The sequence below is a fragment of the Pithys albifrons genome, chromosome 6 (assembly GCF_047495875.1).
Source record: "Pithys albifrons albifrons isolate INPA30051 chromosome 6, PitAlb_v1, whole genome shotgun sequence".
NCBI classification, from domain to species: domain Eukaryota; kingdom Metazoa; phylum Chordata; class Aves; order Passeriformes; family Thamnophilidae; genus Pithys; species Pithys albifrons.
The window spans coordinates 42,245,059-42,389,237 of NC_092463.1; the positions used below are offsets into that span (position 1 = coordinate 42,245,059).

Sequence of the window (144,179 nt, forward strand, 5' to 3'; positions counted from 1 at the left end):
TTTATTGCTGTTTTTATTTTTCTTCATTGGAGGAAAGACTAGCAGCTGGGAAGGAAGACTATAAATCTTAACATTTGAGAGGGGAAAGGGTAAGGTGTTTTACATACACACAGGGGCTAGACAAGAAATAGGTTTTTTTTTTCTAGAGACAAAGAGCAATGTGCAACAGATTTCTTTTGAAAATTTTTCATTTACTGAAAAACAGAAAAAAATCTGCAGTGCACATCCCCCTCCTCTTTTAATTCCAGGTTTTATTAATTTTCACAAAAAAATCTGTAGGCACTTCAACAAGAAATCAATTATTTCTTTTACACAAAAATGTGATTGCAGATTCTTGCCAGGAAGAAGAAATGACAAAAACAAAGCATGCCAGTTTATCCCTTTGGAAGATGATGCAACCTTTGAATTTTTCTGGAATGAGAGGTGTTTGGGAATCACCTCACCTTTAGATGATGTATCTGACCCAAAGAGTGGTTTGCTACTCTCCACTTGCTGATCACAGATTGGGAATGCACAGTCCCCAGAGGAAAACAGACAGATAAAACAGAATGGGCACTAGGCTGCTGAAAGGATGATGGAAGCAGCACCTGTAAATGATAAAACATTCTGACATCAGTTGAAAGTAGACTGAAGAGCTCCAATCTGTATGGGAAAGCCTAACAAGAGGCAGCAGATACTTAAGTGTTCTCATAAAACTTTCCATTGACCATTTACAGTGATGCCCCCTATGCCCAGGCAAGATGAACAAAATTGCCTAATTAAGTTCACATCTTTGAATGTACCAATTAAACCAGCTTCTCATCTTCTCTTGCTGAGAGAAGGAGAAAAACTGCTGAAAGTCAGTGCAGTGGCATTTTTAAAAATGGAAAAACTGAAATATTGTATCATTGGAATGAGGTGGGATCAAATATATCTGAGTTATTATCTAGAGTGACTCTTGATTTCCAAGGACTAGAATCAGCACTTTGATACATTGTGTGACTCACAGAAGAATAGTTTCAAGCTGAAACTGTTAGGACAATGGTGACAACAGCTGATGACTCTGCAGTACCCTGTATAAGCTTTTCTGGTGTTTTTTCCACATAAAGATCAGATCAGCTTGTGGCTGAGGTGAAGCCTTAGATGATGACTAGCTTTTCTCTGGTGAGCATTTCATGGGAATCATGTAGAAGTAGGCAGGAAGGGCTCTTTAGTGGTTAAAGCTAAGACAACAAATGTGTGGGAATCTACGGTGAGTTGCTAAGAGTGCAATACTCAATTGAGATCTTGGTCTTTCTGGAACTGCACACTATGATGTTAATTGAAACAGAATTTTCCAGACATTCAGACTTCTGTTGATGAAAAGAGCATACTCAAGGTCTCATGAGGACTCTAGATTGCCTGTTATTTCTTCTATCTCCGATAGCTACTGGTCCAAGTCTTCCACTGAACACTGCATATGCTACAGGGCTCTCTGATAAGAGTGTCTCCCACAATCACTCTTTCCTGATCTTAATTTTAAATTCAGTTAAGCAACCACTTCACACATCATGCCTCATGCACTTGTTGCCAAAACCTCACCAGCCTTTTTCTTAATACTGCAAACCCTGAATAGATCCCCCAAACCCATTTTAGTTCCCAGCTCTCCTGAATACTGCCAACCTGGCCCCACTTCACCTCAAACTGGTACCTAAACATCCATGGCCCTTCTGGGAACCAGCCTTTATTCTTGCCCTATAGGCAAGGAAAGTCAGAGCAGAAAAATAAATCTTAATCCCAGCCCAAACCCTGGTCTTGTCTCTGGTGGAAAGACAGCAAGTAGTTCTGTCACCTGTACTGAATCTCAAAGCAGCTTTATGACTCTGTGCTCTCTCTGAAACCTAGAGGTAGGAATAAAGTGACTCAACACTATGCTGTATTCACAGGCACATTCCAATGCATAGCCATCAGTAACATCCTAGGAAACTACCTCTGATTCGAGACCTCTGGGCTTTAGTAGACCACAGTTTAGAGTAGCATTATGAGATTGTAATATACAGTTTTTACTGCAATACCGGGAGGCTTGCAGACATAATGAGGCTGTTGCAGCAAACATCCAGTGGCTCCGGCTGAACTTGCAGGGAGGCCTATTGCAGCACTAAGTGAACTCCAGGGTTCAGACTGGATTTATAATTCTTTTTTTCAAAATATAAGTGTCAAAGAGTTTCAGTCTAATTCCTATATGTAGGTTTACAAAAGCAAGCTGTGGGTGCATGCCAGAAAGCTTCTCTAAATCATGATTACTTCAGGGATGCATTGCCTCAGCAGTCTTCAGTTAAAGTTAAGATTACAAATAGGAAGTAACTGGAAACTGTTTTTCTTCATGAATCTCAGAAATTTGCACAAGCAGACAGATAGGGCTCCTGGGCTTGTGCTTTATTGGTGGCTAAGCCTGCAACACCAAACTCTTATGAACACTGGATTTACAGCTGGGGTTAGACTTTGCTTTTGGAACAGAGGTATGGGCCACGACCAGTTCTTATGCTCTCAAGGCTTGCAAAAGAACAAGAAAACAGCAACATTCAAGGGTATTATTTAGAAAACACAAGAGATCACCAATTGTGACATAATGAAAAATGAGCAGTATGTCAGTTATTTTTACATACTAAAAGACTTTCATGGATAGTGGAAAGAATTACATTCAGTAGGATCCTATAGCTTGCAGTTACTTTGCTGACACCATGCTGTGACAAAGCCTAGGCCTGGGAAGGAATCATGCTGAACTTCTGTCTCCTCTAACCAGGTAACAAAGTGCTAGTAGCAGGCTGACCTCAGCTGCTGGTTTTCTGGGCACAGTTCTGAAGGACTGCTGTACCATGGGTGCTGAGATCACAATGGCTATTCTAGAACCTTCTACCCAACTACCTAAACCTAAGCCAGTCAATAGCTTGACATTCTCAACTAATTTCACTCCAAACAAATTGTTTCTTTTTCCAGAGTTACAGTTTTTCAGAATACCAAAGTAAGAGATGTTCTTAAATCAATTCCATCCCACAGCTAACTTATTTAGCCATATATTAAATAAGAATCTCCAGTGCCAGTTTTCCTAAACTAGAACCTTCTTATATAGCTATTCATCCTTCATTCATAACTCAAGTCTCATTTTATTCCTACAAACAAGATATTACTGAAGCCAAAGAATCCTATTAACACTAGCCTTCATCCATTCCCAAGGAACAGGCAGACTCCAGCTTCAGCTTTCTTGTCCCAGCCCTCACTGCCCTTGCAAATGACTCTACAACAACAAAAAAAGCTGTTAGAGTTGCATTCACACTTTACATTCATTGCTGTACACAGCATGTCAGGCTGCTCCCCTTGGCATGTCTCACAGCAGCAGTGCTATCTGGGCAGGCTGAGACTCAACAGCACAAATGTGGGGCTTATAAGAAAGATGGGTACAGACTTTCTGCTAGGGACTGTTGCAATAGGAGTAATGGCTTTAAACTGAAGGAGGGTAGATTCAGATCAGATATAAGGAAGGAACTTCTTCACAATTTTAGTGTAGAAACACTGGAACAGGTTGTCCAGAGTGGTGGTAGACATCCCATTACCTGAAACATTCAAAGCTAGATTGGATGGACCTTGATTTGGCTGAAGATGTCCCTGCTCCTTAAAGGATATTGGGGATGGTGGACCACCAAGTTAAACTGTTCTATGATGATTCTATGAAATATACTCTCCTTATCCCCTAACCAGAGTATCAAGACATTCTCTACTTCTATCACCAATTAGTCCACTATAAACAGGTGAGCTTTACAGTTTTAATAAGCTTTTATTTGTCCTTGCATGGACCCTAACCATAACCTTTCACTGCCAGTGAAGTGGGCTTTGCTTTACTAATGGAATCTGACAACAGCAGCTGGAAGCACTGGAAATCTTCCAGGATCCTGAATCGTGCTGTATTCTCAACTTTCTGATCCTCAGCTTTTATCCTTATGGGAAACATCTCTGCATATTACCAATTACACACTCAACTGTAGTGCTCTGTCTGCAAACAACAGTTGGCAAAGTTCTTACAAGGTCCTGTTGGTGCTAACAGGAGCATGTGACAGAAGTTCTCTTACTTTGGGAGAATAAAGGATTGAGTGGGAAGCAGTTACCCCTGGGATTTCACCACTAAGACAGAAGCTAGCAGACTACCTTTTCCCACCAAGCTGATTCCAGGGTAGAGACAGAGACTGCTTCCTCCTCTACTTCTTTACCCTCCCCTTTGTACTGAAGCCTAGGAGACTTCAGTGCAGCTCATGAGGAATTCAAGAGGGGAGATGATCTCATTACCATTTTGCTGCTTATTAAAGAGTGAGACAATCTAACTGTGGTAAAAAATAAATAGCTGTATGCAATTATGAGAATCACCAGACATCTCATTTCATGTCAGGCAAGACTATTGCCTAACAGGAAGAGAATATAATCCTGCTGTTGCCTTGCTCAGATGAGTGAGACTTGAGCTAATTAGCTACCACTATAGCCAGGCATGAAATTGCTAACTTTATTTTATGATAGCCATCTGAACAGTGATGTGCTCTCTGCATCTTCTAATCACATAAATGCTGGTGTAACCAGCTTCTTCACTACTCTAGCAAAATACAAGCTCCTTGCTAATGACTACTAAGATACTGAGGGAAATCTAAGAGGAAACTCAAGAGAGTTCCCAAATCCCAGACACACCTCTGCTCTGAAGCCGTGGTCCCTGGTAGCACATCTTCCCTCACTTCTGCTCACAGCTCACCAGTGTGAGAGGATTCCTTGTAACAAAGAGTCTGCACCCCACAGCATTCTGCAGTCAAACTTTCTCATCAAGTTTTGGTATTTGCTAGCCAAAGCAGAAGTTGCTGGGGACTTCAGGAAGAGCCAGCAAGTGTGAAAAAGAACATTTAACCTGGGTGTTACAGGAGGCAGGAGGTTGTTTTCATAACATCTGTGGTGAGAGTGTATAAACCAATAGACAGACTGCCAATACTTGAAAGTACTCAAAAGGCAACTCTGGCAACCTTGTAGATTTTTTTATGAACAATTGGTTTTAAACTGATCCTGAAGTTAAAGTGAAATGCAGCAGAGTCACTTAAAGGATAAAGGTACAATGGTTTCTGCATTCTCTACTGCCTACTTCCACAACAGCAGCCCTACACTGGAGTGCTCATGCTCAGGTACAGGAGTTGTGTCCATCCACCTCACACTGCCGGTGAGAACTAATGTGGCAAACCTCAACAGATGAAATACAGATGCCTACTGCCCTGTCTTGTAGTCCCAGGCTCCTCAGAACAACTCCTACAGAGAAATGTGCCTCCTACATCCCCTCCAGGGCTGGCTGCAGCTCATTCCACTGCCCCTCATGGTCAGACCGCAGCTTGGCGTTACTTCAGTAAACCAACCTACCTGGCCATATGGGCTGGCTCCTCACGGCAGGGGCTGGCTCATGGGTGCTGCAGTCATTCAGATTTGCTTGGGCAGATGGCTGCAGCTAAACATCTGGGAATGGATCTCTATCATCCTGCTCTCTAACACCCCACCCTGCTCATTGTGGGGTGTGCCCTCTACCACAGTTCCCTCTTGTCAGAGCAAACCCCACACCACCTCTGTCTGTCCCAGACATCTCCCTCCAGATCATGTGCCAAGGGCTCCTCCTCCTCCTTCCCAGGCCATTCCCTCCCTTAGATGCACCCCATCTTCCAGAGGCTCCCACGCTGCCTCGGCCCACCTTCCAAACCACCTCACCTCCGGAAGTTCATACAGACCTGGTACTGGTGCATTTCTACTTAAAAACAAAATAAGACAAAAAAACCCAAATGAAACCAAAACACAACAACAACCAAACAAAAAAACCCCCAACACACAAACCCAAAAACGACACACACAACAGTAGCAGAGGCTGCAGCATTTCAATATCTCCCATCAGTCTCTCCAGAGCCTCACAGCACAAAAGGATGCACACTAGCTTCCACTAAGCAGCAACATGAAGTCAGTGAGATATTTGCTGCTGTGCAGGCACTGAAGCCAAAGCTCTTGCAAAACTGTACTCTTTTTCAAGGGTTCAATGTAGAATGCCACTGGTTTTGAGGAAAGGCTGCCCACTGATTGCTCCAGGCAGCTTCTTTCCTACACCACATGAGCCCACCTCACTGCTGCTCTGTCCTACTTAAGCCTTGCTTTGCTCTGCAGCTCTGAAGAATTGGCCACACAGGTCTAGAGGAGCTGCTCCAAAATACATAATGCGCAGTTTCCAGTTTCTTGTCTGAAGTAAAAAGTGACAGGAGAGGAAACAGCTTCAAGCAGTACTGAGCATGGGGAGGAGGGGGGTTAGATTGGACATGAATTTCTGCAATGAAAGTGTTATCAAGTATTAGAACAGGTCATCCAGGGAAGTGTTTGAGTCACCATTCCCAGAGGTATTTAAAAGATGTGTAGATGTGGCACTTCAGAACCTGGTTAACTGGTGGACTTGAAAGTGCTCAGTTTACAGATGGACTTGTCTTAAAGGTCTTCTCCAACCTAAATGATTCTGTGATTCTAAGTGGTGTGTCAAAGTGGACCTGGTTTGCACATTAGAGACACCTTTGCTTGAAGGGGAAACAGCAAGCACTCCCTAGTCGAATGCCACCCAGCCTAGGGGTAATAGGGGTACCTTGAATAGTTTATTCTTCTTGATTGTTTTGGGTCCCCATCCCTCCCCTGTTTGTTGGGTTTTTTTCTTCAACACTCAGATGATAAGGAATGCAGATTTAAAGGCAAATTAATGACTTTTTCTCTCAGATACAGCCAACATTTTGGACTATTCACAAGAAAAAAAATGTACCCATCTCTCCAGCCTATCCCACCTCAGAAGACCAATATATCCAGGTTTTAGGTCAAGTTTAGAATAGTTTTATAATTCTATTTTATTCAATTCCAAATTTTTTACATAATGTTTACTATGAGGTGGCAACTAAGAAAGCAGAAGAAATCCCTCCATCAGAAGCTATACAACTATTTTCAGCTTGTTTAAGCAGAAGTCAAAAAAAATCCATAAATAAAACACACTTTGTTTTATAGGAACGTACACCCTCTAGGGAAATACTGTTTTGGCAAAAGAATTCCCAACCAGTGTTAACCAGAATTAATTACAACATCATATTAAAAGAATAACGTCTTTTCAAATTCTTAAGAGCATCGTGAAACAACCTCTGCCAGAGGTCTGCACTGTGCTGGGTTATTGTTCCAGGCTGTCTGCAGACATCACTGCATGAGTTATACTGTTCTGACATCATTGTGCAAGTTCAGTGCACAAAGCATATGCCTGTACTATAACACAGTCTTGACAGGACCTCTCATTTCCACTCTAGTAAACCCTAAATAGTTTCCAGAAGAGCTATATAGAAAATACCCAGGAAGCATGCTGGGTAAGCTATTCAGATGATCACATGCCCTGGGATTCTTCCTGTCTCTGAAGAACTTCCATATGTCCAGTCTGTAACTCTAAGCAGGCCAAAAAGAAAGGAAAAGCTAGTCCGATGCACAATCCTCTGACCTCTTGCACTGTCAAAACTGTTGTTTTAGAGTTGGTTACCTGAGTATGGCACAGCCAGATTCAGGAAGAAATGAAGACCAAGAACTTCCAGAAAAATTGCTTGGACAAGAAGCAACAACAGGAAGATTAAGATTATGAACAGAAGATAATGCTGGCAAGAGACACATAATAGACAAAGTCTGCCACTATGGTGGCAGATATAGTGAGGATCTGGGGTCCTGTGGGAGGTCTAGATCTGATGTAGATCTGGAGAAGTAGCATGACAGCCTCATTATAGCATAAAACCAACAGTTCCTAACCTGGTGAACACTCACAGAACAAAGAATAATCCCTGAGCTGCTGCAATTGCTCAAAAAAACATTGTGAAGAAATAAGGAGTTAACTAACACCTGGAACCTATAGGAGTGGAGGAAAATGCTCTCTAGTTTCCTAAAGTGAGGGCCTGCTGTAGTTTCAGAATTAGCTTTCTATACTTCCTGTGTAACTCTGGATTGTTGTGGACAGAGAAGTTGCTTCATGATGCCACTCATCAGTGAGAGTTATAAGAAAGAAGACACCAGAGATAAATTTAATTCAAGTGAGTGCAAATACCATCCCTAGGGGCCTAAAGAATGATTTTCCCCCCTCAGATTCCATATCTCTTACAGCAGCTACATACTACTTGTAGCTTCATTGTCCTCTTAAACCCCTATTTTAAATGGAGATGGTATTTTTGCCTGGAGAACTTAGAATACTTTTTCTCCATGTACAGAGCACCCAATATTCCCCTAATCCTGCCCCACAGAAGCCAAACAGCACAAATGCCCAAGCCAAGTGCATTATTAGGAGCTTAGCAGGGACAAAACAGAAAATTCACACCTGTGAGAAGTAAAAATGTATGGCTGGAGTTACACAATCTGCTTAAGAGAAGGTAACTTCCCATGTTTGGCAGAAGGGATTCTTGCCAGAAGGCAAAAAATTGCATGCATTCTGCCAGCACATGCCTACTAGAAATTGATTCTAATGGCTAAAGCACACTTAGCAGCTTTACTAGCAACATTTTACTAATAACATTGGTTCACTAATTGCATATTTTTTGCTATGGGCCTTTTGCCAACTTTCCAGTGTTTGAAGTCTTCCATGCTAGTAATTTTTACACTGACAAGTTTTTAGTGGCAACCTAGTTTAATACATCTTTCAGAAATTCTCGCAGCTAACTATGGTCTATTTGTAATAAAAGGCCATATATAGAGCAGAGTCTCAGAGGCAAATGGGATAGAGCCAGATCATGAATAATTGAGGGTATATTCTCCATTTATGGCATTGAGTGGCAGCATTTGTGGGAATTCCAGGGTCCTAAGACTTTTCAGCTGCCTGTTCCTTGCCTTCCCAAACCAAGTCACGGAGTCTGACACCACCACTTGCAATCTGTCCTTCAGCAGCCAGAAATTAGACTTTTCTGAAGTCTTGCAAATTCAGCCTAATTCTGGAGCAGAGCTGGTAAGGACCAGCCACACCAACACACGTGGAAGAATTACAGGGAAAAGAACAATTGCCACATGCTACATTTGAGTGTGTGCTATGCAGAAACCATAAAAGAAAACAAGATGCATTGCGACCTACAGACTTGCCCACAGCCACTCTAATGCAATTCCTCTTCCCTTTCCAGAAGAAAAAAAACACCTCACAGAAAGAATTATAGCAACCTCTAGAGAGGAGCTGGGACCCTGGCCAAAGGAGCAGCAGCAGATTTCCTCTCTGAAGGTCTGAGAGCTTTCTTCCTGGAACATTTTTTAGCTCAAGTTTGTAAGCATTAAATTCTCTCTCCTTCCCCATAGACTTAATGCACAAAGGAATTGAGGATAGAGCAAAACAGGAAAAATTGCGGACAAGAAAAGAAGCAGCAGGAGAAGCTCCTCATGCTCAACTTCCAGAGCAGAAACACAAGCAGGAAACATAACTCTCACAGTAGTGGAAGACATGCAACAAAACATCCAACAGTGTACCGCTCCAAGAAATGGAAGAGAACATTATGCCTAGAAATGCCAAGCATGTAGCACAAATCATTTACGAGGAGAATACGTTTGTAATTACAAAGTTATTTTAGCTACCTTGCTGCCAGGAGTAACTGGGAGCAGAAGGAAGACATCAGTGTCATCCTGTCGTTCCCCAGGGGCCCGCGTGGGTTTAGTTTTCTTGGTGGAACACCTCCCTCCAGTGGCCAAAGGCAAGTGGTTTCTACAGACCTTGGGCAGTTTGGAACTCAAGCTGTGGACAAGCAATAGTACTCACTTTCCCTCCTTTCTCCTTCCAGCTCCACATCAGGTTGAATGGAAACCAGCAGCGCCCTTCCACACCTAGGAGCCATCTGGTCAGGGTTGACAGTTTTACCATGAAATGTAGCCCTCTAAATCGTGGGGACCTGGGAAAAGCATTGCCAGCTGTAAAGCAGAGTGCTCTGGGAAACAGTCAGAAAGGGGGGACTCCGCATGAACAAGAACCAAGCTCTCCTCAAGTGTACCCCAGGATAGCCTAAAGAAACAAGTTGTACTCACAGATAAGACAGATCATTGTACCCTACTGTGGGTCCAGAATTCATTTAAACACTTGTTCTGCACTCATCTGGTCAGGGTTAATGAAGTCTTGACGTAGACCCAGTTGCCACCACTGTTTGCTGTTAGCACTTCAGTACCTTCTCCTCTGCAAATTTCATTGTTTCTTCAAACATGTTTGAAAACTTAGGTTATGCTCATTGCTTCCTAAAGCAATAGCTGTAGACTTCATTAGCACACTAATGTAGGTTCCTCTAAGCCATTTTAAATGGCCAGAAACACCAACATGGCACAGGATCTGAAGGAATTTTGAGATCCAGCTCATATCCACTTCTCAACTGCTTAGCTGAAAAAAGCAAGAAGATTTATACATTTGACCTATCTACATCTCAGGAGCTTTTCAGTCAAGCCCAGTGTGTGGTGACATAATGTACAAAAGTTTCTTTCTTCCCCCTCACAGTGGCAGAGCAGGGGCTGAGGAACCTTTTTTTAAAATAGAAGCTTGGTGGCAGAAGCCTACTGAAAGTGAGTAGGAAAAAACTGATAAAGGTAATCTAGCAAGAGCTGTGTGAACTGTGGCCATAGCAGCAAGCTTCTATTTTTGTCAGAATTAGTATCCAGGGCTTGGGATTTCATACTGGGCAGTCTGTACAGATTTGAAGTGACATCTTCAAACAGATCTCTTAGCTTAGGACGTAGTAGGTAATTCAGAGGAACTACCACTCACTTAGCTCATCCTAAGGCAAACATACTTCATAAAACAAGGCAGAGTATGGGCCAAAAAAATTGTCACCTTCCTCTGCTGGGCATTATCTTCACAGTTCACATTGATTTCACACATAGGCCTCAGACCAGCTTCTTCACAAGCCCCTTTGCTACCTTGATCCAACAAGATGTCAGTGATTTGCATGTCAAGCAGAAGGGGGTGGAGAGGACGCAAGGGGAAAACACTGCAATGGACAAGTCATAGGCAGAGATGTATATATTTTTTTAGCAAAGTCTTTATTACAGAAATAATCACCCTCTAGACTTTTATATCTGTACATGCATTTCTTCCAGTAGGAAGACGTTGCTAAAAACAGACAAAAACAAAAAAGGAAATCCAGAAGGGGCTCCTTATTACTTGCTGCTTGGTATTGGCATCTGTAACTGAACAAGAATGTTACAAATAAGAACACATTAGAGAATAGACTTTGTGTTACAAAAGCTAGCAAGCTTTACTGCTAAAGGTGCCTTCTGCTATAGCAAAGGTCAGCTTGAAGGATCTGTGCAGGAAGGGGCTGATACCTCAAATTTGCAAAGCCTTATCAGACCTCCATAAAAACCAGTTGCCCAGTCATAGCTACTCTCCCCAGCCCTGATCCCCTGCACAAGCCTTTCTCCCTAGAAGGAAAACTGAGTAGGTAGTGAAACTACTTCTTGGAACTGCTACTAGGGTTATGACTACCAACCCCAACCCTGACAGGAGACAGTCCTGGGACCTCCTCTGTAAGGCAAAGGCTCTCTCACCAAGTACGTTGTAACAGGTCACAGGCAAGGACCATCCACTTCTCTCTCATACGGCTTCCTGCTATCAGGGTGCAACAGCAGGAAATTTGTTGTGCTCAAGACACTTCTAAGACTGAGAAATTGCACCCAGCTTTCTTGGGTAAGAAGATGGGGCAGTGTTTCACATACATCTCCTGCTTTCTTCTGGTCACTCCCTGCTGCTGGCCACTGACTAAACAGCCCAGCCATTAAGAACAGAAACCACCTAGCCTGCATGACTGCAGAACCTGCTACTTATCTGCTGCAGTGCTGGCACTTGAGACAGAACTCAGGATGCAGCCATGGCTCTGGACCACAGTGGAGTAAGAAGAATGGACAACTGAAATAAAAGCAACTTATCCTTGCATCCAAACTACAAAACCTACACTGGGAACTGGTAGCAGTGGTATTTCCAATATACAGCATCAGGAATCCAGTCAGATCCCTCCATATTCATATCTAAAAACCACAGATAACAAATTTTATATTCATAAAGGGGCAGGAGAAGAATCAAATTAATCATAACCTCTATAAAGTTGGCAACCCAAAAATGCAATGAGCAGAGCCAGCCTGGAGCTCAGTCCACACTATGCAGCAGTCTCTCAAGTACCTCCAAAGGGGAGCGAGGGAGAGAGAAAAAGGTAAAGAGGCAAATGGGAGAAACATCTAAGTGTCAAATCCAAAACGCAAGAGATCCATTCCAGAGGTAGCTGAGCACTGCCACCACAATCTGCCAGGTCACACTACTATTTTATAGGTAGGTTTGGCTCCCTCCTGGTGGCTTCTCATCACACTCAAAGGGAAGAACTCCACTGAAGGCAAGGCATAGCTGATTCCAGAAGCAGGAGAAGGGAATATGATGGTAGCACTCAATATTTCAGATGAAAAACTAGTCTGGAAGATGCACAGTGGGAGCCAAATCAGGTTAACTGCAAGGGAGAAGGCCTATAAAGCATGACTAGTTACCACCACAAGTCAGTGAAGCAAGTGAAGCTACCGAAGCACTGGAATCTCATCAGAATTCCTGGCTCATGGGACTAAGAGATGGGACTTCCGGGGGAGCTGAAAAGATGCGCAGGAGAACAGTGAGGGGGAGAGAGGTATGTTAGGCCCAGCAGGCTGTGGAAAGAAGATATGAGTAATATTGTTTATCATGGAGCAGGCAGCAAAAGCATTGTCCCCTCAGGTTAATTGGTGTCTCATGTGATATGAAACAGTGTTAAGTTCTGCTTCTTTAAGTAGAAATAATCCAGAGGCAGGATGCAGGTGGCCCAAGGGCCCTACTGCCAGAAGATCAGGCTATGTTGCAGGTCTAACAGTTCTTAGCAGAGTAGTATCAGAAATGGGATGTCACAGAAATGATGGTCAATGGTTGGGCAGTCTGGGTATGAGGCAGGAATGTTCTGTTTGCTCCTTCTGTGGTGCTGTAGCTCTGGACTCAGCCAACTCAAGACTTGGGCACTTTGGTGTAGTCTTCACTGTGTATGTTCTTGCAAAGCGAAATGGACAGTATCATCCCCAGCAGCTGGAATAAGTATGAAGAATGGGAACAAAATCAGCAACCAGACAGATAACAGGGTGGGAAGAGCAGGTGATACAGGGGAGCAGAATACAGTGAACATCTTTCAATTACAGCACACAGGTGAATAGAGTTGGTTTGCAACACAAGGCAAATGCAATAATTGGAATGGCCAAGAACTGGATTGCACAAAGATGTGTCTTCACCTAGAATCTATGTTATGGGCTTTTTATGGCAGCAAGTGGGGTTTCAATAGTGGCATGTTGCTTGTCTCAGTTTTCCTGGTTATGCATAAACTGAATTGTCATGAATCAGACACATCAGAAGGAACCACAAGTAGACTGGGCTTTGTTCAATTTTTAATCTAATCAATGAAAGCAGCAGTTCAAAGGTTCAGGTAGACACAACCAAGAGCTAGTACTGCACTGCTATTAAACCATGTATCTATTCTTGAGAAAATAGCTTTCCCTTTAAAATAATCTCCATGGTAAGAGAGTATAGGTTTATATCAGGAAGTGACTTACCTCTATGACAGCAACACCAGTGCAAACCCCAAGAATGACACCAAGGTTGTCCTTCAACCACTGTTCTACACCATCCATGCATCCCTATAGAGAAAACATGGTCACAAGGAAAAGCAGCATGAATCTAAATATCTCAAGACTGAATATGCATAACACATCTCCTTTGCATGCAGGAATTACCCCAATTACATGCTATACCAAGTTTCATGGTAGCTTTAGCAAAAAAGGGCAGGATCCCTGTACCCTCTTCCCCCAAATTTCACAGGTACTTTAAGCACTAATGACATGAAAAGTTCCCAGAGGAACAAAGACAAGATAACTTCAGTGGAAGCTTCACAGGGCCCAGACATACCCACTCACCTGCCCATGAACAGGCCAGTCATTAGATGTTGAGGTTCCATTGACAGGGTCATCCAGACGACAGAAACCTCTTCCTTCCTCTAAGTCCTCAGATCTATTGGAGCAGGAGCAGGGATACTGAGTCATGCTCTGGTTGATAATAATCTTATTATCTTCCCAGTCTTTTGCTCCAGTCCAGCCACAGCAGGTGATCTAGTAACCAGAGAGAGATTATCACAGTCTTACATTTTGCACTGGCAACATAAATGCATGTGAAAATAAACAGGTAGAAGTACACAGGAGCTCTCCATCTAGCAGCCAGGCCATACTGTTGCATGAATTATTAGCTGCATTAGACCACCACTCTGGTTACTTATACATAGGGCTGTCCAGAAGACAGGGACATTATTTCTTACTAAAGAATAACTCTACCAGGAAAAGAAGAGTTAAAGATCCACTTCTAGAAGACTGTGAGCATAGCAGACCATGATATGGACAGACCATCAATAAAGCTCTAAGTACACAAGTCACTCTATAACATGAACCCTTCACGTGCCTTCATGAGGTCCACATACTCAAATTTAGCAAGCCATACAGCTCAACATCAACTCTACAGAGTGTAATTTTGACTAGTTTTCAGACTGAATACTAGCAAACCTCATCTTAGTTCCAGGGGACAATGCTAAACAAAGGTAAAAATGCAAAACTGGTGTTGCTGGTGAGCCAGCTGGAGGGCAGTTGTCCCGTGTGAGAGATTACTTTCAGTTCCTCCAATTTTATTGTCGGCAGATTGATTTTGTGAGGGAGAGGCAAGGCAGGCAAGAGATTCATGTGTTGACAATTCATCACATGTGTTCAAAGACATCTCAAAAGTATTACTACCTAGTCTTCTAGTAATGCTACTTTCATAGGTTTAAATACTAATACTTGATTTTTCTTTCAGTAGCACACATTTTTTGAGCAGACATGAAACAAGAACTTCCATTTTCTGGTTTGCAACTGCAAGGTACCGCTTATCTCGGCTCTGGTCCCAGGAACAGCAGCAGCCACCGCACGATGGCGTCAGTCACCACACAGCCGAGCCTCAGCACGTCACTGCGAGCAAGCACCCGCCTGGCTGCAGTGGGGACCGGCTGGAAAATGGGATGAGGAATACTTTCCATCCAAAGAAACATTTACGTTCTTTACAGCCACGTGATAAAACCGTAGTTGCTGGAGGGAAAAGCGCATTGGGAAGTACAGGACTAAGATCTTATCTTAAGCATGGATCCCAGTGCTTGCATGGTGGTACACAGCAGAAAGGCTAAAGGTAATCCCTCCCTGCTCAGAAAGGAAAAGTAGCCTTTCTGCTATAACAGACATGAGAGCAGAGATACAAATAGTTGAGCATCCACACCAGGACAAGCATTTGGATTCCCAACAAGTGTTGCAAAGATTCAGCCTCCAGAAGAAACTGCCTCTGCCTCTCAAGAGGTTTGGATTTTAACTCCGTGACCGGTCTACAGAATACCCACCCCCTTTCAAATGCTAACTTCAGTGTTCAGAAGGAAGTAGACCCCTAACACTCGACTTCTTCAACCCCTACAAAATCTTCTTCTGTTTCTGCATAAAAGAAGGGCTCAAGCAGGAGCCTCTCTCCTCAGTAGACTCAGGCTTGAGTTCACTATCAAGGAGTTGCAACTACAGTGACAAAACATAAATAAATCATTCTCCTAGGAATAGAAATACTTCAGGTCAACGTTCTGCAGATCAAAGACAAGACAGAGGACAAATGCTATTACTTGTACTTACTACACATCAGTCCCATGCTGGGCACGTATTTAACCACAACAGCCAGCCAGCTCTCAAGCTTGTGGTTTGGCAGTAAACAGCTGTCATGACGCCAGTGTGCTTGAACACTCTCTAGCTGCTCAAGTGCTGACCCTGATGCTAAAACAGAAACCATGGGCAGTTGGATGGCTCCCAAGAATGCTGACACTTGCAGAAGAACCATCACAATAAGCAAGCAACATGCACCAAGTAGTAAGGCAGGTGGTGCTGCTCACTTTCCTGGCAATAAACTAGGGACTTTTTGCTACAAAAATCATATGCAAAGTGGTTTTGACACGTTAGTATTCAAGAGGCCCAGCAGACAAGGAGAAGTGTCAGGGTACCATTTGATAGGCTGGATACATTAGGCCATGCAGCCAATATTACCTAGTTCTAACAGCCAGCATGCAGAAATGGTCCGGCATCTGACCTAGTAGTAGCAAGCAAGACCATTTTCTAGTCTGCAGGCACCAAATCTCAGGCAACTTTGTGGAGCAGCCAGACCAACATGCAGTAACTGTTTCCCTGTTCTCAGCCTAGCTTTGAAGGCCCTTGTCTGAACTGACAAATAACATCAACTACCTCTTGCTGCCCCCCATGACTCACCTGTATTTGCACATAGTCCCATGCATCTTGCAAGTTCCTCTCATCTTCATTCAAAGGGTTGTAAGTTTCAATTAGATTTTTAACTATGTGGGACAATTCTTCTTTCAGCTGGCAAGAAAAAAAGAGGCAGGAGAGTTACTCAGTTCCTTGCAGCCTTTTCTCTGGGGCTTAGAATACATATATGAAGCTTCAGTCACTCTAAAAAGCTAACTGCAATAAGTAACAAGTATGGATAAGGACAGCAGCTTTGTGGCTGTACCAGCCAAAGCACCAGTACGTCTCAGCAAGTCCTTGCCCAGGCACAGGGAAGGGCTACAAACCTGACAAGCAATAATGAAACAGAACTGGGTATGGTTATCCTGCTAAGACACAGACTGAACAACTAACTGCCTGCTCCAGCCAAGAGAGATGTGCAAGGTAGGTGTAAGCTGAAGGACAACACTACCTAAGGACTCACAAAAAATGTGCTTCTAACTATATACTGCAGGCAAGACTCTGGTCCAGAATCTCAGTCACTGCAGTTCATCTCTTGTGCTCAGGGAAGGTATGAGTCACTCTCCTACTCCTGTATGCAGCTGGGTTTTCTGACATACCACTGGTGAAAACTTGTCTTTTTTCACAAGGCCTTATCTGCCTCTGCCCAACTCCTACAACTGCTGCTTCTATATTAAGACAGGAAGTATTACAACTATCTAAACTGCTCATTAATACTCTTATCACAGAGCTCAGGTGTATCAAATCATCCCTTCACCCCCATTCCTTATCCAGAGACATCTACAACATCTTTCAGTTTGATGAGAAGTGCAAGCTACCACCTGGCAGACTCTTTCACCTTCTTCTCCCCACGTTCCTCTGAAACTCTTAACCAGCCTGTACATTACAACAGCTGTTACTTCTAAGGAGAGACCCGGATCACAAGAGGTTGGGAAAAAAGTGTCATTTGACTGCCTGAGGGATGGGTTACAGTTACCTCAGACTGAGGAGTAGGGTGTTCCCATCCTACATATTACCTTTTTGACTGTGGTGCTACAGCTATTTCAAGTCAGTGAAAATGGGTTTTCCCTGTTCTTCTACTATTAAGCATGGTAAATGACCACAGCAAACTCCAGGACACTCACCCAGAGGAAACACTGCCTACTGTTCAGAAAAGCTTTTTTACATCAGCAATATGTCTTCCTAGGAAAATAGGAGCTCAGTTTACTAGGATCAGCTATGTCAGGCCAGACAGATAGGAGCTGCATGACCTTTCTTCTCATGATGTCCAGCTCTTCCCCTTTTAATTACTTCGCTTCCCCTTTTCCTTCCCTTCAGATGAAGGCAACCTGACCTGGTTCTCACTAAAGAGATTGGCCTTGGCTGCTGCCATAAGCCTTATCAGTTACTGAATCTCCGAGTTCCCACCCTCGCCCCTTTCAAACACTGCTGCTCCACAGGCAGAGAGAGGCAAGGACAGCTGGATTTGTTTTCCTACCATGGGCCCATCTAGCCTCTTAGCTATTAGGTCAGATGGAGCATATTGTCACTTCTGCAAAAATGCCAGGCAACGCCTCTGTTCTCCATTCCAGGATCCCACCACAAGTAAAGGACAGGACCTGAACCTGACGACCCCAATCACAGCTGCATAAGGAAGTTGTATGTCTGCTCTTCCCCTACTGTTACACAAGAACAGGCAAGAAGTCTTGCAAACAGCGCTGGTTTCAGCCAGAGAAAAACTCAGGCATTCCTACAAGTTTCAGAAAGTAATCTGAGAAAGGGGGAATATTATGCAAACAATAGCACAGCTCTGGAGAGCACGCACACACACAGGCAGCTTGCTCATGGGTTTAACCAGCAGAACAGCCCTGAGGGAAAACACAGGCACCTGCAGCTGTTCACCCTTAGGCACCTGGCAGAGGAAAAGTGAAAGAGCAACAAGTTAGAAAGGCATATGGAACATTAAGATGGGCTTTCTACACCTCCACCATCTAAGGCCTGTCAGGACTCAGAGCTGTGTGAGACACAAATGCTCCAGGAAATGGCTACCCTTGCTTTCTGAGTTCATGCTGCTTCCCAGCTCTAGCAAGCCCAGTGTCAGCAGGCACAAACCCTGTCATCTCACAGTGGGTGCATTTTAAAGCCTAGGCCCCAAAGCCACAGATCACTGCCAGAAAGCACTAAGGCTGTCAGTCTCCCCTTCACATGGGCTTAGTGAAGAGGAAGGTGGGAAAGCTGAACACCAGAGGCAAGAGGATAGGTCTTCATTCCCAGTCTCGATCACAGATTGAATTGTGCAGGCTTCTTCCACTGTCAGTTATCTATCCTGTTCCCCCATCAGACTCAAGCTAGATCTTTCCTCCAGCATTTTTCGGCATCTAGACTGCACATAATAAAAAGGCTGAAAAAAACAGGAGGGAGCTCTCTCTACCTAGTCACTTCAGATTCTGAAACTAATGCATAGTCCATAGGCCCAGACAAGGCACTGCACACAATCACACAGGCCTGTGAGTTGCAAACAACAACTAGCAAGTAAGGCTTTTCCCAAAACACCACTGGTCTCCTTCATTCAAAGCATTTAGAGCCAAGCTGCAGAGAACTGTGAACTAGGCCAAGAGAGACATTCCCCAGGCTTTCACATGTTTAGGGGCTTGTGATCCACTAGAGGTAGGTGCATAGCAACATTTGGCTCACAAAGCAGAATGCCACTTGGAACATTTCTGATGTTACTATTTTGCAGTCCATAAAAAAAAAACCCTTTCCACAGTTTCAGTCACCAGCAGATGTAGGGAAACGAAATGTTGCATCAACATCCTCCCAGTAGTACTGGGCAATTCCAGTCTGAAGGGGCATTCCTCTAACAATGCCCATGGGAGAGGCAAAACTTTCCTGTCAGGGACTCAGCCTTTTAGTTAGGCTAACTCTGTTTCAGTATACTTTCACATGTCAGGGTGGAGGGGATTTTGCCACTGAAAAGGAACAGATATTCCAACAATGACATCAAGTGAATCTGTAGAAATAAATACTTCAGTTAAGAGAAGTGGAGGAGCAAGTACCAACTTGCTACATTCTGGATTCAAAATCCTTTCTCTCATTCTGTTATTCCTTGTTTCATATCTAACCATGCTCCTGAAGTCAGAAAGAAACACAAAGAAAACAAGAGATACCTAGGAACTAAATGCTGAGCAGTTTCAGTGTGCTTCACTGTGATCTGAGCTGCCCGGGGATGACGCACACCGAGCGAAGCAGAGCGACATGCACTGAAGCGCAGCCTCAAACCACCATGCTGGAGGTTTCAGCCAAGACCTTCCCAAAACAGTTTTTCTTCACGCTTTAGACAGGTACTTTGGAGGATCCCTGAAATAGAAGGGCTCTAGAAAAATCTTTTCTGTAAGTTTTTCCTCACTGAGGGCTGAACAGGACCATCTGTTCAAATCCCAGTTTCCTTGACCATTCTGTCAGATCTGTACAAATGATGATGTCAGTCACACCAGCTCCAAAGCTGTGCAAAATAACATCCAGCACTTTTAATCTCTCCCTGGTTTGATTGAGGTTTAAATGAAAAGCTACATCTTAAAAACTGGGGTTTATTTTAGAGCAGAATGACAACTGGAGGAGAAATAACAGAGGTACAGAATTTCATGGTCTGAAAAGTCACATTTCCCCATTATGGGCAAATGTCCATCCCCACAGCTCCTCCTCTGCGTTAGTCAGAGCCGTTGAGAATCAGTTCATTTAAAGCTCCATCTTTACACACCTGTTAAGCAACATTTTAGTTTCTCCTTCAGCTTCAGCCAGCCCAGAGAGCAAGCTACATTCATACCACATTTGGCAAGGAACCCAGTCAACAGCTGCTCACAGTCACCACCACAGCCACTTGTACAAAGCTCTTATCAGCTATGCTGGTGACAGGCACCTTTCCCCTGCCGCCAAACTTTTCCACCAGGTCCCATCCATAACTTCCTCAGCCACCTGTTTCCTGTAACTGCCTGGCTGAAGGGTTGGCTTAGGAGCAGCAAGCACAGCCATACAGTGGTATAGAGGTATAGTAAAGGACAGGGTTATCCAGAAGAACTGGTACCAGAAGCCAGTAGTGACCCCACAGTTACAACTTTTTCCCACTGCATCTCTGTGGCTCCCAGTTCAGCTGTCAAATAGCTAAAGGCCTGACCAAGCACTGCCTTGGCAAGGGAACCTATAGCCAGGATGGGTTCTTGCAATGCACTTGGGTAGCTCAAAAATTATACCATTTACACTACCAAGCCTGTTGGAGCTCTAGAAGAACACACTGTGGAACTGCATTCCAGACAAATAAGATCCACTTCAAAATATTAAACCACCTGTTTTTAAGCTCCACCTGTAGAACAGAAACTGTGAGATACTTCGGCGGTTTGCTCTTGCAGAAAGAGGACAGGTCTTCCAAGGAGAGTTTTGCATACAAATGCAGAAACAGTGAAAGGACAGAATAAGATGGCAAAAGGAGGGAGACCAGTCAAACAAGCACTCAGGCTGCTAACTCCTCAAGGCACCAGTAATGGCAATATGGTAGTAACCACCGCTAATACATGCCCAAATAGTTGTCTACAGCAGGTTCAAGAGCAGGTGCAGCCTAAAATCCTTTCAGGATTTTCTTTTCACTGTTCCTACTATGCAAAAATAAAGCCTTGCATACCAAACAGAGCTTCATAATATTTGAGAAAGCAGCAGTACTGAAGCAGATACAGAAAAAGCAAACTGCCCAGCAAAGCTGCTGAGCAGGGGTACAGGAAAAGAGAATCTAGTTATGCCTGCTAACAGTATAGCCCAGTTTGAAGGAAAGAACTTCTACATGTTGCCGGTTTTCCCAAGCCAAAAGCAAGGAAAAGATGCACAGTAGGAAACACTTACCATTTCTTTCTGGAAGTAGATGACTAGTCCAGCAGCAACCTGAGTTATTAGGATTATCATCAGGCAGGTGAAGTACTGGAAACCAAAAAGAATGGGTGAACACTATCAGCCCTTAGAAAGCTCTGCACATAATAGCACAAGTTTCATAAGATTTCATATACAAGAGAAATCACAACATTGAGCTAACACCTTTTGTGCCTGCAGACAAACACTGTTGTCAAAAATGCTCTTCCTGGGAAAAGGCTTTACATACAAGCACCCATATCAGACCAGGGCACTTCAGCACTTCTCCTATCAGGCCAACAGGAAGACTTCAGGAGGCAGAGGGTTCACAAGCACTCTCTGCATGCGTCATTCCAGGTGGGACTCCCTCTCCCACCTCTGGCTCCATTCCCACACCACTCTGGCCTCCATCAATTAGACTCTGCCTACTCCAAGTATCCAAAGAAAAATAGAATCAATTTTATAAACCTAGTTTTTTAAAATTGTTTTTAAATTCAATTATTTTTTAAAAATGCCATTTGTTTGGGGATCTAAATTTAAGATTCACCAGCACACTGCTGAGGTTACTTTTAAACAGTGGCAGCTACTACTGTTACGCTAGGAGATGCCCCTAAAACCAGGACACACCATGTGTGCCATACTTCCTATACACATGTGCTCTGAATAAGCCCAAGTCAAGTGGCAGGCTGAAGTGTATGAAGCTAGTGCCATCTTATCTAACACAGACAGAAAACTCCCTATAGATAAACTGTTGGAAGAGAAGTCCTGACATACAGGACATTATTAGTTGAGTCTCTCTCAACTCTTGCACTTTACACAGAAGCTGAACTTTGCAGAACAGCAGGGCACAGTCATTCTTCCTGTTCTCTTTCATTGTGCTTGATACTTGTCCTTCCCCCACTGAGAGCACAACACCAACTTGGAAGTCAGGGTGAGGGGGACAGGGTACAGGGTCACTTGAGGTACTTCCAGTTGGCAGTCTTCAACTCACTGTGTGCAGAAAGTGTCAGTGACATCCCATCTCATTTCACAGAGTTATCATCTCATTATCAGTAGTGTCTGAGGAGCTCTGCGGCAGTCCATTGACTGCTGGAGAATTTAACATGTGCAAATTAAGAAGCAGATCTAAGTTGACCTAGCCAATGTACTGTCACCAGGAGACCAGAGTCACAGTTACAATCCAACAGATATTTTGCAGGAGAGTTATTAAACAGCATGAATATTCTCACCAGACCCAAGAGACATCGAATTTCATTGACTGCTCCAAGACAGCCCAGGAACCCCATGAGCATGGTGAGTGCCCCAACACCAATAAGAATGTATGCACCAGTCTTCAGGGAGGGAGACGACATCTCTGTAGGAGCCAGGAGAGGGAACAGCATTAGCTACTGACAGAAACTTCATCTACCATCACCATTCATATAGCTGTGTCCATATCTACTGATAATTGTCTTTTGTCTTCTGCCAAGGGACTACACAGAGGTGTGCGGAACATAGTGATAGAAGGCTGTTCTGGGTGTCTTCTGATTGAAGACAGACCTTCAAAATCAGCCTGCAGGTCTACAGAGCCTGGAAGGCTCAAGGTCACTCCAAAAAAATGAACCTTGTTTGGAGAAAGTTAACTGCTTACTGGAATTTTACTCCCTCACGAAGGCACTCTGAGTGAGAACAAGATAAAGAATGTTCTACTCCACAACTACTGCCTATTTGCTTCAATTCCCTTTTTGCTATCTTCCCAGAAGCTTTCCTCCAGGTTCTAAAACACCTTTTTGGATCATCTTTTCACTTTAATGCACTACTCTTTGTTCTAGCCATTCTGTTTTTACTTGCCCACTTACAGCCAACAGTGGGACCCACTAATGCTGTGCAGTGAAACATGAGCTACTGCTAGTGTTGAGCACAGATGATGTGACAGTTTACTTGACAAGACAGTGCTGAATGACTTGTGGCCAGGCACTTACTGCAGGCTGCTGCAATGGGTCATGCACAGGTCCTGCAAACAGATGCTATTCCAGGATCAAAACAGGTATCATGCCCAAATTACCTACTTTTACAAAACCTCCTAGCTATTCCCCTGCTATTTTCTGGAATGACTGTGCTCTTGAATGCTCCACAGTTTTTCAGTCAAGTTTAGGTTGCATTATTTTAGCAATGGTGGTGCTGTCAGCCCCATCCTCTCAGCATTTAGTACTGTGAGCAACACAGGAAACCAATGCTTACATTTGAGTTGGTCACTGGACTGTTTCTCGCAGAATAGGATTGGAGATGGCAAGTATGACAGCATAAAAGTTGAAGAGATACTGTCTGGAAATAGTAACTAGAAAACTCATTTATCATTATGAGACATGCTTGAATCTGAAAGCTGCACAGTGTAGGGGAATTCTGGATGTCCAGTGATTAATGAAAATAACATTTTTAGAACTCAGCATTTAGTTTCCTGAACAGAAGTCCCAGGAGGCAAGCTTCCTCTGAGCTCCTCCTGAAATACATTAAAAGACCAAACAAATACAGACTCATCCAGACTCACCTCTCTCCACTTCTGATACCTGGTGGAAGTCACTAGCTTCCAAACCTTTTCCCCATAATATGCTGAACAAGGAAAGGTCAGTTATCAAAATGTGAACCAGATCCATTTGCCACACAAGTCACTTCAGCCTCGATTAATTTCCAGGCAAGACTCTCCCTGGCTGGACATACACCACAGAAACCAGGACCCTGGTTCCTTCACCAGTTCTGTGACTCCTCCTATCTGGGTTAGGTGGTGATACTGCAAAGCATTTACTGAACTAGCATCCTTACAAGAGTGGCCTTCACAAGTCTGTATTATTCCCTCCCTCAAAATCAGCTCAGCCATTATACTCTAAGTGTTCAAGTGCCTGGGCTGCAGCACCTCCACAGTGCTAGAAAGCTGCTGCTTAGTCAACTTCCCATTAGAAGAAAGAAAAAGGTATTTCCAACTCAAAAGCCCTTTGGTGAACTCACAGTGTCAAGACACCAAGAGCCACACTTGCACTTCTGATCTACAACAGTCTTGTCTTGCAAGAGAAGGCTATGTGAGCATTCAATTCCTGCTCTTTTCCTGTTGCTCTGTGTTTTCCCCTGCACTGGGAAGGCAGCCAAGCAAGTACAACAGGCTCCTTTGGCAGCAGCTGGAGTGCCCTGCTGTGCCGAGCTCCTTCCCTGATGCCTAGGTCACTAAAGCAAAGGGAAAGAGGGGCAAGGCATGGGAAAGGAAGTGAGGGGGCAGGGAGAAAGAGCTGATACTGGAAATCGCCAGGAAGGAAACAAAATCCTTAAATGCTCTGTTAGCAGAGATTCCGAGTGAAATGGGAAGAAGCTGAGCCAACCTCGGGAACTTCTATCTCCACAACTGGCTTTAACACCCATCAACCTGAGGGAACAGCTGCTAGCCCGCTAGTATTACGCATACCTCAGGCCACATGGAGTGCTGCGAACAGCCAGGCCCCAACATGCTCCTTTTAGGCTGTGTGTATTAGAAGTTTGATTCTGCTCACACTCCCACTTTATTAACTAACACTCCTGTTGTGCTTTGTGACCTTCAAGTACTGTAAGTAGCAAGCCAGACACCATAGCACAAAAACAGAGCAGGCAGCAGTATCTTCATATGTGGTATTAGCAGAGGGTGGCTCTCCACCCAGCATCTTCCAAAGCTAGGCCAGAGTGTTCAGCAGGGAGATAAAGCCCTTTGCAGAATCAGTGTCTTTGGGAATAGGACTATTGACATTATAATGGCATTACTGCTCAGTTTCTGGGGCTACAAGCTGTATGCACACAGCCCTCTTGCAGCATCTGAGGCTGGTGCCAGACTCAGCAATTCGGGAGGCAGTGGCAATAAGTAACCAGGCCCACCAAGCAGAAAAGTTATTTGAAGTCCTCTCTAGGAAAAAAAAAGTGCAAAAGAAGAAGAGCTTGTGAAAGATGGAGCCGAGCTAATTATTTGGTGAAAGTCCACTTACAGTCCTACAAAGCCCAGGCTCTGCTAAGCCATTTTTCTGATTGTTGCAAAAAGCAGACCCTCTGTTAAGACTCAAGTCAAATTTCTTGGCATGGAGGACTCACACAGCAAAACTACATTAAGGGATTGTGGGTCTTTGCACATGATGGTAGTAAGGAAGCTGTGGCAGAAACACAGAGCATGCAGTGAAAATAGGACGAAATACTAGTCCCTATGTTTAAGATGAAATATTTGGATTGCTGGTTGAAGTGGCAATGGTCTGACTCGGTCTGACCGTGGTGTTGCAATCTACAAGACTAGGAGGAATGCTGCGTCCCCAGGGTTACTCCCTTTCACCCTGTCCTTGACAGGAGTCCCATCTTGCTAAAGACCATGTTACTGCTCAGGCCACAGACCATGCACAAAAGTACTGCCATTCCTAGTCTACATAGTGGTGAAACACAGCCTTAGACTAGAGTCAATTCAGAAGAATAAACATGAAAAAACATGGGCTTACGTAGAACTGCAATGAAACTGGTTTTGTCAGCCAGAATCCATATGCCAAACCCCAGAATCACAGCACCCAGGATCTGAAAAAGCAAGAACAAAACATACATAGCCGGTTTATTAGCTTAGACAAATAAGAGGAGGCAGTCACCATTACCCATATTTCCAGACCAAAAACAATCATTCCTTTGCTGTTCCCACCCATTTCCCCCATGATACTCCTCCCAGAGTAAACAGGATTAGCATGACTCCAGGAAGAATGTCTCAGCCAACTGCACAGGAGCCCCAAGATTTGCTTGGCAGTCCTTCACACAGTATTTCAATAATACATGATATTGTATAGAAGGACCATTCAAAACAGTCAGAGGAAAAGACGCCCTGCTGTTGAAAATTGTTGTCAGATGCAAAAGGTAAGTGCATTGCTTCTGTGAAGAACCAAGGAAGAAAAAATGCATGTGATTTTAAAGATTTTTTTGAATAGAGAAACCCATGACTATGGACCCAGGCTGGGAGCCAGCTGACAAAGGGTTAGATATCTGGCAGCTGGAACCTTTCCAGAAGGGAAATCTTTGCCTTGTCAGGCTCTGTTATAATGTTATGACTTCAAACCACAAACACAAAAAAACCCCAGCAGCAGATTCCCTTGAACAAAGTGTGTTGCCCCTTCTAAAGCCAAGTTTAGGCATTTGCCTTGGCCCCTACTTTATGCCAGAATACTCCACCACCTCAAGCCAACATATCTTAGTCCCAATACAAAATCAAGAGTTATGAAACTCCTCCATGAAATGGCCTCTGCCTTACTCACCACAGAGTCCTATCTAGGACAAGGATTAGCAGAGCAATACGCCTCTCTGAGGACTCAGCTGAATCCAGACACTGAATTGAGAAGTCAAGCAATACACAGTCTTCCCATCTAACTTTGAAAGGTGGAGGGAAGCATGCTGTGTTTTGCTTGCAAGTATCACCATGTTTTATACTACACTGTGAGGTGTTTTTATGTAGATGATTCCAGTTCCCAAATTAGGGTAAGGGCAGCATTATACACATAATAAAGAAAATACACTGTGAAGCCTAGAAGTCTGCAGTTTTGATAGGAAGCTCAAACTTGTGCTGGTCAGCCAACTAGGAGAGGCAGAAACTGGAAACCACTTGTGCAAAGGTCTAAAATAGACCTTGAAGAAACAATAGAACAACAAGAATTGCAAGTGAAATGCTTCCAGAGGACATGAAATGCAAGCAGCAGCAGCAGCAAGATTTCGGAAAGGATTAAGTGAAATAAATTAACAGGGCTGAAGAGAGATTGCAATTCTGTGCTTCATTAGAGAATGTCCTGATACTTGGGATGCCAAATCACCACCTAAAGCAAACTGGCAGAGAGGGTTGTATGGACAGGTCTTGGCCCCACATTTTGAAAGTTTGCACTGTGCTTCAGCCCTGGGGACAGGAGTATAAAGTCATCAAGCAAATTCCCATCTATGAAGATGGATGGATCATGCTGACTCATTCAGAAAAAAATGCAGCTGCTGTACCCCATAAAAAAAGAATGCCCTCTTGTCTTATGTCCCTACATGTTGCACTCACAACACTCAATCTGATAATCAGTCTAGAAAGGCCCCTTCAACATGCAACAGCTTGACACCTAAAAAATTCCTCTCAAACTTGGTAGTACCAAGAACTGCTGAATGGACAGTTTGAGGCAGTCTCACATTTAAACCATAGTCTCAATAAATATTTGTCTTAACAAAGATGCAAGCCAGGCTGTATGTGGCATCTCTTTTGGTAAGCTGACCCTGAAACATTACTTAAGTTTTGCCGTTGCTGACAAAACACAGAACAGCAGCTGAGCAAAGTTCCTGAGAAGTTATTTGTTACAAGGTGCTCAGACTATCCAAGGCCTGTTTTCACTCTGATTTTTGCTCCAGTCCACAACTCATACATTTGTCGGGAGCTGCTGTGGAAAACACCACAAGGGGAAGGCAGGAAGATAATAACCACAGGGAGAAAACACTGTGCTATTAAAAAAGGTATATTTACCTCTTAGCAGGATAGTATCTCTGCCCAGCACCTTCAAGAGTTTGCATTGCATAGCAAGGTGGCTTCTGCCAGTGCCTTGGCTTCAGACCCTCCATGGAAGAAATCACATCTGCTTAGCATGGAGTTTAATTCCTCTGCTCCATTGCTGTAAACTCCTGAAGTAGGGAACAGATGTTTCCCCTTCTCCCTTGGGGGGTGGAAGTTTCACCCCAAATTTCAGCAAAATGTCATTCTACACCCAAGCCAGAAGGATGCAGCTCCCTCAAGGCAGGGTCAGCAGTTTCCCCCAGAGAACCAGTCAAGAGGGGATTGGAAAAACTGAGTTGTGACAGAGCTGAGTCGTTTTTCTGGAAATTGCACCTGGGGGTTTCCAGCTGTCCTCCCCCAGCACAGCTTTCCTTCACACTCAGATTGTGTGAAGTAACACTGAGCCTGGCACAGGTTCCAACAAAAAGGCTCCTTAAGTCCAGGCTTTGCTTTAGGTAGTAGCGTTCTGCTGCATTTAGAGAAGGGTTAGAAGTAGGACAGAAAATTATATATTCTAAACAAATAGTTTCCAGAGACTGTTGAACTTGTCTCACAGAACTGTTTTGTCTTTAAGGAGAAGTATGTGCTATGGCACATGTCTGCTAGCCAAGGTAGATGTGCTAAGTTCTGATGAGAGAAACTAAGATTAGGCTCCAAGCTTGTGGTGTTTTGGTATCTTTTCTAGCAAGCAGGCAAAGAGTCCAAGTAACCTTCTTCCTTGTAATCAAAGCAGGTCAAACCCTTCCCTGAAGGAAGGCTCCAAGACTGAAAAATACCACTAAGTCCCTGAACTACTTCAGCTATAGCCAGTAACCTTCTCACAGACCTCAAACTGTCGAGCAGTGCAATTTCAATGATTAACTTCTAAAAAGAATCACCAGCATGTCTCTAAAGGCTTCAACTGCCAGCAAGGCTGAAGAATACACTTCAGACAGCAAGGGCTCGTGTGCACAGGGAGCAATTACATAGGATCAGGTCAAGGTCCAGAGCAGACACAGAGCTTCGTCATCAGCATTAACGTTCACATTTGCACAAGCACTCCCCTCAACAAAACTCAGCAGCTTCAGGACACCACCCCAGGATATGCAAAACCTGTCTGTGCTGAGAGCTCACGGCAACTCAACACAAGCAGTTTCTCTGCTAGATTAGTATTGATCTGCCATGTTGTATAAGCTCAAGAATCACCATGCTCCCCTTCCCAATTCAGACTCTGAAAAACCATAATGGAAAAACTCCTCAGGTCAACTACTTTCTATGATGGCAAAAAAGTAATGAATGCCATTTAACACCTGGCATGTGTAATAAGCCTGCCATCAAGACAGAAGCATGCTCAAAATCTTCACTTCAGAGAACTATCAAGCTCCCCTCAGAAGACAGTGGCTTTGGAGACCTCACATGCCAGACCAGCCTGAGGTGAAGACAGCGCCCATGCTGTATGGCTGGCTTAGAGCTCATTTAAAGCAGCTTCTCCCTTCAGTCAGAATAGACCTTCTCACATACATCCCACCTTAAAGCTGTTACTCTCCAGGTCCATCTCAGTACACCACACCAGCCTTCCACAAGAGGGATAAGGGCTGGGTGCTACACCAGAGGAGTTGGTTTAAAGCAGCATGTGCAGAAGACAAAGAACAGTAGCTTCCCATCACTTGCCACCCAGAGAGGAGCACTCAAGCCTCCTCAGGACCCAAAGTAGGATTCAGCACCCACCATCCTCTCAGTCTTGCAAAATATAGGAAAACACAGCACAGATGTGGGTCAGCCCAATAAAGCAGTTCAGCTCTGCCTCCTGAGAGCATATCCATCCCAATAGCCTGCCTGCAACCATGCCTGGCTTAGCAAAAAAAGGGAGAAAAAGGCAACATGAAATAGAGATGTCACAATGACCATTGACAGCATTCAGCAAAAACCAGTGACACTATCGTAAGGCACTGTAGCATTTCAGGCTGTCATCCTTCCCCTTTCCCCACATGCTAGGCTGGCTTTCTTGACAAGAGATTTTTTTATACAGAGATTAGCTCATGAACTTGGACCTAGGATTAGGCATAAAGGAAAACTAGACAGTGCCCAGGTACTGGGCTTCAGCAAGACTCAAACACTGCATTAAGAAATACAGCTTTGCTTCCCAGGGTAGAGTGGTTGTTACATACTGCTTAAAATTTATCACCTCTTCAAGAGAGGAGATAGGCTGGACGCTAATGTCTTCAGAGGAGTCCTGCACTAACAGGGGGACAGACCTGGACTCAGATGAATTTTTCTTATTTTTAAAATGGACTAAATCATACTCTGAAAGACCTAGTAGCACTTCAAAATCTTTCCTTTCCTCTCTCTCCCAAGAATTTTCCCCATGGATGCTCTAAGATCCCCTGACTTTGGGCTCACAGATGACAGCTCTTAGGATGGAAGGAAAATGCAGAGAGCAAAGAGCAAGGACAGTAGGCCAGGGGAAACCTGATCCAGATGTACCTCAAGTACACCCCGTGTGCTAGCAGCATAGTGCAGCCATGCAGGAAGCAAGAGTGAAGCTGTGTGCAGCAACCGAAAGCTGTGCTCACCTTATCACACTTCATTTCCCTTCCTTTCTCTCCCAGCCTGACCCTTCCTTCTTCTTACACACTGCACAAAGGGTAACAATATCAGAGAGGCTATTTTCTTGCTGAAATGTGGAAAGCTGAAACCTTTCACTTCCCCACTACACCATTCCATGCAAGTTGGCATCACCAACAGTACCATCACCTTCCACAAGACACACAATATCTAAGCTTCAAAAAGGGATGCATGCACAAATGTGCATGGGCCTCCCAGATCCACTCTGTTCCAAAAAGAGTTCATCTTTCACTAAGCCTCACACTTGGAAATAACTGCACCCAGTGGGCTGCTTCATTTCCCCAAGAAGGTTGCCCAGTCATCTTGTTAAAAATCAAAACCAGCCACTGGGACTCAAACAAAATTAGAGTTGTTGTTAGAAGCCTGCCTGGCCTATTTAGGAGGGCACTGCTGTTGCTTGGCAGGTTTTGTAGCTTTGCTACGTAGGGACAATTCAGCTGCTGCTCCAGATGTGTCAGAGAAAGTTACAACTACTCCCCTTCCAAAAAGAACCCGTAACTCCTCTTTCCCTTCTCAATGCAGGAAGGGAGCATTGGAGACAGCAGGTGGGTTCTGGGAGTGGTGCTGCTTGGCATACCTGAGACACATACAATAGCTCTGACATCTCTCAGCTTCAGGGATTCCCTCCCTCCTTCCAAAACTGTGGCTATTTTATTTAATGAACACACTGGGCCAACATCCATTAAAAAACACCTTCCAGCTAATTTGGGTCCAGGCCTTCCTTTCAACTCCACAGATGCCCACAATACTTACAAGGAACAGGAGATTGAAGAGGAAGAGGAAGTATTTGGTGACTTTTAGGCAGCCAGACCCCATCTTCTTTCACTTATGAGACCTAAAGAGAAAGTAGACAGACAACCAGTTATGTTACAGACAGGTCCTCTGGGCAGCTTTAGAGCAACACTCTTACCCTGTGCAGAGCTCTGGACATCTAGTGGGTCTCAGAGCATATGCACAGACAGCACGTGCTCCACAGAATACCCAAGTTGCCTTTTCAGGACAGTAAAACAAGACACCGCCATCACTGCAGTCAAGATCTCTTGATCTTGTGCTGGTAGCACTTGACAGAGTGCTACCAGCAGTTACCAAAGAGATTTAATCACAAATACCTTGCTAATTTCATCACTATTTATATAAACTTTGCAATAGTAGCATCAACTAAAACACCATCTCTAGCTACCACTCCTGGTGGTGAGAAGTGATGTAAATTTCTTCAATTTTCTGAGAGCAAAGAGCTTAGAAGCTAGAAAAAAGTCCCACAAACCAACTCCACTGCTGAAATAAGCCTTCTACTGAGGAAGCAGCACAGCTGAGCAACACATAAGAACTCGTGGGGAACATCTCAGAGGTCAAGAGAGTACAAAGAGAGACACAGAGCTCCTGAATTAAGTCCAGTGGAAGGCAACAAAGATGATTAAGGGCCCGGAGTATCTCTCTTACAAAACAGTGAAAGAGTTGGGCCTGTTCAGCCTTGAGAAGAGGCAACTGACAGGGGACCTCATCAATGTCTATAAGTTTCTGACAGGAGGGTGTCACGAACATGCATCAAGGCTCTTCTCAGTTGTGCCAAGCAAAAGGACAAGAGACAACAGGCAGAAATTGATGCACAGGAAGTTTCATCTGAATATGAGAAAGAACTTTACTATGCAGATGACTGTGCACGGGACAGGTTGCTCAGAGAGGCTGTGGAATCTCCATCACTGGAGATATTAAAGAACTGCCTGAATGAAACAATGTGCAATCTACTCTAGGATGATCCTGCCAGAGCAGGGAGGTTGGACCAGATGACCCACTATGGTCCCTTCCAACCTTAACCATTCTGTGATTCTGTCAGCTTTCCTGCTTCTCCTTCCTCCCCCAAGCTCAGTTACGTCTCCTGAATAAGCAACAGAGAACTGTTAAGTTTCTTAAAATTTGCTCTACCAAGCTCCTTGCTCCAAACAGACCATGCTGCTTTAAGAAACAACAGCCACAAGAAAAACAATACTAGGCTGGGGTTACCAGTCTAGCCTGGGAAGAAGTAGCCCCAACAGACAGCAAGGTCAGCAGGGTTCCCTGCTGCCAGCCTGGGTGTACCAATGATCACTGGAGCCCAGTACATTCTTCTGTTTCAATCAAAGGCTTTTGCTTAATCCTATTAAATATTTAGGTTAACTCGGGAGCTAAACTTGTATGTGGGCCTTGTTATAACTGGCTAGCCTTCCCACCAAGCAGTGATCACCCTTTAACTACCAGAAGAGAACACATCTGAACTCTGTGGTTAAAGAGAGTATTACTGCTCTAACTTCAAGAGATGCCATAGTTAGAGACTGTGCTAAGCCCATTGTTGCACAGCACGTAGCAAGATGCTAATGAGATGGGAAAGTAGCACAGAAATACAATATCATCCAGCTGTGCTACAGACTGATCTCAAAAATCTCATCTATACAGCAGTCATTGCACCCAAGGAGCTCTCACTGCACAGCTAGGTTAGTAACATCTCAGTTTTTACTCAGTTAACTCCTCGGGTCAGGGTCCACAAAGCCAGAAGTACACAAATATAGGTCCATTAAATGAGCCACAGAAAGCTCCCGTAATAGTTCTGGTCCATATGTACACCAAATATCAAACACACAGCATTCCCATTTCCAGTGTCCACAGCTGCAGCCATCAGTTGTGAGCTGGTTGGCACAGTCACACTATACAACTGCACAGTCACACTATACAACAGATGCATCACTACCAACCTAGGAGAAGTGAGTGAAGGCTCTCTGTTAGCTGATTTCCTCCTTTCCTCTGCAAGAGCAACATTCTCTCAGGCCTTTAATCCCAGAAGGCAGCAACACTGGAGAGGATAACTAAGACGTACATTTTCCCATCCACCTGGCTTGTTTACTGGCTTCACCATGAACATATCTCTTCTTAACAGCATCACGAACTGGAGCCAGGCAGCCTAGTCACAACACTGAGGCAGTCAGCATCCTAGGCAAGGATTTCTGTCTATTGTGGGGGTTGAAAATATTTTTCTACTCTTCAATCTAGCCAAGAACTAAGCTAGATAACCTCCTCTACTCAATGCACTGGACTTCTTACCTTAAGATGTCTAGCTCCAGGTGCAATCCCCCTTGGGGGAAGTCTCAATATTTGCCGACTTGCTTCTGAGAACTAAGGAATAGCCCTGTGCTCCTATTTCCAGCTCTGCCCACACTGCTTTCCTAAGTCAGGAAAACAGAGTTGCAGAGCTGTTAGGATCTTTACAATAAAGTTATTTGAGCTCATTAAGTAGTCAAACAACTTGAGAAGAGCTGCTGTGGAAGACAACATGCCTGAGGTAATGAGTAAAAATCCTGCTTTCAGGGCTCTTCTACTCCTAGCTATTTATTAAAGGCATACCGTCTTCAAGGTTTATTAAAAAACCAACAAACCCCAAATGTGCATTACAGCATTATGCACCATTCTCTTCTTGCCACAGGGAGATATATCTCTTTCATAGCTCCTAGCCATAAAGTAATTCTAAGTACAGTTTTCAAGCCAGAAGAGAAACAGGGTTTTAGGGGTTTGCTTTCAGTTTTTAAGATACTTTAGGGCTCCACATACTGAAACATTTGAGATTTTCCAATTCTTCTGCTGTTCTTCAGAAATTAACTTACTTTTCTTCACTGCATTAATGAAACTCCTCAAAACTCTACCTTATGAAATTGCACACACAGTCACAAAACTAGCAACGTTGTCCTACAGTAGAAGCAGCAGCTACCCCAAATTTGAGATTAAGTCAAGTTTGGAAGCAGACTAGCTTGGAGTTATCACAACCAGGCATATTCATAGGCCACTTGACAGCAAAAAGATGGCTTAAGTACCACAGCCACTGCTGTGGCAGTCAGAGCTGCCCCATTTGCCCAGAGTTGCCCATTTGTCAAGTTTTGAACCTTAATGTCCTGCAGCAACACATGCTGGTTTAATACATGAAGTTTGCAGTTTTAAAATTTCATTGATTGTCCACAATTGTTTCTTTGTTTTCCTCTCCACCCCAACTGCTTTGACTATTTGAATTTTCCTCTGCAAGTAGCAACACCCACTCTCTTCAACAATCCTGCCCATTTGTGCCCAAATTTCCCATCATTGTCCAGATTGACACAGCTCTGAAGATTTCAGAATAGACCATCAACTTGCAGAATGGCCTTTCTCCTAGGTTCTCATTCCTCATGTTGTAAAGATATGCAGGATTATTCATGCAGTTTGCTGCTTAGAGGTACTACTGCCATAAAAACTTGGTTGCCAACACAGCCTGGTTAGCATGGGTGTTTCTTAGCCTAGCTTCAGCCTCAGGATCTGAAGGGAGAACTAAGTCCAGGAAGGCATCAATTGATCCAGAACCCTGGGGTTTCCCACAGGGGAGGAATGGAACAAGTCAGCACGGGCTAGATGGCATCCAGGAATGACTTCCTGCCCCCTCCATCACCTCCCAGCAACAGCAATGACAGCAAGAACCGCATGTGGAGCAGGAGCAAAAACTCCAGGACATGTATGCCTGAGGAGAGGCAGAGGCCTGTTTTGTTAGCAACAGCAGAGGAGTCCTATCATAGCTCAGAGATTGACTTACTTTTGTTGCCGAAGCCTGTGATACTACCAGCCCCCTCCTGTAAAAGGTTACCCCAGAGAAGGACAGGTGATATGGGAAGAGTAGAACACCTCTGACTCCTGACCCCATCACTGGCCCAAAAGGAAAACTTCATGCACAGTCATTTATAAGCACACGAGTCAAGGGACAAAGAGGCTAAGTTAATTTTTAATTGCAATTCTGCTTTCTCAAATTAGATCCTGTACTGCCTCCACCCAGTAAGCACTGCATGCTTGGTGTTCACTGAAGTTTATGACACGTGGCTCAGGCTAGTACTGTACATGATGGTGCCACGCAGCTCTGCCAGTAAGAGCTCAGCCCTCCACTGCAGCATCGCCCTGCTCATCCTGCAGGTTTCCTCCTGATGAGCTCTGGCAGCTGAAGCACCTCAGCTGCCAAGTTACTGTACAGCACAAATAAGGGGCTCATTTATGAGTGCAGTGAAAGAGAAGGAAGAACAACCACAAAACAAACCAGAGTAGAACAGCTGTGGAAATCACCGTTTCAGTAGATTTACAAGCAAGTGCAAAGTTCATGCAAACCCTTGAGGACAGCACACGTGTTCCCAAGAGCAAGATGCTCTGCCAGTCAGCCCCAATACTCCAACTCCAGTAAAGAAGGTTCACATTTTATTGAATCTACATAGCCTGAACCTGCTGTTCTCTCTCCTCCAGATGCTCTCACTTAAAGAAAGGAAATAATTGGTTACAAAGAAGCTGCAGGTTGTTTTTACATACTTTGGCCAGTTGCTCCTCACCCCCCCCCCCCCCACTCCCCTCAACAAGGCACTAACAGTAGGGGACATAAAGGCAGATCCCCTAAGGGATGTGCTATGACTAGCTTCCACCAGGCAAGGATGAGGTCAAACCAGCACCTGATTAATTTTCTCAAGTTGCTATTTCTCTTGCCCCCACCAACACCTCAAATGCCCTCTAAGGCTGGCATATTGGCTCAGTTCTGCTGTTCCTCCTGCCTGCTCAAGCAGAAAATACTCAACTTGAGAGATGCAGAAATCTAGCAGCCAGCACTGTGAACCAAGGTTCTGCAGCATACCCCAAGGCTCCTTATTGTTCACATCCTGCCACATCCTCATGTGGGATCTTTGGGTCAAAGTCCAGCTGGTCTACTAAAGGAACCTCCAAAGCAGGCTCAGCCAATCTCAAGAACCACAAGTGCTTTTTGACACAACAGGCAAGCATGACCTTCCCCACGCCTATCCAAGCCTTACACAATGCAACAGGTTGTTTTCCTCAAGGTATTAGGGTCAGGCTAGACACTGAAATTCTCTAAAGTTTCCCCGATGTGGTCTCACCTTCTGGCTTTTTTTCACACCACAATATTGATGGAGGTTAGCTGGGTTCATTTGCAGACAGACCAAGAAACACTGGAGGAGGAGCACCCACTTACATGCTCAGGTTGCAGAACTGGCTCTCTCTGACCAAAGCAACTAGCATTTGTCCCTAAGAAGGGATCAGCATGCTGCTGGTTCCATAAAGATATTTATCTGCACTGTAATTTGCACGAGGTTGAGACCATTTTGAAGGCCAGTGCAGTTACTTTTTGCAATATTATCCCAATCCATAAACCAGAAGCAGATTAGGCACCTGCCTGGCCAGCGACCCACAGAAGTCAGGTCCGTAAAGGAGTTGTTCACTTAATGGTCACTTTTCTTTCCAGCTCCAAGCCAGATACACCCATGGACGAGAGACTGGGGAAGGCACAGCCCAGAAAGCTGTGGGGCAGAAGGAAAAAGGCAATCCTTTGCAGGATTCTGAGATATTGCACCCTGAAGCCCAGCTTGTTCTCTATCCATGCACATACAGAACAGGCATTTGGCAATCAGGTCTCCTGATCATCAGTGATGAGACAGGACAGCTTCACTCTACAGCACCAGTTAATGAACAATGACAGAGTTACTAAGTCTCCTGTTAACCAAGTACATCACTGCCCTCAGGGGAGAGACTGCAAGTTACAGCCACATTAACATACAAAGAATATCCTAAGGAGTTCATCTAGTTGATGTTAATATTCAAAGGCCTTGGACTTTCAGTACACCTGGGAAGTACATCTTGTCTCTGGCAAGCAAATAACCGCAAAGCCAATGAATGACTCAAATCCGGATTCACTGAACTTTTCTTAAAGCTTCACTGAGATAATACCAGCTGTGTAATGACCTTGAAAATATAGACAAGATCGTGTTTGTCATGGAGATTTTCCAAACAGCGTATCTTCAAAAGTTAGAACGGAAGGATTAAGGGAGAAGTTGGATCCTAAAAATTAAGGCTGCTTTTTAGGGTTACCAGCCCAAATGGGCCACACTTCCAGATGCAGAGATTACTTTTTACATACATACACATATATATATATATATATATATATATATATATATATACACAAACACACATATGCATGTGTATATGCATGTGTATCTCACTGATACAGCTACAGTTTCTTTTTGGAGGAAAGTGTCAGGGCAGGTAGAAAACTTTCTGTACAACACAAATTTCAGAAACAGAAGAAAAGAAGGTACTTGGAACAGACTTTTATCACATCTACTCTAAACACAGTTGCTTATCTTAAGTAGAAGCAATTGCCTTTAAGCTAGAAGGGGTGGTCTGAGGGCTAGGCAAAGAGACAGTAGCACAGCTACAGCAGTCTGCAAACTGCAGCACCACACTTAATTGTCTATAAACTGTGAACTACCACTTAGCAGTACAGACATGTGCAGCAAGACTCTAACAGTGTCTGCCACACACCTGCAACGCAGAGACTCAAGTGTGCATGCTGTCCCTGGAGTAAGGGAAAAAGACTAGATCAACAGTTTAGTGGCAACTATGTAACGGTTACCTTCAAGTACTGCAAAAATACCACTGGAAATTACCAGATTTCTCAAGAATAGTTTCTGAGATAAATCATCAGTTCACACTGCAAGGGCAGATTTGTTCCTGGTTCATCAGGAAACACATTAAGTTTTTCTGCTGGACTTCTGTAGTTAGTATACTGTTGTGTGAATAATCAGACTGGTAATAGTGTCCTCCAGTGAGACTCTAGATTAGAAAACACTCATCTTCAATGGCAGAGCTTTTTCAGCATGTTTTACCACAGCAAGTACGTCATGCATTTTGTAAAAAGGAAATGTGTAGCACATTTTAGAAATGTACTTCTGATGCTTGAAGGGAAATGATTAGATATTTACAAGCCACTATCATACTGTTAAAATGAAACCAACCTCACAGTTCGGTATCAAAAAACAGCATAGGTTTTAGAAGCATCTGTTTTCATCTCTATATTTGCAAGTAGTGCAATAGGATTTGAGAACATCTGGTCTTCACACTTCAGTTTGAAAGCCAACATTTAAGTATGTCTTCAGTCCCTACAACTGGCAAATTTAGAAAGTTCTTTGCTATTTTCAGCCTATACACTCATGCTTGCACAGCATGACAGTATTTGCAGTACAGCATTTCTCCGATTTAAGCAAATCTTTCCATTTAGCAAGACCAGAGATACAACTCTGCCAAAAAAATGGGAGGAAAAAAACAACAATCCAACCCCAAACCCCACAAACTGTCCCAGAAGTCATTTGGTTCTCCTCTCCCCCTAAAAAAAGAAATTAGAAAAAAATTAATCAGCTTACCAAAAATTGTAGACAGAAGAAATAGCCAAAGGTACAGGTTAGTGGATTTCTCTTTTTGATTACCACATATTAGAATGTTAGTTGTGCAACAAACACTGCAGGTCAGGTCCAGAAAGAGGTCTCCACACTAACTAAAGCCAGCACACAATGCAGTAAAAATGCACAGCTTTCACAAAACTGGTTGGGCAACTCTGTCACTTGACTATATTGGCTCTTTAATGGCTTCAATAATGAGACCAGCTCAGCTTTGTTTTCTGCACTTAGAACTGTCAGGCTGCAAACTTAACCTCTGAAATGGATGCACCCAAAGGCTCCCGTGTCTGAGTGGCACCAGTGTGTCAAAAGCAGTCCGCCCCAAAAGCAGACAACACTCTGGCCTGCCCCACAACTCTCCCAAAAGGGTCAAAGCCTGTGAGCAGGACCTGCACCCCAAACTGCAGTAGCACGGCCAGCACAGACAAACAGCACTCTGCTTGAACTCAGGCCAGCTTCTCCCCTGAGTGGCACAGAGGATGATTTTAAGCGTATGCCACTGCCACCAGTCTTTAGCCTGGAAATTCCCGCACAGGACAGGCTCCCCTGCCTCCATTCTCATGCAAGCAATGCCTCGGAAGTCTACAAATCTCCTCCAAGGAGTAGCACAATATCTCTCCAAATGTCATTTAGCTAGTAGATACCTTCCTGAGACCCAGCAGCTTTCTGGCCCTGCCAGAGCACTCAAAGGCAGGAAGAAAGCCTTAACACAAGCTTTTTTTTAATGTCTTATGAGACAGCACCACAGATTGTGAGACTTAGGTAGGAGCCAGTTAGTGTAACTGATTTTTATCTTTTCCTCCTCCTCATCCCCTAAAATGCAAGAAGTCAAGGTTGAGGACTTTCTACTGTAAAGTTCCCTTTCAAAACAAACTGGTTTTCAGTTACTTCCATTTTCTCACATGCCAGAGCAGATAACTAGTGGGTGTTTAGTTGGAGCACACCCATGCCAAACATGTTTCTGAGAAGTTACACCACCTGCCTGAACTGGGAAATGAGATTTCCTACTCTTTTGGTTCTTTTCAGGAATTAGCAGAGAGAGTAGTTTTCCTTCAAGGGCAGGATGTTTTCATCAGCTTGGCAACTTGCATAGCAATTATACAAACAACCTCTCTTCTCCACTGCCGCTCTGCTCATTGAGCCTTTGAACCACAGACAGGTGAATCAGGCTGAGCAGAGCCTAGGCACCAGCATCCAGTGTGGGAAGGAAGCTGAGCTTACCCTGCACCATTCCCAGCAGGTTCTCCTATAGTTCACTCCATAGCTAAACTCAGACTAGAGATTATTCAGAAGAGCATAGGGCGATGAGCACTCCCTTGTCCTTCTCAAACTAAGCCTCCAGAGAAGCTCAGACACCCTGCCAAGCTCTTTCAGTGCTCACCAGAGCAATGAAGTCTCTTGCAGGTTGGCAGACCAGCCCAATGGAGAATGAAAGTGTCTTCTGTCACCAGAATTTTCCCCAAGACCTCTCCTCCTAGAGTACATCCACATGATCTCAAGTGGCAGAACAGAAGAAAAACAACCCCCAAAGCCCACCCCAAAGCAGAGACGAGACCTCTGGCTTGTTATGCCAAATGACTGAAGCTTTGGAATTAAGTCAGCTTCCTCAAACAACAGAAGAGACAGGCTATTAGTCTACTTCAATCATATCACATGCTTTGTATCAGATCGTTTGCTGATAGCAAGGTACTGATCTCAAGAAGCAGAGATTTTAACCCTTTAGTCCTATAGATCAAGTAAAGCTCCAAGACTACAGCAAACCCATCTGACTGGAAAGTCAACAGAAGTCCTACTGGCACGGGAAAGTGCCTCAGGCCATAGGGGACACATCTTTTGGCTTCTGTTACCTGAAGCAGTTATTTCATGAGTTTTTGTTTTTGCCAAATAGACCACTTGCTAATTGCAGCACCCTCATCATGTATGATGAGGCCCAGTATGCCTGTGGCAACTGAACTACTCCTGTTCCTCTGCTAGTATGTTGGCACTGTTACATGTGATTCCAGAGCAGAACACCAGAGATCAGCAGCTGTAAGAATCGTCCCTCTTCAGCAAAGTTGCTCTACCATCACCACGGGCCTCCAGTCTGAAGGACCCCACTGCAGGCTGACAGTACAGGAAGAGAGTACAGGAGTCAGAAGCACAGGATTCCCGCAAGACTCTCACACATAGCATCTCCTATCCCAGACTTGCATATCAGGGAGGAAAAGGAAAACAATTCAGCAAACCCATTTGTTACAAGTAGATAGGGCCAGCTTAGCCCGAGGTCTCCAGACTCAGTGGACTCAATGGTACAGAACCACTCACACAATGGCAGCACTGCTGCAGCCACAAAAGGTTACTGCTGGGCCCAGACTCTGCATCACTGCCCTCTGCCCTAGGAGAAGTTGTACTTCCCATCAAACCATCCCAGTGTCACACGAGACCGTGTGCCCTGCTGGAGCATGGTCTGCCTGCCTGCTGGCGAGATGAGTGTTGTCACAGACAGTCTGAGGATGAACATTTCACAACATCCTGAGTTTCACTTGACACTACCAGCAGGCATGAATGAAAAGATAAAGCCGGAGCTATAAAAAGCTCCTGAGGAAGGGATTCTGACTCAAGCAGCCCCTCTGTCAAAAATTACTTAGGGTAGGAGGGCAAGAAAAGCCCTAATGTACAGGAGTTTAGAGCACAGATGTTTCAAGTCATTCCCTGCTATTCAAAAACACTCATCTGCAACCACATTTTCTCCCTCCAACATCAAGGTGAATAATACAAACAGTTTCACATTTGTAACTGGCAGCACCTGGCCTGATCCCTCTGAGGATGCAACTCAGAACCTATTTCACGCTTTGCTCTGGAAGAGTCAGTCCCAGCAGACAGTGCTGTACAGGCTCCAAGATGTACAGCAGCACTGTCTAGCATTTTTTCCTTTCACCTTCACAGAACAGTCTCCTTATGCCAAGCTCTTTTTACAGGAGGAATAAAGTGGGAAAGAAAGCTGCATTGTACAGCAGTAAAGGGCAGCGCTGTGAGAAGCAGGAATAACACAGCATGACCTGCTACAGAAGCTGCAGCAAAGCTGCTTTGTTCCCAGTCTAAGCATTTTTGGAAGTGAAATGTCACAACAAGAAATCTCAGTAGACAAAGCCGGAAAACAAAGGGGGCCTCTAGGAAACACTTAGCTGGCTTGAAGAGATACTCAAAAACTTTTGGTTGCCTTTCTATGAAGATGGTCCTAGAGGCCAAGACAGGATGCAATACACACAGGTGTTTTGCTGCTGACTGTTTCGATGACTGTTATATTATTATGCAGGTAATCCCAGTAGAGTTAATATAAGAACACTGCCCAAGGATATACATGGCACCTGCAGTTAAGAACACTCCTCTAACAATGCCATTCCAAAACAAGAAAATAATCAATCATTCAAAGCAACACATGCGTAGGTTCTGGATAGGGCTATTTCAAGCCAAGAGGAACAGACATATGGGAGAAGTTCCCAGGAATTTGGCAGTGAAAATAGACAGAAAGACTTTGAAAAGCTGTGTCTGTTTTGGGAAAAAGAGGGGCCTCCTTGGAGTCTCCAGACCTATGTACAGTGGTCTGGAAAACAGGTTCAGCTGAACCTGAACCAAGAGAGGCTGGGTGGCCTTTTATACTTTCCTGAAAGGGTCTCCTTTTCTATATTTAGAGCACAAATATTTCAGAAGACTATTTTATCAAGGAATGCTAGAAGAATGAGATATAAAGCAGTAGTTCAGAGGTTTTTATTTTAAAAAGAAAGAACTTTTATACAGAGTAACTTATTCACAGATAATCAGATGAGCCTAAACGCAGACATAAATGCTCCCATTTCAAAGGGGAAGAAAAAGCAGAGTTGTTTCATCTTTAATCAATAAATCATGATTGAGGTAACACTACTTTTTTAATAGGATTGCAGACACATTCTTTTCTTACTTGCTTCTGTCAAACCACATTGTACACTTTCCCCCACAGCCCACCCATTTTTATTTCACATCACAGCTCCCAATTTTTAATCAAGCCACACTTACCAGTGAGATAGAACTACACTACAGCAAGAGGTCTCATGCATGAGGTCTCATGCATGCTACATGGGCAGATAACAGCTGTGACAAGGCTTTCTCTATCCCCACAATACATGCCCAGCCCCTGCTAGTCCAGCAGCTTGACACTCAGCCCAGCAAAGCCTGCTCCACCCCTGATGGGAGGCTGCCAGCAGAACCACCCACCACAGGTCGCCAAGGCTCTCCACCGAGATCCTGGACACAGGAATAACCACCACACAGCACCATACTAATACAGCTGCTGACCTGGCTCAGCTCACACACTGCTGTACAGGCTATTGTTCCTCACAGGTAACACCCTGTGGCAAAGGCTATCTCTCTTCTGGGCAAAAAGGGAGCAACTGCTTAGGTTCCCATGGGACAGCACTGGGTGCACAGTCATCTACTTGCATAGACCCTGGTAGGTCTCGGGCATAGTTGAGAGCTGGGATAGGAAGAGGTTTCCCATCTGTCTGAAGCTACGCAAAGCAGAAACTAAGTGTTTCATTACAGGATCGACTCTAAGCCACTGTCACAACAGCCTCCAAAGTTGCAATGCAATGGACTGAGAATGAATGCAGAAAGACCCAGGCTCTGAGACCACCACCAGGACTGCAGCATCAAATCAAAGGAGCCTTTGAGGTCTTGGACTCAGGGTTTAAAGCAGCTTGCCATTTCTCAAAATAGCCCTCCCTTGAAATAGCCTCTTCTGTCAAGGCAGCAGCCAGTTTGATGCAGATTCTGGCATTAAGAAATTCCCACGCAGTTTCAGCAGCTGCATTTTGGTTATCTCAGTTTCGTTCCAGGAAGCCGCGAGTCACACCACCTTCCCCAGAGAGCGTGGGCAAGAGGAAACACTGACATCTCAGGTCCCATCATATCAGGCAAGAAAAGTACCAGCAGCTGTGGGCATCATCTCCGATGTCTCACAAGTAGCCACAACCACCCCCATTTTAGTTGAGCTCACACAAAGTGTTATCATCCTTGGAGGGTCTGGTGCAAAGAAGCTGCTGTGCCCTGTGCACAGGGAGCAGCCAACCCCTGCCCCAAGCTTGCAGCGCTGATGTATCACAGAAAACTCCACTCCCCCTCCACACCACTAACCTCCAGGAATCTGTTGTACCTGCAGCCCCTCCCTCCACTCCTATGCAGTGTCCCCAGAGATGCGGCAGACTCCACAAGAATAGGGAGAAGGTTGTGCCTTTACCTTGTTTACCAGGGCTTCGGCACACAGCTATGGTCTAGCACTGTTCTGCACAGCAGCTGCCAAGCAGAAGTCTTCTCTAATTAAAAGAGCTTCCTTCGGGAATAGGCAGATCTACCGCACAACTCAGAGGGCTCTTTAGTTATTCCATGTGCAGTGCATCTGCAAGCCTGCATTAGAAAAGGACCTGAATGCAGAGTCCAGCAGCTTCCTCGACTGTTTGGAAAGTACATCCAGGCAGCTGGGTTTCGTCTGGTTGGGGTTCCTCTCCCTGTGAAAGGACTGCAGAGATGAGCATAATTGGAACTCCTGCTTGCCTTTTAAGCACCAGTTTCTTCAAGCATGCAGTACAGATGCTACAGAATACTTCCCATCTCTGTTTGGTTCATGGAAAATTCAAAGCAATAGCAGGGGCAAATAGCCTTGCTAACCTGCAGGTCAGCAGTCTCCTTAATCCAAGTCCCGCTCTCTTAACAGGCAGCCTAGCTCCATGATCACAAGACACAGAAGACTGGGAGTGAGGTGACAGGAGCTCGAGTTTACTTAGTGAAGCACACTTGGAAGTTGAGGACATTCCAGCAAAGCCATTCAAGACTGACTCATCACCAGCAGCTTCAATCCATGCTGAGACACAGCAGACACATGACCAGCTCCACAGCAGGCAAGAGGACACTTTGTGTCACGCCACCAGCATGAAAGAAGCCCCCAAACCAATGCACGATTATAACTGCAGTACTTTAGATGGTATCCTACTACCACAACAGCCAGACCAGTATCGTTTTATGCAAAAAGCACTCTACAAATTATTTGATTACAAGCACAAAGGAGAGGTGCAGAGCAGTCTGGACAGTGACTTTTGAAAAGCTGGCATGTTAGCACTGGGGATCAAAGTTCAAAACCTCCTTGATACTGCCACCCTGAATGCAGAATCTTTTAAAATTTCTACCCACACATATTCCAACTGTTAAGTAACCCATTTGCAGGACCAAGGAGAAACCAGAAAAAAATCAAGTAGGAAGGGAATAAGACATTCCCAACACAGGTATTTTTTTCCTGTCTGACTAAAACACCTAGAAAGAGAAATGCCACGAAAGGTACAGAAACTTCCCTGGAAAGGTCTAATAGAGCACTGAGGCATTTTGTGAAATAGTAGAGACAATCTAGTTAATTTAGATTTCACAACTGATTCCCAGCAAAACTGCTAACCATCTATCACAGGAGACATGATGCTGGCTCTGGGCACTTAGGATTTGCGTATTATTATACTATGAGATGACAGCAGTAGCCCTTGAAGTCCCAGTCAAGTGCCAAGATGCCACTTGGACACCTGCCTTGCATGCAATTCCAGAAGCCCTGTATCAATACAGCAAAGGTTGTGTGGTCCCACAGCACCCTGATGCACAAAGCCCCCAGAGGCAGCTTACTCTGAACCTGTGCCAGTCTGGTAGACCACCCCAAGGAAAATCAGTGTCCCTGGAGCAGGTTGCTTTTAAAAGTAGACATACAAGGTGCTCTGCACAAAGCCTCTCCTGTAGACATGCATTAAGTTCCGATGTAGCCCCTCAAACCCATCCCACTGAGGGCACAAAAACCTCACAGATCACAGAGGCAGTGACTAAAGCACGGTGCTGTTGAAGGACCTGGCCCAATCCAGTGATATAGCCCCTTCCCCAAGGCACCTCTGGGAAACAGCCTCCTTCATTACCAACAGGTAAAGCTACTTAACAGGATGTTCAGTTCCCCCTGTGTAAATTCCTGTAAGCTAGTTCCTCTTCCTCCCCTTCCCAAATAACCCCCATGGCAATGGATGGGGAGCAGCAGGGACCAATGGCAGGCCCCAGCTCCAGCTGTGGGAAGGTCAGCTCAGCTCAAGGTGCATGCTGCAGGTGTTCTGACATCTCATCCATTCCTTTGCTCATGTATGAGACCTCCCTCTGACTGAAGAAGTATTGTTTTGCCTGCAAAGGCAACTCTCCATCATATAACTTCAAATCTTCGGGCTGCTGGATATCCTAATGTATATAGCTCCTCCCAGATCAGCATTTCTCCAGTACACATGGCCATGGGATTATCATCATACTAGAAGAGATCAACAATCTGCTTACAGCCCAGCAACAATTTTGTAATAAAGGGTAAAGCACTTTAGTGATGCACCTGTTTGCTCAAAGTTGTGCTGCAAAGAAACTAAATCAGCAGCCCAGAAGAATTCTTAACAAATGCCACTAGCCCTTTGCCTATTTGCAAGGCCCTTCCTTTGGCCCTTCCCAGCTCCGGAGCTCCTTAAAAAGACATACCACTTACCTCAGCAGCAACTTTCAGAAATGAAGTACATGCACCGGTCTTTGATTTGACGTGCTTTTAAATAGCGGTGTCCCAGTTCTGAAGCTCCATCAAGGAGATAAAGAACTAGAGCAGTCAGCCAGACAGCCTGTGCACGTGTCTCTTCCCACAGGAGAAAGCCTGCCCTTAGCTTAGTCTCCTTTCCTCTCTCCCCTCTATTTACTTTGGATGAGCCACAAGCCACTCAGCTTCCCTGGCTCTGTGGTGTTAGAGAGGACACACACTTGGGGTACTGAGCCAACAGTTTTCAATCCCTCTCCCTATCCCAACAGGCTACTCTTTTATTCCCTTTTTCTGCTGTTGTCTACCAGGCAGTCCCTTTCACAGTGCTGCCCAAGGTAATGCCTCATCTTTCTACCAGAAATATAGCTAGCTGTGAATCTGTCAGTGCACACAAGCAATGATTTAAGCAATCTCCAGTATGAAGTTCCTTGTGCTTCACTTATCACCCCATCTAGGTCTAAGTCAGCCATTAACTGCTTCAGTGTTTCCTAGCTCTAATAGCCCAGAGCTCTCAGCAAACACGCTCTACCACAGCGGACCAGGCATCAAGGAACTGCTGGCGCTGGCTGTGCCTCCTCTATTATTCATTTTACCATGCCAAGAGAGCCTGTAATTTTTAGCCTTTCCTCCATTTCATTCCATCTAAGAATACAGAACAGCTAAGAAGAGACAGAGGTGGTTAGGTAATGGAGTGCCTCTTATTACACAGTTCCTAAAGGAAAGGTGGCTCACCCAGCCACACCTTCATGCACATGTCATTAATCATTTGCCTGTGGAAAGCTCCAATATCACATTCCTCCAACAGATGCATCAGTGCAAGAGCAGTTTATTTCTCTGCCCATCAAAGCTGACAATCACACGGTGCAGAGCAAGGCTGCTGAGCCCAGCTTCCCCTTTGCTGTACAAAAGGACTACAGATCTCAGGATGCCATGATCCACAGAGATAAATGAAGGCAGGGAATGAGAAGAAGGGGATGTTGGTGTCATGCTCCTGTTTTAGAGAGGTGAAGTTAAGGAACTCTAGGAAAGGGCCATAATTCCTGGCAGTAAGAAGTTAGTTTAGATGCACACACATTTTTCCACACAGGGAACAAGTGCAAGAAGTGGGGCTCTGATTATCCCTTGATGCACAGAACCATGAAAACATTGCTACCTCCTTTGAAGCCACTCAACCATAGCCTGAGCCCCGACAGACCCTCTCCAACACCTTGCACTCACCAGTGAACAGAAACAGAAAAGAGACAAGGAAGAAAGGCACTGTTAAATTAGAGCAATAATTACTACTTCAGATAGTACGGGCATGGTCCAACTCCCAGCATCACCCTGGCATTCCTGTAACAGACTCTATGCCTTTGGTCCCCGAGTCCTTTTAGCAACACCTTTTGCCTGTGCCATGTTGCTTCCTGCTGTAACAATGCCAGTAGGCACAAAGAACCACAGCCACAGCTTGAGCTGGAAAGTGCCTCAGGGCCTGTGGTTACCAGAGGTCTGCAAAACTCCCACCTGCACTTCTCTGAAACATCTACTGGATGAAACACCTGAAGACCTCTATGGACCTCTCCTGCTTTACAGCTGTAGTCCTGGAGTAACAGGAGAGGGATAAAACCTTTCCTTGGCTACAGTCAGATGAGGAATTTCATATGAACTCTCACCTTGCACTTCAAAGAGCTGGAAGCAGAGTATTTTGAGTAGCAGGGGCAGGAAACCTCCATAGAGCTGTGGAAGGCCTTGTTAGAGCATCATCTGCACCAGTTTAGAGTTGTAGGTCACACAACACCTGCCTGTCCTCTGAGAACTAAAATAGAGACAATAACAGTAATGAAGAGAGTCCAGATGAGCCGCATCATTAAAGCTAAATCCTCTTAAGGGAGGAGCTTCCACACAGCCCACAGTGAGGGCTTTCTCCAGGCACTCAGCTCGCATCTTGCTCTATTTCTGTCGCACGCAGGTAAGAAGCCGAAAAAACACTGCAAGACTTCACCCAGCCACACCTGCCCTGCAGCACAGGGTTGAGGATGTCATCTCAGCAAGTCCCAGAACCCTCGACAATGATGGAGAAGACCAGGACAAGAGAGGTTCAGGTTCACAGAGGTTCCACAGAGCGATGCTCTTTTGCAAACGAGATCCTCCTATGAAAGAGGTGTTAAATGAAACGAGGAGAAGCTACTCACTTCTCTGAGCCACTCCTAATCCACCCATCGGCTTGCAGAGCAGTTGGCAAAGGTTCTTTTTACCCATCTAACGGCCCAACACTAGCAAGCCCCCATGGATATTTTTTTTTGAGGAAGCACAGCTGGCGAGGGGGTTGCTCCAGCCAAAGGACCAGAAACAAGTGTGAATGTTAAAAACCACTCCACTGTTGCAAGAGATTCTGTTATGGGACACTAGCATGTGTTCCACAGCCCATGCAGTGACACCACAGAACACGTCACTGACCACACCACCAGTGCCCTTCTGCCTCATTAACACTTTTTCCCCACTCAGCACTCATGAAGGATTTAGTAAAATCAAAGTAATTTGTCATTTTTACAGCTTGTCATATGCTTATCTTGACAGCAGTACACTACTGAGACTGGTCCTCTCACTCGACACCTTCCTCTGGATTTTCAGAGGAGTGTTTCTCTTGTGGACCTTGTTGTCACCAAAAAGGTTCTAACCACAGGCTTCTGCTTGACAGTTCTAATGCAGCCAGCAAGCCTTCCACCAACAAGCTCACACCTCAGGCTCTGGTGAGGATTTGTCTCAAGCCCAAGATGTCTGAGAAAGTACCAACAAAACGCAACCAAACAAAAAACAACCAACAAAAACAAAGTCTTCCATGGAGAGGAAGTACCACTGATGACAGATTTCAAGACAGCACTCTCCAGTTGTACACCCTTGCTTCCCTGACTGCACAGAAGCACACGAGTGTTGTCAAAGTCACACACCCAGAGGCCTCACTAGTGCTGACATGGGTTACATCCCTATGACCCTCTACCATCAACAGCAGCTCAAACACATCCAAGAGCTGCTCTCCTCCTTAGCCACCACCTCCAAGAGCACTGCAATAGGACACTCTCCCTCCTTTGCATAGCTAGTAAAGTTTCAATCCCTCATCTCATATACAAAATGGAAGCGCAACAGATTGTCCAAGACATAGGAACACTTCATTCTAAACCAGCTTTACAATTTACTGAAGCCAACATTTAGGTTCCAGGATGGCTGGGTCTGGGTTTTTTCCCCCCCTCCTCTCACCCAGTTGATTTTTGTTTTGTACCGAGTGCTCCATTTTAAGTTCAGGCTCACAGAGCAGAGCTTCTACGCTCGGGGGCAGAACCGGCATGCCCGGGTTCTAAGAAGCCGCTATCCTCATATCAACAGATTTGTTAACAGGAACACCGCAAAGGCCATTAGCAGCCAACATCTGCTCAGCTACTGAAGCTCGAACACTCCGCTGAACTCCTTACTGCGATCTTAAAAGGAGAGGGGGAAAGGGACATGGCAGACTGAGGCACTACAGATTTCTGTAGTCTGAACAGTGTAAAATCGCTACAGAGGCACCTAATCCACATCGCAGAAATCAAACAAGGCACAGCCGACTGAAGCCAGCTGCATGCCCAGTCTCATAAGCAGGCAGCGGAGGCACAAGGGCGAAATCCCTTCACAGCTGCAAAAGGCCAAGCCCGCAGGTCCCACTCCTGCGGGCACCGCGTCCGCTGCACCTGGCGATGGTCTCTTTCAGGCCACACACCCGCTACGCCAGCGGATCACAGTTCACCCTCGGACTCCAGCGCGGAGGGACACGCCAGAGAGCGGCAGCAGCAGGACGGGCGCCCCGAGAGGCTGCCCCGGCTCCCGCGCGGGGAAGGGTCGCTCCCTGCCCAGCTGCCCCCCGGGCGAGACCGCACGGACAGCAGCGGCAGCTCCCGCCCCGGCCACCACAAAGTCCCGCGGAAAACCCCCGGGAAGTCCCTTCCACGCCGAGACCCCCGGGTCGAGGGGAGCGGGAGGTACAGTGGAGGGAGTCCCAGCACACACGCTCTCCTCCAGTGCCTCCCCACTCTCCGGCCGTCGAGGAGGGCGGCCACAGCTCACCTACCTTTCCTGCTAGGCTCGGTACGGCTCCGCTCCGCGCTGCGCTCCCTCCCTCCGCCGATGTGGCCCACGGGGCGGAGCCGGCGGCTGCGCTGAGCCAGCCCCGGGGCGGGCCCCGGCCCCCGCAGGGGGGCTGCGGACAGCGGGAGCTTCGGCCGGCGGGGTCGCCGAGCTCGGGGCGATGAGTTCGGGGGCACTGCCTGCTGCGAGCCGCTTTGTGCACGCTCTTGTAACCGAGTGACACGTTTTCCACTGCCCACCTGTGAGTCCTCGGCTGCTGCCTCCTCCTCTCCTGCCGTGACCAAGTCACCTTGCCCCACTCAGGCAGGTGGCCAGGCTCTGCGCTGGGGCCTCTAGCCCTGGCTGGCTGCGCTTGCCGTGTCATCCCACCTCTTGCCTGTGTGGCTCATAAGTAGATGCACACATAGAGCCACCCCATACACTCACTCCCTTAACGTTTAAGGCCACTCTCGGCCTGTCCGGTCTCAGCCTGTCCGGTCTCGCCCTGCCCAGTGAAAGCAAGCCTGATGACCCACCAAAAGATTTTCCCAATGTGCAGTTTCTCTGCTCCTGTGAACCTGGTAAACATCAGCAGGGCTGAGCATTGTTCCCCCCCAAACCCCGCTAAGCTCTTGTTTGCACCAGTGCCTCCAGGACTGACGGCGGTGAGGTGCTCGTATGCTGTGGCTTCTGTTCGCTCTGCTGACCGCTGCCATTGCATTGTTTCCATGGGCTTCGCCGTTTTGTGCAGGGTTTGGGTTCCGCGCAGCGGGCAACAAGCTTACACTGCCAGCTCTTTGTTCTTGGCACGTGGCATAATTAGCCCAATGGGATCCTGCCTCTTCTTTGCTGGCAGAACACAAATAAAAATAAAAGTGATAGGGCAACCGAATAGTAACAACAATGTGATCATCTTTAAATCCTCATTTCAAAGATACTGCATCCAAATCCACCAAGCCAATGCTAAAACGAGGGAAGGTCAGGATGTCCCTCACCCTTTTGAGGAGCAACATTCCTCACTTTCGTGGCTTCTGCTGCCCTGACAGGAGCAGGGCCAGCAAACTCACGCAGCTCAAGGCCCCAGTCCTCATTCCTGGGGACAGCAAAAATCAGTTTGCCGTTTGTACTGAGACAGGTGTTTGTAGGCCACCTTACTCTCTCCTTATGAGATGCCTTGTGATCATCTCTCTGTTCCTGCAGGCTGATTACTTACTATGCCACCAGGCTTTAAACAAAATATTTCAAAAGATCCTTTTTTAGTCTATTCATTGTGTTTACTTGACTTTAATTCTTACATTTGGAGTCCCATCAATCCAAACCTTTCCCTGCAGATCCCAATCACTTCTCCTGGTACCAGAATTAAACACATCCTTTTTCCCTTGTTCAGCAGTGGCACTCAGTAGCCACTAGCCTGTATATTGTCCTGCAGACATCTTACTTTTGTGGTCAGGATGAGCATGTGGTCATGTGATGGGTGAAGACAGGCCACATAACAAGTCCTCCTACAAGCACATTGGATAACATGACGCAGGAGGGACCGTGGGAGGAGGCTGTACCTGGAGAGCAGGTGTCACTTGCTGAGTGCCGTACACATTATGTCCAGCACCCTGGGCTCCATGTCCTCCTCTGTGCCACCAACAGCTAACTGCAGACTCATCAGCTCACTGGAGGGCTTGGTTGGGGAGGGGTGATTGGAATTGCAGGTGCAATTTAAGGAGCTTTTGTGGGTGTGGTCTTGCCACTCCTATTTCTGCAGCTGTCCATAGCAATACCAGCCTATTCATGGCCTGCAAACTGTCTAAGGAACTTAACTTTGCTAAGACTTCTCTCTCTTACCAAAAAACTTGTAAGGTCAGCTGTTAGTGTCTAAGACAAGGACAAATTTTGCATGAGAATTATTTGGGGCAGTATCTGAAAACTCATTTACAATCAGTCTTGGGGACTATGTGTCTCTCTGGAAATCAGCAGCACTCCAGCATCTCTTTGCAAGCAGAATTAACCTTCATTTAAAAACACTCCTGCTCTCAAACAAAATATTGAGACTACTTTTCCTTTCCCCTTTCTCTCTCTGTATGGTCTATGTCTTTGATTTAAACATGTGCTCAGGCTTGTGCCTGTACTCTGTAAGGCAGAATGCTCACCTATAAAGACATGGGGCTCTATGTGGCAGGTGAAATAACATCTACCTGTTCTTAAATTTAGTTTTTCTCATCTATGCACCCTGTCCAAGCTTACAGATACTGGGCATGTAACTTGTTTCTGGTTCCTACAAAAAGTGTCCTACTTTGAGGAAGGAAGCCTGGGCTCAAAATATTTTCCTGGAGGATTAGTGCAAATGCTGCTTCTTAAAGAAAATGGGTTTGAAGTAAAAAGTAATTACAAGGTGCAGTGCAAATGGATTGTGCCAGCAAGTCTGGTGACCAAATGCATTTGTGTCAATGTCTTTGAGAATGGGACATGTTAGCAAGAGCAGTGTGGAAGTATATATGCATGTATAACTGGTTATGCTTGAGTGCCACTTGGATGTGAATGAGTGAGTCTGTAGAAAAAGCATTAATTCTATACCACTGCATTTGCTGATAGCAGACGATAAGTTTTAAAAGAGTGCTTCCAAAGTGCCTGAATTTTACTAGAAAGTCTGCCATGAATCATGCTCTTCTGAAGGCTTGTGACAGGGACTTGGCAGGAGAGGAGAAACAGATCTACTGAGATGTTACAGCTAGGCTGTGTGCAGATGGCAGACCAAAAGCCCAAGTAAAAACCGCATCTTTTACGATGGACACATCAGGCTGGATTCTCAGCTAGTGATTAGACAAAAGTGCTTGTAAGAAAACATGCAGGCTGGAGAAACCCACCGTTATGTGGCCTGTGAGGCCAAAACCCGAATCCATTTCAATGGCAGCCAGAGACCAGCGAATGGGTCATTGAGCCAAGCAATCTGTTTTTGCTGTAGGCCATCTTAATTTCAAACACAACAACCATTCCCTGTCAAATGAATACTTTCTTTTTAGGAGGAATCAATCTCTTTACCCAGTCAAGTCATGGCCTATTCTGTGGGTAAACTAGGGAAGTCTGCACATGAGTCCAAGTCCCCGAGATGCAGTCTGGTACAGGTCCCAGTTCATTTGTACACAAGGCCTGTGTTCTCAGGCACACGGGAATACTAATGCCCTGAACAGAGCTGGCTGTACTGTGCCTTTATGTCTGTTTTCAGCCTTGTCCTGCGTTGTGAGAAGCTGCACAGTCCCCACTGCTTTGATACGAAATACAGAGGTACAGCATGGGTGGCTAATAGTTATGGGTGGCTAATAATGGTGGAGGCAGCTATGGCCCCTTCAAGTCTGTGTTCGTAAACTCATGTCTGGCTGCATGGGGGCCATTCTGAAACAGTGGGATGCAAGCAAGAAAGTGCCCACCATTTTATGGACAGGCATCACGTCATATCTCTCTGTGAAGTTGGGATGGAAGGTCTCAGCAATGTTTGGCAGCAAGCTGAAGAGCAGAAGAGGCCAAATAGCTTTTCTCTAGTCTTGGAGGATCTCTGAGAATAAAGAGTCTGAAGTTCAGCTGGCATATGTTGCTGCCCAGTGTTGCATGTACCAGAAGGAGGAAATTAGTCCTTGACATTAAGGAGAACAGAGAAACCAGAAGTCACGTGGATTTATAATGTTTGCATATTTATTTCACTTAAAAAAAATGTTCGAATTGGCCACACATTTCTGTGACTCTAAGAGAGGAGGGATTTCTCTGCTGAGCAGGCCAAAACATTGAGGGCTTCAGGTGATGCATTGATGAGTGCTGTAATCATCAATAGACACTGCCTAACTGAAAAAAAAAAAAAAAAAAAGAGAAAATAATTACTGTATTTTTTTCTGTTTAAACTGGAAGTTAAAAAAATTATCAAACAACTTATGTATAGTTCGTGGTTATTATCTGTTTGATAGCACAGTATAAAAAAGAAAGAATGCAAAGCACAATTTAAAATTGAAGTTTTTGTCAAGTCTCGTTTGGCAGAAGTATGTTCATGGCACTGTAAGTAGAATCCTGTTTTATTTACTCCAAAGTGTGGTTTACTAGAGGAGTAATTATATAGAAAGAATAATGGTTAGAGTGAACAGCAATAAAAGTGCAGTAGTTGGTGAAGCTTTTGGGCCAATAGGAGAGTATTTTAACTTATATTAAGGGAAAATATGTTTATCAAAAAGTGTGTTTTCAGAAGTAAAGTATTTTTACTAATTCTATGGTTTAGGACTTCAGAGTGAACGTCAGCTTTAGTGAACTGAATTAATTTGCCTGATGACCTGTTGCCCTCCTCTGGCTGAAATGAGAACTGCAGGTAATTGAAATGCTGCAGAAGTTAAGACTTTTACAAGCTAAGAGGAAACTGTTCTGCCAGAGGCCCCACGTAACTGGGAAGCAGATTGGTTATTTTGGATTCTGGTAAGGGTCCCTCACAGCTGACCATTACAAAGGTGACTGCGCTCCCACACTTGGTATTTTGGATGAAAAGATTGATCCTCCCCTCAACAGGTGCTGGAAAATCAGCACACAGGGTTGTGTCTTCCTAAGCACTAACTTTGGAACTATTGAACTCTACATTTTTGTGATCTGTTAAGCAACAGCAAGTATGGGAACATGTGCACCAGTACATGCTGGATGTCTATCTGACCTTTGGGATGGGAAATTTGCTGGAACAAGTCAACATTTACCATTCTGTGCTTTCCATAATTTCACCCTTTTAAAAAGAAATCCTCATAGAAACAAATCTCAGACGGTCTGTGAGCAGGTCACAGATATCTCTGGATTGAGAAGTGTCCATGACTATTGCCATGGGCTGGCTCATTTGAAGCAGATAAGACAGACAATGACAGATGAATTTCAAAAATGCATCCCACGCACTAAGGAGCTCTTGCTTGTTCTGCTGAGCACAGCTGAGTACATGGGCATGACTGGGCTAACAACACCCAAAATGGGCCTTCATGAAACTTGATGGATCTAAGGATTAACGCAATCTTACAATCCTCTTTGTGCCTTTTGCAGTCATCTTTGGCAAGCAGAAACTAATTTCAAAGAGGTAGCATTCAGGCTTAGTCCTTTTAAACACGTGTAGATATGGATGAACACCTGAATAACTTGACCTTATTCCTGAGGCTTGTACAGCAGACATCAAAAGTTTTTCTCTTATACAGAGGTATTCTGCTTCTTCAGGTATGCTCTCTCTCTTTGGAGATACAAAGTGTTTTGTTTAAGGCCTTGCATATGTGCTGGTTTTGGCTGGGATAAAGTTAATTTTCTTCACAGTGGCTGGTATGGGACCATGTTTTGGATTTGTGCAGAATACAGTGTTGATAATATGGAGATATCTTTGTTATTGCTGAGCAGTGCTTACACAGAGCCAAGGCCTTTTCTCCTTTTTGTAGTGCACACTGGTGAGGGAGTTGGGGGTGCGCAAGAGCTTGAGAGGCGACACAGCTGGGACAGCTGACCTCAACTGACCAAAAGCATATTCTGTACCATATGACATCACGGTCAATATATAAAGTCAGGGGAAGCATAAAGAAGGGGGGATGTTTGGAGTGATGGTGTTGGTCTTCCCAAGTAACAATTACATGTGATGGGGCCCTGCTTTCCTGGAGATGGCTGAAAACCTGTGTGTTCATGGGAAGCAGTGAATTAATTCCTTTTTTTGCTTTGCATGTGTGTGGGTTTTACTTTCCGTGTTAGACTGTCTTTATCTCAATCCATGAGTTTCCTAGCTTTGACATTTCCAATTCTCTCCCAGATCCTCCTCATGGGGAGTGAGTGACTAGCTGCATGGGGCTTGATTGCAGGCTGAGGTTAAACCACAACAACAGGAGGGATCTTACCTTGAATCAGAACATCCTGTTCAGAGAGCAACAAGAATAGCCGCCATTCCCTCCAGGAACCACGTAGTCTTGTCTCTAAAAGCAGCCTGCTGGAACATGGGGGGGTCTTCTTACAAACTTATTTTGATCTGTTACTTACAGATTGAAGTGATATTTTGGATTTTATGCGCATTTAGAGGTTACAAAATGCCAAAGCACCATGAGATTCCTCCCCTCTCACAAGATTTGATATTTTTCTTTAATATGATTCCAGAATAGTGTTCCTGAGGTTGGGCTGCCTGGATAAGTATAAGCATTTTTCTGCATAGTAGGAAGAAAAAGTCAGAGTGCTGATAATAAGGTTACTTTTCTCCTAAGTTCATGACTTGAATGCAGAGTTGAAAGGATCTGCCTGTGTCTTTCAAAACAGGAAGAACAGAATTGGCACTAGAGAAACATGGGCACATCTGGGCAGATCTCATACAGGATTCGTGTCTAACACCCATGTTGACCTGGGCCAGCTCTATCTGTGAAAGAAGGCTAAATAAGTGTGTTTGAACACCCAACTACTTCTTGACAGTTCTTTTAACTGTCTATTACCTTGGATTGAGAGGGATGAACATTGCTGATCCCTGTTGATCTGCACTGAGGGGGGCTGGACCAGATGTTGTTGCTTGAGCACTATTATTTCCACACCTCACCGCTCCAGAGACTGGTGAGAAGTCATCTTCTTCAGTCCAGTTAACATAAACACTTCAGAAAATCCAAGGAAGGAGACAAACCTAGTTCAATGTTCGGGTAAAGTAAATGGAAGCACTCAGGAGCTGGTACTGGGAGGCTGAGTGTTTTTTCAGGGAATTGTATGCAGCGCTGGCACAAGTTAGCTGAAGAAGCAAGGCCAGTGGCACAAACAATCCCATGACACTAATACCTCTTATGTAAGCTCAGTTCCATAAAAATATTTAGAGACTTAATTCCCTTCAATTTCATTTATTAAAGCATCCAAGCTTTTCCTTGCTCTGTTAAGCCATTTTATATTTCTCATTGGAAAGCTTCTCTTTTCCACCTTTGCCTCCACCCTTTCTCACACAGATGTATGTTTCAATGACCACATGGGCAATGAGGTGCCAAAATGCAGCCCTGCATCACCTACTTAGGTAGTTAAGCTGCAGTGAACCATGTGGAGGAATTAAATCCTTGAGGTCTGTGAACGACTTGTAATTAGTCATGTGTCTTTCTTCCACTTGGTGTCTCCCTTTAGTCTCAAATCTGGGGTTAGATCTCTGATAGTGCTCTCCTGGGGACGAGTATTTGTTATTTGCATCATATAAGGACCTCAAAGTTTCAGTAGCACACCACGACACTCCATAGTGGTTAGTAACATTGAGAACTCACAAAATGTGAGACTCCCTTTCCCTCCCCTCCCAGCTCTATGGCTTTGTTGTGTGCTCCCCATCAGTTTTAAATGTGTTTAAGAAATTCAAATATTTATTTTTGGTTGGTGTTTTTCTTTGTGAAAGTAATATATTCACTGTACAATTTGATCTAATTCTCGTTAGAGAGAGCTAGGTCTGGTTTGGCTCATCCTCTAACAAGTGCTAGAGAAGTTCACAGGCATGCGAGAGAAACAGTGTTACTTCATTGACAATAAAAAAGCACTTTCAAAGGGATAATTTCAAAATAATGTCAAATAAAAACCCAGTTTTCCCCGTGTGCACAAACAGAAGAGGCAAAGGATACTTTTATTACTTCTTCATATTGTAGTGGGAAAAAAAATTCAGGGAGGGGGGAGGTAATATAAGCTATTTTGCACTAGAACTCAATATCTTTACAGTATATAAGACTTAGCTGATAAGGAAATCTAAAAGCTTGGATTCCTTTTCAATTTATGTATAGTGCAAGCCAGTTTTTCAGTGTCAAAAGCTACTGGAACTCCTTGCTTTGAAAGACTTCAGATATTTCCTGCTACGTGGAAAATACTGTGGCTTACAGCATAAATGCCTTAATATGCTTGATTCACTCCTGTTTCTGGGCCTTTTCTGTTTTGCCAGTTCCTCTGAGATTAAATCTCTGAGGGAAAGTGGTCCAAATCTAATGTGTTTGGCAGTCCCCTCAAATAAAAACTCCTTTCCCCAAAGACCTGTTGGTGTCTTGCTTAATTCCAATCTGGAGACCTAAAGACTAGACTCTCAGCTAGTATAAATGAGAAAAGTATACCACATAACAGCAGCCGAGGATCTGGAAAATAGTATCTACCAATAACGTCTTACTTCATGTGGGTTCTACTCAAATAATTCACTAGCCCTCCTGTGGGAGAACAAAGCACTGTATATTTCCTTTTATGAGCTGTTTTTGTACATAAATTCTCTTTGCAGTCCCATGCAGTCCCAGTACATCTTCACTGAAACTGGTGAGATCAAGTTTGCAAAATCTGTGTTCAGCTTATTTTTAAATCCTTTCAAAATCACAGAGGAATGACCATCAGATTGTAGATCCCCAATGCAAAATATCTGTAAAGTGTGCTAGCGTTTTCTTGGAGTGCATGCTGAGATAAGTTGTCCTTTTGCTGTGCCTTTGTGGGATGAACAGGGTGTCCTGGACATTCATGGATGTGGGTAATGAATTTGGATGGATGAGGATGGGCGTGCCATCTAGTGGCTGCATGTCCTGATTGCTTGGACAATCATCTCAAAATTATTAACAGGATCTTCATTTCTCTCTGGAACATAGAAAAATAGGCATCCAGAGTCCTTCTTATCTGAAAATCTTAAGTGGTCCATCTCTTCTGTATACCACCAAGCTGGAAAATCTCTGGATCAGGCTTCATCTGTTTAGCTGTATTTGCAACAACCAGTGTTTTCAGTAGTCAATTAATCAGGTGTTTGTCCACAGTCACTTCCTCTGACCCTAGAAAGGAAGCTACTGTCACTTGCTGTGGGTAAAGCTTTCCCTCTTCAGAAGCTTTTTGTCCTCTTCCACTTCAAGACTTTCCCCTATGCCCCATTTCACTCCTGCCCTTTTGAGCAATCTCAGCAACTCCTCTCAGTCCCCAGTGCAGGGGTGCCACAGGGGTGGCAGCATTGCAGAGAATGCTCTAGAGCAAGCTATAAACAATGCTAATTCTATTCCTCGTGCCAAAAACTGACTAAGGCTGCTATGAAAGGGTTGTTAGATGTGGGAAAACAATTTTCAACCCTCAGGATCCTGCTTGCCACCAGCAGAGTTTCCCCAGCAAGAAGGCGGCAGAGACACCCTCCACTAAACCAGCACTGAGCAATCCCATACATCAGGCCAATATCAAATGCAACCACAGAGGAGGCTTTCCCTTATCTTTCAGGACAACTACCAAGCTATATATTACTTGAACAGTCTGGGAACTATGGAAGATTGTGGTTTCTCGTGAAACAGGAAAATCTTTTCATGGTTAGGACTGGCAATGAAATTTGTAGCTCCACCATCCATCTGGGCTGAGCCACGGGTGATCATTGTCTGAGATGAGCTTCTTTCAATGTCAGAGGGCAAATAAATAACTAACTATGTGTGAATGCACATTTCAAGGAAAAATCACCCTTTTTTTCCTCCTCCCCTCCTGCCCCTCATTTTGCCTTGGAGAAGTTACGGGTTTCCTCAGGTCTTCAGAGAGGTTGAAATCTGTCCAAAATGCGCTTCAGGAAAGTGATTGTTCAAAGTGAATCAGTTTCCAGTGTCTGCTCACCATCTGTGTGCCTTTAGGAGATTGTCACACTTTCGGCTGGCTTCATCCATCTCTCTAATTCCTTGGTTACAGTCAAAACAGTTTTAAAAGGGTTTGGTTCCCACAGTGGGAAAGTAACTGGGACACTGCCTGCTAGCATCACTTCACCCACGAGCAGCTGATGCCTCATGGAAAACTTTGAAAAGCAAATTTCTCTTCTGAGTCAGTTCTGCTGATGTAGCTTCTACTCTGAGAATTACTCTGCTCTCTTCTGTTTCTGTATTTGCAAGGCCATTTGTATGAGAGGAGGATCCTGCTTTCCTGGAATGATGCACTGCCTTTGGTGAACTCACAAGCATCTGTGGCATTGGTTCACCCACTCTGAACAATCTGAACTGGCTGATTTTCCAGCAGAAGGAGTCTGATATGATGAGCCATGGCTTTCTAGTCTGACATGTTTTGAATTATTATTCTGCCTCTGTTACATTTTTCATAGAAATGCCTCAAGCCACTGACAGACTCGGTTTAGCAATAAAGAAATAATCGTCTCCACAGCAGCTAAGGGGATGCCAACAAAGATGCTATGTGCCTGAGTCATCTTTGTGTTGCAATAGTACTGCCCAACTAGCCACCCTACGAGATTTAGCAGGCCCAGACTTTTCAGCTGGGATAATTCATCTCTTGCAGTCTCTCTCAATAAGATTCAATAACTAAAACTGTGAAAAAAGAGCCCCTTTCATTGCAGAAGGCAACTGATGATCTCACCACCTAAAGTGCTGACTGTCCCAATATGTATCTTCATTAAATGTGGCAGTCAGTGAGAAGGTTTGGAAAAAAGCAGTCCTTTCATTGTCTAAGAGCTAAACGAACGATCCCATAGCACCCACTGATCTGTCACTAACAGCTCAGACTGTTAGCCAGTGTCTGGATTCCTTGTGCAGATCACGGCAGCTAAAAAGGAGTTAGATATCTGAATAATCATGGAGGATCAGAGCCAATATTAAAAAGAGAGAGGAAGCAGGAGCCCAAAGTTCTCTTTACTATGAATGAATGATTACACTGTATTATTTGCCTACTCACTAAAGGGATAGTTGCATTCACCCTGCTGATAAGCACTACCAGCTTCCTGCTGCTTTCATGTAGTAAGCGGGAAAGGGTGTGTCTGCAGTGTTTCTTGCCTGTTCTCATCTTGCTACCTCTCGCTGCAACATGAAAACTATTTTACTTTGCACCATTGGACCATCTATCTGTGCTAGATCCATCCCCGCAGAGCAGAGTTTCTGTTGTCTCACTTCAGGTTCAGCAAGGCTCTCTTCATCCTGCTCAGGAGTGAATTGTCCAGGTTAACTGTGGGTCTCCTTACTCAACTCTTCCATAGCACCATTTATAGACAGTTTTTTTAGATGTCAAATCAAAAAAGCAGCTACCAAGTTGTGTCCGGATCTCAAACCCTTAGATCACTGAGGCCACTACCCAGAATTCTGGACACAACTGAAAGGACAGGCATCATGTTGTGTCCTGTGACTGAACATACCACTATGCTCCAGACAGATTGGGTCCTTCTTAAGCAGCAACAGTAGGTACCGGGCTCTTTCCGCCCTGAAGATGACTGCAGGATCAGGAGAAGGGAAGGGACTGCTTTCTGGTGGCCTCAGGGAACAGCCAGCTTTATCCTAGCAGGGTAGGGGGTTCATGTGGCTCTGCACTATGGCAAGCTGCTAAATACTCAGAATATGGTATAAATTGGGTGGAGGAGAGGCACAAAGCCAGAGCTCCATGAGCAGCACACAGGAGGTCTTGCTGACTATGATGTGTGTGGCAAAATGATGGCTGAGGAGGCTGCTACCATAAATGTGGCTATCAGATGTGTTGCTCTAGTAGATGCAGCATCATGCAAACATTTAAGATTTAGAGCTCTTAAAATGTTCTGCAAGCACAGGGTTGTCTCTTCTGCAAAAGAGGCCATCTCTCTTCTGCAGTACCAGAAGAAATGGTACATCTCTCCTTTGCTATTTCACTTTGCCCTCATGTGTATTTAAGACAAAATAAAGTAAAGATGGAGGCAGTAAAGAAGGAAAATACGTGTTTGTGCTTCCAGCATGCAAAGTTTGGACATTGCAGTCTCACTTTGACCTTGAAGCACACTCTGAACCCTAGCTGAAGGCCAGCCACTTTCTGTATGTTTGCCAATGTTGGACTGAGGAGGGAATATCAGTGCATGGTATTAGCCAACTATATTCCTTCCTAAATTCCCACTGCTGGCCTGAGGATTAGTGTGCCACAGCAACATGAACCCAAAGCCTAGCAGGGCTTTCTTGGCTTTCCAGCACCCCATTCCAATGCATGCTGAAGGGCTCTGGTGATGGGGGGAAAGCTCTGATTATGATCTTGTTGAGAGCAGAGTGTTACCAGAGGTCATCACTGATGATGGCTCTCACCTGTGTGAGAGAAACAACTTGATTTTCATCCAAACCTTAGACTCAATAGCACTGAACCCATCACCACATCTGCTTGCAGAGCCACACAGCCCCTCACTGGGAGCCTTGATGGAGAGGATAGTGCTGAAATATGGTGTGAAGACGGATGACACAGTGTCTTTTGTGGAGATAAAGGGAGGCTGATCCCTTTCATCACTGCTTAAGCAATTGTTTCAGATGTCTTTGCCTTGCTTTTGTTTTGATCAGGGTGGAAGTTGGATGCCTTTAGAGGCTTCAGGACAGCCTTTGCCAGAAGGTACAACATCCTGGGCAGGGGTGGGCAGTTCTCACTGCCAGTTGCTGGAGGGCAGCCACACATGGGGACATCTCCATCTGCCTTGCCCATATTAGAAAGCCTGGTGCGCAGGGATGACCCTGCTCCTGTCCATTGGTGTATCTTATGAAAAGAAAGGCTCTTCAGAAAGGTTTTTGCTTCTGGCTCAGGAAGAAAAATGCAACACAAACCAGTGACACTGCCATCTGACCCCCACTGCGGTCCTTTTTCTAAGCGGAGGCCCAGCTCCACTGTTCTCTGGTAGGCAGTATGGCAGCTAGGACTGTGACTGCAGAACATCAAAGTTAATTAGCATCCAAAAGCAAATAAATCAATCAATACATTCCCAGCCTCCTTAGAAAATCTCATTATTGGGAACCGACCCAGGCAGGGACTCCCAGGAAGAACTATAGAGGAAGAGATTCTCCAAAGCTGTAATTTTTAAGGTTGTACCACTTGGAGAATAATTACAACCAGCAAAACAATGTTCACATCTCACATTAATATAAAGTAATGACTGCATGCCTGTAGCCAGCTAACCACAGAACTGAGAAGAGACTGTCAACTCTTCTGCCTTGCCATAATACAAAGCATCTTGGAAATGCTAACAGCTGCTGCTCGCCAGCCTCTTGTCATCCCTCCTTCTTAAAGACACAGACCAAGGGCTGCTTTGGCCTCTGAATGCTGCTTGTACAGGAGATGTCATCACCGATGAGTTTCCTTTCCCTCTGAACTAAAAATGAAAGCAAATATGCTTGTAGTTTTCAGTAAAGCAGAATTTTAAGATAATTTCAGACATTTAGAAAGGCCTTTGTTTCAGAAAAATACTGCTTCTGCTTTTGGAAATGTGTCAAATTCCAAAATACTATTTTGTCTTCCTTCCTTTCCACGTTATATTTGCTATCCTTTTTACACTACTTCCAAGTGTGTCTCCAGCATGTGATTTATAGTGAAGTGGAATGAAATAGTGGAAACAAGAAGAACATACAAATAAATGAAATTACAAAATAAATAAAATCAAATAGTATTTTTGCAACACCAGCACAATTATTATTATAGCTGGAAAAAATCTAAGATAAGGTATTTTTCTATGGGAATTTTCACCAAAATCAGTGCAATTTCATCACTTTCATTCAAAGTTATTGGAAAGTCAAACATCTAACCAAACATCTTCTGAGATGAGTCTCAATGGAAGTGGCTTCATGGAAATTCAGATCAGGGTTGGACATTAACATGATACATTTGAGTTTAGTGCAACCAGATTGTACGATCCCTGAGATGTGAACTGTGTTTTTAATTCTGTATCAGAGGTTATTCTTGAACATTATAGGGACTACGAGACAAATAATAAATATTAGTATCTTCACTGTGTATAGTGAATACAATGAGGTTTTCTCTGGCAGAATCTCGCAGGGGAGGCATACTGGAGCAGGTCAGCCCTACGGAGGGCTGTGCTGCCCTGCCCTCCAGTCCTATGCTGACTGCCCAGGGTGACCCATGAGGGTGAAACCAGTGACCAAGGCCTGGCCCATGGCCAGCAGATCTTGATGCTGAGTTTTAAAAGGAATTTAAAAAACACTTTAAGCATTACACTTTCTCCTTGGTAGTCCTGATATCTGGAAGAAGACTGCAACACATATGATTCCAATCTGGTCCTCAACATTGTATCAATATTTATGACTCTTCTTGAAAAAAGAAAAAAAGTCATGCAGGGTTAAATATTAAAACAATGAGTGAAAATCAGAAATCAGGGAGTGTGAAATTATCTCCCTTTAGACTGAGATAAAAAGTGAATAAAACATGGCAAGAGTATTCTGGAGATCATGATCCAGAAAGGATACCTTTGTTGCTGGTTAAATATATTGAAGGGATTGTTACCAGATCATCTGCCATCAGAAAGAGACTTCTGCAAGTCAGTTTGAGCACCAACATGGGCATTGTTTAAAGGCAGTCTCTGCTATTGATAGTGGAGGAGGTTCAGGTTGCAATTTTTGTCAGATTAATTAGCTGTTTTAGCCAAAGTGTTCAGGAGATCACATTATTTTATCAGCAAATTCTTCTGCTATGACTTGTTTTGACTCTCTCAGGAGATCTTTCAGGGGTGATGTGGTCCACTTATGCTTCAGCACCCAGGGTCTCATGAAGGATTTTGTAAGATTTCCCTTTGTTCTCCCTCATTTGTTGTGTTTTAAAGGCTATCTGGAGGACTAGCAAGACAGTTGCTTAGTGGCTTATGTTGCCTAAACTAGCTAAATACCTAAAAAAAAAAGAAAAGTCAAGGGGACATTGAGGGCAGAGATCATACCAAATCCATGAAGTCAGCAATGCTGGCAAGGATTCATGAAAGAGTAGAGCACCTCCACTGTGGTTTTAATGGACTGGAGTAAATCTAGTGGCAGTATTCTTTCAATAGAATGTGTACAAAGTTTTGCAAATGATGTTCTGCAAAACAGACAGATCAACAGTGATGGGTACAGTCAAAAATTAATTCATTCCCAGTCAAGAGTGTGTCATGGGAGCCAGATACACAGGCAGGAAGAGGAGCCTCTGCTGATACTACTTGGAAACCTGAAAATGTCCCTCTTTCTTCCCCAGGAAATGAAACACTGACTGGATACCTAGTTTACCTCTAGGTAAGGAGTTGGGAGCTCCTTGTGTGGTGCCTCTTGCCATCTACAGACCAAAGCCCTGACCTGATGGGAGACCAGCCAACATCTTGAACTGCGTAGACAGAAGTGTCCCACTTGGCAGCCACCAAAGACATTTTTTGACTCATCAGCAGAGCTTAATATTAGAGTCATTCATCCCACACTGGGGGGAGAGATTGCAGGACAAGGCAACTTCCCTGCATCACTTCAGTCCCTTTGTACCCTCCAAACAGCTTAAATTTGCCTCATGTTCTAGCACAGAGCTGTCACCAGTGGGCACAGGAAGGGAACAGCTCACTCCTGTGTCGCTCTGCTGAAACCTTGTGAGACCAAGAGGAGGGACCTGAAGGGGAAAAAGTGGCCCAAGAAATTGTACTCTCACTCTATGTCACTGGGAGGCCACCCCAAGAGGTCTGTCAACAGCTGACATATATAAGATAATCTTTATGCTTCTGCAGTCTGGTTGAAGGTGTTATCGTCTCCCAGCTGGAGTCTCACCTTCTTCATTGGGGACAATTGCAGTGAAGCAAGAGCTCTGGCTCCAATTTGCAAAAACAACAGAGTTTCTGGGTGTCCTGTGCCTTCATATCACTAGGCAATAGACAGTGAATCTCATTTATCTTTCAAGCATCTCAGAAAGACTGGCAACTGCACCAACATCATCTCACTCCAACTGAGAACTAAGGAATTTTGCCGCAAGACCCATCTGAAACTCGCTTGAGTTTTCCAAGCCCACTGTTCCCTTGGGGTGGGGGAGGCAGGGAGAGAGGCTTGTGTTGATTAATATTAGAAGAAACTCCCCTGAAAGGATGATAGATCATGGCTTGGTGACTCCAAAATCTTTTCTTGTTTCTTTCTTTGATGGGAGGAGGGGGAACTGGAAACAAAAGGCCTAGGAAGGGGGGAATGGAGGGAGGGGTGTGTTTTGAAATCTGCTTCCTTTTGGCCACGCTTGAACTTCCAAGAGCCTGGTTTTGACTGACATCCCTAGGAAATGGGAGAGAAAACTCCATGCTGAGCCAGTTCTCTGCCCAGCAGAGGAAAGAGGAGGCATCTGGCTCCAAGGAGCTGAAATAGATTGTCTTTAATGTGTCTGTCAGCCAGCATCATAGAGGTGCACTTGGGTTTTTCTCTGGAGCATTCTGTTCCTGCAGACTTCCAGAGCCTCTTCACCCCTCTTCAGGGTTCATTTACCTGGGCACTACATCCACACTCACCTGGATGGCTGCAGGTGGAACAGTAGAAGAAGCCCACATACAGAGCCACTGTGCATATTCAAAGCTAGAAAGAAGGAAACGGATTCACCTTTGCAAAACCTGGTTTTGCCCTTCCTTGCAATCCTCTCTTCTGGTGTAGAAGGGATGGCAGAGGACTGGAACTGCCACTCAAAGCATTTCAGAGACATTCAATTTAAGAGTCTGGAAAAGTGTGTTAATAAGGGTATCATACATGCCATGCAGCTGCCCCCCTGCCTACCACTCCAGGACTGTGGCCCATGTGTGGAGCACATGTCAGAACAGAGCATGACAGGAAAAATGTGAAAACAACCCTGAAAAGGGAGATCGGCTCCTTGTATTGCATGGAGCTGGGATGGGAAGGTGGAAAGAGAGCCAGGGAAAGACTGGGGGAAAAGGCAGTCAGCATTATCTAGAGCTTGAAAACTGCTGGGGAGACTACAGAGTCACTTGAAGGATGATTGTGCCAGGATAGATATTCAGAACAACACATATGAGTATCATAATTCTGTCTCCAGGAAAGCTAGGGTGATGTCTCTTGAGTAAGCCTTCACAGAAAAAACACCTTATATTTTTGAGTGGGTCCACAGCACCAAAAACACCTTTTTGCCTTCTAATACCTCTTATATCCATCACCCTGGGCACATTATCAACTTTGAGTTTGCCCCTATGACCAAGCCATGGGTTTATTGATGTTCTCTGTGTTAGATCTCTTGAGCTGGATAAAAATTAAGGACATGAGCTCCCTCTCAACAACTAGGAACTTCTAAAAGGCTCTTGTCTGTGGTCTCCAATTTTCCTTGTCTGAGCACACAAATTTCTCAGTAGGAAACTTTCAAGTTTCCCCCAGCAGAATTCAAAGCTTGCTCCCTTTTACTGTGTCTTGAAATGTTTTGCTAAGTAGCTGTTTTTTCTGAAAGGAGGAAGAGGAGAGTTCCCATGTTTCTCTTACCACTAAGTCCTCATTCTCTAAACTGCTATTCATCACTAGGATATAGGAGGTTGGGTAATGGATCTGCCTATCTACGTTTGATGATGTGCCCATTTCTGATGATCAGTCCTTTCCTAATGCTCACTCTAAGCATCAAGGTCTATCAAGCCATTAACAGAGGACATGGTCAAACCACCTTAATGAAAAGTGAGGGAAAACCAAGCGGACCAGATCTCAGATCTGCTAGGAGCCAAGGACAGTGTAAATACTACTACAATGCGGTTTGGGAACATACTCACCTTCTTCAAGTCACAGAGATGTTTTCTGGTGTTCTCCTGTCAATGTAGTTTTGCTGAGTTTATATTTTATCATGGAAGTCACATGACACATTGTCATGGTCATGAGTCACATCAGGGTGGCTTAAGAAAGCCTGTGGACTCTCTCACTTGCAATATGGGCTTTCTTTAGGTTAGAGAACAATTGGTGCCAAATAAAAGGAATGAGGGTGGCTAATGACACATGTTGATACTGGCAGTCTCTCTTTGTGCAGATATACATAATGTGTTGAAGCAAATCCTTGGTTATACGTTACAGTTACAAGCAGTCAACTGGCATTTATGCAGCTGTTTTGGACTGGAGCAAGTGTCCCTGGACTGACAGTTTCTCTGTAAGATCCTCTTTTCTCCTTGTGCCTGTATTCTAACATTGCGTCTTCTCCAATGCTGCTCAGGCCAGACAGTGCCAGCAAGGAAGATTTGCCCTTGCTGAGGAGATAAACAGAGTGTATGTTCAGCTGGCCACCAGCCATGAGCCACAGACAGCAGAGTTGATTCTACCGTGCTCCCTCCGCACTGGGGAGCAGTGCATGGACTGGCTGCAGAGCTTGCCCCTCTGCAGGCAAGAGTCATCATCAAGAGCTGACCGTGCTACATCCCACATCCTGTCTCCAGTTTTACATGCTGCCTATGATGAATAGTGAGTCCGGGGAAGCCCACGAGGGTTTAGCTCCCCATGTTTTAGCTCTCCCAGCTCACTGAAATCCTGCCCTCAGTGTTGAGAGACAGTAAGCTTGCACGCGTCCAGACAAGGACTACACAATGATAGATAATACCAATAAAGCCCTGAGCTGTTCTAGGTAGGGGAGGGTGATTTATTCCCAGCCAGACGGCTGGGCTGAGCAGAGTGGAGAGCGGAAATCCTACAGGAGCTGCGGGGCACACATCAAAACTGCATGTCACTGTGTCCACGACACCCAGGGCACCAGTTCAAAGCCATCATGTGCTGCGGCTGGAGACTTAAGGTGATGCCAAGCTAATGAGCAAACGAAACAATAAATAACCCCAGTGATCATTATGTGTTCCCTGTCCTTGGAGCTCGCCTGCTCCAGCCCTGGTGAGCCAGTGCTTCTCACACTCAATTACTCATGCTGAAGCCCCTCAAATGGAGTCCAGAGCAGGCTCAGCAAACCATTCATCTTTACAGAGTGGAGCCCTTTCAAGTTTCTCTGCGGCAGCCGCTCTGTTTATTGTTAAGATGAGCACACAGTTTACACGAACTGTTCTTATTTATCTTTGACTTTTACCTTTTAGGTCATTTCTTTGCACGTCTGGCACTTTCCAAGTCTTGACCAAACTTTTATTTATGTCCTAGGATTTGCTGTCTGAAACCTTCCAGGTCCCAATGGTGGAAAGGCAAGCTGAGCTCCTAACTGCGGCCTTTACTCCAGCAAAACTGAAGTCCCTGAGGCCAATCACTCCTCGGGACAGAGATTTAGGAAGCTGCTGAAGGGAGGAAATGGGTGGGTTATGCGTCAGGAGGGGGTGCTTGGGTAAGTGCTAGCAGCTGAGTTTTGCGTGACTTTGGGCTCAGGCTGAACATGCAGCCACATTGGCAAGAGAGGATGGATGGGTACATGGTTTAGGCATGATGAAAGCACATTGGGAATTGCATGGCTGTGATGTTTACTTTGCAGGTTACTAAGATGCCTGCGGAGAGAACAGACCCAGATATTGTCCCCAGCAGGATTCACTTGGTAACCACTGCTACATGTATTTATAACCTTTCCCAAATTTCGGGTCTTCCTCAACAGTCATCACAGCCACTTCTCACCTCCCTGCAGTGCTTGACTATGCCTTACTGCATCCATCTGCTCTCTGCCACCAGCCTCATTCCAAGTCTCAAGCAGGGCACAAACTCTTGCCTTTCAGATCAGCCCTGTCACAGTAACAAGGTGAGGGGAGTCTTTCTGTGCCTTGGTGGTGATGTATCCAAACCATGAAAAGCTAGATTTGAATTCTCCTCAGAGCTAGGAAATGGAAATGTCTTTTATAATATCACTGTTTATGGTCAAAGGGCATAACTAGGCCAGAGTGTCACCAGACACGTCCCAGTTTACTAGAGCTGGAGATCTGCCTGGTGTGTGTTTACACAGGAGTTGAAGATGCTAACACACAGGCTAAGGAAGGAGCACTGAGAGAACATAACCTCTCCAGCAAATTAGTCACTTAGAAAGACAAGACAGAGTGTGAATTGCATCACAGTTATCTCACAGACTTGGAAGCCTTGAGATGAATTGTCAGAGTCAACCTGACAGAGCTGCCAGTACCACCAGCTTTCCAGAGGGCTTGGAGGTAGCTGGGGCTGGGGGATGGTGCTGGGTTGGCTGTGGGCTCTGCGGGATCTTCAGGCCTCTGCATGACTTCTCTGTCTCCCTTGTCTGTAGCTGTGGGAGGCTGAGGGCAAATGGGCCTCATCCCAGCCTCTTGCAGCTTCCAGAGAAGAAACTGCAGTTCTGTTGCTTGCTGCCATGTTGCATAGTAGAGGAGACAGCCCGTGAGGAGTCACTGCCCTTCACAACAAGTTCGGTCTTTCTGTTTTAAAGGAACATTGCCAAAGCAAAAATTCACACACTTAAATTTCTTTCCAGGGGTTAATAACTTCTGCAATGACTAAAATGGATATTCCTTTTCACTGTTTGTTGCCTCCTGTGGCCTGGCCAGGAAAATATCTCCAAATTTTTTCTGCTCCTTCCTACTCATGATCTCTGAATTTTCTCTCTAATTCTGTCTCCAATGTTATCACTTATGTTAGCCAGTGCCTGTTTTTACCTTGGCTCTTTGACCCATGAAATAGTTGAAGAGCTTTTGCATCTCACATGTCAAATCATTACATGCTAGTGGAGTACTGTGAGCGCTTTCTGTGAGTGGTACTAAAGAAATGTCTTCAAAGCACCAAGAATATTTTCTCACCTGCAAGGGTCAGCTTGCAGGTGTTTCAGCCCAGAGCTTGCCCATTACGAAACTGCTCAGAAATGTGCAGGGCCAAATTCTGGTCTGCATTACACCCACCCAGCCTGAGGGAAGCTTGTGGAGGCCACTCAGGTTCTTCACAAGGTAGATGGAGAGGGAGCAGGAGCTAGGCCTACTAATAGTACATGGAAAAGTCCAAATTTCTGGGGTCTGGTGCTGTAAGAGTGGCATCCCAACCCAAGAAGTTGCATCAAACACTTGAAGGAAAGGAGAGTAGTAATAGGAGAGCTTATATCCTTTGAGAGGTTTTGCTGACCTGGAGAGTTATCAGACACAACCAGGTTGTGTTCATGGCTTTCTTCCTTTCCCCTGGGGACTAGAAAGGGTTAAAATAACCCTGTGATATAGGTCTGTGTTCACACTGAATCTACACCCATCATATATATATCGGCTCTTGAGGATGGGGGTGGTTTATGCATGTCACTGGCCATAACTCAGACTTTTATTATAATTGTGACCATATGGTTAATGGGACCTAATAAACCACTGTTGACCTGGACACTATGTGCACAAATCTCTTGCTCATTTTCCTTTATTCCTTGCTTGTCTGGGTGCACTGTGCCAAGCAGCTGCGAATCAGTGACTCTAAAATGCCAGTTTTAGTGGTCCAGCATCTGATTAGTTTAGAAAGAATAAAACCCCAAGAAAGCAACATTGCACCATAACCCCATGGAGACAGGAACTGACTTTCCCAGTGTGGCAGGGCAGCTGCTCTGTGCATTGGACAGACATGAGCAGTGTCTGTGTGAAGGCTGGAGCACAGGACATGGCAGGGACATCAGTCGGGCTTCTCCCTGAACACCAGAAGCCCTGGGTGAGCTCCAATGATTGCTGTGCAATTAATTCCATGCTTCTCCTGGTGCAAAGAGAGGAATGTTAACCAAGCATTTCAAAGACCCTGTGCATTCTGGTTTTGGCAGACTCAAAGGTTTCCACTTAATGGAAATTAGAACTCAGGGAGGAAAACTATTAAATCCTATCTCAGCTTTTCCCTGGGAACCCAGTGCAGGACTGATCCAGGCCATGTCTTCTCCAACTCCTTATCTAGTCTAGTTTTAAAATTAACTAAACAACAAGAAAGTGACCCCAGCCTTGGAAGGACATTTATTTTTGATCAGTGCCATGCTACCATCGCTCCCACTTTTAATAACGCTGCATTGTCACCTGCCTGTCCCTGACCTGCCTGCTCAACCATCTCCATTCCCAAAGGGGTAATGCAAACCCTCAACAAGCACGGCTGGACATCTGCTCACCAGTATCGGTTACCCAAGCTGTGCTGCTCCTTGGGCTTTACACATAGCCCTTTAAAAGACCTCACCATCCAAACATTTCTCCAAGCTTGGTTTCACTGCATTACTCCCAGGAATGCTGCTGCTGACTGATTTTACAGGTGTGGGCCCACAACAAGAAGCTGCTTAGCTTTTCTAGAAAGTTGAACATATGTGCCTTGGAGGAATGGGTAATCTTGAAGCTATAGGTATTGAGGCTAGTGGCTGACACATCAGGCTGAGCCAGGATAAAGGTTTTGTTTCTTTCTTTTGATCTTGAGCTTAAACTTAATGTTTTTATTATTTGATTGGTGCTTTTATGATTGCATGCACCTGCCAGTAATGATATCCAGACACACTTATAGATAGGGTGTTGTTGAAATTAAACTCTCTTTCTTCCCTAAACTGACAGTGTAAACACCAATATCAGCTCCTTGTGTCATGTTTAGAAATGAGGGCTCCTGGTCCTGTATGACCCTTTTTGAGCCATACAGAACAGACACTGTTTTGTTCTTCTGGCAATTTTTTCCCCTCTCCCTCTCCCTCTCCCTCTCCCTCTCCCTCTCCCTCTCCCTCTCCCTCTCCCTCTCCCTCTCCCTTTCCTGCCCACAAGTCAGGGATAGTGGCTGATATAAAAAAGCAGCCTCTTAGAGTGCAGTATCATCTTTGCCCATGCTGGAGACTCTTTCCTCTAGTCCTCAGAACAAGCAGCCAAGCACAGGTCTGCCCAGGAGTGCAGCCAGAAGCATCCTCATCTCAGAAAGTCTCACCACAAGCGGGAGCCTTAGTGGGCAGTATCAGGAGAAGAGACAAGGGTCAGACAATGACTGGGCGGCTTCAGACAGTTTTGGGGCAGTGCTGGGGGACCAGGGGGCAGTATGGGCACCTTTACTGCCACTGTCATACACTGTGTACAGACAGGAAACATCCAGCTCCGCATGCATACAGTAGCTCTCCCTTGCTTGAAGATCAGTATGAGGAGAACAGTGAAGCAGCATGCAAGGAGGCACAGGAGGATTTTAACAACTAAGCGTGGTCTGTCTGGTATCACTTCATCCCAAGGTAGTGTGTCATGCTATGCCCTGAAAACAGAATGAGTGTCACTCCTCTGGGATAATTTCAGCCATGCCAGAGGCTGCCAGTCAGACAGTCAACAGTCCTTCTGGAGCAGAACATAACAGATAGATGTCATGCCGAACGTCTCTGTCTGCAGGAGGGGAAGCGGGAGGGCTCCCTGTGCCCCACAGGAGGACTGTGCCCAGAGGAGCAGGAGGCATGTGGTCTTCACTCCAAAATCACTGGCAATGTTTACAAAGTCAGACACGTCAGCACAGTTACAGTCAGCAAAGTGAGTGTAAAACTGGCCTTGTTACTTCCCAGATCTGAGGGATACGAGGAAAACGCACACAGATGGTCGGCCACTTTCCATAATGAAACACGTCTTTATTGTCCCGAGGAAGCTGCATTTCACAACCTAAGCATTGAGGCTTGCTTCTTTTTTTATATCTTTTATTTTCTCTGCAAACTGTGGGCAGTTTTGCCCCTTTCCTTAAATCAAAAATTGTGGACGATAAAGACGTGTTTCATTACTGAGAGCTGGCCAAGCATCTGTGTGCAATGGACTTCATTTTCTTCTCTAGGTTGCTGGCACAAACATTCCCAGACGAAGCCAGAGGAAACTGAAGTGAATGCAGAGATCTGAGGAAATTTGCGGAGAGCTCAAATTTTGTGGCTACTTCTTTCTGGTACATGCCCAACTGCCATATCCCAAATTTTAAATTATGTGATGATGTTTAGGCACAGACTATCCTTGCCAAACTTGAAATACTTGTGTGCCTATGCTGTCACAGTTCTCAGAAGCAGCACAAGCTCACAAAAACTAGATACTGTTCTTTGAGGGATAATTAAATTGATGCAAGGCTGCCTTGAACAAGTTATCTAGAAAACACATTATGCTAGTGATCCCTGGGCTTTTTTGTTGTTTTGTTTCTGTCCTCACTAGTGGAATTGAAGCTTTAACCCTGTTTGTATGTCTGGACTTATGTCCCTGAAAAGGCTTGTGAGCACTAGTTTGGGAATATCTTCCCGTAAACTGGTCCTGAGCTCCTCCTTTCTAGAGGGGATGTGGCATAATGTTCAGTCCCCATAACTGCCATTCATGAGGCTCTAGGTTCCTTCTGAGATCCTGCCTATCCAGTAGAAAAAATGCTGTCCTGTCCTGATTTACGCTTCTGACAGAATACTTAACAAATACAATACTTTAAAGCATTACTGTATTCACCTTGGGATGAATCCATTCAGAGAAAGTACAAAGCATATGGTTGTGATGACAGCTCTGGGACAAGGTTGTTTTTGTCCCCAGTGAAATGGGGTTATACCTGCAAGTGTATATTTTGTGAGAAGTAGTTGGCTTTAATGATGTTTAAGCTGCCAGTTCTCTTTCTCAGGAAAGACAGAAAGACTAAGAAATAAAAATAGAAGAAAAACTCAAAGAGGGTGCCAAGAAAGGATGAGTCCTTTTTACTTCAAGTAAAAGTATGGGGCTTTTGACCAGGCACTTGAATAATTAGGAGCATGTTTCTAAAAGCTTCCCTATCTGCATAACTTGTTGCCTGCTTGTCGTGGATTCCCAAAGACAGTAAAGTCTGGGAGGGGAGCAGCTGAGTGGGATTCTTGAGAACTGTGATTTTTGCTGTAGGCTTACTATGGGAGCCAGGACTGATCCAGGATGCGTGCTTTCCCTTTATAGTGTGGCATGGATATGGGCTCAGGCTGCTTGCTTGGTGAGTCTATATTGATTCATGAGTGTGGGTGCAGTTTTACACTGAAGTTAGATCCCAGGGCTAAAACCTTAGCCTGCCTTAATTTCTCCTTACTTATAACCCAAGTCTTGGTCTGGGTTTACTTGCACCTGGTTTTAAAATCTGCTTTCCCCTAGAGTTAGGAGCCAGGCAGCACACCGGTGCCAACTCAGGTCCAACTCTTACTGCATGAGGCAAGGGTGGCAAGACACATTCCCACACTGTGTGACAACAGCATGACTCCTATGTGCATGAGCCCCATGTCTCTCAGGGCGTTCAAAATACAACTTGTAATGGAAAATTCAGGCATACTAATCTTTAACCTACACAATTAAAACCAAAGATCATTGAGTCACTAGAAGAAAGTAGGTAATAAGCACTCTTACTGGGTTATTGGAAACCTCCCTTAAATATAGCAAATGCTTACCAAATACAAGCATGTGCATGTTCCAAATCTATATAACTTATATTCTCCACTATTTAAATCTCACCATATCTTCTTAAATTGTAAGGACAATCAAGTGACTTAATCTGCAAATCCCTTGCCTGAAGCACCCACCTTCTAGGGGACCTGTCCATCACAGAGTTTTTCTCCTTAGGACATGTTTAAGAAAAAAAACCCAAACCCTCAGTGAATTCACTGTCCTGATGACAGCTTTATTAAAAATCTAAGTGATTTCTGGTGACAGATTTGAACAGCAGTTGGTGGCTGAGCACAGTGCAGAGCTGAAACTTCACCCAAATGCTCTGGTTGCCCTTTGGAGGAGCCTGTCTCTATCCCTTGAACACAGAAGAGTTGAAGAACCCAGACTCCTGGCTTGGCTTGGCCAGGCTAGGTGATTCTGGTGGATTTTGGCATTGAGGAATGAAGTAGCAAGGACCTATAATGCAGCTGAGCATTGATGTAAACAAGAGGACCAGCCTTTGATCTCAGTGAAATGGTTGTATCACTTCTGAAGCACAACAAGAAACAAAGACATGGTCCCAGTTTACCTCTGTGCTGTCCTCCTCTGCCCCACCTCTTGCTACATCATAAGACATCCGTATGGCAGTGCATGGAGTGTGTAAGCAGCATATCTGCTACAGCTCTGGTGTGGCTTTCTACACCTATGATTCCCTCCCAGGTATTAGGGTTCAGGGTAGGCAATCACCTGGCCAGGTGGGTGACCAGAATCCTCCATGGTCTTGTACAGCAGGTGCAAAAGGCTCTGTTGTTGATTCTTCTCTGTTTCTCAGTATAATAGAAGACTACAATTGTATGTACACACAATGCACAAATCGTTGTGAGGCACAAAGTTGCACATCTTCTGAAGTGACACTTGTTAAACTGCAACTTGGAGGCAGTGCTAATCTGCAGCTAGAGCCAGGAAAACCACTTGACTCTCATAGAAGACAAGACTTTATGCTCTTTTTCTAGTTAAAAACAAGTGCAATAATAGATAAAGAATCCCAACAGTTCCCAAAGGCATTCAGTATTTTCACAGCACCACCACTAATGAACAAAAAGTCAGTTCTGATATGAGCACTGTGCCTTTTTTTCGATTGAAAACCTTGGCTAAATGTAATTTCATGAAGTGTTCTTTTATTGGATTCCTCATGTTTTTAAGGTCAAAGCCTCTCAGGATGTAACAGGAGTATCTACAATAGCCCATGGATTCTCATTTTAATAAAGAATTGTTTTTAAAGTAACCCACAAAGAAAAAAAAAGGAAAAAACCAACCAAAATCCAGATCTGACTGGATTATCATATTTATTCTCTCTCAATTATTTTTAGCTCTGCAAAACAAGTCTTAGAACCACCTTTCCCACATCAGGTTTGTCTCATTAGGGATGTATTACCTACCTGTTCAAGTAGAGGTGGCATGGAGCAAAATAGGTGTTTGGATGAACTTTGAAGTAGACCAGATAGAGTCAGAGATCAATATGGTAGAGAGAAGGGATGCCATCCAGAGGGACTTTGACAGGCTTGAGAGGTGAGCCTGTACAAACCTCATGAAGTTCAATCAGGCAAAGTGCAAGGTCCTGCTCCTGGGCCAGGGCAATCCCAACCACAAGTACAGGCTGGGGTTAGAATGGATTGAGACCAGCCCTGGAGAGAAAGACTGGGGGTATTTGTGAAGAGAAAGTTCAATATGGTTCTGCAACGAATTCCGCACCTGCAGACCAGAAAGCCAACCACGTCTTGGGCTGGATCAAAAGATGCATGTCCAGCAGATCTAGGAAGGGGATTCTACCCATCTACTCTGCTCTTGCAAGAACCCACCTGAAGTACTGCATCTAGGACTGGGGCCCCCAACTCAAGAAAAATGTGGCACTGTTGGAACAAGTCTGAAGGAGAGCTACTAAGTTGTTCTCTGGGCTGGAACACCTCTCCTGCGAAGACAGACTGAGAGAGTTGGAGCTGTTCAGTCTGGAGAAGAAAAAACTCTGGGGAGACCTTACAGCAGCCTTACAGTACTTATCACACTGGATGGTCATGTAGTGATAGGACAAGGGGGAATGTCTTTAAGCTGTGGTTTTAGATCAGATAGTATGAAGAAATTCTTTACCATGAGGGTGATGAGGCTCTGAAACAGGTTGCCCAGAGAAGCTGTGCACTCTGAGTCCCTGGAGGTGTTTAAGGCCAGGTTGGATGCGGTTTTGAGCAACTTGGTCTAGTGAAAGGTGTCCCTACTCATGACAAAAGGGGTGGAACTAAATGACTTTTAAGGTGTCTTCCAATCCAAAGAATTCTGATAAGTGATATGTGACTCTGAGAGGGAGACTTAGCAAGGATTGTGCTTGCAACCTCAGTGACATCTAAATGCCCCCTCCAAACCCCCAAGGCAAGTCTTGCTGTCAGGCAGTCATTGGTAGTTCAATACTGCTTTCTCAGATAGTTCAGTCATACACTCATTTATGCTCTCAGCTCTTGTTCCTGTCACTCAGCCCTTCCTGAGATGCTGAGGAAGACATCCCTTGCATGCCATTAGCACCCCTCTCTGCTGTCCAAATATAGCACTGCAGCACAGGGAGTGTGAGAAGAGGAGCTCTGCTCACTTTGACCAACAGCTTCCCATTTTTCAGAGCTTGCTGGGGGAACTAGAGGAGTTCAAGAAATATGGCATTATCTGTAATCACAGCTTGACATTCACCTTCTTGTCACAATGAGGAGCTCAGAGTGTCATAGAGAGAGGTTGGGGTAGAAAAAAGTTGTTGATAAATGGTTTCTGTCTGAAGTCCTAAGCAGGCAGAGTGCTCCTGAGTGAAAACCATAAAGCACACCCTTCTTCCACTGCTGAACTGACAATGAAGCATGCTGAGGGTCAGGCTTTTTGTGAGTGATTCATGGCTCTGGGGTCATATGGGTTAAAGATTCTCATCTGAAGGGGATTAGGTGTTTCCAAGAAAGCACAGTCCTGCAGTGCCTCCAGCATTTCCTTGAAGCTTTTGGAGTCTCAGACTGGCTTAAGACCTGCCTCATTACTCTGTCTCATCACATGAAAAGTCCATCACTGCTTTGGCAGAAGGTGTGGAAGGTGCATGGTGTGAGGGACATGAAAGGAAATCCTTTGAAAGGTGCTAGTTCCTTCCACCCAATCCAAATACATCTGGGTGCAGGGGAAGCCAGGCCATCCCCCAGGAGTCTCCTTGGTGCCCAGAAAATATCTATCTGATAGCCTTTCCACAGAGCATGCTCCCCACCTGGTACTCTCTGGGTGCCTCACACTTTGCTGTACAACTGCACCTTCCATCCTGCTCACTGGAAACCAGCACAAACATCTGTTTGCATGGGGAGAACTGACTGTGAGGCACATCCCGTGTGCAGACAACTCTGGGGAACACAAACATCTCCTGTGTGTAACTTACGCAGGGCTGGCTGCTTCACTGGTGAGAACAGGCTCTCATGAGACTCCCTGGGTACAGGGCTGGAGTGGTCTCTGTGGGTCCTTGTTTGCCTCCTTCTGAACTCTCTCCCTCTCCTCCTCTCTACTCTTCAACATTAAACACTTCTCTCCCAGCAAGGTGTTCTCTGATGCCTTGCATTAAGTTCACAGTGTAAAATTAGAATGCATTGGGCCACTACAAGATGCTGAGGTTGTTAAAGCTGTGTGTGCACTTGCACATGTGTGTGTACGTGTGTGTTTAGTGCAGGGCTTTCCAGAACTATCAAGTGCTCTTTAAAGTACCATAAAATTTAATGCTCAATAGGGAAGCCTAAACAAATGAAGCTGCACTATAAAATGTTTAGTGTTTCTATCGCTTTCACTTTGAACATGAAGACTTACTGCAACTCACAAGAGGATTTTCGCTTTCTTTTTCTTTTCCTTGTCCTTTCTCCCTTTGCCTTTTTTATTCCATATTCTCTATTCCCAGAGAATTTACCATGGATTTTGTACAGGAATACCTCCAACTCCCTGTGTGCTTGGTGCCAAAAAGTGTGGCTCTCTGCCACTGAAGGGTGCTGTTCTCTGATCATTCCTTGGTAAATATATAGCTGAGACTAAAAAAATTACTCTTTCATTTACTCCCAAAGCTCCTATATTTAATTATCTTACTGCATAAAGTGGCTGCCAGAAGTGCCTTGTGCAACCTTTGTCCTTGGCCTGCTGTAATTTTGTCTGCTTTTGTTGTAACTTCAAACACAAATTTCAAAGCATAATCAACAGAGAGCCAAAGCGTGTCGTAAGGTCTCCTGAGGCACAGATGATGGAAGTGTTTTGTAACTGCCCAGTGAACAGACCCAAGTGGTATGTTCTTATTATTGTCAATGTACTCAACCATCATATGACTGTCACATCCTTTCTCTCAAAATCCTCTTTCTACACTAAGGCGGGACATGAGCAGGTGGGGTGCCACTCTTAGTGCTGTGAGAGAACATATCAGCTAACCCTCATGGAACAATGTAGTCAGCTCCCAGTGAATAAAATTGAGCAGTTTAAGTAAATTGCTACTTTGAGAGGCAACAAGGATTAAGTATAACCTCTGTACCCTGTCTGAACAGTACCAGACTATTCTCAGCCTCATGGTCCTCACCTGTACTCCAATGACAGTATATTTTACCTTTTCCTGATATAAAACTTTCAGCTCACTGATTGTGGTTTGTGACTTTTGGCTTCTCAGGACTGAGATGAAGGCTCAGATTGACAGCGAACAGCAGGACACACTTCTAGCTGGCATAGCTGTTTCCACCAACAGGGAATGTGAGGCTTAATAAGAAGCAATAAAGACTGTAAAGTGGTGTCTCTACCTATTCTGGACTTTTCTATAATATTATGTAAATTTCAATTCTGTCTATACTTTGATCCCTTTGGAGGGAAGATGTAGCCAGTTGTCTTTGTTCAAATAACTTTTCCAAGTGAAAATCTTCACGTTATCCAGAAAACTGAATGATTCCTCCCCTTCTAGACCTGAGACAACTGACAGCTCATGGCCTTTTCTATGAATTCAGCCATGTACTTCACTCTCATCAAGGGAATATTGCAAGGTCACATCCTTTCCTCCTGACAAGAACCCAGGAAAGCAGGGATTAAATCTTAAGCATAATCCAATGCTCCTTATTTTGGACACAAGTGGAAAGAACTTGTCTGTTTTCTAGTTTACCATCCATCTGCCTCAGGGCCTGAATTTAACTGCCGTTTTCGGCATGAGAAGAGGCATGAAGTTCCAATGCGCACATCTGGAATTAAGAGCCGAAAATTGGGCTCGGTGCTGATAACGCTTTATTGACAGGAGATGAAAGTCTTGATTCCAATAACTTTCTGAGCTCCAGTTCCCACTGCTTTACGAGGTGTTACACACTTTGGTACCTTTGAGAGAGAGTTTGCTTCCCCTCCTTCTCTCCCACATCTTTATTGCTTCTGTTCCACAGACTCGAGTCATTAAAGTCTGAAATGCTTCAGCCCAGGAGGGTACGGAAACCTCCTTTTCCTGAGCCACAGTGAGGAAATGTCAGCAACCAGGTTATCTAAGAGGGATGGGCATGATGGACCCTGAGGCCAAAGTGCTCCCAGGCTCCCAGCTTCAGTCAGGGACAGAGCTTGTCACCAAAGGGTAAGGTCAAACACCACTTGCAAAGAGGACAGACACCTATAATCTGATCCGTACTCAGTTCATCTTCCTTCCTCTGTCTGTTATATGGCACCAGTGCAGGAACTCCCATGCTACCCGAAGAAGGCTCACATGTATGTGGGGGGCTGGGGAAGTTGGGGTGGCATCAAAACAAAGACAGAGGGAAAGATAAATCAAATACTGCAGAAGGCATGATGTCACTGCTATTCCCCACTGCCATGTGTTCCTGCACTAGCAGCACAGTGCCTGAGGCAGGACTCTTGGGACTAGATTATTACTCAGTATCAAGAAGCCAATCAATCTCAAAAGACTTCAAGTCAAGCAAATGCCAGTTACTTCCATCACACCTATTTTATAAAGCCCAAGTCATCTACCTCCATTGGACTTTGGACAACCAAGACAATATCTGTGCTTTTGTTTCCCTTTGAGCTGACCCAAGTTACCCTTCTTTTCTGTGTTCTAGCAATGCATTGAGTGGCTTCCTCATGCCTGTCTTGGGCTACCTTGTCATTTACCATTCACTCTTACTGCCGGAAACAAGATCTAATAAGAGTCAGCTGCTGTTAGAGACCCTAGTCCCTAAATCAGTTCTGCATTAGCAGCAAAGGCTCCATGAAGGGAAAGTCAAAGGCTGCAAGCCATTATAATTACAACTGTCAAAATATAACATTGCTCAATTTGGGAAATATTTTATAAAGTGATTTTTTGTGTGTCCGTGCAGAAAATGTGTTCTTACCTACAGAAAGGCTTCTATGGTTGTAAGTATTCCTTTCTTCTTAATACTAATTTATTTTCTAAAAAATATTAATTGTTAAAAATCTTGCCTGTGCATTTCTGGACAATTTCAAATTTTGTTCAGAAAGGAAAAAGTCCAAACAAATGAAATTTGGGGTTGTCAGCCAAAAGTAAGATATTTTGTCTCAAAAAACCCCCCAAAACAATAAGAACTTTAGTGTGCTATCCAAAGTCACTCTTCGCTCTTTAGAGCCAATGTCTTCAGTTACTCATCATCACATACTGCTATAAGGGCATCATGGGATCTGTAGTCTTATCCCAGTATGTGATTTGTAGGGTTGAGTGTGGGTGGGCATGAAGAACTCTCACTGCAACTCCCATTAGGTAAGGCAACGCAATATACATAAGCCAGAAAAATATAAGTATTTTCAATGCTAACAATAATCCAGACAAAATTTTTGTATTTTTTAATGTTAAAAGCACCTCATGCTTTCAGATCAGCTTCAACTGCAGCTCTGTGACAGCACTGTTGTTAAGTCTCCTGTTGTAACTGCAGGCAGTCTGTTCCCCCTGCAGGAAGCTGCTTCAGTATTTATTACAACACTGAGGTTATCACTAGTGTTAACTAACAGCTGTCCCTAAGGGTGGGTAAATTGTGGTTCAGAAACTTTATTTATTTGCTGCCTTTTGTTTGTCTTCTTTTTCTGACTGACTCTGAATTGAGCCGAAGGAAGAAATCGTGACTTGGATTCCCCTTTACTGCTGAGCATCTTGTCCTGGGGTGATACCGATTGTCCTAGTTCAGCAGGTGGGACCAGTTATCACTGTGTGGGGGTGATCAAAGCTGTGTATTCTACCCCCTCTATTCATTTCCCAAGGACAATGGACCATTAGCAGCAGCTGCCCAGGGAGTCATTAGCACCTTCACACCCAGCCGGGAAGGGGGGCGGGGGCGGGCGGGGGAGGGGGTGGTGTTTGGCTGCTAATGGACCATCAACAGTTCAGGGATACCCCATGACTCCCAGAGTTAATCACCCATTGTGTGAGTCCCCACCCTGGGGGAGGGACTGGGTGCTCCCTGAGGGTACATAAGTGGTGGGTAAGAAGACCCTGGGAACCTCTCGTTGGATCCAGAGGAGCAGCAGGACCCTCAACAGGAGGAAACCACCACTCTTGATTAGACTACAGCCCTTGCCTGCGTCAACAGGTTTTTTCACTTCCTTTTGCATTGGACTTGGGGGGACCACGTGGGTCTCAGCACAAGGGCTAACAAACCCCTTTGGGTTTGTGCCCCAGGACACTGGGTTATACTGATGGGTTTTGTGAGCTGAAAGCAATTTCCCTTTGTGTCAGTGTATTTATTGTAATATTATCATTAAATTGTAGCTCTGATTTATAATCTCTCTTGTGTTGAGTTCATTTCTGCTGCCAGTTTACCTTTAAACCAGCACACCGATCCACAGCCCTTCACAGACCAACACTTCTGAAGCCCACAGGGAAGGAGACAATTTAAAGCGGCAAAATATTACCAGTTTCCTGTCTGGAATTAGAAAAAAGCACCCTTCAGCAGGTCTCTGGGATACTGCTTATCTGCTGGTCTCCCTTGTCTGACCTGAATATCCTTTTTGTCTTTGGTGATCCCTTCCTCCTGTAGAAGAATGGAAGCACTAAGCCTTCAGGAAGGAAACCATTTTCTGCAACTCTTGCTGATACCCCCCAAGGCCCCTCAATAGCTGCTGGAGGCTTCCACTCCTTCCCATGAGTTCAAGTCCAACAGTGTAAGAGAAGGTCTCCCCTTCAAGAAGGCACAAGGTTCTTTCCCATTAACACAGTCCTGATGTATTTGGAAAATAGGTGCCAGCTCTTTGCTTCTCCTAATGCTTTCTGAAAGAACTGAGTGGTTTTAGTTTTATACTAGGTATCAAAGAACAGCTCAAAATCTGGAAAGGTCTTGAGTGCTCTCTTGAAAAGATCCCCAGAGAGCCTGAGAGTGGAATCCTTTCCCTGCCTTCACAGATTTTATTTTATGCTTTATAGTAAGACTTTTGCTCTTTACTGGATCTGAATTGTCTCTGGTCTGTCAGCCACATGGTGCAGATGTCTGCATCCCTTCCCTGCCAGCATTCTCCCAGTCATTATTCCCAAAAACCTGATCTTCTTGTCTAAGCCTCCATGTGTTAAGGAACCCTTTGGGACAACATGATTATTTCCTTCTGCCTGTTGTGTATCCCCTGACAGCTTGTCTAGTGAAAGCCAAGCCTTGGCCACAGCCTTGGAATTGCCTCATATTGAGGAGAGAATGCCATTACATGGGGTTGCAGTCCTTTCACCAAAGAGATTTTGTCACTAGGCTCAAAAAACACGAAAAAACCAAAACAAAACCACCAAAAAACCCCACCAAAGCACAAAACCTCCAGAAAATAGTGGTAACTTTTGAATTTCTTCACATCATAGAAAGTTTAACTTTTTACTTTTTGTTAAAAATTACTCTTAATTTTGAATGAGAAACCCAACAGTGAGGGAAAACCCCCCAAATTACAGTGTTAATAGGCCAGTAATGCATGTGTATGTACCAAGGTGGGTCTCATGGCTTCCCACCACATAAGACATCTAGAGACCCAGTTATGAAACATTGTGTCCCCCACTGCCTGAAAAGAGAAGCCTAAGGACAAGGACCTACACAGTAATTGTTGGCCTGAATTTGTCACCAAATCTTCTGTTGCTAGAACGGACGATACCAGATAATGATAGGCTCAAAACACCAAGAGATATTTCTTCATCCAGCCTAGAGTCAAGCCATGTAATTCCTTGTTACAGGATGTTTGGATATAAATAATGTACTTACTGTAGTGTAAATTGAGGGGGAAATGTCATCTAGAGCTGTTAAAAACAAGGATATTAAATTCCTGGAAGTCTGGAAATATGTGCTTAAAATCTACCATTATGCAGGTATCAAAGAGTGCCAGAATAGCTGAACCTTTGGTCAGCTGCTGTGTCAAAGGACCACACAGTCCTTTGTATGTTTAGATGATGTTGCATTTTAGCCTATATTGTTCCTTTAGAGGACCTTACTTCTATCCAAAGCTTATTGCTTTTGCTTTGCTTTGCCAGTTCTGACTTTCCACTGACTAATGAGGGAGCAACAGATACCTGTGTGTCTGCCCTGATGGCCAACAAAATATTTTGCCACTGGGATCCTGAGGAAAAAGTGAAGGATAGGGTACAAAGTTGGGCATGCTGCAACTGTGCCATGGCTGTCTATGTTGTTCTGCTCCCTTCTGACAGATGGGAAACACCCTGAAGCAAAATTGAGAGGAGGCCTGTTTATTTTGGGACTGAAGATTACTGTCAAACATGAAGAGAGACAGTTATTTCCATTGTGGAAAATGTGGTATTAGTGAACGACCAGTTCCCTCTGCCTCATCTTTGTGTTTTGCTTTTCTCTAAGGAAGGTTTCCTTTCTTTTTGCAGCACAGGCTTGAATTAAGTGGGCAGAGAAGAATTTAAATACAAATATTTGTAAACTAAGTGGTTTTCGGGAACAAAGTAGATCCAGATGACAGACAGTCTGTCAAGCTGCAGCATCTTGGTGCCTGTTATAGACTGCCCCTTTGTTCAGCACCTGAGTACCAATGGAGGCATCCCAAGGTGCACGACAGGGCCAGCAGGCAGCACCCACTGCTGGGGGATGGCAGCAGGAGAGCCCAATCGAGGTGTGCCCCAGCAGCAGAGCATTTTTGGTCACAAGCACCAAACTGCCAGGCATGAAGGCAACAAGAACTGTGGTAAGGCTGACAATAGTTACAGAGTCCAAAGATACAGAATATGCTACAAGGGTGATAAGACCTCACTGGTGTCTGAAGATCTCACTGGTGTCTGATGGGTTTGTCAGGAGTCAAATAGACCTTGGCAGCGTGTCAGTAGTGCTGGAATGTGAGGAGCAGTGTGGATGAGAAGCTTCAGAGGCAGAAACAGCTCTAGACAGCTCTAGTAGTTTGTCAAGTTATGCATAATCTTTTTCTGCCAGAAAAAACTGCAATGTTCACCATATACTAAATCGTCTGAAGGATTTGGTAAAAGCTTCATTAGGAGAAGTTTCTCATGCTCAAATGGTCAAAACTGAGGTGGGTGTGCCCACCACCATCTAAGGCTTTTACCGGGGCCGTAGGTGATCAGACCCAAACCCCTTGCTTAGAGTAAGTCTAAAAGCAGTTCCCACCTGTCTCCAAACCTTGTTAGATGGGTAGTTACATTTGCATTGGTTTCGATTGGAAAACTTCAAAATTAATCCATCCTGAAGAGAACACAGAAGAAAAATGTTGGAAGAACAGGATGGGAAATTAACTACTGCCCATCAGTAAGAATTATTAGCTCAGGGTTGTACTTGCTAACACAATTCCTGCCTCATGTCACTCATCTCCTACAGCTCATCTCCACAGTGGTGGTCTCTAACTGGCAGAGGTTTGCAGCGCAGCACTGTACCTCCTGCTGCTGCTCAGCAGCATATACCAAATGCCAGCAGAGTGCCAGGTTCAGCTCTGTTAGATGTTATTTTTAATTCTTAATAATGTCCTGAGGCTTTTGTTACTTTCCATTGTTCATTGGGGGGGGTGGGGGGGGAACTGTACTGCCAAGGTCTGTTCACTTGTTCTTTTTTTTTTTGCAAAGTCCTAAAATGTCTTTTTTCTATTTGTTCTCAGAAAGAAAGCATCTCTCCAAATGGCACGTACCAGATTTCACCCTCCTGTGTGTGTCTTAAACACAAATGTCTGACTCCCGACAGCTTTTCTCCTGCTAACATGGTCTTTCTGCAGCCTTTGCTCACACTCTGCATTCTGTCTGTACAGCAATGGAAGGACGAAAAACTCCTGGTATGGAATACCTGCATGGAGCAACCCTCCAGGTCATGAGGATAGCCATCTCCATTCACAAGGAGGCTGATCCTGGACTATCTCCCCCAGTCCCCGTGAAATATATCCCACATTAAATCACCCATCACATTACTGAAGGGGGCACTGATGTATTTGATTAGTAAGGAAGCTCTGAAGAAACCCATCTGTCTTAGCATTTGGACGCATATTTATCTCTTTCATGAGTTTCTTTTGTCCAAAGGAATCATTCACTCTGATGTGAAATAATGCAAGATCTGGTCTCCTTGGGGATTTCAGCAGGAAGCTATCCTCCCTAAGCCTCATTTTAATCTCCTATTGTCGTAAATCAAGAGTAACCGCAAGAAAGTCAGTAAAATTAAGCTTGTGAAAACTGATGTACAACACTCAGGGCCTCTGATCTCCACTAGCCATGGAAATGAACTTCCTCCCTGAATTTCTTCTCCCTCTGTATGCAAATGTTGCTGGTATTTCAAGATTCTCAGATGTAGCTCTGAACTTTGTATGCTTTGAATACTGTGTCCAGGCTTTGGAAAATGGCTCTTCATATGATTTTACTGACCAGGTAGAAGAAAATATTAGGACTTATGGTGGGAAATTCTCCCTGGACACGCTCAGACTAGATCAATAGAAATAAGAAATTCTGGTAGTGCAGAAGAGCTTTTGAACTTATTGTCATCCCAGCCAAGCTGCTGCTACACAGTTCATGATTGCATCGATTAAAATTATAGGTATAGATCAGATTCACATAAGAAATCTAAATGATATTCCTGTGACGTCAGAGCATCTTCTTTCTAAAACTTGTGTGACCATAAGAACTCCAGAAGGGAATTTTTTTTTCTTTTGTTCTACATACCCATCAGAAAAAGTCAGGAAAAATGTTTTTATGATTTCTTCTCTTTTGAATGGCTAAAATCTGAGCTTAGTTCCTTTTGTGATTCAGATAAATGGAATGGATTCTGGTTAAAAGCTCCATTTAATTGGAACTGCCAAGATAAGAAAACATTTTAAGATTTTGCTATGCTGAAAATATGACTTTAAGAATAGTTAGATTTTCAACAATCTGACTTGCAAGATATCCTTTTAAATTGTTTCCCATCAACATTTTGTTTGTCTCAGACAGTATGAATGGTCTGCTCACTTTCACAATCTGGGGAGATGCTGAGATTTCAGACCATGCAGGAAATGCCAGTTAATGCCATTCCTTTTTGTCATTTTCATGCTTTCACATTAAGGTTTGGCTTTGGAATGAGACCAGGTTTAAGAGTGAAACACTGCCTGTCCATCAAAGTTTTATGGTTCTTCCAGTGATGTCTGTGCACCTAATTGTTTTTGTTAAAGCTTAGGAGATACACAGAGAAGTGACCTTGCTGCTTTCATTACTTGTATAAATAAAGGGGCAAACCTGGATGATGGAAAGCTAAAATTTCACTTTGTAAGAAATTTTCACTGTTAAAACTGAGATGTTATTCTGAATGAAAGTGAAAAGACAGTCTTCATGAACAGCCTCAGGTATAAAATGCTGAAACATTTCAATTCATAGCTGTCAATGCATTGTCTGCTGCTGGTGTGGAACTGCTGTTTTTATAGCATCAAAGCATGAAGCAGCATGTTCAATGTGACACCTGGTATACCCAGGAATATTTCATATACCTTGCAAATGACAATAAGCTAGCCAAAGCATTGAACATAAATTTTAAAAGTAAATCAAAAGATGGGGAGCCATAGGAGAAGGAATCACTGTGCTGGGTCTCAGCATGACCACTCTGCCTTGGGCTGCTGACAGCCCTCAGCTACATCCTTATTCCTGCTTCAAATGCCAACCAGTCATGGTGAAGTCTTGCTCTCCACAGGAGATCTTGTTGCTTACCAAACAGTAGAGTAACAGAAAGTGGCCAACCTTGCTCTAACCTGAAACACTGGACACTGGCTCTCTACAGCCCTTCTAAAAACCAACTCCTTTTGTACCAACTCCTATTGTAGAGTTTGATGCACTGGATGAGAGGGACAGTCTCAGCTGCATTTCCTGGTGGAGTCTCAAGATGCTGCAGCATTTAATTAATCCCAAAATATTATCTGAATAAGGACAAATGCTATCAACTAACATAATTATACCTGTTTTGAAAAACTTCTGGATTAAGAAAGGGAAAGTGGCTGCTGACATGAATATCTGACAAGAGAATATACTGATACCCTTCTTATGGTTTTATAAACTACTGGTTTGAAACTTCCCTTTACATTCACTTAAAATGTCCCAGCAAATGCACAGGTAGAGCAGCTGTGTTTCCCAGCACATGCTACACACTTTTCCTGCTGTCTCACTCAGGGATTTGAAGTGCCAGTCACCCACATCCCCAGCAAGCCCTCACTTTGTGGCCCTTCTCTGAGAGACAGGCTCTGCAGCTCTCCATCAGGCACTGGTGGGGACTGTGTCTCTTTTGTGATGGCTGTCATCAATTTGTTACTCTCTAATTTCTTTTTCTTCCCCCTTCCCCAATCATTACACAGACATCAAGAGGCTGAACTAGGCATGTTTGAATAAGACAAATGAACAAAGACATTCCCCCTGCATTTCCCACTGGATAAGTTACAGATGGGACTGAACAAAACCCCCTCAATCCAGTGTGTCACTATGTATCTGCCACTATTGCTTTCGAAGAGGAAGGATGAATATAGCTTTAAATGATTAGCTGCCCTATGTACTACCATGTCTCAAAGCAACGGGGCAGGGGGTAACAGGCAAATAACTGCACAGCAAGGAAGTACATGAGGGCTGAGCATTCAGGACTCTTTAACAACTGTGGTTTCTTTATAAAGAGCATTGAAGATGGTTTTAATGTAGTGTATATGATGCAGCAGATGCAGGATGCCTCAGGCAAAACTCCTCTGGTCCAAAGCTGACTGAAGACAGTTTGATGATTTGTAGGGAGCTACAGATCTCAGAAGGGGAATTGTACATACCTGTCAGCTGGTAATCAAAGCTCAAATTTGCCTTAGAAAATCTTAATTAGTACTGACATCAACATAATTCTGTGAGCTTGGGAACAGTCGGTATTTGGTGCTTTTTTCCCCATTCTCCCCCACCCCAGTCGCAGTCCTGCTGAATTTGGGGGCCAGCTCATTCTCATGTGTGCACATGCCTCTGGCACCACATGCATCAGCCATGTCTCCAGGCTTAACAGGAGCAAACAGCAGTGCTGGTTCCTGTCTATACCTACTGCCAAAGATGACTGCAGCAACTCCAGTTTTGCAATGACATTGGTAAATGCAGGGCAAGAGCATGCTCAAGAGATATTAAAATACATTCTAGGAAGCCCTAAGAAGCACATAGAAAGAAACAAAAGGTTACAGCCTGTTATCTCCCAGAAACACAGTTATGCTTTTACATCAGAGGGTTTATATTAATTAGGAATAGATTTAGACTGAGTCTTCAAATCCAAACTATGATGTGGAGTTCCTGTCCCTTTCCTTCCTGCAGTGAGAGCTGCAAAACCCTTTTTCCTTTATGAAGACTGCAGAATTCAAACCTCTCTTACACATTGTGATGACTGTGATGCTGCCTTCATAAACATATTTACTCATTTGATTTCATGTCGTGCTAGAATTCCCATTTATAGCTTTTCTTGTTTTCTTTTCCTCTCTGCTGCCTGTCCCAATGGCTCCATATGATCTGGCTACATAATCCTTCCTAAGCTCCCTTAACTGATTCACTAGAGACAAATTTTGCATGGAAGGCCAGAGACAGAGCAGTCATGGCAGGGGAAAAACAGGCGTTTCAATGCATGTTGCTTACAGGGAACTACAAACACTAGAAGTATCTGTCTGGAACTGAGATAAGCCCATGCCTTGTACACTCTGTCCCAGAACTGGATTCAAATCTGGATTTTCCCACAGATCTGCAACTATGTCAGTGTCTTGGTCAGCACTTTAATATAAACTGCTACTTCTATCTTTTGGCCCAGCTTTGAAGTTTCTCTAAGTTCCAAGAAAAGTTTCTGCCTGCATACACAGCATGACCCCTATACCCCCAGCCTCTTTCAGGAAAGATTGAAGGTAGTAGAAACTTAGCTCTGAAGCCTCCAGCAGTACCAGAAAGAAGGGAAAGGAAATATTTTTTGATTGCTTTGCTAAAACTAGAGAAAAACAAGCACTACACCTGCAGATAGTTTGGCAGCAGAGAGAGGGCCTGGCAATATAGAATCACATAATATGCTGAGTTGGAAGGGACCCACAAGGATCACTGAGTCCAACTCCTGGCCCTGCACAGGACCATCCCCAACAGTCACACCATGTACCTAAGAGTATCATCTAAGAGCTTCTTGAACTCTGTCAGGCTTCATGCTGTGACACCTGCCCTGGGAGCCTGTTCCAGGGCCCAGCCACCCTCTGGGGTGTCTAATATCCCACCTAAACCTCCCCTGACACAACTTCAGGCCATTCCCTTAGTTCCTATCACTGCTCACCACAAAGAAGAGATCAGTGCCTGCCCTTCCTCTTCCCCTCACAAGGAAGTTGTATCTGCAATGAAGTCTCGGCTCAGGCTCCTCTTCTCCAAGATGAACAGGCCAAGTGACCTCAGCTGCTCCTCACATGGCTTCCCCAGGTGCAGATCACCACAGATTTCAAGCTGATGCAGTGTGACACAGTGTGAGTTCTGAAGATGGCTGGATGTGTCTGAGCTGTGTTAGCTCTGATGAGTTTTTCAAGTGCACTTAGTAGGAGCCTGGTGGGGCTCCGGAACAAGACTAGCTGTGGCTGGTTGATCTGGACTTGATTTCTCAACATAGTCAATGGGATGCTCATGGGATTGAGAGTGAAGAAGGAAATTGTACTCTGTGAAACAGGAGCTTGTCCAAACCCCCTATTAAATCAAGACTGAGTTCTAACCTATTTTTAGACATTTCCCCCAAAAATCCCAACAAAACCTCAAAAAAAAAAAAAAAGAGAAAAGAAAACGAGGAAAAAACTTGGAAAACTGTGCATGTCTTGAAAGACGTTTTTGGGCTTTTTTTCAGAGAGGTAAATAAGTGGGATAAACTCAGCGGTCATCTGGCCAGGAGTGACCAAAATTCCACAAGCCTTATATGAAAATGTCCATTTGTCTAGAAACCACAACAACCCTGGTAGTGCCAAGGGGGCAGATGTCCAGGAGCAGCTTCCAGACAGGAGATGACATTGTCCTCAGGGTTCCCATTGTTCCATGAACATGGCAGCTGGTCTGGTCTGGGAGCAACACAGGATCCAGGACAATGCAGTGGGATTGGTCTCAGCCTCCCATGATTTGCATCCTTCTACTTCTGCACTTTAGACTCTGCAGCAGCCTTCCTGGCAGCACAGCAACACTGTCTGTCACAGGACATAGCCACACATGTTAATGGCTTCAAACTCATGGTGAGTTACACCCACAGTAGTCTGGGAACTTCTATCAGAGAGGTCTTTCTGTTTGTAAGGAAGCATATCCAACCAGTCTGGAAATCACAACCATCAGATGTCATCCCTGAAACAGCCAAGGGTATATACAGAATCATAGAATCATAGAATCGATTGGGTTGGAAAAGACCGAGATCATCGAGTCCAACCCTTGGTCCAACTCTAGTCCATTTACTAGATCATGGCACTCAGCGCCACGTCCAATCTGTATTTAAAAATCTCCAGGGATGGTGAATCCACCACCTCTCTGGGCAGCCCATTCCAATGCCTGATTACTCTCTCTGTAAAGAATTTTTTTCTGATATCCAACTTAAATTTCCCCTGGCAGAGCTTAAGCCCGTGCCCCCTTGTCCTATTGCTGAGTGCCTGGGAGAAGAGACCAGCCCCCACCTGGCTAGAACTTCCCTTCAGGTAGTTCTAGACAGTGATGAGCTCACCTCTGAGCCTCCTCTTCTCCAGGCTAAACAACCTCAGCTCCCTCAGCCTCTCCCCATAGGGCTTGTGCTCCAGTCCCTTCACCAGCCTTGTTGCTCTTCTCTGGACTCGCTCCAGCACCTCAATATCCTTTCTGAACTGAGGGGCCCAGAACTGAACACAGTACTCAAGGTGTGGCCTCACCAATGCAGAGTACAGGGGAAGGATCACTTCCCTGGTCCTGCTGGCCACACTATTTTTGATACAGGACAGGATCCCATTGGCCTTCTTGGCCACCTGGGTACACTGTTGGCTCATATTGAGCTTCCTGTCAATTAGTACCCCAAGGTCCCTTTCCAGCCACTCTGTGCCCAGCCTGTAGCGCTGCATGGAGTTGTTGTGGCCAAAGTGCAGGACCCGGCACTTGGCCTTATTGAACTTCATCCCACTGGAATCAGCCCATCTCTCAAGTCTATCCAGACCCCTCTGCAGAGCCCTCCTGCCTTCCAGCAGGTTGAGACTCCCTCCCAACTTGGTGTCATCAGCAAATTTGCTGATGATGGACTCAATCCCCTCCTCTAAATCATCAATAAAGATGTTAAACAGGACTGGACCGAACACAGACCCCTGGGGAACACCACTGGTGACTGGCTGCCAGCTGGATGCAGCTCCATTCACCAGCACTCTCTGGGCCCGACCCTCCAGCCAGTTCCTAATCCAGGAGAGGGTACATTTGTCCAAGCCATGGGCTACCAGCTTTTCCAGGAGTATATTATGGGAGACAGTGTCAAAGGCCTTGCTGAAGTCCAGATAGACCACATCCACAGCCTTCCCCTCATCCACCAGGTGGGTCGCTTGATCGTAAAAAGAGATCAGGTTAGTCAGACAGGACCTGCCCCTCCTAAATCCATGCTGGCTGGGTCTAATCCCTTGTCCACCCTGAAGGTGCTGTGTGATTGCACTCAGGATGAATTGCTCCATAACCCTGCCAGGCACGGAGGACAGGCTGACAGGCCTGTAGTTGTCAGGGTCCTGCTCGCAGCCCTTTTTGTGGATTGGGGTGACATTCACCAACCTCCAATCACCTGGGAACTCCCCAGAGAGGCAGGACTGTTGGAAGATGATGGAGAGCGGTTTGGCAAGCTCTTCTGCCAGCTCCCTCATCACCCTGGGATGGATCCCATCTGGTCCCATAGACTTCTTAGGATCCAGCTGGCTCAGTAAGTCAGTAACTATATCCTCCTGGAATACAGGAGGGCTATTCAGCTCCCTCTCCCTGTCTACCAGCTCCAGAGGCCAGTTGTCTTGAGGGCCACCTGTCCTACTGGTAAAAACTGAGCCAAAGTAGGTGTTAAGTACCTCAGCCTTCTCCTCATCTTGCTTAACTATATTTCCCTCCAAGTCCAGCAGAGAATGGAGGTTTTCCTTGCCCCTCCTTTTGTTATTAATGTATTTATAAAAGGACTTTTTGTTATCCCTAACTGAATTAGCCAAATTTACTTCACATTCCATTTTTCTTTCCCTAATTTTTTTCCTGCATGACCTAGCTCTCTTTGTAAATTCTTCATAAGTAGCTAGCCCTTTTTTCCATAGTCTGTAAACTTTCTTTCAGAATCTCCCTATTTAACCAAGCTGGCCGTCTTCCCCTTCAGCTGGCCTTTTGGCACACTGGTATAGCCTGTTGCTGTGCACTCAAAATTTCCTTCTTAAAATATGTCCATCCCTCCTGGACCCCCTTGCCTTTAAGGGTTGTTTCCCAGGGTAGGCTCTGAATCAGTTTTTTGAATAGGCCAAAATCTGCCCTCTGGAAGTCCAGAGTAGAGGTTTTAATGGTGGCTCTCCTTACATCCCTGAGGACTGAAAATTCTATTATTTCATGGTCACTATGCCCCAGGTGGCCTCCAACCACCACATCATCTACCAGCCCCTCTCTGTTTGTAAACAGTAGGTCTAGCGGGGCCTTACCCCTGGTAGGCTCATTTACCAGTTGATGAAGGAAATTGTCCTCTATACACTCCAGGAACCTCCTTGACTGCCTCTTCTCTGCAGTATGAAGCTCCCAGCAGAAATCTGGCAGGTTAAAGTCACCCGCAAGAACAAGGGCTGGAGATTTTGAGACATCTGCCAGCTGCTTGTAGAATAATTCATCTCCTTCATCATCCTGGTTGGGCGGTCTGTAACAGACACCCACAAGGGCCCACAGGCACTCAACCTTGTCACTGCTGACCTCAACTTCAACAGGGTCAAGAGACTCTCTAACATATAAAGCCACCCCTCCACCTCTCCTTCCCTGCCTGTCCTTTCTGAAGAGCTTGTAGCCCCCCATAGCAGCACTCCAGTCATGTGATTCATCCCACCACGTTTCTGTGACAGCAACTATGTCATAGTTTTCCTGTTGCACTATGGCTTCCAGCTCCTCTTGTTTGTTTCCCATACTGCGTGCATTGGTGTACATGCACTTCAGCTGGGCCATTGATTTCATTCTCAACTCGGGCTCTATGCCCTTAGGCCTATCTCTGAAGAGCCCAGTTGCCATCCCTTCCCCCTTCAAACCTAGTTTAAAGCCCTCCTAACCAACCCTGCCAACTTATGGGCTACAGTTCTTTTGCCCTTCCTAGATAAATGAAGCCCATCTGGTTTGACGAGACTGGGCAACATGGAGTTTGCCCCATGATCAAAAAACCCAAAATTTTGACGATAGCACCATCCCCTAAGCCACCTATTGGTAAGCTGGGCTTTCCTAAACCTCTCCTCATTCATCCCGGCTAGCACAGGAACTGAGGCAATTACTACCTATGCTCCTGTCCCATGGAGTGATCGGGTCAGTGCCTTAAAATCTTTTTTAATTACCCTGGTACTCCTTTTATTAATGTCATCACTTCCAACCTGGACAACCAACAGCGGGTAATAGTCTGAGGGTTGGATAAGCTTAGGAAGTCTTTTGGTAGTATCCCTCACCCTGGCCCTGGGAAGGCAGCAAATTTCCCTGTGGCATGGGTCTGGCCGACATAGAGGGCCCTCAGTTCCCCTCAGAAGGGAGTCACTGAAGTCTTAGAGCAACTTACTTCTCACCTCTCTGTTTGAATCTGAAACAAATGGCAAAGCATTTTTTTACCTAATATTCCTAAATTCACTAATGGCCATTACTGAGTTCTGGATTGATGACGCCAGTGGTTCATGACACATTTACTGGTGCTCCGTGGAGGGTAGTCTGGACCTTGGCCAGATCTCTTCATTCTTTCCACATACCAGCTTGCACAAAATAGCAGCTATAAAGACAGTAAATATTTTCCTCATGTTGGTTTGCCAGGTGAATGATTTCAGGATGGCTGGAGGAGAGTTGGGTAGAGGAAAGATAGTGCATGCACTGAAAGAGCACAGTTGGGAATGGGAAAAACCATGAGGTGGTATATTGAGACCTGATGCAAATGAGGAAACTGCTTGTAAACTCCTAAATTAGATTAATCATACTAAATTTATGGGAATGCAAAAAAATAGTCACATCCGTTGCTGTCCCTTGCCAACTGTAGGCTTGCCAGTGCATTTTTAGACTAAAGGAAGGAAGTTACATATATACTCACTTTTTTCTCTTCCCTTTCACTCAGTGTCAAGTTTCAAGAAAAAGTACCTTTTGGTAGTAGAGATTAATTTTCTACATTTAGGGAGTGCATGCAAATCAGTTCAACAAATACTCTCAGACTTGATAAAAAAAGAACTTGATCCCCTATTCACCAGGCGGCTATCGCCATGCCAGAGGATGGCTCATGAAAGATACTAGGGCATGGCCCAGTCAAGTGCTGGACATGAAACACCAATGGTGGATTCCCTTGCCTGGTTTTAGACCTGCCATGTTGATATTTAGGCTGGTGCTGGCTGGTTGTCCTCCCTAAGGTATTCCTAATTGGAGAGAGAGAGAGATGTTTCCATGGCATAATGCATCTCATACAGAGACAGAACTCTCAAATCAGTGAAACAGATTGTGCTTCTTTCCCCCCACTAATTGAAAGAAGTGCCTGAAATGTCTCCAGTGTAGGTGTTTAAAGAGAGAGCAGAAAGTTCGGGGTCTACTGGTAAAGGCATTCAGAATAAAACATAAAGCCTCAGATTATTAAGTGCTTCTCAGAGTGGATGTTAGGCTGGAGAAAAAGTATCACAGCAGCAGCTTTCACCGTTCTAGCTAGACCTCTCTCATACTAGTGATGCATAGAGCCACCAGGCTCAACTCAGGGTTTTCTGCAGTGCAGGAGGGTGGGACTTACCCTCGTCTCAGATAAAACTACCTTCAAACAAACTCTTTGTAATGCAAGAAGAAGTGCTGCACCTTGAGTAGCTGACACTGAGACTCGACAAACACTTTTTGAGCTATTTGAAATGTCTCTTCACAGGTGCCATTCCTGCTTTTCACTATCATTCACTGCCCTTAAAAAGAGATATTTACACTGCACAGGAGCACAGTAGGTTACCCATGGCAAAAGTTTATACTGTGACCTTCTATGAGGTTGTATTCTATGAGCAGAAATTGGGAACCCTACAAGCTCTCCAAACAGGGCTTCTGGGCCAAACTGCCCTGCTGCACTTCTTTCTCCATTCCCACTGCCTGGCACCCCAGCCAGGATGATTTATCCAGTCCCAAAAGTGTATAGACCCTCAAAGCATTGCCATGAGTTGACTTCTTGCTTTCTTCTAGTCTGCAGCTTCTATCATCCAATCATTTTTGTCCCCTCTGTATTGACTAAAGGGGCATTAAAGGTTGATTACTTGGCTAATAATCATGGATTTTTTTATTTCCTATGAGGTTGCAAACTGTTTTCTGTTTCCCTGATTACTCCACTGTCCCTATATTACAGCAGAGTGTAAAAGTCTCATTCTAAAACAAGGGAACTCATGTGAATTTTGTTTCCTACTTTAGTCTGATTTTCATTCTCCAAGTCCTGATCAGAACCAGCATAAAGCCATAGTTATAGACAGGATCTCAGATGTGTTCAAGAGCACAGTGCAGAGCACAGGGAGGCTTTCTTCATAGTTGTGACTCTTAAGCACTATTGTGCTGATTCTGGTAATGCTAACACCAAAATTGTCCATTTTTCTAGGGTTTTCATCAGAAAATAATTACTTGTGTGACAAAGTCTCCTTTTCAGATACATTTGGCTTGGGATGCACGTCAGATGACCTTTTTAACTTTGGATACAGCCATGCTGCCAAGCTGTGCCCAACTGCTCCCCTATCCCATACTGTTATTCAAGGAACTCTTGTTTCCCCACTTGGTGAGCACACCTCTCTAGTGCTGCTGCTTTTGCTTTGTGATTTCTGGTGCTCACATAATCAGAATTCACTGTCTGTCAGTGTATTAGTGGATTTATGCAGGGTCTGGGGACAGCTGGTCACCCATCCTGCCCTCTGTTCCACAGACACCACCCAAATGTGTTGAGGCACATGACACGTGGCTACACACCCTCTTTTCCACACTCTCGGCACCTCCCCAGTTCACAATGCATCTGGACCAGCCCTGGTTATTCTCTAAATGCTGTTGATCTGTTAACATTCCTGCTAACCAAATTTGCGGAAATACTTGTGAAAAGCCAGGGTGAGAGGACACAGCCAAAGCAGCACAGAAATCGCTTGTGTTTGCAGGAAGCCCTTGGGCTTCCTTAGCCTTGTTCTATCCTCACCCTTGGGGCTCTGGCTCACTTGAAAGGGCGAGAATCAGCAGGCATGGACTGAGAGCAGAGCCCCACGCAGGAGGATGCCTGGGAGGTGCCTGAGCCACCTGCTCAGTGTGGGCCCGGTGCAGCACCCACAGTGTGGCCCACACCAGAGGGATGCATGGCACCAGAGTGACACATAGCACCGGAGTGACACATGGCTCCAGAGTGACGGATGGCACTGGAGTGGTGCATGGACTGGGGCAATGGGCAAATCAGGCTGAGGGGCAGGCCAGGCCAAGAGCCAGCATGGGAAGCTGGGATCCCCCATACTGGCAGAGTAGAGCAGAGCCTCTCCCAGGATTGGGTTTGCACCAAAAATTCTCATAGTTTCACCACAGTTGCTCAGCACCACAGTGAATGGTGATGCACCCACCTGAAGTGGCTGTTCCCAGTTTTGAGGAGTTTTTCCCTGACTCATCATTTCCCTTCAGTTTTATTGCAATCATTACTCCAAATACCACTAATATAAATAGTAATAATGATAAAACCCTGTTTCTTGGTCTTCAATCTCCCACTCTGAGGCACTCACTTTGATAACTGTCAACCACTGCAGTGATAATGTACTGACAGAATCACAATATGCACAAAGTACTATAACTGTAAATGTGTTTTTGAAAGGACACAAGATCATCTTTCTACATAGTCCTCTGGAGTGGGAGAAGGTTTCCTTGCAGATGACCCCTTTGCAGTTTGGCAGCCAGCTCTCAGTGAAACCTCACAGAATCACAGACTGTGCTGAGTTGGAAGGGACCCACAAAGACCACTGAGTCCAGGTCCTGGCCCTGAACAGGACCATCCCCAAGAGTCACACCATGTTCCTGAGAGTATCATGGAGGCAGTGGCCTCTGCCCCCACACAGCAGCTCAGCTGGGCTTTTCCAGGGAGACAATTTCCCCTGGGAACCCACTAGCATAGACAAGCCTTCAGAAACCAGTGCATCTATTTCTTAATCTCATCTGTTCAGCTCCTGTTCTTGCCCTGTGGGGCTTTTCAGGGTGTTTATCCCAAAAGGGAGGGGATGCTGTTCAACCCCTTCCTAAAATGGGGATCTGGAACAAGGGGTAACAGATAGCTTGAACAAGGTTAGCCAGGAAACTTGTAGCAGGGCAGGAACAGAGCAGCAATGGGACCTGTAAGAGCCATCCTGCCTCTGAAATGTGAGGCCCACTACAGAGAATTAATGTCCTGTTTTTGTTCAAAAAAGGACAGCACCTTAACTGAGGGTTCAGCTGGAAACAAAATGAGCAATCTCTGATGTTCAATGAATGTGACTAACTCTTTAATTTCTCCGTTCTCTTGTGTTATTTCCTCATTTGTTTTCTTTTTTCTGTGTTTTGTTACCTCAGGAATAGCGAGATCCAGCCCAGTTAGGAAACAGCATAACCAGAATATGAGTAACTTTTCTGAGAAGAGAAGGTCATGAGTTATTTCTGATCCAAGCAGGAGCTGGAAGTATCTGACATCTTCAAGTGCCCAGAAAGTTTGTTCTCATGAAAACTGTGCTTTACACCACAGGCTCAAGAGGGCCATTGTTTAGGGATTTGGGGAAACCTCTGATGGCCAAATGCAATGGGAACTACCATGTGGTAGTAAAGAGGTTGCCCTATCTGGAGTTACCATGGAGAAGGTCTCCACTAACCACAACTCCTGAGTTAGCGCAGCTCTTGGACACTGCCATGGCTTTATAGTGTCTCCTGGGTGCATGCTCCTTCTGGGAGCCTCCCCCACTTCTCCCACTCCTCCATTCAGTCACTGCTTTAGGGATTATTTTTTCCCCTTCTGACAAAGCACATACAGATGGTGCGTTGTCTGCCACAATCAAGAGTCTCAGGTGAGTAATGGAGAATGGCAGAACTTGGCATGTACTTGTTTGCCTTAGTGCAATTTTCCCATAATTGCACTTCCTAGTTTTAAGCATCTGCGAAAGATCAGCTTGTGACACAGCAAAATTGGCCTTGCATTTTTCTGGAGTTTGCATCAGGTTAGGAATCAGGCCTTCTTCATTTGGCTTATATCATTTTGGAAGGGTGGGGAGAGAACCACCCCATTTTTGTGCATAGTTAGGGCTGGCTGGTCTTTACACCCTAGGAGAAAAAGCATGGCCTGTCAAACATATTTAGCTCAACCCTCTGGTGTTGCTTTTTGCTTTTGTTTTTAAAAAGGTGTTGATGAAACTGGCCCAAGTTCTTTTAGTTTTCCCAGGTCCTGAGGTAATTCACTGAATGCTGAACAAGGGTGGTCCTGGAACAGTACAATGCCAAAACTTGGGACTCAAAATAGTTCAGAGATACAACGAACAGGCAGAGCTTGCACAGATGGACAGCTTTACTGTGGCAGTTAACTCTCTTACCTCTCCTTATAACCTCAATTTCTTCCCTTTAGACACATATAGATGGCAGTAATGCAAGAGAGAAACAATGAAGAACAGAAATAACTTTAGGACTGAAGTGACTGACCTCCCTCATCACCTGGGAGAGGGCAAAACTAGACTGTGGTACATCGAGGCACTAAGGATGACAAAGAACAGTCCTTGACTCAAGGAGCCTGCATTCACAATGATTAGAAACAGGAAATAAACCTTGGAGGTTTGTGGGGAAATACCTTCTGCTCAGACTACCTAGGAGACAGCTTGAGGTCATGCTCTGTTATTTATCAGGAGTTGCAGGTTTTTGTACTGGAACAAACATCTACTCTAGTATCTTCCCAGTATATTTCAGGTTTCTTCAAGCTACAGCAATAAACTGAGTTGCTGGAACACATACTACCCTGAAACTAAACTTTTTTTTCTAAACAAAGGGAAGAACAAAGTTTACTTTTCTGGAAAATCCTAAATTTAGTGATCCTCTTACACACACTCATAGGTATGGTTGGCAGCTAATAGTTCATGCTATTCAGCCAGGCAGCATTGTATTTTTTCAGGGTTTCTGAAGCATTTTGTGCCTTATCAACATCTCTTTCTTGCTCCTGAGTACTCCTGGGGTTTAGCTGAGGTTCCTCCTGGGTTTTTTTGAGATAACAGTCAGTGGGGCTTTCCAAGTCAGATAAGTCACCCATTTCCCTTCTCTACTTTAATAAATAGATTATTGTCCACCTATAATCATATTTTAATGAATATCATCAGTTTAGTTTAGGATCAGATTAAATCTCTGTTTTAAAAGGGACAAGAGACACAATAAAGAAATATTTCCTTTTTTTCACTTTTTATTCTGTTGATGTTTTTACTCTTAACATAGATAAAATTAGGGCTGGATACAAACAACTTTTGTAGAATTGGAGACCCAAACAAAACAATACCTGCCTATGGCATGAAAACTGCATTAAACTGTGAGGAGTTCAGTTTCACAACCCAGCCAGAGTGAAATTAATAAAATAAGCTTACAGGAAAATGCTGAAAAGAGTGGAGATTTGTTGTTGATTTGTTTTGTTGGAATTTTTTAAAGAATTTGGTTTATTTGCACTTTGGTCTTGTCTTGTTTTTGTTCTTTGGTTAGAGACTGTAGCTAAATACACGAGTCATATCTCGGTGCCTGCTCTGATACTCAGAATGCTCAGACTGAGGTTTTGGCCTTACATACATGCACATGTGTACACTCAAAAAGACCCCACAAAATTGCTGCTTGCTGTGACTTTTGCCACTAAAGTAAGAGCTAATAAAAAACTAACTACTAACTTTGCAATGGGAAAGTTTTCTGTGTTCTGAATTACTTGAGTTTTATGCTCCAGACCTGCAAAGTGACACCCAAACCCCTTCTTCATCCAAGTACTCTTCCCATCGGATGAAACTGACTGTAGCAGGAGAAAAGTCTTCACAGAGCTGCCTATGTTAATATTGAGCATCTGGGTATGCCCTGGGAATGGTACTGCAATCCCTTCTAAATCCTCCTCTTGCTGTAGAGTTGTGGAGCCAGTTAACTTTTTTGTCTGCAGGGGATGAGATAAAGGCCCTGGACACACTATGATGCAAAACCTGGCACAGCACTTTTGCCTCAGCTGTGCAGGCAGACACAGGGCAGAGGCAAAGAGTGCTGAATCCTTCTCTCATGCCAGTCCAGTGGCAATACTGATTCAATAGCCAGGCACAATCGGGGGTTTGGCCCCACATATAGTGCTAGATAAATACAGCAATTTACTGACCCCAGGTGGCCAGACCCTGCCTGAATCAACTTATGCACAGGGTGTACAGGAATGTGAAGTGCTGCTGCATTAGGAGCCAAAAGCATCAGCAGGCAAAAAGAAGGAAAGCTAAGAGAAACAATTGAGCATTGGAGGGATTAGAAATAAAATGGCCTCTTGGCACCTGTTATTGGTATAAAGTGCAAAATAATGTAATATCAGAAAGCAATAAGCACAGCAAGAGAAGAGGCATTTTTCATCTAACAAGATCACTGTGGAAGCAGGACATGCCTTCAAGGACAATATAGTCCTCTCCATGGAGCAGGAGACACTCTCAAATTGAGGGCTATGTGCTGAATCCCAGCCTAAAGAAAGTTAGTGGAAATTCTCCTATGGATTTCCAAGAGGTCGAGATTTTATATCTGAAATTTAAGAACACAGTGAAAAGAGCTTTTTTTGTCAGGATGGGTTGTTTTTGTGAAGAGAAGCCAAATAATAAACATGGAGGAACAAACTGTGATGATGTGACAGCACTGTAGCCTAGAGAGTGATCCAGGAGCAGCTGTTGAGGCAGCCTCAGCATCCTCCGCTGGGACAAAAACTATATTTCATCTTCAATTCTTGTCTTTTCAGTCTTTTCCCCATTCAAAACAGGTTTTCATGCCTGTAGAGTTGAATAAAGAAGGTAAAAGATGCACTAACTTGCAACTGCCAGTAATTATCAGGTTCCTTATCATCTAGGTAGTTTTAAGTGCCAGAACTTGGAAACCTGGCCATTGCATCCTGCCCTCTGTGCTCTCACACACTCCAAGTTGTAGATCAGTATTTTCTGATGTCTTCTTTAAAGCTGCCAAGCTAAAACCCAAGTCCAGGTTTCAGATAAAAGCAGCAGTCAGTCATTATTTGAAGCAGTAGATAAAAATTTTTAAAGGCTTATCCCATTAAAAAGGGGTCACTTGTTCCTCTTGAGGATTTTTTTGCTTTGTGTTGTTTTTTTTTTAATTTTATTTTTGGTAAAAATGGTGCCATTTATGGACTTTTTTCACTGAAAACCTAATGATTAGTTCAAATAATATCAGGCTATTATTTTAGGTGTTTGCTAAAAAAAACCTGAGAAATCACGAACTATGGGCTTGGAGGGATATTTCACTTTTTCCTTTTGGCAATCCATGCTGCATTTTTTTGATTCTGAAAGCCATCTTCACAGTGCACTGAATAGAAAGAAGATCTTTGAGGAAGGTGAAAAAAGAAGATAAAAAAAAAGAACAGAAAATAAGAAAATGAAAGAGTATATATAAGCAGTGAAAAAGCCCACAAAACTTTCCAAACTTGCAGAACAAGTATGATATCAGAAATTACCTTTCTTTCTCAAAGTGCTTTTTTGATGACATTCCTTGCCTCTGCACCTTCTTTAGACTTCAGTTGTCTCAGAGAGAGGGAGGGAGGGAGGGAGGAACCCTGTGGGCCCCTGCTCCTCAGCAGCATCCTCCAGCCTTGTGTGCATGTGTCTCAGTAAGAGAGTGACATCTAGGTGGCTTTCCTTCCAGCCCCATGCCTTGCTGACATCAGCCCTGAGTATATATACTGGACCCCAACTATGTCAGCCCAACCACTGATACCATGATGGAGTGGGTCTTCCAGCAGGAGGTCACGTTTCACAGCATGATTACCAGAGAAGCCCTGTTAGCACTGGTGGCTTGGCAAGGCATCTCAGAGATATTAACTGCATTCTGCAGTCTTACAGCAATGGAGGACTGCAGTGCAGCCTGCAGCCTCTGTGAGGTTTTAATTTGGTTTTAATGTATGTCTGCATGTCTGCTGAACTTTGATAGAATGAGAGGTGAGAAAGAGAAAATATTTGCATCTCACCCTGGGTTTACACATCAGAAAAGATATTCCAGTGACTTGGCTGAAAATCCCAGCTCAAAACAGCCTTTAATTTTGGGGAGAATCTAGTCAAGGTCATGTCCATTTCTAGCTAAAACTCAGTTCTTGCCCAATAGCCTCACAGTCACATCACAATTAAAAACACTCTGTTTGCTTTCAGATGCAGCTTGTAGCAATTTTGCCCTGTTGCAGTCAGCTGTGAGTTTGGAGGAGGTGAAGAGTATTACGTGGCTGCCACATCCTACATGCTTTCCTACCTAGATATTGTAAATTATGTGTGCAATGAGCCCTGTTACTGAGCAGTAACAAGGAGGAAATCCCTGCATTGTAATTCATAATGCATCATCTTCTGCAGCCCAGTTCCACAGGCAAATATGATTGTGCTTTACTCTCTGATTTGTTGTTAGTAGCCCTTCTCCATTTACATACATATTTTTTTTTTATAACAGGAATGTAATTGCTTTAAGTTACCCAGGAGATCCTCACCAAGTTGCTCCAGCTGAGTGCCAGCACTTGCCCAGGACGAGGTGAAAGTGGGATGCTGTTTCCATCTGATTGCCTCAAGCTCTCTGCACAGTCTGATTTGCTATATGTCAGGCAAACCCTTGCGCCAGCCAAGCCTCACCTGGAAACAACCTCTCATAAAACCAGCTCCATAAAAGCTACAGCTACTCCCTTTGATTGTTCCCAAATTGGTTTTCTCTCTGTTTTTTATTTTTCACAGGGCCAGTAAATGAAAAATTTCTCCCCAGTAATCTACTGGAAGGAGCCAAGAGGCACTCAGGAATATTGTCATATTACAGAAGCTCAGCTATCTGCTACTGAGCATGAATGGGGCCTACAGATTTACCACCTCCCTGTAACTCCTAAGATGAGCAAGGGTGACTTTTCTCATGCTCCTTGAGAGATGGCAAAGCTTCCAGCCTGCTCTAATCACTTCTGGGTACTCATGACTTCAACCTTGGGCAGAGCAAACCACCAAGGGACTCCTTCTTCTGGGGACAGGCCGCTTCCAAAGCAAGATGATGTTGAAGGCACCAGACGGCTGACCTCTTTTACATCTCCTTTCAAGAGCAGGAGAAATGCAATCACTTTCACTCACATGCAGTTTCTAATACTTCTTTCTTGCTCAGGATTATCATTAGGCAAGCCTGAGGTTCTGCATGAGAGAAATAAGCCCCTAGAGAGAGGACTGTGATCATGAAGTTAGGTGGGGACCCTGAGGAACCCAGCTGGCCAGGAAACCCAGATCTCAGATTTTAGCTGCTTTCTACAAAATTCAAAAAACCAAAAGTCCTACAGGCTCTGAAGGATAGACCCCATCCTCCAGGGATGCATAGGTAGGCTGGGAGCAAATACAAGAATATCTACTGAAAGATGAGACCTCTAAGTCCTGAAAAAAAAGTAATACACAGATGTGTCTGAAATAAGAACAGAGTGTAGGTCTGTGACGCAAGCCAGGGAGAGCAATGAAAGCAGTCTGGGTTTGTGCATAGACAGACCTGAAGCAGGAAAGTATATTACCCAACTCCCCTCTCTTGGCAAGGAATACCCTGAAAACTGGCTACTCTGGCCATTTTCCATCCTTTCCCAGGCTGGGTTTTTGTGATCTGTTTCCTTGGCCACTGGAAATTTACTATAAATACCAGGTACTGAGCAGCCGTTGTATACTAATATCTCCTAACCACCATTTCTAGCTGCCCAAGGCTGCAAATTATGTGAAAATTGCATACTCCAGTCCCGGGCCCTAGTAGCTATTCAGGGTCTTGGCCACATGTCATTTGTTATTCTTCACTTATGCATACATTCTTGGTATTTATTTTTTGTAAACATTTGTATGTAATTATTCACTCCAGAGTTTCCAGTGATTTTCCCTGGCTTGCAGATGTAGCAAAGCTTGCTTTCTGCATTCAGGAAAGAAAGTTTATTTCGACTACTGCAAAATGGAATCCTGACAGATTTCAATCTACTGCTTCCATGTCCATTCTTGTGATATTTAGCTACCCGTGGCAAGAGAGAATTAGTTTTTTAATTATGAAGTAGAAACAGTCCCAAACCACAGATTTCACATCCAGATCCAAATTTGGGGCAGTTCAGATTTGACCTGACATTTTGGGTTTGGGCCCAGGCCTGATTCTCCTTGTGAAGCAGTTTGACATTTCCATTTCTGGGAAGCTTCTCTCCCTGGGTGTGTAGCCTCTCCCCAGTGCAGAGCCACCACCAGGGTCTGGCCCTCTGCTGCCAAAAGCTCTCCTGCTGGTCTGGATTTTTCAGAAGCCCCTGCCTGTCATTACTGCAGCTAATTCAATTACTGCAGTGATGGGCGTAAGACTTCCATGATGCTGCTGTGGCATTTCAGTCCCTGTTACTACTAAAACCTGGATGAATTGGGCTCTTTGCATCTATGTGTTCCTCATGCAGAGGCAAAAAAAAAAAAAAAAAGAAAAAAAGTGATGAAATGGCAAGAAATCTTGGGAATTCAGGTTAAATCTCTGGCCACCTGCCTGCAGCTCAGATCCCACTGTTACCCTTAACATTGCATTCAGAGTACAGGACACAGGAGCAGGATCAACATCTCAAAGTCTCTTTATTAATTTTCTTATCAGTTCTTCAATAATACTGCATCCTTGCATAAAAGGGCTTAATTTGGCTTTTTAATTTATATTTAGTCCAAATATAACACACATGTACACTATCACTGAAGTTTAATCAGTTGTATACAGATAATTTTAGATGGATAGGCCATCACACTCAGCTTATGTCTTGTCTCCTTTCATCAAGAGTGAGATTCTGTAAGGATTTCATGTAAGCAGAATTCACCAAGCTCAAAATCAAGATAACAAAGTAAGAAATCTCTTAAACATTGACACCAAATACAATTATAATGCGTTCATCTCACTAAAAGGTGATTACTGTAACTTCTGAAGGTAGAAAACTGAAGGACAGAGAGCTGAGATGATGTGCTTAAAATGACACAGGACTCTTTATGTCAAAGCTCTCAATTGAGAGCTTCTCAATCCTCTTGGTCTTTGTCCATAAGATCATAGTTCCTTTGACATGCACACCATTCTTGGGCACTGAAGTTGTATTAGGAGACCACAGAAGGATCCCTGCAAGTGTTTAACCTAATTCTAGCCCTGACTTCAACTGTCAGAATATCTTTTTAAGAGAAAAGGCCTGGCAGCAGTGACACTGGTGGCTAGTTGGATGGAATAGTGCTGGCTTTGCAACAGGCTCCAAAGGGGCTCATAATGTCTGAAAGCATTCATTAAAACAGACTAACAGATAAAATACACATATGACACAGTTCTTTATAAAGAGAGGGTTTTACAGGCCAAATGCTGAGAAGCCTCATGAGATTACTAAATAATCCAAAGGGAAGTGCTTGGAAGCCTGTTTCTTGGGACATAGAGTACCAGACTGGAAAAATGTTATGGAGACAAGACTCTGGGGATAGTTTAGCCCTCCCCCAGATCCTGGTTATAGATCAAGCTGGTTTTTCCATCTGTATTCTCTTCCAACAAATATAGTCCCTGTTGATCCTGTGCAAGGAGTGCCAAGGAGTAGAAGGAGAGGTGAGATGCCACCTGTACTCAATTCCAGTTGTTTTGCAGTTCCTCACAGCCCACCTGCAAGCCAAGGTGACACAAATGAGTTAATTGCCATTGCATACTGAGGCTAATTGGAAACAGCTCTCAGACTCTGTAAAGCATTAAGCTGGGCTGCAAGTGATAATTGCTCACCTGCTGCATGGGCCTATAAGAGGTAGTGCATTAACTAGCACATGTGGTTTTATCACTTCTCTGGGACCAGGGAGTGGGGGGTGTGTGCTGGACTCTTCCCAGCACCCATTGCACTGAAAGCAAGACACTGGATTAGGCTTCTGGTTTATGGGTACTCAGACAGGAAAAGCTGGTAATAAGGGACCAGATTCCAATTTTCACTACCTGCTGTATTTTTTGGCTCTAGCATGGCTGTGGTATCAAGCTGGCATAAATAGCTTGCTTTTTTCTCGAAGGCCTGGAGGAGAGGTTTAGTACTGTGTTGCAGATTAGAAGTACAGATATTTAGAAATATAAAGAGCCTAAGTACTTCTTAAGGGTCTAGACCTCTCCATTGCAGGGCTTTGGGCTGCAGAAGTGTTAGAAAGAGTCTGAGACTGTTCATGATAAATTCCACCAACTGTCATTTTATAGTAGTCATAATTCTCCTCTAGCTCCTCTTTTTCTTTACTTTCTTTTCCCTACTAAAACAGGCAGATGTACAGTGAGTGGCATCCCTGACCAGGGTTGGGGGGTTGGAACTAGATGATCTTGTAACTTCTAACCCAAACCATTCTATGATTCTATGTTTGCTTAGAAGATGTAAGCATTAGTTTTTGAGAACAGAAGATGAGATTGTTTTTTGTTGTTTTGGGTGTCTGTGCTAGATGCAAATGAGATTTCATTAAGGAAAGCCTCCATTTTAGAAATGTTGATGACCATTTTTCTTCTGTAGCCTGAACGAGAAGAGAACTACTCCTTCCCAAAGTCCAAAATGGTAGCTTTTCTCAGTAGAGAAATATTACAAATGTCAGCGAATTGAAGTAGAGCTTCATTAGGGACTGAAAATGACAAAACAGAATATAATTATTGGAGTTATCTGTCAGGAGGATCCTGGCACCAGAATCATCAACTTGAGGTGTTCAACAGCAGCTGTAAATCACATAAGAAGCAATGGGATTGGTATGCTGTAAGACACATATACCATGAAATTTGACATGAGGTTTAACTTTTTAGAGCAACTTTCAAGAGACCTTCAGTACTTTGTACTTCTTGAGACATAAGAGTTTCTTACCACTTCTATTTCTGATCCTGATCTTGAAACATAGAGACAAAAATAGGCTCACTTCTACCCTTTTCCACTGGTGCCTTGATACTCTGGGGCTGAGCCAAGATCCAGAAGCTCAGAGGCCAGCAGAAATGTAGCTATGAGTATATGCCAGAGGCTTGAGCCTCTTATTATATTAACTTGAGCATGAAGAAAGGGAAAAGAATTTTGAACTGTTCTGTTAAATTGAAATGCAGCATCCTTTTCCCTGGGTTCTGTCATGTCCTGTTAGTTTCTCATTAATAGTATATTCCCATCAGGGAGTCCTTGCAGGAATGTGGCTCTTGGAAAAACCTAGACAGTAGTTCCGATCTGGGAGAAGGTACCTGAAAAGGTGCTGTTATCTGGGCAAATCAATACAGAGTGGAAACTATTTCCTTCTAATGAAGGTGTTTAAGCATTTCCTAATGAAAGCATTGCTGTTAAGAGAAAAAGGAGTGTCCTGTGATTATTCACAAGTAAAAAGCATTTTATGGCCCGTGAACTTCTTAGGAAAGACACATTTTTCAGGTGGCCTGACTGTCAGATGCCTGATTTTGATGGATGATGCTAAGCATGGACATAATCACCATCTTGGTCTCAGAATCAGCCAGTAAGATATGTTAAGATTTTCCAAATGTTTCTCCAACAATAAAAGGAAATGTAAAGTTAATCAAATTGTCATGAGAGATCAGAGCCCAGCAAGGAAGGACTAAGACTGACATTTGAAGTAGAAGCACTAATAAAACAGACAGCTGCTTGCTGATCCTGTCCATGCTTGTGTTTAATTTAAACAAGTTAACGATGAATGAAGTTTTCAGAGGCAGGGCAGGGCTGCTCGAAATCAGTGTATTTACCAGCCATTTAAAGAAAGCAGAGAAGTGGTAAATCTCTTAGATGCATGTAAATATCATGCTTCGGCAGGAAGGTTCAGCAAACGTCTCTGTGTAGGGCAAGAGGCCATTCTGCTGCTGGCTCTGCCTCACCTATGGATGCTTGCTGCCCAAACACAAGCTAGATAAAGTGAGTGCCTTTAGATTGATTTCTCTGGTGCCTTTAGATTGATTTACTGCATTATAAATTAATTCCAGCACCTAAACACCATCAAGAAAATTTCAGAAAAAGAAGGAAAGCTCACCTTGTTTCCTAGCTTTCCAGTTGCCAGTCTCTGATATTCCACACATGCATGTGTGTGGTTTGAGTGGCTATTTCTCTCTGAAGATTTCCTCCACTGTAAATCTGCTGGACACAAGGATCATTCTTTTTGGAGAAGATATTGAACAATGAAGCTGAGTATCATGTCCTTGTCTGCTCCGAGTCATACAGAGAGACCATGACACCTCATCAGGCGTCTTTCCCACTGAGCCAGATTGATGTGTGCCAGTGTGCTTTTTCCAACTGGTAGTGTTGCCATGAGAGCTGGAGGTAAATAGCTTTGTGCATGGCAAATCCAGGAATGGCAGTTTTTCTCTCTGAATACTCATCACCACACACTGTCCCCACCATATGTGCCCTTAACACACAAACCATTTTGTTCACAGAGGGGACATTTCATCCTGAAATCCAAGTGTTCATGTCCTACAGAAACCCTTCAACCACCATCAGGTGGCAATGAATTCCATTCAGTGCTACCCTCCAGGCACAGACCAGACTAGGAGCCTGGATATGAGAAGCTGCTCTGTTCCATTACTCATCCTCAGGCCAGCCTACATTTTATTCTGTTCTGTTCTGTATAAATATGATCAGGAGGCAGAAGTGCTCCTTCAGTTCCCTGATGCCTTTCATTAGGTCCCACCTTGCAAGTGTTGGCTCTGCTGCAGGGCAGCAAGGAGGTCAGGATGGGCAGCCAGGGTGGCCAGCAGTTCAGCCCCAGCCCATGGGCCAAACAGATGAAGCAGCTCAACCCACTGCTTCCCTCCATGCCCTGCAGCGGCACAGCTCCCCAGCCACAAAGCCCTCTCTCTGGCGTGCCGGGTGACCCTTGCTTGCCTGCCTCCTTGCTCTTATTCTTCTCTGCAGTTCCTTCCTTTATCAGATTAACTTTAATTAGTAAAATCAGAATCACATGGAGCAGGGAGGAAACACTCTAAACACGGCAGATTTATTTTGAGCCAAGGAAAAATCAAGGTGCATACAGGCTCTTGGAAGCACTTGGATGAGGTTTTGTCTAGAAAACTGTCTGAAGTTATGAAAGCACTGGAGGACTGTGAATGTGTGGCAGGGCAAGAAAAAGCCAGTTTGTCTTTTGTGAGATGTGTGTTTAAAGGAACTGCACGTATACATGAAGTGTGTACAGCTACAAGCATGTGCCAGCTAACACTTATGTAAGAGAGGCTGGAAATGTTCACACGAATCCCTTGCAGACAGCACGAACCAAAGGCTAGAGTGCTGATTGGCTGCCTGTGCCCCACAAAACCCCAGGAGTTAGTCTATGAAATTACTGCAAAACACCCATATGCATGTACGCATGAAGCATGGGGTAAAATGAAAGCAATAAACCATTTTTATTTGACAGTGTGTCAACATGGTACAGTGATCTGTACAGGGAGATTTTTCATAAAATCAGAACAGGTTTGACAAATAGCAGACCAGAGTAGAGGACTGAGGCAAACATGACCTAAGCTCTGCTCCTGGATCTGCCCCACTCTTGTCTTCCTGAGCATTTATCTGCGGTTCTGAGGACACGAGCATTGCAGTTAGCACCTCTTGACACTATGCCTGTATCCTGCTAACACAGCATAGGGACTGCCATCTAGCATCACAATATTTCCTAATTCACATTACTGCTGTGTCTGCCCTAGCACCAAATCTCTGAGGTGTTTTTGTCTCACTCATCTTTGGGCCAGAACTCTTGCTCACCGCATGTATTCTCAGTCTGGCACAGCACAAACAGACATGTGGCCTGTGGTCTCATCATTATTGCAGCTCTTGAATGCATAATCTTGGGAATCTCTCTGACAAAAGGAATTCTCCATTGCTGTTGGCCAAACTCTGCTTCTGACTGAAATCTCAGCATATGACACCTTCATAACACCTCCAGACCAGTCCTGGTTTCTGAGCTAATCTTTAACTGCGTATTTCCTGGACTAAGTGACTGGTCCACTTAGTAAGGCCTCTGAACAGTAGAGGCCTCTGGTTATAAGATACAGCACCATGTCTTTGCTGTCACTAAAGGTAGACAGTTCCCTGGAATTCCCATTCCTAAGTGCTGACCCTCTTCTCCTGGGCACTGGAGCAACCACGCAGCTGCAGCCAACAGTGGCTTCCAGTGAGTGCCATGACGTGCTCAGTGAGTGAGATCTCATCTGAAAAAACCTACCAGAGAGTTGCCTGCTGCATTGCCCGCTTTGCCAGCTGGGATTCCTGAGTCAGACCCATTCAATGAGAGGGTAAGGGGAAACACAAGATTTCACAGAATATTCTGAGTTGGAAGTGACCTATGAGGGTCATCAAGTCCAGATCTTAAGTGAATGGCCCATACAGGGATCAACTGCACAACCTTGGTGTTATTAGCACCCTGCTCTAACCTGCTGGGCTAATTCTCATGGTTAATGAGTAGAAGTAATGGGGAAGTGAAGTATCCCTGAATTTGTTCCAGCTATGTAGCACCTTCTGAGAAAAACTGAATTGGATGGAAATACCTTCCTGCGAGAATGTACAGTGGCAATGAAAGCCAGTGAGAAAATGAGTCTCCCTGAATCTTCAGTTCATTCTCATGTCTCTGCATAGATATCTAACACTTTATCTACCTACAGTTCAGCTGATGGCAACATTGTCTGGCTAATGCACTGAAAAAAAAAATTCTTAATCTCTCCATCCTTCTCATTCCTGTCTCAATGTATTTTGCTAAATGCTTGTTCCCCTTTGCAATTCTGCAGTGCAAACTTTGGGGCACATGTTGTTCCCCACTTCCCCTCTCCAAGCTGCTGACTGGGGCCACTTCTCCATAGCTACTCAGCATCCTTCCAACCTCAGGCACTCACCTGCTAGGCTGCAGCCATGGCACAGGGCAGAAAGGGAAATACAAAATGAAAACAACAGTGGCTTGGACAGAAGATGACTTTGGTGGCATGGGTAAGACAATAAGGGTGAAGAAATTTGGAGCCTGATTAAAAGTCCGGTAAATGCAGGACCCTGTCAGTAGATGTTGGCAGCAGTTCTTCTTCACAAGCTTTAAAATAATTTGTAAAACCTCTAGTGGCTCTGGCTGCTGTCCCCAACTCAGCACTCTCCTGGACTGATGGAGGCTGAACATAAGGCACACAAACTCCCTCTGCCTGTAAGGTCACTCTCCCTCCCCATTTGGTGTATGTGCAGAAGAAGACAGCAGCCCGTAATCTGAAACAAACTTTGATGCTGATGAATAGCTGTGGCTTCTCTTGGCCACACAGAACCACCAAAATCTTCTCAGGCAGATTTGCCAGGCTCACCCACCAGCCAAGCTGTCTGGCTGCCCCAAACCCACAGCACACCTGCAGAGGTCCCCAGGGCTTGAGCTTTAGTCAGGGAGAGTGAGTCAGCATGTTCTGTCTCAGTTGAGAGGTGACTGAGGGCACATGCTGGACCAGGAGAGCTTGGATAAAATATAGTAACTCCAGCATGCATGAGCCCTCCACATGGATTCCCCACTGCATAAGCCTATGACCCTTTTTATGCTCACTTTTATTAAGATGATTCGTGGGCTTCACAGGTGCATCTCATACAGGAGTGCAGCAAAGTGCCTCTGGCTTCTCCTAGAAATCAGTCCCAGCTGTCCTGGAGTAGAGCTTCCCTTCAGAAGAAATACATGTTTCAGGTAGTGCCCTGTCTGTGAAAACTTATAATATTTCCTACACCGATGAACAAAAGCCTTTATTGCATCTACTCTTCTTTTTGACCTTTCTGTTTCTCTTCAATGTTTGTGCAACATGCTAATACATGTAGTCTTAATTTGTTTACCATCCTTGTTCACATAAGGTTCAAAACATCATTTTTTGCTGAGACCAGCTTCCTTCAATGTCTCTCTGTCCATGTACTTTGAGGCCTTTCTTCTTCCCATCCTTGCTGAGACAAGCCCTCCATACCTTTCTCCTGCCGCATGTTCCTGATCATTGAAATCACCCTTTGCTTCTTGTGCAAACAAAATTATTCTCTTGCTCCATTCAGAGCTCTCTTTGACACATTACTGACAATAACATAAAATTGCATAGATTTAGATTATTTTTATGATCCATATAAATTTGATATTGAAACTTGTTCATGTAGCATAAGCATTTCCCAAGGTCCCCAGCACTCTAAATTTTAAGCATGTTTTGCCAGGTCTGTTAATGCCATGCCAAACCTATATGGAAAGGCTTTAAAACCTGCTCCTGGCTTTGAAACTGGGACCTTAAATCTGTGGCTTTCGCTTCACAGTGGAAGGCCTGCCTCCCTTTTCATCTTGACTTGGCTGCCCAATGGAGTGCTGCAGAGCAGAGCCCTGGTATGCATAGACATCTTGGTGGGCGACCAGGGCTGAGAGATACAGCTTGACGTTTTTCCCGGTGAAAAAGCAGGATTAACTCTTTGATTTGTAGGCTTCCTGTTATCATTGTTAATTGACACAAGGCCATTATTTTACCAGAAAAAGCCAAGCAATTTGTTTACTAGTGTGCCCCACTGCCTTTCACATGCCGCCAAATAACAAATGCTTGTGTTCCTTGTAGCCAAATGCCTTAACTTTTCAATTTTTCACCCTAACTGCTTCCACAGTACCACTGCAATGTTAATGCAAGAATCTCTAAGTGTAAGGGCAAAGTGAAAGGAATGTAGCTTAATATCCACCCAATTAGCACAAGAGTTATTGTGCTGAAGGCACTATTCATTTTTAATTATCTGAAGCTGATGAAAAATTCCTAGGACTGTCTCCAATAGAGTGCATGAATCAAAGCCCACACACAGAATGGTAGCATGTTACAAAGGCAATAGGAGAAGCAGTTGGCCCACTCTTACACACAGTTTCTCAGCCCTGGCCTGGGACTTCTTGCAGCAGTCCAGAGCCAGCTGCTTGCAGCTGAGACCTGTTTATTTCTTGTGGGCATATTTCTGAGCTCACAAAAGTAAGATAATGAGGAGGAAGGAAACAGGAAACATATCTGCATGTTCAGTCACATTGGTTAATTTGGGCCATGTTTCCTCCAATAAAAAAAAAGGTAATAATAATTCCTGGAACATATTTGGGGAGGGAGGTGGAGTAGAGATAGGGTTAGATTTTTCAAGTAGAAGTGCCACCCACAAGTTAGAGATACTCCATAGGCATATTTTCAGGATGTTTAATTGAATATGTATATTGATTGACCACACTTGAAAAAAAATACATTAGGCATGTCAGCTTTCTGCAGAGAAGACAATAAATTCAATATAATTCGATAAATTGTAATCAAAAGATGAATTACAAATCTACTTTCTTCTGTCAAGGACAAGTCATAGAGGCAATGTACAGAAACAAGGAAATAATGTTCAGGGTTTACTTTTCTAAATGTATTGAAATTTAATTTTCTGCTTCCTCAGGATTTTTGTCTTTCAGCTGAAGAGTGAAAAGACTCCAGCTCCTTTGCAGCTACTTCTTTTAAGGCCTGCCTTTGTGTGACAGATGGTCAGGACTTCAGGCTTGATGCTTAAGGCCACATTGAGGATGACACCCCCAGTGTTTGTATACACCCGCTTGAACAGGAACTAATGATAGGTTGGCTTGACATGGTCCTGAGGACCTGCTTAAAAAATTATGCTCTCTATCTTTGAACAGTGCTTCTCAGAACAAGGTTCTCTGGAATTTAATTCGTGTCTGATTCCCAGCCATCTTTTTCATCACACAGTTTTCTGTGCAGGCGGAAATCTGTCTTTGCTAGCTGAGATATTCATGTATTTCCTGCTTGGAAGAAGGGCTTTTTCACATTACAGGGCTGGCTTGCCCTAGGAAGGTCTTTGAAACCAGCTGTCATTAACACAGCCTCTTCCCTGTTGTGTGACAGGGCAGCCAGACTGTTCTGATGCAGTTCTGATAAGGAGCATCATTTGGAAACTTTTGTCCACTGTGGTTTTCAGAGAGCATTACATGTTTTTTTGAGGAATGAAAGACTTTTTCTTGAGTGTGACTACAACAAATTCCCATCCTCCCTTGTTACTTCGAGTTTAAAATGGACACACATAATGGCCTTGCTCTTTTCCCTAACCAATGCTTTCTTTCTGATTTACATGCTGTCTCCACTGCTTTCAAGATCGTGTCCAGACATCAGAAATTCTGTATAAAAACCATATAATTTTCATTTTGATAACCTAAGTCCTGTTGCAAGACAGTGAAGTAAAGATGAGACAAAACCTTTCAGTGTAAGAGAGAGTTGACTTCCGAAAGGGATGCCAGTCTTGTGCCTAACTGGAAGTGTCAGAGGTTTTGACATTTGTCATGTGCACCTTGGGCAGGAGAAAATGTTAAGGTGTGATTTAAACAGATCACAAAACTTGCAATTCTCATCCTGCTTTAAATTAGAGGTTTTTTGATTTAACCCAAGTCATTGGGAATCTAAGGCAGCTAATCAAAAATATACATCCATTGAATTATTTTCTGAATTAGCAGTAGTAGTGTCATAATGGATATAAGTAAAAAGGATGAACAGGACTGCACTAAATAACTCATGAATATTGTGTATACAGTGAAGCAAGGCATCTAGACCATTTTGTGACTCAGTTGATGCCAGTGCCCTGCTTGCCCCCCACAAGCACAGCATCCAGGGTTTCAGCATGTAGGAACAGTGGAACTTGGAGGCTGCCCCATCAGCCCCATTACCACGTGTCATCCTCTCAGGAATTATTGTGAAACAGTACTGGTTTGGGGAAGCAGGCGGCAGCTCTTACTCCATTTAACAGTAGATAGTTATTGGATAGAATTTACACTCTTTCTAAACAAAAGTTTTTACCGAGTGTTGTTGTTCCAAAAAAATGTTCTGCTTACAGGAAATCTCTTAACCTCTGTTTGCAAGAAAAAAAAATGTATCCTAGCACTGAATTTTAGAAATGTTCTGTTTTTTAATGGAACAATTTTTGGGCTTCAGTTTCAGAAAAAGAAGCTATTTGGGGGAAATAAATATTGGTATTAGGATGGAGAGAGAGGAAGGTTAATTTTTCCTTAAGTTACAGATTTAAACCAGCTTTTAACAAAGATTTGCTTTTCTGAACTGCTCACTTGGGTACACCTCTCTAGCATAGCAAGCAAAAAAATAGATAGAGAGGAGGCACTTTTACTAAGAAAGAAAAAAACCTCTCTTCACCATTGCAGAGAAAATTGTTACTGACAATGAACCACAGTCTGTGAACTTAAAATTCCTTGCATTTGAAATGGTTTGATTTTTTTTTTTAAAACGTTTTACTTCAGCTTTGACCACACACAGGGGACAGGAAAAATGGAGAAGAGTATACAGCTTATGGTAAAAGATTCCTGCTACAAAAGGATCCTTTAAAGATCCTTACAACAGGATATGTTCAGCACTGTAGCTTGGAGGTTGAAAGATCAGATCAATATAACAAGTTCTGGGAGTAAATCTTCAGCAAGACTTACTGGAACTGAAGAGTCAAACCCAAAATATACCAAATTTGAAAGGCTACATTTCAGTTTGGTTTTTTCCTTCTAACATAGGAAACACAACATTCTGAAGTTTCCTTGAGATAGGAAACACAAGCTACTGAAGTTTTTGATTCAGAAAAAGACTGCATTCTGGCGCCACCATTCTGAAAAACCTGAGTTCCTAAATCACATTCCACTGCAATTCATGAGTGCCCTACAGAGAAGAAATGTCATTTTCTCTTGAGAAACAAATAGATTTGCAAGTTTAGCAGGATTGTTCACCAATCTCTGTGAAAAATACCATTATCTCTGCATTCCTACACGAGAAAATGAAAGTCCTTGATTTGCTAAATTTTGCTACCACTAAATTTAAATGAAAACCAATGAAAACAACTGCATCAATGTTTAAGAAGGCACTAGTCTAAATAGTTGTTATTTTGAAAGAGTGGTTTCTAGCCAAGACTTTATCAATCACTATCCATTTTGGATGTCCTCATTCTGAGGTTTCTGACTTGTGCTCAGAAACCAGGGCATTGACATCTCACAGCTAAAGTGGCCTAGACTTTTTAAAAAACAGACCTAGTAATAAAGCATGGATGGAAAGAATCTTGTGCTCTTCTGCTGATTCCCTAGTCTTCAACAAAAACATCTTTTCAGTAAAACTTAAGCTGTAGCTCTTTCTCCTTTTTCTCCCATATCAGTTGAGCTTTTTACTAGTATATAATTATTATCAAGCTTATGAATATTTCTGCAAAGGAACATGTAGAGGTGTCTGAGCTGTTGTTGTCTGGAGCTGGCACGTCCCTACATTCATACAGCACTGTTTGCAGTGCAACTCTTGAAAACAGTCCAACCTTGTTTAGAAGGGAATGTGCTTGCATTTATGATGCCTCTTGTCTCAAGCAGGGCACACCATCAGCACTCTGAGACCACATCTGATCCCAGGGGAATCTCAGTGTGGCACCTCTGGCGTGCTCCATTGAGTTGCAAGGACAAGCTAGCTTAACCTGCTTGAGCAACACCTAAGCAACACTTAAGCCTGCACCACTGGGGCCAGCAGACCTGGCCTGCAGGCACAGCTTTAGCAACAGCACAGCCCTGCTTCACTGATGACTAGGCAAGCAGATGTGTTTCCATGTGGGAAGTTAAGGTTCACTTGCATTCGTACTTTACAGGCTACAAATCAACCCAACTCGTGGCCACCAAGGCTTCATCACTTAGCTCATATTTTCTTCCCTTTCTCTCAACAATGACATTCCACCTGGGACTGTGTTATTCAGTACTGTGTTGCACCTCTGCAGAGAAACCTTGAAGACCTTTCATTCTTTCTGAAAGAGATAGGTTTGAAGGAATAAAGATGTCATGGCTTTTCATGCAAGGTGGCTTGATGAGAGGTATCAGCTCTGCAATTCCTGTGTCTTGTTCAGCCAAAAGAGCAAGGTTACAGCGTCACCGGTACACTTCCATTTGTGGGGACAAGATATCCTTGTATTAACCTGAGAGAAGTAGAGCAGAAGTTCACCACACCAGTGAGTACTGTTGATGCTTCTACACATACAAATGGAAGCATCTGGCAGTGATTGTATCAGGTGAATGTTAACATTTTCTATCCTTTCCTCCCTTTCAGACTGATCAATCTAAACAAGGTTCTCAAGGAACAAGAGATCCCATCACAATTGAGAAAATATAAGACCAGAAGTCCAAGCCTCTTCCTTTTTCCAGCAACACCTTTCATGCCTCTTCATGTGTAACTGAGAAATCGTTGTACTGTGAAAGTAAACCTCTGTGGAAAAATGACTGGTAGGAACTTCTGTCTCCTGCAATGGAAAAATTAGGTAATAAGAGAATTCCTGGGTCTGGTTTGTATCACCATAAAAAGCAGAAAAGAGAAGGGACCAGTGACAGCTCCACTCCTCTGGCATGGGAGTATAGTTTGGTATGTGATATTGAGGGATATTTCCTTGTAGCTTGCAAACCAGAGAAGTTCTTGTTAAGTTCTTGGAGATGATCTGCTGCAGAGCAGTTGGAAATCCTGCCTCAGAACCTGGAAAATATGAGATTGAAAGTTTCATCTTTTGCCTGTATTTAATAAGATGAGCAATACTGGTTGCTAAGCTTTGTAAATGCCAAGCACATTCTCTTTCCTCTGTTTTATATCCCAGGGAAGGCCAAAGGATTAGGGTGAAATTAGGAATATTTCTCTCAGGTAATGAAGGGACTATTTGGATGCATAAGTGATACCTTTGTATAAGAAATCTAATTTTTTTCCATAGTGAACAAACAATTCATGTTATTCTAATTGAATTACCGTGCTAAAGGACAACTTGAATTGGAGCCTGAGTGCTAATGATTCTTGTTTTGTCTCCACACATAGCACTGCTGTTTTTAAATATTATGTCCCATTTTCACTGTTACATTTAGTAGGACTCTGCTATTTAATATTGTTATTATCCTTCATCTCTACCAGAAGTTTTGGATAAAGTGGAGCCCATCTGAAAATCTGTAGTTCCTCATTGCTGCTCCACTGGCCTGACTTCATTGCCTCTGGTCCTGCCTGAGGCTCACAGCCTTAGGAGCCAGCAAGCTGAGAAATCAGGCCAAGGAGAACTTGATTAGCTGCAGCAGGGCCAATAGTTGCATAGTTGCTTGTGAATTTAGGGTGGAGAAAAAGAAGGAGGAAAATGCTAGGTCCTAGGAACATCAGAGTTATGAAGCCAGTGTCATCCAGAAAGCAAATCATGGGACAATGGCGCATTGTCCCATAGTCCTATTACCCATGGGATGTGAGTCAAGACCATAGATCTACCACCCCTCCTAATAATAACATTTATGCTCAAGCATGTTCTACTGAATCTAAAATGAAGAAAGCCCTTCATCTGCTGTTAGACAAGCTGGTCATCCAAAGCAAGCATCCTTCTGGACCAACTTACAACCCTCGCTACCCCAGAGTTAGTAAGTAACAAGTGAGATAGTAATACCTATCCATCTTTGGAGTTTCAATTGTATTTTTTAATCCAAGTTCTCAGTGTTAATAAGGATTAAGACTTGGATTAAAACTTTAAAAGTTACTCCTTGCACTCAGAAATAAATGTTAGTTACTGTTCAGTGGAAACCTGCTCAATAGCATGGCTTCTTTGCCTCTATAATGGGCAGCTAGTCTGTATCAGAAATTTATTTCACTCAGCTTCAATGACCATTAAAACAGGGTCCAACCAATATCTGACATCTGACAGTACACCAAACTGCATATAGAGCAAGGACAAAACCACAGCAGTGCTGCAGGATGGCACCCTCCAGCAGGGACTGTCCAAGGCAGAGGTTCTACCTTTTTAATATGCTCAGGTACACTTTTTCTTTTCTTTTTTTTTAACTTGCTGCAGACTGGGCTTCCTTAGTACTGTGAGGCACCTGGACATTGTAATAATCAAGGACGGATCACATAAGAGTTTCTGTGAGCACCATGTTCCTGTGACTGCTGTACCTCTCTTGTTCACCTGCCATTCCCATCCTGAGCCCACAGAATGCCGTTCCCAGATCTCTACTGAACGTCTCATTTCAGGAACACAAATTTATCTTCCCCAAATGTTTGTTCTGCTGCATTTATCAAGGCCTTAATCTTTATCACCTGTGGCAAAATGTGCTTGGAATTCATATTATCTGGCAGTCACTTAAACTTGTTTCACCTTCGCTTTGCACTTCATCTTGCTGGAGCCTTTTCTGTGACAAGGGTATTTGGCAGCTTTTCATGCAGGTTTCCAGAGCCTGTGGACTGCAATGCGATGGCTCTTCTCACTGACACAGATGAAGGGGTTTCCTCCCTAAGTCTGTCTTTTACCATCTCTTACAACTCATTTTGCTCCATGCCAGTGGTTTGCTTCACATGAAAGAAGCCTTGTGGTCCACATGGCATCTGGTTTAAATAGGCTGACAGAAAACAAGTTTGTGAATGTGTGTTTAGGTAGGTGCACAGCATAGAAACATGTCTGAATAACCACTGGAGGTAATGTGCATTTTAACACATGAAGGGCATTTTGCCCACTCATGAGTTCACCACATCTTGTTGGCCACACACCACAGTGCTTTTCCTCCCTTTCCCATCTGCCACATCCTCTGATGCAAGTTTCCCATTTGCCCCTACACCCTTCACTGCAGAGGTCATGTAAGAGCCAGACCCAATATGAGATGACAGTGCAGAGGGGCAGACTCTGCAACTTTCACTCCATCTAGCCCCAATCTTGTTCATTCAACCAAGAGTTACTCATTCTCTTGCAGGCCTAAATGGCTTGGCATTGGCAGTATCATCTGTCCCTGGTGCCCCAGCAACCCCTCACATCCAACTATCCCGCTTGCCATGGAGCATGCATGCTTGATGAATGGCAGCATTCCTCCAGACCCATCCAGAGCAAGAGTTCAGAAAAGCCCTTTTTCCACTGCTGGCTATCCAGTCCCAGGGGTGGGGAACTCCAAGGCTCCACAAGTGTTCGGCACCTGTTGCCTACCCCAGCTCCCAGCTGCTGCCTGGCCAACCCTGTTCTCCCTCTTTGCTGCAGGAAGCAGACTTTGAAAGGCGATCTGCCTGACCTGATGTGAAAGGGATTTCACTGGTGTTAGGACACTTGATGACAGAGGGGAGGGAGGATTGAAATGAACTCCTTCCATCTTTCTGATGCAAAATGAGTGCAGACACATTGCTTTAATATCTTCTTTGTAATTCATTTCCTCCAGTAAAGACTGAAGACTTGATGCTTTATGTATCTCTGGGTTTATGCCAGCAAGCTACTTGCAAACTCACCCATCTTGGAATAGACAGGGGTTATTAGTAGCTCTGATCCAGCTCTTTGTGTCCTCTCCAAGTTGGGCATGACCCCTGAAATAGTATTGAGAGCTCATCTGCTCCTTTAAAAAGTGATTTAATTGCTTAACACAAAGTCTTTACCTTTTCTCATCATTAAGGCCTTTTCTTTCTCAGAGTATGTCCTGATGTCTTGTCTGCCACCAGTAAGGAGCCACAGCTGAATCTTTTAATAAGAATGGTTTTGGAATAACCCCACAGTACCAGCTCTCAGCTGCTGTTCACAGAGGGCAGCATGAACACCTGTAGTTACAGGCTCACCACAGATCTCTGCATGGAGGGAGGAAACTGCTTGGGCTGAAAGGAGGGTCAATTCTTCTTGAAATGTGCCAACTACCTCTCACCTCCAGAAGGAAACCCAAAGACCAAGGCTCAGAGATTGCCAGGTCTTCTTTGCAGAGCCTCCTTCCCAGACATTTTGTGAGACTGACATCACATTCAAGCCTGAAAACTTCATAGGGCCAGCATATATCTCAGAGGGAAGGAGTAACAAGCCAAGACTCTCTATTGCCCACAGAGCAAAGAGCCTGCTTGCTCCATGCTCCTTGTTGCCAGAGTTCTCCTAGATGGGAGAATTCCTTCCTTCACAAGCAGAAAGAACAAGAAACAAAGCTGCTGCATCTTCTTTGTTTTTGATGTTGCTATTGAGCAATGCAGATCACAGTATGCCAAGTTTTCTCCCAAACTTTGATCCTGTTATATGATTCAGTCAGGTGTATTGCCTGTTTAATGTAAATTATATTTGGAGTTTATTTGTGTTCAGGAGCTTGGAGGCCTTTGGACAGGAGACTCCTGTAGATGAAAGTATGTTACTAGTATTGGTAATTTGAATAACACCTGTAAGCATTGTGTAGTGTCAGCATATTTGTCCCCGCAGGGAAAGGAGACTTGGTTGTTGCATCCCAGAGCCAGTGCCATCTGGTTTGGCACTCCCTCAGCACAGAAGTACAAAGACTGCAAGTTTTCCATTAGAGGTCTTACTATCACTAGGCTTCATTTATGAGTCAGTCTTAGTAAATTGAATTTATTTGGAAGTATACACAGCCTCTGAATCAGCTCAAATTGTCTTTTAACTGTATCTCTGTGCTATGTATGTTGATGGAAATATTTAACCCATTTAGCTTAGAGTGTCTTCTCCAAGGCCTGCTGAAGTTGCAGATCAAATGTCTCCTCATCAGTGAGGATGCACCACGCCCAGGGCTGACAGCTAGCCTTTCTTGAAATAAGCTACTTCTGAAATAAAACTTGGAGTAAGAAAATGTTTTGGACCAGATAAGGTTTCCAATTGTCAAAGAACACTGAAACATTTGTGAGGTAGTATTGCCAAATATCACAGATTCTGTGTATTTCTTGCAACCTTCTTTTTTTTTCTTTATGATGAGGGTGGGTAAAAAGGATTGTCTCGACTTGAAGACACTCTTTTAAAGCCAGTCTTATGTAGAGTCTGCACACAGTACCTTAATATCACTGTTCTAAATTTCAGTATTCAGCAGTCCCCTACCAGGTGGATGAGCGTCATTACCTGTGTTTTACCAACACCTTGTCAGATCATCCCCAGCTCTGATGGTTAGTACATGGTGAAGCCCAGAACAAAACAGTGAAGTTTACATTTTCAGACCTGCTTCTGACTTATAAGACTAAGAAATGGCCTCATAGTTAGTGTACCCTCTCCACCCCTTGTACAACCTAAAAATTGCTCCAAAGTTATGTGGTTGGGTGGATTATTCTGTTTTGTTCTTGGCAGTTTGAACAGTTATTTAACATGGAGAAATGGTTCTGTTTTTATCCACCTGTGAAGTCTAACTCAAGCTTTGAAGTTTTTAATTTTACTCCTGTATTGATTGGTGGAATAAGCTGCTCCAGTAGACTTGACTGCTGCCTCCTAATGCCATCTTTATGCAAGGTTGTTGTAGAACAAATGGAAGCTGCTGGTCTTGGCAGATCTAAAACTAAAGCAGGCTTTGATTCACATGAAAAATATTCTTGTTGGTAATTTTTCTTCATAACTACTGCAACTCTTATTTTTAAGGCATAAGCCAAGTTCAGCCAGAGTATAAGACTGCTGAAATCAATTCATGTCAATGAATTCACACCTATTTGCAAAATCAGTGATGTGGTTTCTCTTTGTCTACTCAGTGGTTTCCACTGTAAAAAAAAATTTCTGATTGGCCAGTCAGTCCTAAGGGGCTGGGCAACATCATCCACTTGTAGCTATTTGCTGAGGTACAGCAAGAACTTTCCTTCCCTCACTGTACCATCTCCTTCAATGGGTTATTGAAATACCATAATGGTCAAGTTACTGGAAGTTAACATGTCTTCTCATAGGCATGTAATTGGCTGGAAAGTGCAGAGTTAGCAGTCCTAAATGAACTAATAAACCTGATTATCTGTGATCTAACACATCACAGTATGTCCAACTCAATCTCCTCCAAATCTTCAGATTTCTCAATTGTATTGTTATTCTGTTATTAAAGCATCTCACTGAATGTCAGCATTGCTACACAATTTTCTCTGCTTCAATTTTAAAATTCCTTCTATTGAAGATTTTTCTTGCGCTGGATGTAGAAGTTAAGAATACAAAAGTCTTTCTGTGCCACCATTTAGCTGGGATACTGCAGTCTTTAGGCTGTCAGCTCCAACCCTGCAAAAGTAATCTATTGATCTGTACAAGGAGGTGCTTGGTAGCTCTGGTAGCCTCATTTCCAGCCATGTCAAAGAGATCAGATTTTTTTGATCAAAAATCTTAAAAGCCTTTTTATATTCTGATTTATCCAACAGGTTGGCTTGCTGGATGGAATAGTTAACCTTTTTAAAATTAATCTTCTTTAAGAATAACAGTTGTAAATTGTACTTTGCTGCTCTGCATGACCATTCCCATGGATTAAGACATGGTCTTCATTTTCACTAATGGTGATTCACATGGCACAGTGAATGGATTCAAGGGGGAAAGGGATTCTGTTTCTTATACGAGTCCATTTTATGTCTTTTGCTTTACAGAAAGAAACTCACAAGAAAAAAACAACAGTTGTTTCACCAACCTTTCTTAGCAGACAGTTGCAGGAGAATAGGAGTGAATTAAATGCTAAATGAGACTTCTGGTATTCATTAAGAGATTCAGTGACAACCACTACCTTTTTCTTTTTAAAGGAAACTCAGCCCACAAAGCATCTGTCTAATTGTGCAGTAATATGCAGAAATCAGCTATCACATGATTGTCTTTATGCCATAGAGCATCAGATTTGCTTATCCTAAATATAACTAAATGCTAGTTATATATGATATTTAGCTTTTGGCTCATTTTCTTCTTAATTTACTATATTGGGCTTGTAACATTCTGTGGTTGGGATTTTCACAGTCTGACTGTAGATGAAGGTTTTTGTGAACCTCAATATGGATATAGAATTTATTAACTGAAGGTGATTTTAGATGAGGAATTGTGTTTGATGGTGGAAAGTAAAGAAAAATACTGAGTGTAAGAGAAATTTTCAAGATACTTCACATGCATATTTACCTGAACATTTCATTAAGTGAGTTGACTTCAAGAACCAAGTTACATTTTGGCTAAAAATTACCATTTTTCTCTAAAAAATAAAAACCACAAAAAGAATTGAAATGTAATTAATCTTGCCCTTATTTGCTGAAGATGTCTGAACAACTGCACATGATGGACCAACAAAGCTTGTGTTTCAGTCAGCTGCAAAGTGTCACACAGTACTATGGCAGTGGGAGCCATGTTCTTGAAGCCAGTGGGCAGGCTGACTGGCCGTGTGTAACGCATGGCTTTTTGGCCTGCAAAGAAACCACAATGCTGCTGTGCTCAGAACACTTGGTAGAACTCTGGAAGAGTGGATGGGAAGTGGATCAGAGTAGGTATGAGCTTAAACTTCCCTTATTTTCTTCCCCATCTCACCTCCTCCCACTGAGTAAATTTGCCCCTACCCAAGCCAAAAAGCAGTTGAAAAACACCAATAGGTTGATTTTAGGTTGAATAACTTTACATAATCACACATAATATCATCTAGCTCACCATCAATTATCACCAAAGTAATCACCCCTATACCATATCCCCAAGTGCCACCTCCAGGTGGCTCTTGAACACTTCCAGAAAAAGTGGCTCCACCACCTCATTGGGCAACTTATTCTAGTGCCTAACCACTCCATCAGAGAATTTTTTTTTCTAATATCTAATCTGAACCTCCCCCGGCACAACTTAAGGCCAATTCCTTTTGTCCTTTCATTTGAGACATAGCAGAAAAGAATGACACACACCTGACTACAACCTCCTTTCACATAGTTGTAGAGTGTAATGAGGTCCCTCCTGAGCCTCCTTCTCCAGAATAAAAAACCCCACCTCTCTCAGCCACATCTCATATGACTTGTGCTCCAGACCCTTCACCAGCTTTGTTGTCCTTCTCTGGACATGTTCGAGCACCTCAATGTCCTTTTTGAAGTGAGGGGCCCAAAACTGAACACAGGATTAGAGGTGTGACATCTGATGCCGAAAGGGTTTTTGTTCTGATTTTCACATTTTGTAGATTTTAGGAACACGGTAGTTGTAGATTTTTAGAGGGTTAATATTTCTAACAGTTTAAGTTTAATGCCTTTCTATCACTACCCCTGTCCCAGAACAGGGAGCTCAAATTCCTTTAGTTAATTAATCTTGTTTAGACTCCTTTCCAAGGTAAAGAGCTGAAGGATATCAGAAGCCAAGCAAGCAGATAGAGCGAGTGCAGGGGAGGCAGCACACACATTCCCGGGACCGGGAGATGAACAAGCAGGGCTTGCTGGCCAGGCAAACGCAGCTTTTCCTTGGGCAGCTAGAGCAGCAAAAAGTCCTGAGGGTACCAGTGGAAAGGAGGTGCTTGTGACGGAAAGGCAGCTGCAGCAAGAGCAAGATCAGTCTCGCTTGGCCGTGGGCTGCTACTCCATGCTGGGCTCTCCCGCTGCTGAGAACAGAGCAGGCACTGGCTTTGCTGCCCCTTCAGCAGCTGCGGTGGCAAAAAGGAAGGCGAAGGGGGCTTTAGCAGAGACCGCGGGGAAAAGCGGGAAGGGGGAGCCAGCACCGTCCCTTCCTCCACCTCTCGCCGATGCCGTTCGTGACCATGCAAAGGCAGGGACAGACGTGGCCAGCTCTGCCCCTGCCCGGCAGCCAGTGTGTGCTGTGCAGAGAGGCAGGGTGGAGAGAGCCGCTTCTGACACCAAGATTGCAAAAGGCACAGGAGCAGAGAGACATGGTCTCCTTCCTGCTTTCCCTTCCCTTGTTCGTGGTGGGGAGAGAGAAAAATCAGTGCTAGTTTGCCTTTTTCTGTGGTTGGAGAGGAGGCTTTGTGTCATCTTTATAATGGAGAGTTAAGAGCAAAGCTGAGCCAAAGTGGACCCGGAAGGAGGAAGGCATCTTCATCTTTGCCTTCTCCTGGGAAAGCAAGGAAAGGAAAGTTTTCTTTGTGCTCCCTCACTAGAAATGGAGCAGGGAATGTTGCTATTGAAACTCCTTGTAAACAAAGCATGAGTAGCTTTTGGGTAAGAAAAGGACTAGAACACTGTCCAGGACCCCCGATCCCGGGCAGTTCCACCCCCAGGACCGTAGAACTAACTCCTGTCAGCGTTGCTCCCCTTGGAGCAGCGAGCGAAGCCAGCAAAGAGCCGGGTGGGCGGCACTGCACGGCAGGCCCAGAGCCTGGGGCAACACCGGCAGCAGCTCTGGACGCCACGGTTTCTAAAGCAACAGAGGCCAGCACAAGGGCCATCAGGGACGGGACCGTTCCCTTAAGAGCCAGCATGGCCCCGACAAAAAGGACCAAAGAAGCTGTGCTCAAAGCCAGTGTTACAGCAATAGCAGAGGCCAGCATGGACCCAGGGTCAGCACCTACAGCTGAGACCTTGCCCAGACCGACAGCGGGAGGGCCGTGGGTGACCCTTTCCTTTCTATCCCTGTCGCTAACAATCCCTACCTGCCTCGGCGAGCAAGCAGAGAATTTAAACACCTTGTCCTGGAATACAGGACTCCCCAGCAAGCAGGCAGGCAGCCTGATCATCTCGACTGCCTTGCCCAAGTGTGCAAAATTTCTAATTGCAGGAAAAGGGGGGGCGAGTTCCTCTACCCCTGAGAGCATTTCCAGCATTTTCCCTCACCCCTGCCACCAAGACCGAAAAGGGGGGAGCAAAAGAGTGATAGTGTCACTGTGTTACAAGCTGCCTGAACAAACTCAGTTCTTTCTAACTGTGATGAATGTTAAAGCACTAATTTAAGTTTAAGGAATCTTTATCTTAAGCTTAAAGATTCTGTCTGTGTTTGCAATTTTCTCATTTCCAATTTTAGAGAAGTCGCAACACCTGATACACCGAGACAGATTGGCAAAGCAAATCCAAAACTTTCTGTGATAGTCTCTGTGTTCTGAGTTTGCTCTGAGCTGCTCCAGCCTGTAGCATGTCTGTCTCAGCATAGCTCTGAGGCTGCTAAAAACTAGGACCAGTATCATACTGGTGCAAAATCAATCAATAGTTGCCACCTATGTATTTTTGCCTTTAATGTGAACTAACCATCTGCTGTGAGAATATGATTATTTGCAGACAACCAAAGAAGTCTGTCACCACCAGACCTGAAGGACATGCCTCTCAAGAATCCAATCTGAGAGCAAAGTTGATGAAAACATCATTGTGCAAGCATTGTGTAGAACAACTGTATCTTCTCTTTAATTGCTGTTACATGTAAGAGAAAAATTTCTCTAAACCTGGTTTGAAAATTCTACACAGGGGTTGTGTGGTTGTAACTTCAAATTTGTTTTTTTTGAGTTTGTCTCTAACGTCTTGTCATCTAGTGTCTGATACAGTGTGTGAAGCACTGAGCCTCGCAAAAGAAAAGCAGAACAAGTTCTGTGTGTCCTGTGTTACAAGACAAGCAAGTAACTGAGTCACAACGGTGCAGCTGAAGAATTAAAAGAACTGATTTCATAGACTCTCTCATGAACGTTGAGTTACATCTAAGCCTGCAATCTTTGAAATGAACTGGTAACATCATAGCTAAATAGCTTGTTTAAGTCATTTAAGTGATGCTTGTACCCTATTTTAGCTTAATCAAGTGAATTTCAGTCCTGTCCTGAAAACTTTTTCATGCTCTTATGTCTCTTGGATTTCTTTCAGCAAAATGATCTTTTAGAAACCTGCATTATGGCTCACAATATGTGAAGATGCCATTGTTATTTAACATGCTAACATATACAATTTAGCAATGAAAATGCTTTTATACACGGAGGCAAGAAGCTCCTGCACAGCTACTCCGTGAGGTGGAGAGGACTGACTGTGGTCAAGGCAGGCTGTGGCAGGATGGTCTGACCTCGATAGGGCCTGAAATACACTCAGAGAATGCAAGCACGCTGTGAGGAGCAATTAGTAGTGCCAAGATGATGTTTGGTGTTGCAGAAACTCCAGACACACCTTGCTGGTGGAAAGCTCCTGATGGGCCCGTGCATTCATGGCTAGCAGTCAACCCTTTCATGTTATAAAAGCTGAATCTGGTTTTTGTATTGTCAAAATGCGAGAATTCTGAAATTCGAGATTCCTTTGAAAATTGCCTGAGATTTGCAAAATTGCACACTCCTAAAACTCAAATTAGCAAAATTTGTGAAGAGATATGAGAGACATAAGACACCTTACATACGCCAGCCTTGCCTATAGCTAAGGCAGAGAAACAACTGTTTCATTGATTCTTCATATTCACATAAGAAAAGTTAGTTTGCAAAATTATTAAATGGTCTAGATTTCCTTTTACTTTGCAGAAACTCCAAAAGCCCATGAAATTGGACATTCCTGTTCCAGACTGAGAACTGTTGAAAGATGGGACACTGACATCTACATGCTGACTAGAGAGAGTCATCTCAAGTACTGTCAACTAATTACACCACAGTGAAAGACAGAACTGTAACCCTGTGATACAGACTCCAGGAACACTTCAAAGATTAACAACCTGATGTCATCCTAAAAGACAAAATAGACTGCTTTCTTTGCATAGCAGGTTTCCTGGACTTACTGCAGGACAGAAGTCCTCTGCCCCTAGAACAAGGGCAACAGAGACTATTACTTTCTTAAATTACTTTTTGTATGTATTGTTTGCATTGCTACTAACCACGAATTAGGTTAAGAACTAAAATTTGTAATTGCATTTGGCTTTAGCCAAAACACCAAAAAATTGCTAAATTTGCATTATGAATTTAGCTGAAATTTGAAATCAAAACTTGCATGTGACCCTAGTCACATATCTAAAATCTTTCAAAAACTGACTGCTGTATTTGTATTCAAATACCAGCAATTGATGAGAAAAGCAATTAGCCCTAATTGGCATTTTGATGAATGAAACAAACTTTGGAAAATCCTATGAAATTCCAGAGACCTGGAGATTCCATCTCTAAAAGTAAGTCAATTGAAAAAACACTGTCATTGAAATTATCCAAAATCAGCTGTCAGATGCTATTGAAACTTCAGAAAAGTCCAGAGTTTGTCTCATGTAGTACTACAAATCAAGTAACTCATGGAAAGTCTTCCACAAACTTACTTCATGGTTACTGAACCTAACCAACTCTTTAGTTATGTTTATCTTTAGTGTTTTGCATTATAACTAGCTGTAAGATTTAATACTATAGTTTTAGTTTATCTTTTAGTGTAATGCTAAGTTTAAGTAGTAGAACCCAGACAAAATTTTTGAGTTTTGTCTGTTTCTAAAGGGGGGACTTGATGCCGAAAGGGTTTTTGTTCTGATTTTCACATTTTGTAGATTTTAGGAACACATCAATGCCAAGTACAACAGAACAGTCACTTTCCTAGTCCTGCTGGCCACACTGTTCTTGATACAGACCAGGATGCCATTGGCCTTCTTGGCCACCTGGGCACACTGAACTTATTCAGCTTCATCTCAAATGGAGTTCACCTTCATTCTCTTCAGCCCATCATGGATGGTCATATTTTTTTAGGAGAGGAAGCAGGGCTTGCCAGTAACTGGCACAGGGCAAGTGCCAGACAGGTGAGGTGACCATTAAGGTCAACCCATGTTCATGGAAGGCAAGGTTTTTTCCTTCTTACTTCAGTTCATCAGAGAGGAAAGAGCTGATTTGAAAAACAGATGTATAATGCATTCACAAAGTGTGATAGGCATGGCAAGGTTTCAGATCCTGGTCTACAATTTCAAGCTGACTTCAAAAAACCTTGACATTTATGTGTGCCTAAGTTGTCAAAAGGAGTTAATATTAGACATTTAGAAGCCAAATAGGTTGTAGAGTCTGTGCATATATGTCTATGGATTTACCTGTTTCAAAATGAGGCAGAGGGAAATTTTGCAAATTTCAGATCTGGAGAAAGTATGGGTCCAACCTTGGGCTCTCCTCCGAGCCAGCTGTGTTCCATACAGTGGTGCATATTCTGGCCCCATGGGTTCCTCTCCACTGGCTGCAGGAGCAACAGGTCAAGTATAGGGACACAAACAAACAGGACCTACGGGGAACAATACAGTCTCACTCTTACTTGTAACAAACTAAATTCTGCAAAATTAAGGTATATTTTGTTGGCGGGAGAAGCTACCTCCTAGGAGAGGAGATAGCTTCCTCCTAGAAGCTTGAGGCTACCCAAAACTTTAGGTAGATCTGCACTGCTGGGAGAGCCCACAGCCTTGGCCATAATTGCAGGGTGATACTAACACCACTCATATGTTCTTCTGAAGTTGATTTCCTTCACTTCTTATCTCCACTATGGCAGGCCTAGAGACCCCAGACAGCTCTGTGAAACTGCTGCTCTAAGCAAATTCTTTAAATAACCTTGTAAAAAAAAGTCTGTGGGAAAAGGGAAAGGGAATACTATGTATCCTATTCCATTCAATTACATTTAGGAGAAACCAGAGGGAAAGACCTTAAGAAGTCTTCTAGTCTGTCCTCCTGCCTGAAGGCAGTGGGTACCATCTCTTAATTTGATATATAATGAACAGAATTAAAATGGGCTAAAGGATTTTTTTTCCCCTCACCAGGACTTACAAAAAAAAAGTTAAGTTTTCACTTCATATGGTTTAAAACTGATTTAGGCTTCTTCATTGCAAATGGTTAATGTATTTTGTTTATCAAAATCATCAGTCATTTTCATTTTAAAATAATGGCACACCAAAAGACAATTTTTCATTCTGAAAAGACAAATTAAAGAGATCAATCTTCATTCACATTCATAAAAAGTTTTAAGCCAATAAAGTGATAAAAAGCTGCTCTGCCTGTTTTTGTATATTAGATCTAAGCTCAGCCCTTTTCTGTTTCTGTTTACAATTGCTCCTTGCTGGGTTTTTGGACAGGTTTTTCTTTTGTAAAATCATCTCTTGCCGTCTTACCCTTGTACAGCGGTATTATTCTATAGAGTTAAATTTTGCTTTTTATCAATTTCATTGCATTTTCATGTCTATCTTTTCTATTTGTATTTAAACCAGTTTAAAGTTTCTGCCCTTTTTAATTCCTTAACTTGTGTCATTTTATTGCCATGATTAAGTAGCTGTCCCTAGGCAGCAGCAATGAAAATGCAAGCTTTCCCATCACATTCACTTATCTGCTACTTGCTGGAATTAAGATTAATTATAGTTGTCAGCGCATAACTAAAATCACAAATGTCAATTTCCTCTTTTCACGTTTTTCGCTGTCAGAATAAATTGCATAATTATCACTTAATACCAAGCTCTTGTTTCCTTAATAATATGCCAAAGCCAGAGCTTTACCAAAGGGAGTCCAAAGAAAACACACGAAACCTGAGAGGGTAAATACAACATGGGAAAGCACAACTTCGATAGGGCTGGTGCCACAGCTGGAGTGAGCCCTTTGCAGGGACCCCAGGACTCAGCCTGCACTGGCAGTACTTCCATGGGACACAGAAGTGAGCTTTGCTCCTTTGGGAGTGATTGCTTAGAGAATGAACATCCTGGGAGATGGCCTGTGGGACATCTCTTCCTTGAAAAATGTCCAGCAATCAGAGGCAGAACTTCTCATAGAAGCTCACAGTTAATCGGGTCTTTGCCAAGGAGGGGTCCAGCAGCTCCAGGATGAGAGACAGGCTGGAAATGGCTGATGGCAGCCCACAACTACGATGTGAGCAGTTTGTTGGAGACCTCTTTTGAATGCTTGTTTTCATCACCTTCCTGATATCTTAGTGTGTCTGCCACTAGATTTGGTCTCCTTCAGGGCTGTGTCACTTTGGATTTGATCAAGTTAGAACATTTGTTACAGATTGCCCCGTCAACCTGCCCTCTTCATGTGGCTCATGTTCCTGCTACAAAAACTCACCTCCTTAAGCATGCCCCAAGGATAAAAATGGATAAGTTTGTTTCCAAGTCAGGATCTCAGAAATTACATCAACATACAAGCCACATTTTTGCCCTAAACACCTTCCTGATACCAATCCCATCTTACATACTGATGTCATCCCAGTTAATCACATACTAGCTGTCCCCATAATCTATCTTTGTGCTGGCTTCCAGAAGACCCTACTTCTTGGCGTTTTCTGTCTTTGTAACATCAGACAAAATCTAAAACAAAAATTGAGCACCCATGGCCTTTAATAGAGCACAGCTGGTAAAGGAACTGCCCTTTGTACCTTCACTGGACATCGTGTTCGGGTACCAACTCCACCTCAGAAGAATTTCTCTCTTTTCCTCTGAAATTCCAGGAAGGACTCTAGGAAAAGTCATCTCCAGGTGCAGGTACCTGCAGTGAGATGGTGTCTGTCTCTGCTTTGGAGAAACTGAAATGCAGTCTTCCCTTTTTATTTCCTTTCTTAAAAAAAACCCCAAACAAACAAAAAACCAACCAAACAAAAAACCAAACAAAATAACTTAAAATATTTACATTTAAAGGAAATGAAAAGTATATTTTGAAAAGAAAACTCAGATTTTCTTTTATGAAAACTTTGTATTTTAGCTTCCAGCTCTTAAGCTGGAGTGTATACTCAAATCTTGACTCATATTTGCTAGTCCTTTCATTCTCCTAATGGTGTCTAAGCAAATTTACTATTAAAAAAATTAATAAAAGGAAAAATATAAAAGGAAAAAAGTTTAATATCAAATTAATTCAGAGAGTTCAGCACTACAAAGTAAAGGAAATATATGCCTTCTGATCTGGTATATCAATAGTAGGCTTGTGTGCAAACCAGAATGAAAACACCACTGTAGTAAAGAACCTTTGGAAAAGTTACTGTTTCCTTTGCATTTCACAGGTTTAAAGTTTGGGTGTTTTTTATCAATTTTCATTACTCTTCTTTGGGTTTTGGATCATATTATTTCTTTTTTTATTGTTTGCTGCCTTGAGAAGCTGTTTGCTCAAGGTTCCTGATTTCACGAACCATAATCAGGAATTTATAGGTGTGCTTACAGGTGACAGCTGTTTTTAAAAACGGCCCTATAAAGGGACTTTGCTCACCTTCTGGCATTTTGGAAGATCTTTGACATCCAGAGTACAAGAAACCTCCAAAACTCACTATCCTCAGGAGAATCTGTTCTCAGGAGTAGATACGCAGCGTGAAGAATCAGAGCAAAGCAGCCAGTGGGGAATTTGAAGGAGGCAACAAAATGTTCTGGAGGCAGTGCAGCAACAGGAACAGCTGGGTCTGGCCATGCCTCTTGTCTGGCACCAGCAAGGCATTCTGCAGCCCTTCAGCTTGTGGGGTGACTACCCTGTAAATGTCTGGCTTGATTGTGGCCCATTACCTTGCATGCAGGAAAAAATGCAACATCTTGTGAAATCAGATACTTAGGACACTTGAATCTAGTTCAGTGTCATCCCTGGCTCCTGCAAATATGACAGCACTTCTTCAGAAGGGAGGCCTTAGCAGATGTAGTGGGTGCCAGATGCCCTATTTTCTTTCTGATTTTGCTCATTTGGCTTTGTCTCAGACCCTGGTGAAGTGCTCTGGGAAGCTGGTATATTGAAAGAGAGAGGGAGAAGAGCTAGGATGACATTTTGCAGTGCATGTGCTAGCTTCAACTGCCAGCATGGACTGCTTTCCCACAGACAGTGCTCTCCCCAAGCCCTTCTCCCCAATCTCCTAATCCTCCAGCACACTCAGAGCTATGGTGTAGCCATAGCAGCAGCAGTGGTGAGACTGGTGAGCCAAGTATTTGCATCCCACTTTCCAACAAGTTGAGCTGCTTCCTTCTTGGCCCCTCATCTGCCCCACAGCTCACCAAACATACCCTTGTGATTAATGGAAACAATCAGAGATAAATGACTGAGTGACTCCAGCATTGGAGGAGCAGATCATGAAATTATTTGAATAGAGGGAGCAAATTAAGCAGAGTAACTTTTTTTGGCTTGATGTATTTCCTATGGCTTCACTTCATAGAAAGCTGCAAGCATGCTTTTGGGCATGTGCCTACTGACTGCAGTGCCAAGATGGAGAGGGAACACAGAAAGGATGTGCTTTCTCCTCTGCATTGTGTCAGAAGTACCAAGCTGCTGAGATGAAAGGGGGCCACATGAGAGCTACACCCTGCTGCTCTTTTCTGGGTCTTGACTAGTGCTCAGTGGCTGCTAAACCTTTGTGTTACTTCTCCCCTTTAGAAAGGCAAAGTGGGTTTGGGACAAGAGAGGTACAGTGAAGAGCAGCAAGCAGCAGAAGGTGGGTTATTTTTACTCTCCTAATGAACTACTTCTCTAGGCAGACTTGTCTAAAGGAATCACGGCTTACTGAGGACAAACCTCTCCTCCGTCATTCTCTTACTGGAGTCACATATTTGTATAATCCTAGGTTTGATTTCTTTTCTTTTTTAAAAAAGCTTTTCTTTGTTAATGCTGTAAATTTACAGCCCTGCCAAAGCTTTCCATAACAATGAACCTGTCAATAGCTTCCAGATCTCCTCACATTTCCCACCAGAAATTCTTTAAATATTTTTGATATATGAAATTGTGGTAATGAGCTTTTTCCCCATGTTCAGTGACTGATAGAGTAAGAGTTGTTCTGCAGGCTAGCTCTCCAAATATTGAGGAACACTATTCTATGTATAGGAATAATAATGTGTACCATCATCCTCTGGACTGAGAGATGGGTCAGGGCTTGGGACAGAGCTGTTGTTCCCTGGCTGGAGAGCTTGGTTTTGCATCAAGAAAGTAATCATTAGCCAAAAAATTATGTGACTTCTGGTACTAATCTTTCAGTGTTTCATGTATGCTATTGAAATCTGTGAAATGCTGAAGACTCGCATGTTTTTTTGTGTATCTCATCCTAATCTGAACTTTCCCAACAAGCAAGCAAGCAGTACAACATGACATCAGTGCCTTAATTTGCAAAATCATTTGCAACCCAGTTCTAGTATTTCCAGCAGCTGTTAGTTTAAATATGAATGCCAATCCTATTGCTACTCAATACAAAAGTGATTTGTTCTTTCATACAGAATATCAATGGCACTATGGAGGAGTTCTGATTCCTGGATCTGAGCTCTAACCACTAAATATACTATCTCTATAAGGCTGAGGTAGTGCACAAGCAGTGAACAGCAAGGGTTACAGACACACAGCCTCGTAGTTGCAAGAGCTAAGCTAGCAGGATGTAAGGTCTCCAGCACTGCCAGCTTGTGCGGACAGTTTTATATGCTGTTTCTCTGCCTCCTGCTTCATAGATGGGATAAACAGTGTGTGAGAGGAGCCAAGTACACATTTTATTTGAACATCATGTACTGTAGGGAACGTGTCTCTGCCATCTCTCAGACTTGGTTTCTTTTATAAGAAGTTAGCCACTAGAGAAAATTCCATCTTCTCCCTGGTCTGTATTTCTTAATTGTGTCAAGACCCATATGAAGATGTCTTGATTAACAGAACAGACTAAAGGAGAACTAAGTCTAAAGGTGCGCTTATTCGAGGGTAGGGAGGCAGATGACTTCTGAGAGACTTGAGTGGATGTCACCCCAGTGGAGCCATGGGGGCATTTCCCAGCTGTGGGTCACTGGACTGGCATGCCCTGGGCCCAGCCAATGTCTCTCCGTGGCCCTTCACTCTGCCTATAGGCAGGTAGCTCTCTCCAACTCTGCCACTGAGGCTCGCCTGGCTCTGTCCTTCCTAAGGTGTGTGAACCGCCCTTCACTCCCCACCCGACTTTTTGGGCTGCACATTTCAGTGGCTGCAGTGTGCTTAAAACACAGAAGCTTACATGCTTCCTGAGAAGAGAACGTCTGTGCCACTCCTTGCTCCTGAACCTTCCCCTTATATGAATAATCTCCTTATTTGGGGAAAAGGGCCTCCTACGCTGAGCACTTTTTTTTTTTCTGAAAGGGAGGGCCTTTTCTTGTATGGATGGGCTAAACATGGAAAATATATAATTTTTGTCAGTTCAAACTTTTTTGTTTAGGAAAAAGGGCTTCTACCAGTGTGTATTGATGTATACATCTTCATTCAATATGAGCATGAAAAAAACCTGTCCTGTTTGGTCTGAAGACATATCAGAGAGATACTAAAGCTTGATTTAACTTTTTTTTACCTGGATTTAAATCAATTCCAGACTCTATTAATTTCAGCAAATGCCCTTGGTCTCCATATCCTGGCCATCCAGAACTATTGCATAACAACTAATTGGTCTATATGTCCCCTTCAATAAGGGAAGGCTGCCACAGCCACAGAGCTCATGGAGTCCATGAAAGACGCCTGGCTCAGGGGGAACTGGAACACGAGGGGGATTAAGCACAGCCCCTTCGTGTTGTGTTAACCTTCTGCGGGTGAGGGCTTGCAGGAGCCCCCTCAGGGATGCTCACGGCTCCTCAGGAAGGGGAATGGGGTGACAGGAGGCAGGAGGGTGAACAGTTCAGGGAGATTATGAACCAAAAGACAAATAAACACCAACCCCAATCCCAAGCTCTGAGGACAGTGAAGATTTAGCTGTGCACATTGGGATGGCAGAAGAGGGAAAGCAGGACTGAGGGTCCTGAGCAGGGGACAGGCAGAGCTGGAAGCAGCCTGGTAACCACAGAGTGGCAGCAGGGAGGTGAAGAGCCAGGACTGCCAATCTGCAGGAGTGGAGAAGGATGGCATATGGCCAGCCAAACCCAACATAAGGGTTTTGCTGTCACTCCCACAGAGGGAACTGCTGTAGCTCTGAGTGTGAGCAACAGGGCTCTCTGCTCACATGGGGATAGTGCCAAAAATGTCTTTGCCACCTCAGTGGGGGATAATGTCTCCTCAAGAAGTGGTGATGGGGCAACAATAAGGAGGCTGTATCTGGTTCTGGTGGCACAGGGCCAAAGTCATGCCTCTGGGTTGATCCCAGTGCCTGGCCTGAGGTACGTGTGTAAGAACAGTAGGCCTGGAGTGCAGCACAGGGGGATCCCATGAATGAACTATCCTGTTCAGCTCTCAACCTGAATAAGATTCAGTGCTGGAAAAGAGATTCTTGTGGGAGACGCTGTGACTGTCCTGGCTGCAGAGGGGACAGCCCTTCTCCCTCAGCAGGACTGTGCCTGGTGAGGACTTCAGTCTTCTCTCAGGGGATGCTGATGAGAGAGTTAGGATGTGCATTTTGGCTGCAGAAGGGTTTCCTTCTGGGCCCCTGGGCCTAGGTTTTAGCTCCTGGAGCACAGTGGTGTAGCTTTAATAATTGATACTGGCAGTAATTTTGGCTTCCCCAGGCATTCATTCCTGTCTGAGCCTCTGTCCCCACTCTCCGGCATCCTGAAGACTTGGACCAAAGTTGGGGGCCCAGCACTAGAAGTGGCCTCAGGGCACAGAGCCCTGGGCCAGGTTTACCAGGCTCCACCCCTGCACGGAGTTGATGCAACCTCCCCATGTTCTGGTGCCACAACATGATAAGAAGTACATGAATCTGGCACAGTCTTCAGCCCCTCAGTGATGCCATTTTCTTTTCCTCAGACAAGAAACACAGAAGAGATCTGCTGCCACTGATATGTGGGTGTACTGATGTTTTGCCCATCTTGATGCTTGAAAGGAGGCACTGCTTCCTCCCACATTTGAGTCTACCCTGCCATGGATGTCCTTCATCAAACATGTGATAAGTCTGCAATTAATAAATACCAGGCAGAGGAATGATGATGTTATTTATTGGGGAAAAAAATAAGCTTTCCCATTAAGAACAGGGGGGAGAGGAAGGCTGAGGGGCAATAGGGGAGGAAGCGAGTATGCTGAGAGCACATGAAAAGGGAGAGCAGGAAAGGAGGGAGAGAGGGGACAGGCAATGTGAACAGGAGAAGGAAGAGGCCAGAAGGGGCAGTGGGAGAGGGCACAGACATGAAGGAATGGGAGAGGGCACAAATATGAAGGAATGGATACCAGGAAGGACAAAGAGCCGTGTGGGGTAGATGGAGGGAACAGCATGAATGTGTTTGTCTGAAGAAGAATACACTCTAATTCTTGGAATATGCCAGTCCCTTAAATCACCGGCACAGGAGGGGAGCCACAAAAGGCTGGGGAGGCCCCGCGCTCTGGGTGACTGGCCCATGGTCTTTCCTCAATAAGAGACTGAGCAGAGTCGGGAAAGCTTGCATCGCTGTGCCTCCTCTGCGGGCTAACATTTCTCTCCCTCCTTCTTTTCTTTCTTGTCTTAAACTTGAGAAAATCAAAAAAGAAAGCAAGTAAAACAAAAGCCCCTTTGGCTTAATTAAATTACTCAGCCGCCCTCTGGGGTTGACACTGGGGATACATGAGGCTTTTGTGTAATATCTGGAGGAATTCTCCCGCCCCCCCTCCCGCCTCCCCCTGCCCCTTCCCGGGGACAGGCGGGAGGATTTCAAAGAGGAAGGGAAAGGAAGGGGGAGGGGGGTAAACTAATAGGGATGGGAATTATTCTGTGATGGCTGGAGGGATAAGAGAAAAAAGGGAAGGAAAGTCGCTGCTGAAATTGAAAGCCGATTCCCTGCGCTGGCTCGAGGCAGTGCTCTGACCTGAGGTAACTGCCCTTTTGCCAGAGACACGGGCTGAGTTCAGAGCACAGGGAAAGCTGCATAAATATAAAGTCTTTATCAATGGGATGATCCCGCTGCCGCAGGACGTGCCTGCCTGCTCTGGACACAGCGTGACGAGGCAAGGCCAGCTCCCCATAGCCAGCAGCAGCAGGCAGGGCTGGGCAGCCTGGCCCCACTGCTCTGCAGCTGTGCAGGGGCAGCTATAGGGCTGTGCCTGGGCCAGGGCTGTGCTGGCAGATCACAAGATCCCAAGAGTGTGCCTGCTGACCCGGGCATTCCACGTCACCATCATTCCACATCTGCTTCAGCCAACTCCCCAGGTCCCGGGAGAAGGTTAGCAATGGGAAAATCAGCTTCCACGAGGAGGCTTCATTCAGAGGAGGCACTGATAGTTTTTACCAGTATGTCCCCCAACTCCATGCAGAGCATGTCCAGGAGATGCTGAGTCAAATGCATGAGTGGTTATTGCTGTTTTGCTGTAAGGATTGCTTTTACACTGCTGCCACTGGTGGACTTGTTTGACCTGTGGTTTACTTAATGAGAATCTCCAACTGGCAACATCCTACATCTTCACCTCTGTATACTGGGTGAAGTGAGCTTTGTTTTGCACCTTCAGTATGGCCTTGGGTCAAAAGAAATCCATATCTGTGCTTGAAAGAGAAAGGCACCTCTCACATTAGGAGTAGTCTGCAACAGTAGTTGAGTATGTGAGGGACTTGCTGGATTCTTCCCACCATCTCCCCACACACAGCTCAGCACTGCACTGTCCAGGGCCCAGAGTCCCAGTGTTAGGTTTTACCAGCGGCTTTTGGAGAGGTAACTGTGCTGTCTGGGACTGGGATGTGTAACTCGTAAACAAGAGATGCAAACAGAAGAAGCAGAGACGCCATACCAGCACCAGTTCCCTTTTACTTGCTGTTGAGAAGGAATATTTCTGTGAACAAAGAACATCTGGGTTGTAGACTGAACTGGGCTTTATATGATGAAGCTTGTAATACTGTCCCATCTGGAGAGCAGCCCCAGTGAGCTCTGTGGGGAGATAAGAGACAGAGTCAACCATAAATCCACTCCTTTAAGCATGACAAGTGTGTGCCTCATATTCCAAAGAGAGGAGGGGGAAAAGTAAGTGGAAACATTTTTCTCTGGGCTGAACACACGCAGAGCTCAAAAAAGGCTCATCCTGCCGTAGTGTGATGGGAGGCTGGTAAGCATGGAGCACCCCCAGGGTGCCAACAAGAACAGTCCAAGACTTTTCCTGCAGTGATAGCTTCATTCCCAAGTGACAGTCAGGCTTGGCAGGGACACCCAAGAGGTGGGGAATGCTGCCACACACAGAGAGTCTCTGTGCAGCTAGAGCTGGAGGTAACTACCACCAGGGCAGGAGAAACACAGAAAACTTTGGGGCTTCCACTTTGATGGAGAAACTGGCCTCCCACTTCTCAGAGCTTCTCTGCCATTTATTATTAACCATGATTTATGGCATTAATAACAAAAGCCTTGCAGATGTGGAAGGGTCAGGTGAGGAATCAGGCTGTGGGCATGGAGGAGTAGTATCAATGCTAGGAAAAAGTTAAAAAAAGGTGTATTATTTCCCCAAGTGAGCTATCAAGGTTCAACAGAGCTCTTGCAGTTTGCACCCGATGGACTGGCAGCATATTTCAAATATGCACCTTAAGGACGGCATGTGAGGCATACGGCCCCAGCGATGCTCCCTGCAGTGGTCTGCCTCTCCTGCAGCAGTGTGGCCCCACACTCAGGCCACCCAGGTAACCCATGTCTGGTGAGCACCTGTGTCAGCCAGCTTGGAGGAAGGTATAAATACACCCTTGTGTTTATCTAGGATTTCCCACTTACAGCCGTCAGCTTTCAAATAACCACCCACTTGAGCAGATAAGCAGGCAGTATCTTTGCTTCTAGCCTCCAAATTTCTCCTCCAGTTCCTCTTTCCCTCTTCCTTCCTATGTTTTTCCAGACTGTGATGATTGATTACAGTATTTGGAGGGGTGAATCTCTCAGCAAACTCTTTTTGCTGTTTTCAAGAAATAGACGATTTTAATCCACATCCAGATCTTTTGCAGACAGACTGCCACTGTTCATAAAGAATAATCATTTGCAGGGCTCAAAACAGCACATTGCATGGCACAGTGCCTAGCTCAGAGCTAAACTGCCCTGCTCCCTACTCCGAGAAACTTCCCATCAGAAAACACTGGAGATAGGACTGATTGGGATGTGGGAAAGAAGTTAAGCAGGAGGAGGAAGGCCTGGGACTGGGGTAGGCACTGGTACATTGCTCCTTCTCTAGCCTGTGTCAGGAAGGATTAGTCCCCTCTTAACAGGGGGTTGGCTGTGGCACACAGGGAGCAAGATGAGTTGCCAGCATTTGAAAAAGAAAATATCATAAGGAGCTTGAAGGGAGTGCTATCATTGAGAAGTTAGTCAGAGGTGGGATCTGGGGCAGAGATATGAACAATGCCACAGCGACTGTATCATGATGATGCCTTTTGTGCCTTTGTGCACCTTGTGCCATTTATTAAAGTCATCTGGATATGCATGGACCCAAAGCAATGGAAGTTTGCATGTCTGCCTGAAGTGAAAACCCTCATTTATTTATGTTCCAGAATTTGCTGCCTGGATCTTGCACCCCAAGTTGGCAATAACTCAAGCACCACTTATCTTGGCTTTGGGTTGCTGAAGTATAAGCAGGGTTTAGCATAAAATGAGATTTGTGCCATGACAGAGGTGTCCCTAAAATGTATTTTCCTATAGAGGGGAAAAAAAAAGACAGGTAAGGTGAAAATGAGGAAACATTCTTCTTCCCTGTACAATGTTGTCCTCATTTGATCCATACTGCACCTTGGTCTTTCCTTCTGTCATTTCTCCCCAGTCCATGGCAAAAACATCAAAGATGTTTCTTGGAGCTGACTTGTGTGTGTCTGTGTCCATGTCAAAGGGAGAGAGGGAGACCATTTCAGACACAGATTATTTATTAGAGGTTTAATATTGCTCCATATAGAAAGTAAATGGAGCAACGTTCAGACGTGCCATTAAAATTTACTGCTTCTTGCTATTTTAAAACCCACATAATCATTTCAAGTAACATTGATTAAGGTCTTGCAAGAAATGAAAAAGAACCCAATGTCAACTCAGGCATCACCACAGCGTCTCCACCTAATAGCTGCTTTATTAACACGAGTCTGGAAGCAGGAATGCCTGATGTTAAATTTATTTATTTTCCATTTACACATCACTCTTCTGTTGTGTTTCTTTTCTAAAACATTTGCTTGATGACCACTTCCTTCTTAATAGACTGCCTGACTGTATGGCACTTAATGTTTCACTCATATAAACATGCTCATTTCCCCAAAGGTGCAATTTTTTTCTTTATAAATTTGATTGTTGTGTTTTCTTCTTTAACTTACTCTTTCTGGAGTGAATATGCCTGAATGCACATATGTTCAAATGCATGAACAGGACACACACTCTGTCTCACTCTTCCCTTCCTTTTTCTTTTATTTACACACACATATATATATACCTCTTTCCAGCACTACTTTATTTTATATGCACTCCTATGCATATATTCGTATATACAAGTGCATATGAAGAACTTGTAGTTTTCAAGCCAAGCTGGACTCTTTTCATTGTCCATGCCTTGAAACCCAGGATAATTTTTACAAACTACTGAAGATTAGGATTTTGGGGCTGTTTTATTTGTGGTTTTGCAGATGAATGAATAAGAAGGCAGGAAACCTATATTGGGCTATATGGTAAATGTATATTTGCCTTTTATATTGATCCTGGTGTTCAATATACAACAGATTGCTTGAGAGCAACATTCAGTCTCCTGAGAATATATTTAGAAATTGCTGAAGCTGCAGTCCTTTGGTAGTGCCTTGTTTATTTGATGTGATTAGCCCTGAAACTCAGGAAAAGGTAGGGATAGTGGTGGCTCTGAAAAATATGCTGAAGGTCAGCTTTGTCATTCACAAAATTTTTG

The 144,179-nt window shown here is 44.2% G+C and overlaps 1 protein-coding gene across 2 annotated transcripts; it reads right to left on the reverse strand.

Annotated features, from left to right (window-relative positions):
- Positions 1-11,036: 11,036 nt before the first annotated feature.
- CD82 (CD82 molecule) lies at positions 11,037-50,395 on the reverse strand. 2 transcript variants are annotated; one of them, XM_071558625.1, is made up of 9 exons: positions 50,301-50,395; positions 31,121-31,202; positions 25,713-25,785; positions 22,470-22,594; positions 21,238-21,312; positions 16,378-16,485; positions 13,984-14,175; positions 13,624-13,707; positions 11,037-13,105 (listed from the first exon to the last, which is right to left on the reverse strand). In XM_071558625.1, the coding sequence occupies exons 2-9, from the start codon at positions 31,181-31,183 to the stop codon at positions 13,028-13,030; spliced, it is 798 nt and encodes a 265-aa protein (XP_071414726.1). In that variant the 5' UTR covers positions 31,184-31,202; positions 50,301-50,395; the 3' UTR covers positions 11,037-13,027. The 2 variants fall into 2 exon arrangements, with proteins under 2 accessions (XP_071414726.1, XP_071414727.1); XM_071558626.1 differs by lacking the exon at positions 50,301-50,395 and adding an exon at positions 38,599-38,730.
- Positions 50,396-144,179: the final 93,784 nt, after the last annotated feature.

Excerpts from the sequence above, each read along its gene's own strand:
- CD82 (XM_071558625.1), bottom strand. The coding sequence starts at position 31,183 with ATGGGGTCTGGCTGCCTAAAAGTCACCAAATACTTCCTCTTCCTCTTC. Across the intron at positions 16,486-21,237 it reads TCTACTTCCAGAAAGAAATG|CTGAAAGAAGAATTGTCCCA; the intron begins GTAAGTGTTTCC and ends TTTTCTTGCCAG. Across the intron at positions 13,708-13,983 it reads ACTGGCCTGTTCATGGGCAG|GGATGCATGGATGGTGTAGA; the intron begins GTGAGTGGGTAT and ends TTTTCTCTATAG.